We start from the raw sequence: 122,230 nt of genomic DNA on the forward strand, positions 1-122,230 counted from the left end.
TCTACCAGTGATCCCGAAGCATTTACGGCTCAGTATTCTAGAATCTCTCCATGATGACCCTACCGCGGGATATCTAGGATTCACCAGGACGTATGATAGAATAAGAAAGCGCTTTCATTGGCCAGGCTTGTACAGAAATGTTCGAAGATATGTGATGCACTGTCAAGAATGTCAAAGGAGAAAATCTATTCCTCAGAAGCCACCAGGTCGTCTCGTGCCTATTCCACCAGCTGCCGCTCCTTTCCATCGCACGGAACGTAGTCACCAGAGCTTTACCGACGGCAGAAATTACACAAATAGCCAAATTCCTACTAGAGGACATAATCCTGAAGCATGGAGCTCCACTAGTTATCATTACAGACCGGGGCCAAGTATTCCAGTTCAAGCTGGTGTCCGATATTAATTGACTGTGCAATATCATTCATCGAATGACAACAACCTATCATCCGCAAACAAATGGCCTTACAGAGCGATTCAACAAAACGCTAGCAGATATTCTTTCTACGTATGTTGATGTAGAACAGAAGAACTGGGACCAGATATTGCCGTTCGTCACATTCGCCTGCAACACTGCCAAGCAAGACAAGACAGGGTTTACGCCCTTCTACCTACTGCATGGGTGGGAAGCCGAAACGCCGTTGGATACGATGTTCCCCCTCTGCCCCAACGAGTTCAGCCAAGGAGAAGATTACGTTAGTCATCTGATCAATAAGGCAGAAGAATCGAGGCAATTAGCTCGTGCACGAACTCTCGAGGCTCAGCAGAAAGATCGCCGGCATTATGACTCCAAACATCGGATGGTGGCATACGAACCAGGGGATTTGGTGTGGATTTTTATTCCAGTTCGTAAAAAAGGGCTTTCCGAGAAGCTTCTCAAGAGGTACTTCGGCCCTTATCAAGTTTTGATACGGTTGTCCGACGTCACCTATGAAGTAGCCGATTTCGATCCTAATTCTAGAAGGCGGAAACCGAAGGAAGTTGTCCACGAATTACGCAGGAAGCCATACCATGACCCAGAAGAACAAGACGACCAACAGTCGTATGAAAGTATGGAGGTTCCGGAAAGAGATATTTCTCAAGAGACAACTCCCCGGGAAGACGCAACGACTTATACTGGCACAGTGACTCGATCAAGAACTAGAGCCACAAAATTAAATGCCATAACATCGAGACGCTGTTCTTTAAGGAGGGAACAATGCCGCATTGAAAAGACACAGTCGATTCTATATGGTCGAATGGTCATAGCACTGGCCTCTTAATCAAGAGGTAGTAAGTTCGAATCCCGCTAGAGACGATGCGATTCACAGTCTGTGTAAATATTTCATTCTTTGATTTTGTGTTTTCCTTTATTTCATGTTCCAGAAGATTCTGGACATTTCTTTAGTTTATCAGACAAGTGTTCTGGAATTTTCTTACTGTCTCCAGAAAAGTATTATGGAACTTTCCCTGTTAGTATAAAAGCAGAAGATCTGTCATTCACTGTAATCTCAGTTCAGAGTTGAGTTAATAAATTGGTTTAGCTCTATTTCTTGTGTGTGTCATTGAGTTCCACACTAAAGAACCTACATGACAATATGCAGCCTGTATTTATGTACGATCTGTTGATTCGGATGGAGTAAAAGTTACTCTTGTAAGGGCGAAATCTAGAGTTGCTCCCTTGAAAACTTTGAGCATACCGCGCCTCGAACTGATGGCATGTTGCATTGGGGCAAAGTTGGTGAATTCTGTTCGTAATGCCCTGACTTACCAGATATGAGAATTGCATTCTGGACTGATTTTTCAGTTGCTCTTTGGTGAATCAAGGAACAAGGAGATTGGTGAGTTTTTGTTGCGAATAGAGTGAAAGAAATCAAACAGTTATCTAGACCTCAGTTATGGCGCCCTGTGCCAGGAAATATTAACCCGGCTGATTTATTATCAAGAGGTTGCTCTATTAAATACTATCCGCATTTGGCGACCAGCCGGTTCGCCAATCTTAATGCACGTTAAAATTTCAATAATTATTTTATGGAACTCCCATTTTAATTGCTTCTTCATTAAAATATTTTAAAACTTCAAATTTTAATAGTCATATAATTCACTCATAATATTATAAAGGCCTTCAGCCATAACGTAATATGTCTCTCTCTAATTTTCTGTTAGCTCCCGTAGAATTTATGCTTTAAATTAAAGTGGAAATGATTAAACTGCAATTAATATAATTTTTTTTTGAAACGAAGCATTTTTTTTTTAAATATGAGTACTGATAACAGAGTCGCTGAGTATTTAAACCTTATGGGCACTAAAGAATATTTTTCTTAATTTATATAATATCTCAAGAAGTTTCAACAAAATTTTCTCAGATTCATCATGAACAGATCGATTAATTAAAAATTTTTAGTTTTAAATGTATCAAACACTAAAAAAATAAACAAAATCATTTGAAATAATCTGTCGAAAACATATTAAGCCTTCAAAACCGAGTCCGTGTCCGTTCAAAATAGTTGTCAACGATCAGAACACAATGCGCATGCGTGAATTTTTAACGCCAATTATGGTAACGCAAATGCGTGAATTTTCTACTCCAGTTGGGATAACGCTATGCAGATTAAAAATTTTTAATTTTCTTTATTCTGTTTTATTTTTATTCAAAAGTACTTCAGAATGAATCTGAAAGATCGATTTATTAACAATGTTTAATTTTAAATTCATCAAACATTAAGAAAATAAACAGAATCTTTTGAAATAAGCGGCTGAAAATTTACTAAGTCTATCCTCTTTAGAGTGGGAAAAAAAACTAAAGCCTTACTCATTTGGCGGTAGGGAAATGAAATTTTTTTGGCGGGGAAGTTAGTTTTTAATTAATAATTCAAACTGTAATTAAAAATTCAAAAAAAGGGACCCCAGTTGCACATTCCCGATCTCCAAGGTATGCAGGTTCCAAATTTGGTAGCTGTAGGTTGAACGGTCTGACCTGTAGAGCGCCAACACACACACACACACACATTGAGCTTTATATAAGTATAGATAGGCTGAAGTTTGAATGGTGGAATGGCCCCAATTGGCTCTTAATGCCCTCGGAATGCTAGCCATTGGACCATATTTGTTATGACATTAACGGGATAGAGACAGAAAGAAGAAAAACCAAACTAAGTAGAGTTAATTTGTCGGAAGAGACAATCCCCTGGTATGCCTCTTCCGATTATGATAAAATTATGAATGTGGTTGCATGGACTTTACGTTCATAAATAACTGTACGAAAAATTCTGTTTCTAAATCTTTAAAACTTTTTCTGTCAGAAATCGAAACCAATATTTTGCTGATAAAAGTTCGATATCGTCAATTGACATTTTTAAAGATGATGTTGATATTTTAAGAGTTAAGACACGTATATTTGAACGTAAAGATGTACCAGACTTTTTGAGTCCAATTCTTTTGCCAGATGATTGTATATTTACTAAGTGTTTGATGGAATCTGTTCACAGAAAGAATTATCACGCTGGAACTCAGTTTATGCTGTTTATTTTAAGAGAAAAATTATGGATTGTAAAATCACGTAAAACTATTAAAAATGTACTAAATAGTTGTTTGAAATGTAAACGTTATAAAGCAAAACCATTGGCTACTGAGTCTTGTCCACTGCCTGAAGATCGAGTTTCTAACACAGTGGCCTTTGAAGTGACGGGAGTAGTAAACGGGGGTATATGGTAGGCGGCAGAGTTGAGTTATTTTTCTCCTACTGCCCCCCCCCTTTTCCCTCCCCCTCTGGGTTGAATTGTTTTTCTCCTTCTCTCCTTCCCCCCTTTCTTTGTCCGTGCTGCATTGTATTAATTTGAGTTCCTCTGTTGCTGAGCTTATTTGAATTTGCCGAAAGATGTCCTTCGTTAATGCGCATAGAAGTTCAAAACTCAAGAATGAGCAACGTGAGCAAGTGGTTAAAAAAAGATGTAATAACGACCGAACGGAGCAAGAAATTTCTTTAAGTAAGTTACCAAAAAATATGGTTCATCTCGGTGATGGCTTGTTTGTTGTGGTGAATTCCTTTCTAAAGGAAACCAGAGTTCACATTCGAGTTTATGTAACAGATGACAATGGTTTCCTCCATCCTACGAAAGAAGGATTGTCTTTGAAGCCTGAAGTATGGAGTTCTGTTCTGTCTACACTTCGTACTTTTCCTGCACTTTTGGATCCCGATGCCGTGGCTGTTGTGAAGAAAGATGTATGCATTTTAAATCACAGTGCCAACTCTCAAATATGTATTGGTTTACAGAGACTTTTTCAGAGAAAGGACAATTCATTTCATCTGGTACCAGAAAGAGTAATCATCAGAGGAGTTCAAATTGAACACTTATTGGATTCACAGAGTCGAATTTTCAATTGTGTTAAATCTAGCCTCATAGAATACACACTCAGAGAAAGTGTTGTTTTTGAAATTCAGAAATATCCATATGATGAAAATATAGATGACTGGGATGCTGATACTCCACAAGGTTATGATGAACTGGTAACTTCTTTATGTAAATGTTTGTTGGACTCTATTTCACAAAATACATCTGTTCTTTCAAAAACCGAATGTATTGACTGCAAGCAAGGGTTTATATTTAATATGGATGCTCATGACTGTGTGTCATTTAGTAAGAAACAGAATTTTGATGCTTATTTTGAAAAAGCACTGTATAATGTTGAATGGGATGTGTTAGCTACTAAGTTTGTAAAACTGAATATTAAAAAGCCTTATTTGCAATGGTTTCAGTATGACTTATTTATTGAAATGGATATTGTAAAATTCTTTTCGAAAATCGAAGAGTTGTATTTAAATGAAACTGTGGATATATCTTTATCATGTTTTGAATTTTAAAGTTTTATAATAAAATTTGTTTATTTCCTGTAATTTGTTTTTTTTATCTTATTCTTTATCTTTTATATACATATTTTTATTATACAAAAGTATATAAAGGCTTTGTAAATCTTATGTTATCTCATTGGTTATTTCTGTATGTAACAGAAGACCTATTTTTATTTTATTTAAGTTTTTTATGAACTAAAAAATGTCAGGAAACTCACTTGAAAAATTTTATAAAAATCCTGAGTATCCAGCAAGTTTTACAGGCTTAAATGCTTTGTGAAGGGCTCTAGGAAACAGTGCAAAGACTAAACATATTAAAAAATGGTTAAAGACTAAAGAGTCTTACACTCTTCATAGGACAGCAAAACGAAATTTTAAAAGGAATAGAGTCATAGTAGGAGGAATAGATGAACAGTTTCCAGCTGATTTGTTAGACGTGCAGTCTCTAAGTAAATCTAATAAAGGATATAAATATTTGTTGACATGTATAGACGTGTTTTCAAAATATGCTTGGGCAATACCCTTGAAGGATAAAACAGGTCAAAGCATTTTAAATGGCTTTCAGAAAATATTCAAAGAACGTACTCCTCAATTACTACAAACGGATAAAGGAGCAGAATTCAAAAACAGATCAGTCCAAAATTATTTTTAAAAAATGAATGTACACTTTTTTACGACAAATAATGAAACGAAAGCTAGTATAGTCGAACGCTTTCATAGAACTCTAATGTCAAAATTGACGAGATATTTTACAGAATATAACACTCAAAAGTACATAGACGTGATTCAAAAATTAATATCTAGTTACAATCATATTTGGCATCGAAGTATCAAAATGGAACCATCTTCAGTAAATATTGACAATCAAGCCGAAGTTTGGCAAAATTTGTATGGCAATCTTTCCAAACAAAAATCAGAAAAACCTTCTTTTAAAGTAGGCGATACGGTTCGTATCAGTAAGTGGAAAGGAAAATTTGAAAAAGGATATGAAAATAATTGGTCTAGAGAAATATTTACTATTTACAAGATTCTTTCAAGAATACCGATTGTTTATAAATTAAAGGATTTTAATAATAATGTCATAGAAGGCACATTTTACGAAAGAGAAATGCAAAAGGTTAATGATTCCGGTTATTATCCTGTAGAAAAAGTGATTAAGAAAAAAAGTAAAAATGGAAAAATGGAATATTTTGTAAAATTTCTGGGTTATCCAGAAGAGTTCAATTCGTGGGTGAGTGAAGCGAAAATGCTATAAATAGTGAGATTCATTAAGAAAAAAATCTATTCACTGTAAAACAAAATGTCATTCTATCTGACGTTTCCCTCCGATAGCTCCTTACATTATTTTCCCAATAATAAAATTTCAAGTTTTGTAACTCAACTCCCAACTCCCATATCATTAGAAGGAAAATGGGAAGTTGGATTAGCCGAAATAATTTACCCCCATACATGGTATAACATAAACGAAAAGAACAATATATTTGGTTTTGATTTAGGAGACGGAAAATTAATTACCAGAAAAATTCCGCCAGGTTCCTATGAAACCGTTCCAGACGTTTTAAAAGCAATGATACTGCCTTCACACGAAGGTAAAATCAGTTTTAAATTCAATACTAACAACAAGAGGGTGAAAATAAAAACAGAAAAGAAATCAAAAGTTATCTTACAAGAAGGTTTGTGTGATCTTTTAGGTTTCTATCCTCATGTTGTTGAGGGAGTTGAAGAAAGCTCGTTCGTAGCTGATCCGCACGCAGCATTCCCAGTATTTTATGTATATAGTGATATAGTCCAACCTGTTGTTGTAGGACATGTTGAAGCACCCCTTCTGAGAGTTGTGAGAATTTCCAGAAAAGACGGAGACGTTATTAGCGCTCATTATGACAGACCTCATTATGTGCCCGTGATTCGACATTCCTTTCAAACCATAGAAATGGAACTTCGTCTTAATTCAGGTGCTTTGGTTCCATTTGAAAGGGGAAAAGGGATTATTGTTTTGCATTTTCGAATGCAACAAATCCTATAAATAGGAGGGATTTCTTAGTGTTGGTAATTATTTCAATATTTTGATACGAAAGATGAGTTGTATTACAAAAGTGCCGTATACTTGCTGCCCAACGAAATTCCAAGAACATTATTCGAATCACAATGGCTCTGGAATTCCATATTATGAGGGATTGTCTTTTCAAAAAGGGTATGGATTAGGTGGTATATTTCGCCGTTGGTTTCGAGCGGCATTGCCATTTCTAGTAAAAGGAGGAAAAGCAATTGGAAAAGAAGCTCTTATCACAGGAACGAATGTGGTAAACGACGTTGTTTCTGGGGAAGATATCAAAATCTCTGCCAAAAAAAGAAGTAAAGAAGCTGGAAAAAACCTGGCTCGAAAAGCTATTGGTCAAATACAGTCGATGATAGGAAAAGGAAAATATAAAAGGAAACGAAAACAGCAGAAAAGAGTCATTTCACCTAAGGTACGAAAGAGAAGACGTAGAGACATCTTTGATTCGTAATGGCTTACATTTTGAAAGGATCCCCAGAATGTGTCAAATCGGAACTGGAACTTTTTCATTTACCTCCTACTCAAACAGCCGTAGAAAATGGTCAATGGGTAGAATTCCATCCCTTATCCAATGTATTCGATGGAGGACCTGTAGAATTTCACATTTCTGGAAGTGGAGAAGAGTATCTCGATTTGAGTCAAACCCAGCTTTATGTAAAAGAAAAAATTTTGAAAGCAGATGGTTCACCTATTCTAAAAGAAACTAAGACTAATTTTGATTCATCTACTTCAACAGAAACTAATATTGGCCCTGTTAATTTATTTCTTCATTCAATCTTCAGTCAAGTAGACGTTTCCTTAAATGATCGCCTTGTGTCTAACTCTAGCAATACATATCCTTATCGATCTTATATTGAGACGTTATTGAATCATGGCTACGACAGTAAGACTTCTCAGCTTACATCTGAAATGTTTTACAGCGATAATGACGATAGACTGAAAAAGCGATCAAAATTTTTTGAATCGAGTGCTACAGTGGATATGATCGGAGGGTTACACAGTGATCTGCTTCATCAAGAAAGACTATTATTGAACTTGGTGGATGTGAAAATTAAATTGATTCGAAGTAAACCTGAGTTCTGCTTGCAAGGAGATGAAGGATACAAAGTTGTTTTGGAAAAAATCAATTTGTTAGTTCGAAAAGTTCGTGTGAGTCCTGGTGTTATATTAGGTCACGTAAAGGCTTTAGAGAAAGAAACAGCAAAATATCCTATTAATACAGTGCTTTGCAAAGTATATTCTATTCCTCAGGGAAGTATGTCGATGGTGCAAGTCAATATTTTCGTAGGACAGATGCCTAAAAGAATCATTATCGGTTGTGTGGAAAATGATGCTTTTCATGGAACATTTCAAAAATCACCTTTCGAGTTCAAGCATTTTGACATGAATTTTATAGGAATTTATGTAAATGGCCAGCCAGTCCCACATAACCCTTTCGAGTTGAATTTTGATAAAAATGATTATATCAGAGCTTATAATAGCTTGTTTTCTGGAACTGATAAATTTGGTCAAGACCAAGGATTATTTCTATCTAGAGAGGATTATATAAAGGGAAATACACTGTTTGCTTTTAATTTATCACCGGTCCTTTGTAATGGTGATCATTTAAATCTCATTAAGCATAGCAATTTGAGATTGGAAATTAAATTTTTGTTGTTACTTTTCAATAATCTCAGCATGATTTTGAAGACAGCACATTTATTGGACATAGAAAACGAAAAGAAAAGAACACAGGTATTGACAATTACGCACACAGCATCTTGTTCGCGGAAGGAATGGTGCCGGAACGAAGCGCCAGAAGCGTAGTCACACAGATATTCCTACGCGAGAAAAATAGTCCGCTCGCTTCATCCCAACAATTTTCAAAGGCGCTTTTGCAAACCATCTGTGTATTAATTTATGCCGAGTTCGACAACGTAATAGAAATAAACAAAACGAGGAATATTTTATATGACTTTGGAAATTGAAAATGAATGGAAATCAGATACATTATATATTATCAAAAGACCCTCATACTTCACCATTTTTTCGTGGTGTATTTGCATCCGACACTATTCCGATCTTGAAAGAAAAGTCTGCTATTGTTGTGAATACCGACACGTCATCTGAGCCAGGATCCCACTGGTTAGCCTTTTACCTGGAATCTGACAATCTTGAATTTTTTGATTCGTATGGAAATCCACCTGAATTTTATGGTCGACTGTTTCACGATTTCGTTTCCCATTATTCCTCTGTTTTCTGGAATTCTACACCGATGCAAAGTTTTACGTCTAATGTTTGTGGAGCCTATTGCATTTATTTTATTTTAAAACGATGTCAAGGAAAATCTTTGTATTCCATTGTAAGCAATTTATCTGAATGCCAGAAAAATGATTTTCGAATGTACTAATTTGTGAAAAAATGATACGGTGTAAGAATGATTTTTAAACTGTAAATAAATACATTTATTAAAGATTTTTGTTTGTTATTTCATTCATTTTTTTAGTATAAATACAACCACTCATGAGGTTTTCAGTTAGTAATCATGGATTCATTACGTCTGCGTCACCCGAGCACCGTTCTCGTCGGTGGCCCAACAGGATGTGGAAAGACTCACCTAGTAAAGAAATTAATCGATTTTAAGATGATACAACCTTTCCCGTCTAAAATAATTTGGTGTTATGGGGCTTATCAAAACCTTTACAAAGAAATGAAAAATGTCGAATTTCACGAAGGACTGCCTTCTAATATCAATAGTATTTCGAATGCTTTAATTGTGATCGATGATCTAATGTCAGAACTTTCCAGTGACAATAAATTAAGCAAACTTTTCACCAAGGGGAGCCATCATCGTAATTTAACTATCATTTTTATAGTTCAAAATATATTTCACAAAGGTAAAGAAATGCGAGATATTTCACTGAATGCGCATTACACGTTTTTATTTAAAAATCCCAGTGATCGTTCCCAAATCATGCATTTAGGTCGTCAGCTTTATCCAAACAATGTGAAATTTTTTCCAAAAGTATACGAAGATGCTACTTCAAAAGCATTTAGCTATCTGCTTGTTGATCTGACACCTCAAACAGATGACTCATTGCGCCTGCGCACTGGACTTTTTCCGGGAGATAAATATTATGTATATCAGCCTCGTTAGTCATTTCGTTGCGGAAATACCATGACATCAGCAGTCTTAGATTTTGAAGGATTTCAACTCTCTCCGGGACGTTTTATCGTCAAAGAGATGGCAGTGTACGCTGTGAATGATGATACTTTCTGTGGACGATGGCTTTTTAAATCACCTCATTCTTTCGACAGATTGGATCGTAAGAAACAAAGTACTTACTCTTGGATTACTAAATTCCTTCATCAGATCGAATGGAACGATGGTGAATTACCTTATGATACCTTTCGTTGTGTGTTGACAGTCATATTCGAAACGTTTTCCTATATTTACGTAAAAGGACTTGAAAAAAAGAAATTCTTAGAATTTTTGACCGGGAGCGAAATATTAAATCTTGATGATTTTGAATGTCCCAAAATAAAAGATTTAGCGAATTTGGATTTGCTTTGCCCCTACATGCACGGAAAAAGTTTCCATCATTGTTCCGTCTACAAAGCCAAAGCATTTGCTAGATATCTGGAAAGTATATAAAGCCCCTCCCCCTTGATGAGCACTTTTTATCAAATTAATCATCACCATGTGTACACTACAACAGTTAGAGTATTTGAAAGCTATTTGTAAAATTAAATCGAAGACTTCAGTTTTCAAAACGTGTCCGAACAATGTTATCAAAGCTCTGAGCGAATGTGCACTGAATGTACTTCGAGGAAATGTACCTCTCACTAAAAGACAAAGGAATAAACTAACTCCTTATAAGGCAAATTTAAGAAAACTTTCGGACAGGAAGATACCCTTATATAAGAAGAGGCAACTTCTCATTCAGCATGGTGAAGGATTTTTATCTGTTTTGTTATCAGCTGCCATATCTGTGATTAGTTCTCTCATCAATGGAGTATACTAAGAAAATGATCTTAATACCCGAAAATCGGGCAGAATTTGTGGATCATTTATCTGATTTAGATACTAAAATGCAAAATATTCTTCAAAGGAAGGATCTGCCAGAAAGTGAGAAGGTAAACCAATATTTACAGATTCTTCAAAAATTTGTGAAAATGCAACATCACCAGGAAACGCCAGAAACAACTGAAAGTCAAGAATTAGAAACCAGCATAAAAGAAACAGAAGAAGATATCATTTCGACAAAAATTTTAAAGGCTGCACTTGTTAGGTATTCAAAGACTGTAAAGAATATTTTAGATTTCTTAAAATCTAACCATACAACATTATCGTGGACTCCTGAAGGAGAAATTGTTTACAAGGGTCAGAGAATACCAAGAACTAACATTGTGAATTTAGTCACAGACTTACTTCGGAACAGAAAGAAAACACCACCAGGATTCAAAGAATTTCAAGCAGCCCTGAAGGAAATGAACATCCCTGCCTCTTATATTATTAACAGAAAAATATTTAAAGATAATGCTGTAGCAAAGGCAAAACAAATGTATGCAAAAAGAAACACATGGATAACATATTGATGTATTATTATTTCTTTTTATTTTGCAATAAAAAATATAAATTATACATAACAAATGTTTTAATTTTTTTCTTCTCATGAGCGTGAGAAAACAACATGAGCAACATTTATAGGATATTAACGAAAAGATAATATTATTAACAAGTGAACAAACACCATATGGATATGAAACAAGTGTGGATCAGTCTTTTTGTATAATTCTCTTATCATACACCATCCAGTATGTCTTTATTTCTTTTTTATTAATAACTTTTCTTCTTTTGGCATCTCTTGTGTTTTTATTTGGGGTTTCAAGAGGAATTGTTGTTTCGAGATCCATATTTTGTATCAATGCCTCCAAAATTTAATTTTTTAACATTCTTGGAATTTAAAGTGAAGCCTCTAACACACACACACACACAAGAAAATGTCATAAAGACCCCCTCTCCCAAAAAGTGTATTATTTTTTCTTTCTTGCCATTAGCTCTTCACTTGTTAATTTAAACTGTAGCAGAATTTTTTTTTTTAAATGAAACAATAAAATGATATTTTCTAACTCAATTTTTAATCATTACGTGTGTTAATTTTAATTATTGTGTGTGTGTGTGTGTGTGTGTGCTTCTTTTTATTAAGGTTTCAATAAAAATTCTTGAATAAATATTATTTTCCTTTTTGTTTATTTAATAATGGTTCTGCAAAAATTGAAATGTCTCCAAAGTTTCATGGCACTTCATATCCATGAAATTTCTTTCTTTCTTCTTTGAATATGTTAAATTCGGGAAAGAATATCTTATGAAACAATTCAATGGACGTATGGACTTATTTTGCTATACAAGTTAGGCTTCTCATTTTCGTGAAATTGCAGAATTTCTTGGAATCCAAAACGATGCCTGCTTTTCTCCGTCTGTGTATGAATGAAAGAAAAAACGTATACTTCGGAAATTTCTCGAGTTCTTTCTCACAACTTCATAAACTGTTTTAGAATCAAAATTCGTAATTAATGCTAATTAATTACTACTCTAATATTCTTGGGTTTACGACTTTTTAACCTCATCACTTGCAATATACATATGAAGATTTTTTTTTGTGTGGTTTCTTTAAAATTCGCAATATAAAATTCGGGTTAACGGAAACTGAAGACATTGAAAAGTTTTACTGCATATCATTTAACAGTGTTTCTACATGAATTATGTTGTTTATAATCTTTTTAAAAATGTTTGACAAGAACTTATACTATTTTTTTTCAAAGCAAGTATTCAGCGTACAAAACTCAGATGGAGACAAAATTAAATTTGATAAAAATAACAATTCTGATTTAATAGAAGAAAACAACTAAATATTAGATATTACAAAGTTAAAAAAAAAAGTCAAAAGATTTGCAGTTAAGAAAAGCAATGATCATTGACATGTTTAAAAATATTAATTTGTATCAGATGCAATTAAATATATAAGACGAGAATAAACACAAATAAAATTATAAATTCCAATGAAATATTATTTAATTACCTTATTGACACTTTTACTGAAGTCTTGTTTTTTAATTTTCTCGAGGAAAAAAAATCAAAGTTTTTTCTATAAATATATTTTATAGATGTTATATATGTTCTACAGATATATTTTAAATTTGTATATCTTATAATTCCTAGCTTTAAAGTAAAATAGTTTTAAAATTCTGAACTCATATGTTATTTATTAAATCTTGTTTTCAACTTCCAAGTAAAACAAATAGTCATTATATCGATTTAAAAAAAATCAAAAATTTTTCCATCAAAGCTTTTTTTATATAAAAGTATCGCCAACGAAGTTAAATATCTCAATAGCAAAATAAATTGAAGCATAAAATAATTTGCAAAAATGGACGCCGTATTGTACATCGCGCAGCACGCCTGAGCCAAAAATCAGTTTTTAAAAACACAAATATAGGAATTGGGTGTGTTATAAATTTTAAAAGCTCTAAAATACACCGCAAAAATTTAATAAAAACAATGAAATAAATTTAAACAACATTGAAGGAGTATTTAAAGGTGAATTATAGTACACACATAAATGTCTATTCAGTACAATAAAATTAAAAGTGAGAATGTTCGAAGGCAGCAACTAAACTTCAAAGTTGGCAAGAAAAAAAAAAGAAAGAAAAGAAAAAAAAGCGAATAATTGATAAATATGATTGAATAAAGAAAAAATATTTAACATTTTAATGAAAAAAAGAAACTATTGTTGGAAAAATAACTAGAAAAAAAATTGGTTCAAAATTAAAGAATAATTGTACGATAAACGAATGGTGCTACAAAAAACTATTTTATTTATTTATTTATTTTCGTTATAAAATGGTCTAAATAAAAGTGTTTTTCTGAGTTGAATGTTCCTAAAGTTACGTTGGAAAAAAGATAAAATTATGTGTAAATTTTTTCCCGTATATCAAAAGATGTGAAAATCATCGTAAAATATTCAAACAAACAAACGACATGTAATTTGTATACATACATTATTTATTGGAGTTTCGATGGGCAGATTGGAGCACATAAAATACGTGACGTAATAGGAGAAAAACAACTCAACTCTGCCGCCTACCATATACCCCGTTTACTACTGACGGGAGTCGACTTAGAGGGACCACTTTTCTTGAAGAATAGTTCGAAGGTTTGGATTGTATTGTTCACTTGCGCTGTGTATCGAGCTGTTCATCTAGAACTTGTGGCTTCTCTAAGTACCGATTCTTTTCTAATGGCATTCCGTCGATTTATAGCTAAAAGGGGTAGACCAAGAACCGTCTACAAAGATAATGACACTAATTTTAGAGGTGCAAATAATGAACTATCTGAACTGGATTGGGAAGAAATTGCTAGGGAGGCAAACATTCGTAGAATTTTGTGGAAATTTAATCCTCCCACAGCTTCCAGGTGAGGAGGCTTTTGGGAACGGTTGGTTCGAGTTCTCAAAGAACTGTTAAGACGCTCTCTCTTAAGACGCTCTATCTTTTCTTTTGAGGAACTCAAGACTGTGTTATGTGACTGCGAGTCTTTTATAAATTCGCGCCGCCTAACTTATATCTCTGAAAATTCAGATGATCTTATTCCTTTAACTCCTATGTTTTTAACTGAGAATAGAAATTTCAGTACTAATGACACAGACATGGTAGAGACCCAACGTTTAAGAAAAAGGAGAAGGTATAGAACTAAGTTGCTAAAAGATTTAAGACTTCGTTTCCGAAAAAAATATTTAAGTTTATTAAAATTCAAAAAAAAAAAAAAATATGAACCCAAGATTGGTGAAGTTGTATTGATAGGAGACGACAATAAGAAACAATTGAATTCGCCTTTGGCGATAGTGGTAGATGTGTTGCCAAGTCGCGACAGAAAAATTCGTACCGATAAAGCAAAAACACAGTCTGGAGTTTCTCCGAGACCTGTGCAGTGAATTTTTCCACTAGAATTACACATTAATAAAATAGATTCTCTCACAAGGATTGAGAACACAAGTATTCAAAATGAAACTATATGCAAGGAGTATTTTTTTCACATTTCCTCCACTCCTGAAGCTACCGAATGTAAATTTACACGATTTGGCAAATGTATTAAAGCTTCCAATAAGCTTGATTTATTCAATCAAACTATGCATATTTTTGAGTTGCAGTAATCACTCAAAAAGCGGGGAGGATGTGAAGAAAGCCATCCACGTTTAAAAACAAATTGAAGTGAACGGGCTGTTCACGAGCTTGTAAACTCTTGTTCTATCAATCTATACTTATGTAAAGCTCAATGTGTGTGTGTTGGCGCTCTACAGGCCAGACCGTTTGACCTACAGCTACCAAATTTGATACATGTATACCTTAGAGGTCGGGAATGTGCATCTGGGGTCCCCTTTTTTTTGAATTTTCAATTAGAACTTTAATTATTAATTAAAAACTAACTTTCCCGCCAAAAACAATCTTCATTTCCCCCACCGAAAAATGAGTAAGGCTTCAGGGTTTCCCCCCCCCCCCCCACTCTAATGAGGCTAGGGTAACATTTTTCGGCCGATTATTTCAAACGATTCTGTTTATTTTCTTAATGTTTTATCCATTTAAAATTAAACATTGTTAATTAATAGATCTTTCAGATACATTCTGAAGTACTTTTGAATTAAAATAAAACAGAATAAAGGAAATTAAAAATTTCTAACCCGCATAGCGTTACCCAACTAGCGTAGAAAAATTCGCGCATTTGCGTTACCGTAACTGGCGTTGAAAATTCACGCATGCGCATTGTGTTCTGATTGCTGACAACTATTATCAACGGATGCGAAATTGATTTAAATTATTTTTACGTTATATGTATGCTTTTGTAATTAAAATGTATTTATGTTAGTTATATATTTTTTGTATATGCTTATAGTTTTAAGTGCATCGTTTTTTAAATAGATTTTTTAAACCTTTTCAACCAATTATTTTAAAGGATTCGTTTTATTTTCTTAGTGTTTGATGCATTTAAAATTAAACATTGTTTATTAATCGATCTGTTCATGATGAATCTGAAAAAATTTTGTTGACAAATTCTTGAAATATTACATAAATTAAGAAAGATATTCATAATGCCCATAAGGTTTAAATGCTCAGTGACTCTGTTTTCAATAATCATATCATAAAAAATGCTTTGTTTCAGTAAAAAAATATTATTATATTAATTGCAGATTAATCATTTACACTTTAATTTAAAGCATAAATTCTACGGGAGCTAACAGAAAATTAGAGAGATACATATTACGTTATGACTGCAGGCCTTTATAATATTATGAGTGAATTATATGACAATCAAAATTTGAAGTTTTAAAATATTTTGATGAAAACGCTATAAAAAAAATTGCATAAAATATTTAAATTTTAACGAGCAGTAAGATTGGCGAACCGGCTGGTCGCCAAAGGCGGCTAGTATAAAATAAGTTTCGTAACTGATTGTACATAGCCGTGTTTTGAGTGTGAATTAATAAAAATATGTTGCGTCTAAATTAAATAACCATTTTAAAATACAAGTGACTGTACTTGCTGTTAGAGTTTATCATCTTTTTGAGTAATTCACCGAATTAAAGAAGAAATCGGGTAGATTTAAAGGGGCTGAGATATCGAAACACTTCTGAAACGAACTTAGATTTAACACAAGCAGTTTCTAAATCAGATTGTTTAAATCGATGCGCATAATCCTAAAAGCAATTCAACAAAGAAATACTTAAAGCTATCTGGTTGGGTATCATGTAGAAAAACAAAGAGAGAAATAACAGAGTATAAAGTGACGTACTTGCGTTTATACAATGTGTTCTGCTATGAATTTGAGAAGCAAATATTATTTTTGCTGTAAATGAGCTTTAAAAAATCAGCAGCTTCGTTTGAGAATTTAAACCTGGAGCACGTAAAACTACACAGCTCACAGGATACGTCTTTTCGTTCAAAGTTCTTCAGACCAAACAATAAAAATTAAAATAGAAGTATAATATAGTAACCGAGTGAACGGTGGCAAAATATAAACCTTCCCAATTTGTCTTCTATACGAATATTAAAACGTGCTGCAATCAAACCCAAATTTGCATTAGATGTTGTTTCTAATGGCACTTATCATAGACAAGCCCACTGACTTTAGAAGTCAGTGATTTTATGCCAAGGGTGCGATTCTTGTTTTTTCAGTAGCGCCATTGAGGGCCAAGAGTACGACTTAGCTACACACACGTAACGACACTTTTTACGGGGTGGACTTCATTCACAGATCGTAATTTAGACCTTAATCAGAGAATGATCACCCCTGATCCCAGTGGTATTACTCTCGACATGGAAGACTTTCTGACCACGATAGATTTATACGTGCGCCAGCCACCACACCTACAGAGGGTCTTCGGCCGGCGGGGTTCGAACTCTCAACCCATGGGACGCGAATCCAACCAGGCTATTCCGGCCTGCATTAGATGTAATATCATATATAAAGTTTTGAAAAAAATCTTTTAAGTCCCAATTACGTCAAAATGCATTTTGAAAACTTAGTGAATAAGCCGAGATAATTTTGATGAGCCTATCACCAAATGAGTTCAAGTATTATAAATTCCAACATCTTATTCCTATGGGTAAAAGATTTCTAAACATCGTATTTATTAGAAATTTTATGAGCATTGGATGCATTCTTTACAATACGTTTGGGGAAATGTATAATCAAAGATTATAACTAATAAATATTTAAGTATTCCGATAGGTAATAAAAGACTTCACCATATTTATTTACATTTGATTTAGTTGATGGTCCTAATTAAATTTGTGATATTTAATTTCAATGTTAACAACTATGCAAGCTTTTCTTCTTTCTTCAGAATTTTAAGTTTCATGGATATCAATAACACATGGATCAATTGAGAATATCAAAATAAAAAAAAGAAATTTTAATGAAATTTTGAGATACACAAAATGAAAAAAGTTCAAAATTTTTTAAAAATCATTTCTGATTTTTTTCATCAAACTCTATTATTCATTTATTATGCTATTTAGTATTTGTTTATGGTGTATATTATGGCACACTTCACAGTTGAATATTAAAATCTTATGCATGCAACACATTTCTGCATTTACTACTTGATTAAAAAATATTCTTTAAAGATATTAATATAGATATGATTAAAAATTCCCAAAATAGTAGAATGCTATAAAATCACCAAAATCCTACTGCATTTCAACCATAAAAATTATCAACACATTATAATTACTATCGATAATCTATATAGTATATGTATATATATATAACTAGTATTATATACAACAGATTTTCAGAATTTGTGTAGATTAATATCAACTTATTGAAGCTGATATATATATTGTATTACTACGATTTTTTTGTATCAATAAAATGTTAATTATGCAATTGCCATGAAATTTTTTTTTGTTTATCTTTCTCTACCGACTCAAAAATGTGCACCAATCATTAAGATAATTTAATTTTTAACATAAAAAAAAAGGATATATCATCATTTAGAGGGAGGAGATTAGTCTGAGAATTGATATTTTGAAACTTATTAACTGTCAATTATTAAATGCTGCCGCAGATTTCGATATTTACAATATCATTTATTTAATACATGGAATAAAGGAGCTTATTTATTAATAGATATTAGAAATAATTGCAAAATATATATATATATATCTTAGAATATGCTTAGGTATTCATTGAAAACATCTTGTAATATTTCTCAAAAAGGATTTTAATTTATTATACGATCGCAAAGTTCTATTCATCAAAACATTGCAAGAAAAATATAATCCTTATATTTCTGTAGCGATATAAAATGAGGAAAGATCTTAATTTAAAAATAAAAAATCCAAAATATCCAGATATCAAATTGTAAAAAATCTCGATTTATCCATTCTACAATCACTCCTATAACTTTCAGAAATCTAGAAGAGTAAAAATGTAATACCTTACAGAAATATTTCTGCAACATTTCATTAAAAAAAAAAAAAAAAAGATTTTGTGATATACATTTATATTTTCAAACTATTTCATTTAGCGAAGCAAAAGTCAATAAGTTTTAGGAGTAGTTAAGAGTTGTAGTCTACAGCTTTTCACTTTAACCTTCTAGCACTATCGGATTAGAATATGAAAAAGCATAAGAGTTTAGAAGAGAAAAAGTACGATCAGGAAGAGAAGGTTCATGAAAAGTAAAGAATTTCAACTCTCTAAATATACAATGATTTCTTTTTCTAAATATCCTCATTAATTGAATGGACTACGAAACTAGTTGCATGAGAACAATTTAATCAGTATTTTTAATTCCTAAAGTTGAAGAATGTGCTCAAGACATGGCATGGGATAATAGTCGAGTTTCAAATTTTTAGTTCATAGTCATCTGAAATCACATTTCGCAAACTATAATCAATTTCTACAAAGAAATGAAAGTGATTGCTACATCATCTAGAACAAGATACAAGACTAAATCTGATAATGAAAATTCTTCAGTGCTTAATCAACTTACAATGCATCTTTTAACGATGCACTCGGTCAGAAACGCGATTCGGTAACTGAAATTTACCAGAATTGTAGAAGTAATGAAATTACTCATTTCTATTTATAAATAGAATTAATGTGAAAAAATTAACTAGAGAAATAACTAAATAATTTGTCATCCAAAGAAAAGTTTGAGGGAGATTTTTTTTTTTTTTTTTTTTTTTAAGCCCTGCACTTAGTCAAAAATCAACTTTCAAAATCATGATATTTTTTTAAAATCCTTTATATAATAATCTTCAACTTTAATGTATTTTATTCTTTAACAAAAAGTAAGTCTAGGTTACTTTTGAAGAAGAAAACCAATAGTTATGCTTTATTAATGATTATTATATATATATGCATAATGATTATATATATACAATTATTATTCTATAAAATATAATTTTAACAAAATGGAGCTCAGCTAGAGCTTCATTTTTTTTTTTTACAGCATTGATTTCGAAAACTCAACACAACACAACATTCAATCTGAAATTCTTATGGATGGCAATGAAAAAATTGATCCAATAAAAGAAAACAAAATACAAGAGAATGACTTTTATTAATGTTCTAAAGTAATTTAAATGCAGGAAAACATTAAAATTTGATATTTCAAAGAATTCCATCTGAAATAAAATAAGCGCCATTAGAAAATGTATACATATTCTGAAAACAGAAAGGTTATTACACAGAAGCTTTGCGATTTCCAGAAGCTGACTAATGGCAAAAGAATGAACACATTACAGGACGAAGCACTGCAAGAAGGAAGGCAATAATTTACAAAATTAAGACACTGAAACTTACCTTACATTTTCCTATATTTAAAATTTAATCCAAATTTCCATGCCACAAATATATCTAGTAAGGTATACTTTCAGAATATTTCCAAGACATTATAATTTATACCAGGAATAGTATTAGCAACTAACATCAAATGAAAGAAATTCAAGAATAAGAATCAAAGATGCAAGGATTACCATTTCATTATAAATAAAATTAAAATACTGTACAAATTAAAAGGCAGAATGTTTTCCATATATAAATGAAAATGAAGCAACATGCAAATAGCAGCAACAGAGAAAAGATAAAAGCATGCTACTAAATGAATGTCTTCAATTTTTTAAAATAATTTAATCCCAAATTATAATACAAACTTGGGTGCAAATGAACAGCAGACACAAGAACAGAGGAAGACATGAAAAAGGCTTTTAATCTTTCTTTCTCTTTACAACCAACCTACATATATAATCATGATCTAATAAAGAATTTTCTGTACTTGCGTATTGATTTATTTCCTTATTAAAATATTATTTGTTTCCATTTTATTTACACTTGATATTTTCAAAGCAAAATTTCAGTATCAATAACTGCAGATAAAGAGTTTATTATATATAGAAATTCAATGAAGTGATTAGTCTTTACACATAATAAAAATCTGTTACCAATATAACCATTATCTTTTTCTTTTTTTAAAGGCAAGTTTAAAGAAAGCTTGAAATTATGTGAAAATAAGCACAGACAATGTTTAATTCACTTGCTAATTCTGGGGAAAAAGGAGCCAAATGACAAAACAGTAAATTTTCTATCATTCTTTTCACAAGGTGGAAGGTTTAAATTAACAGCACATCTCTTTCTTTTAAACAGAATTTACAATATTTATGAAAATCAAACATATACATGTACTATGAATTAAATCCTTATTCAATTCCTAATATTCCAAAATAGCAGGAACTTTTTCTTCCCTTTTCAAAACGGCATGTCCTAAGAGACCACGTTTTAACCCATATATACTTACCATTTTTTACTTTCACAATGTACCCAATAACACAAATGGATATAACAAAAATGTTACAATAAAAATAGATAATTTACAGTTTATTGATAATATTTTCAAATCCCAATGCTTTTGATATAAGATTAGGATTATGTACATTTCCAAAAGAATATTTCCTTTAAAGAACTTTTTGTAGAAAATAAGATATTTCACTTTTTAAAATATAACTGTATTACATAACTTAATATTTAAAAATAAACTGTTGATATGAACTAGACTGTGAAAAAAAATGGATCAATTTATTAAAAATGCTGTTTAATTACATTTAAGCACTTGGTTCACTACCATCTAACAACATTTTTATAAATCTAGGAATTATTAACTACATTTGTATGGACATTTCAATGAAAAATTAAAATAAATTACAACAGCTTATTATTGGATGCTCTATTTGAAGAGATCTAGGTATAAAAAGAGAAGAGGTAGATCAAGGTATGATATTTTAACTTATGAATGAAAAGAAACTTTTTTTGAGAATTCAAAATGAATAAATGAAGAGGAGTGATACCTTCATAATAAAAATGATTAACTTTTCATTAACTAAACAAAATAGAATGAAAATATTGTTAAGTTGACAATTTTTCTGTTTCTGGAAGAAAAAAATATACTCATTAAAAAAAATCTATATAAGCTGATTTTTAACTGATTAGGTTGGTTTAACTGAAAGAAAAGAAAAAAAAAATTCCAAAGTTACACAAGAAGAAATAGGAAAACAAAGAACCCTAGGAGTAGAACCATTGAAGAAAATCAGACTGCTTGTTTTCTTTATTAATATTCTTTTTCTGTAAAATAAAAGAAGATATGAAACAAATTTCACTAGTAGTATAAACTAGCTTTAAAAAGTAAAAGAGCATTTAAAAAAACTAACACTTAATGACACTACTTAAACATCTATATCAGAAAAAGAAAGATGTAGTAAAAGACTTTGCATTTCAGTTAGAGTTCTTTATATTAAATCACTAAGAAATTGGAACCTGCCAAATTACAAGCATTAAATAATCATAGAAATAAGTTTTTTTTTTAAAGTTAAATTATTAACCTATGTTGTTCATTAACTTATTCTTTTCCATAAGAATATACAGCTCTTCTATCCAAGTTAAACAAAACAAATTTTATGAAAGTATTATTTTTGCTGCAACAGTCATAAGTTTTAAAAAATCATTTTGCATTATCCATCTTATTTTAATTTTTTTCTATAATTAAAACAATTGAATAAAATTGTATTTTACAAACAGATCTAAAGACATTTTTTATATTTAATTATATCTGAATCATGATATCTCGAGACAAAATATTTAACATTGCATTTTTAGCTGAATCAGAGACATTGGTTAACACGCAAATCACATTTTGATTGTCATATTATAGATAAAATTTGTATACATGAAAACAATTTGAATCTCTAAATTAATAGTATAGTTAATTTCTAATATTAATTTATGCAAACAATTTAGTAATACGGATCTTTAATCTGTTTTGTTAAAATGACATTTCTATTAACAAAATTTTACTAAGCTTGCTATAATTATCTAAGAGAATTATGCCAGGATTTCTTCCTATCAAACTTCAATCCCTTTCTGACAAGAAAAGTTGGCCTACTTATTCACTTACCTGATGCATTCTAATATAAAAAGGAACTTTAAATGTTGTAAACATAATTGCAAATTAGGTGTGCACAATATATAGAGGGGACAAAAGGAAAAAAATAGAAAAAACAAGTTTTTTAAAAATAAATTTTCATTTTTTATAGAACACTAATTTATTAATTAGTTTATACAAGATAGTATTTTCCTAAAATAGTCTATTAGAGGTAATCAGAATTGTCTCTTTAAGGAAAAATTAAAAATAACTATCAATAATTTCTGATGCTGGAGAGCTAACCAAATCAGAGGGGAAAAAACCTTATTCTTCAAACAAAATTTAACAAATATCCAAACATAATCACTCTTTAAAAAAGAATAAGATTTTATGTCAAAAAAGTATATAATTAAAAAAAATTAAAGTTTACATTTAATATTAATTTTAAAGCTTTATAAAATTATTACACAAGTACAAAAGTGTAATAAAAGAACCAATTGTTGCAAGTAACAATTATACATTAAAAATTTTTAGTTATTGCTAAAATGGTTGCAAGAGCTCACTTGATGTTTGGTTACTGATGAAGCAAACATCAAAGAGAATTCAGACCTCTGTGAACAACTTCTGTCTTCAGTGTTACTTCATAAAATACTTCTTTTTTCATGTCTTCATTTTCAGCTTGCAAAATTATCCCCCAAAACTTTTCCTCGCCCACTTTTGTATTTTCTTTGAGAACATTTAAGCTTCATAATCTAAACTTCGGATGTTTCATTTCAAAAACTGCTTCTAATTTGAAATATTTTTTCGGCTTCAAATCTATTATATATTCATCTTCATAATGAAGATTTAATTCTTCATATTTTTCTTCTGTCCAAGTGCCCTTAGAAATTCAAACAAAAACAAAGATCAATATCAGTCAGTTTTATTTTATCAAGAATGAAAAGACTCATTGTACATAGAACATAAAACAGGCTCGTATCACAAATTTAAGATATGAATGAAATAAAATTCAGAGCCATACAATATTGTTATGAATAGTTAGTTAGTCCTGCATTAAATACAATACAGAGAAAAATGATACAATTAATAATGAAGCATATTTACAAGCTGACTGCTACCAAAATAATTTGAATATTCACATAGTAAGAATGAATGCACTTGGCTTAACAGTGCTTAATATGTTATATGTCCATGAATACATTCACTATCTGAGAACTAAAGAAACATTAAGATAGAACAGCATATCAGTCAAACTCCCAATTCCATCAGTAGTACCCGTACTTACGGGGAGAATAGGAGCGTGATCTTGAACGAGAGTAACGATGCTTGCCATAATAAGGTGAAGGCGAATGGTTTCTGTAACCTCCATCTCTGTGACCACCACCACCAAATTTAGGGCTAGTAGAAAGAGCAAAAAGAAAGATCAATGTCTATAAAGAAAATTCAGCAAGATTTTCACAAATTTACAGCAAGTATCCCAATAACTTTGCAAATTCAAATTAGCTGAAATTATAAAATCTAATAATTAAACAAAATCTTCTAAATCAAGAAAATTTTCCTACTCATTTTTACAATTAAATATCACAGAATGAATAGAAAAGATTTCAAGAAAAACATCATAACCATAATATTATATTACAATGAATTTCAACCAGTCTGAATTCTTTAATAACACGTAAGATGTTAATAATTCAAATTTTGGTTGATTTGAAATCAAACCTAAAAAACCTTTTGCCAATAAAAGCTATTTTCCCTCAATTAATTACACTTTATTTTTGCCTCTTTTTTAATACAGGGTGTCAATATCATTGAAATCCGAATCATTATATATGAAGTTGAATCATTATAGCTCTACAAATTTTTGGCCCCTAATCTATGAAAGGATTTAGCAGAATATACTCAACATATATTTACACACACACACACACTAAAAAACAATGAATGCATTAGATACAAATCAAATTTTATATTATACTTTATTAATCTGTCATATTTAAAATACTAGATCCCATTCAATCTCTTAAAACTGCAAAAAATTATAAAAATTGTAGCTCATTTTCAGTTAAATTATTTTGCTGTTTTCTTAAAACTGTGATAGAGTAAGTACGATTCAACAATATAGTCCAATAATCCAACAAACAAAATGACTAGAAAACTAAAAGATTCCAACAGCACTAGATAGAATACTATACATACTATATCATGCAATATTAAGCATGTCATTCATTTTAACGTATCACCAATAAACACAAAATTAACAAATTATATACTTAGATATGTTTTTCAATATGTTAACAAATCATAAAAATATAGAATTACAATAGATAAAATCACATGCAAACATATTGAAAATGAAATGGCACAGTATCTAGCAGCAAACTCAAATAGAAAACCTTCCATTCTAAAATATCTGGTATCAAATTAAACCTAATTAATCAGATTTTCATTAAAAAAATGAAAATGATATACATAAAATTCCAAAAATATTACTATTGCTAAAACGATGAAATAGTTAAGCAATTTTGTATTGCACTATGACCACTTTTAATGATACTTTCAAAGATCTCAAAGATTACTCTCAAATACTCAGTTCTGCTTGCTGCTGAAAGAAAATTAGATACTATTATACAATAAACTGTATCTTATCATAGATTATGAAAAATCTAATTCAAAATGAACTTGTTTGGTTCAAACAAATTGATTGAAATGTGTAATCAATAACTTCCAGGATCTGTTTAAGGTTACTAATACTGCAAAATTTGTATTCAACAATAAAGAAATTTTTCTACAGAATTTCAATTAGCATTTTCCCTCATCAAAAAACATCTGCCAAAATTCACCAGCTGCATATACCAACAATACCACACTAATAATACTAACATTCGCTCACGTAAATTATAAGAGCTCCACAGGACAATATATACCTATATATTAATTTTGTTTTATTATTTTTATTCTTATTTATCTTATAATTTTTAACTAAGAAGTTCATATATCTCACTTAAAAACTCCCAAAATTGCCCTTTTTAAAATTATTTGATAATTATAACATAATAATCAAATATTGCACAAGATAATGTAGCATAAGACATGGCACTATCTACACTTATTCAAGTGCTGAAATAACTTCTTGGTACAAATAAAATAGGAGAATGTTATGCAAACTTCTTTAACCCGAGATTATTAAAAAAAAGAAAAAGTAAATAGTGGAAAATCCCATTCGAGTAAGCCTAATATTCTGATACCCGATTTGACCCCTCATACCCAATTGACTCAGTGTCAATTATGACTGGCAGTTGATTAAGCTTTTTATTTACAATGTTGAGGGTGGATGGGGAACTGCAGCCTAACCTTTCAAAGCAAATAAAATATTTTTTAAACCCCCTCAACCTAAAGACAATGTACAGTATTAGCTATAAAAGAATCGCTGATTTACTAAATTTTCAATTCAATTGAATTATATTGAAATGTTAAGATATGATTATCTACAGGAAATAATGAATATTTTTATCCCCATTAAAAATACAAACTTTGTCAGAATTCATCAAATATTAAGTACAGTAATTTATTAATTAGAAATACAAACTAAACTTCGACTAATATCTACTAACAATCCATTACTTTAGAGAAATTGTAAACAATTCAATAAAACACAAAACATTCAGAATTGCATATATCTCCATTTTTCATCAATAAAATAATAAATAAAAGCAAAGTTTCTTACTATGTAGGCTTGCCCATGTAAATTCCAGGAGTAGGGGTATGAGCTCTTTTTGTGATAGAAAAATCAACACGTATTTTGCGGCCGTCTATTTCTTGGCCATTACATCTGTCTTTAGCCTAAAGTTCAAGAAAATAAAAATAAAAATGTTAACTTTTTAAAATAGCAATTATTTAAAAATACAATGGGAAAAAATAAACATTTATTTAATAAATACCAATTTTGCATCTTCAGTTTCTTCAAAATAGACAAAAGCAAATCCTCTCGATCGGCCACTCTAGAAAAAATATAAGTAGAAAATTAGAATACTAACTCATTTACTTCAATATAACATAAATTAAAATTAAGATCTAAAAGTCTCACCTGAGCATCATAAACTACTTGGACATCTTCAATAGGCCCATATTTTCCAAAAACTTCCCTAAGTTCTCTTTCTTGAGTATACAAACTTAAGCCAAACACTCCTAAGCATCTGCTGGGCTCTGGATTGTCCTATTTTAAGAAAAATATCAGTAAAACTACTCTCAAATAAATAACTTGAAGTATACCTTAAGGCAAAATTACCAATTTTAAATTCATACTCTATTTCCAATATGCCTTCGTCGACTTGACATAGGCGAACGATTATAACGAGAAGAAGAAGAATAACGGCTTCTGCTGCCACCATAACGATAATAATCATCATAGTATGATCGACGTGGGCTGTACTGAGGAGAATACGAATGCCTTGGAGAATATGAACGGCTAAAAAAATAAATAAAAATAAGCATTTTTCTTAACTATGACAAAGGTTAATAAATAATATAAAAAATATTTGTATAGAAATAGCTCAAACCTGAAAAATATTTGCGTCTATATATATTCAATAAAAGAGGAAGCACAGAAATAGCAATGAATGCTAGTTATACAATTGAATAACAAGTGTATTTATCACTAGGAAAAGCAAAAGAAGTAATAATTCAACATATATTTACACATTAGAAATTTTTATCATCTTTATTGTTGCCTAGAATTCAAAAAATCATTCATCATTCCAAATTAAGGACTCGAGAGAAATGAAATAGAAAATTACATTATTGCTACCATGATGACAAAACATTTAATAATTACTTTAAAAAAACATTACATTGAATTTTTTTTTTTGATAATTCATACATTTAACAATATTTCAATAACACCTGCACATTTTCAATCATCAGTTTCATTTTTCCTTCCTTCTCTTTTGAAATAATTGGAAAGTAGTTTTATCTTTATTGAACTTATTTCTGCTTTTCTAAAGTGTCAGAATACCTCAATTGTATTAATTTTCTATGCTGTAGCAAATCTCTTAAGATCAAGCCATTAAGACAAGTATATGACATACAAATTATCTACTTTCAGAGTTCAATAACCATATTCTTGATATTAAATCCACTTTCCACAGTAGTACTGCAATGTGCCAATACAAAAATTATCTTTTTATTACATTCCAAAAATTAGAAAATTCTTTAGAGCTCAAAACATTAGCATAAAAATCATCCATATCAAATTCTTTATTAAATAAACCCAGCTATTCTTTGTATTCACTTAAGTTTTTATTGGGAAAATTTCAAATGGAAATCTGCATGTTCTAAAATATGTTGCAGAAATTCATGCTTTGGAATAAAGTAGAAGAAAATCAACTGTTTGTTTTTCACATAAAACTGCATTGTTTTTCAATAAACATAGATTTAAACAAGATGCATAAAAAAAAAAAAAAACCAGTAAAACGTTTAGATATGATCCAAATATATTTTTGCCATATTCGTCACAAATGTAAGACATAAAATATGTAAAGACCAAAAATATTTATTCTTCAGTTTTAGTTTTTAAATAGATGTAGTCACTATTCCAATACTGGATTTTTTTTTCTTTCCCTTCTCTCTTACAAATTAAGACTGATCTAAACAGATTTCTTTAAAATTTCCAGCCATTTCTTGCTTTTCCCAGTGCAAACTTTCAACACTGCAGTGATTTTCAACATTGCAAACTTTCAACACTGCAGTGATTTTCAACATTGCAAACTATACCTATTTCAGTCATCAATAAACTAAACTCTGTACATGTAACAGATACTCTTACTGCAACAATCTAGATGGAGCAGTATTTTTGATACTGCTTGGTTTTGATAGCAATAGGAAAAAATCAGTATTATGAAAAATTATTAATTTTTTAGAATTTTTTTTCATATCAAGAACAATTTTTATTTTTCACATCAAGAAGTACCATAGTGAATTCAAATTCTTTTCCAAGAGCAAAAGATGAATTTTTTTTAAAGTTATTACTTAATTTGTATAGTCAAGATAATTAAAAAGAAGCAGTTAAAAACATTTTGAATTTGCCCTTTAAAATATACAAATAATCCTCCAAGTACATCATGGTTAATATTCAAATTACATTAATTATATGACGCCAAGATTAAATTTATTATTCATATAATATGTCGTTAACCGCATGTTAACAATTAATAACGTACACAAAAATTTTAACAGAGATTATACACCAATAGGTTTTTAAATAACTAGTATTTGCCTATGGCATGTGGTTAATAAGTACCAAAGTATATTTTTTCATCAGACAACAAACTAACCTTAAAATTTATTATATTAATAACTCTGCTTGTATTTACAATACATATATATTTATATATAATAATAAAGAAAAACAACAAATTAGGTTTCTTGTTTTAAAACAGACAATATTCCGAGCTTGTAGCCAACTCACTATTTTATAAAAATAAATGTAAAATAAAAATGTTCTATATTACCTCCTGCTTCGGCTCCTGGAGCTGCAAAAGGAAAAAAAAATCTGTTTAGTATCTTATGAGACAACCTTTACAAATAATTTAACAACTGTAACAATTACTCACTATCTGCGATGTCTAGGACTGCGAGACCTGGATCTGCTGTAATGACGATAACGATGCCCCCTGGATCGGCTTCTAAAATATCAAATATTTACTGAATTAAAAAAAAAAAAAAAAAAACATGAAGCTACAGATAGATTTAAAGCTAAAACCCCAAATCAATTTCATTCCACAATCAAAGGTAGCTTAACACGTGTAAAAGGCTTAAAGAAGGGAAGATGATAAACAATTTAGATGTATTAATTTTCCCCCAAGAAAACCTATCTACTAATAAAACACACATAACAGTTCATTTATTTATGTCTATTCTATTAAGATAAACAAATAGTAAAAATTTATCAAATAGTCAATTCACATATAGTTTGAAAAATTATAAAGCAAAATACATTATCGATTTGTGTAATTTCAAATTGTCATGGTACAAGCAATTCATTTAATTTTTGTTGTATCCAAAATATTAAGAATATTTGATACAATATATAAACTAAACTCAAACTAACTAAAATCAAATCAGCATAAACAGAACAATTCTAGCCAATGGTATATGAAAATTTCAAAAAAGGTTATGATTCATTAGATTTGTAATACACAATGAAATTGCCCCCTTATCTATCATTACAATTTGAACATATTTATTTTGCTTTAAAATTCATTATAAGCACTATTTTATGAGTCACCCCCAAAACCAATTTAAAATAAACTAGTGCATCAATTTCTTTATTATTATTTTATTTTTTGATTTGACCAACAGAATCTTTTAAATCACAATTTTGAAATTTATGAGGTGAATAGATTTGCAGGCAATCAAATGTATTTTGATAATAATAAAATTTCAAGCCATATTACACAATTAAGATACCAGGGAATTACTTTGTAGCTCACACAGCTTACAGCATTCCTTAAATTTAGATTTAATTATATGCGAATATTTCATCTACACAAAATCATTAATATCTGCATGTCTTTGATGTATTAATAATTAATCAATTCATACTGTCTTTTTTTGGGGGGGAGGGGGCAGGGAGGAACACTTTCTTGATTACATAGATAAGATATGGTCCTAAACTAAGAAGTGAATTTCAAACGGTATCAACACATTAGAATCAGAAGATTCATATTTAGGTATAAAATAATGACCTAAAACATTAAAGGGATAGATCTTCAATTATGTTTTTTAAAGGTTATCCCCCCCTTTCTTTTTACAAAGGAAGTTTGAAATGGCTGCAGTCTACCCCATTATACAGTAATGAAGCAAAAATGTTGACAATTAGACTAACAAAAAGTAAAATTAAAATAAATCAAAGATCTCAAAAAATATACTGATATAAATATTTGATCTCCATAGTTTATATTTAATATACATATAGAAGCGACATTCGCTAAAGATTACAAACTCAAAAAACAGACAGTCAATTAGTTATTAGAAATTAAGCACATTGGAACCTATCTATGGAATTATAATTCTACCTGTAAAATAGTTCTGTTGTAGACATAAAATGTCACCAATTTATCAGAAATTAAGCATGGAGGTAGAGAAAATATGATTTTTTTTATAGAAATATAAATTTGCATTACATATTTTGATAAGTTCATCTATTTCTTTAAACCTACTCCAGATATACTTAAAAGCTATATAAATTCAATCATTCATTCACACAAATAAGACATTTTAAGACAGCATGACAATTTGCAATTTCAACATACAGTATTGAATAGAAAAACTTAATACTACATAATTTTTCATACTAATAACATATCCTATGATTTCTTCAGAAACATTCTTATCATGTAAATTAAAATCTAAGCATATTACTAATAACTTTAAGATATTATAAAATATTAACAGATCTTGCATAAAATAACTAATTCATGCTTTTATTAATGCACTGACATTAATAAGCCTTAAATAACAATTCAATTAACACTAACCTTTGACCTTCAGTTTCAACTTCATCAGCATTTTCAATTGTTTTACTACACACAAGAAAAATTGGTTTAAATTTAAGAATACATAATCTTAATACAAAAGACTGTGGGCTATGAATCACTTATTGCATTTATAAAGAAACATTAATATAAAGTAGAACATTATTTAAACCAACATATCATATTAATAACATTAATCTATACTTTGGAATATAAATTATCAGAAATCAAACCCATTTTATAACTGCTTTAATGATTGAATTTCCTTATAATTCACTAAAATACTTACGACTCATAATTTAAGATAAGCAGAAAAGGTTATAAAAAGAATGCCCAATATTTGGTTCTAATAGGATGAACTAGTGGTAGTATAAACTAATACTTTTAAAAAATTATATTTCCAATATCTAATACAATAAAAGAAGATCCCTGATCCTCTTGTATTATGAAAACAGAATCAAGTTTTACTTCATAACACTGAGTTCACATTCATTATCTCATATTAACTTATATTAAGCAATATAAACATTTTCGAACTTTTTATAAAAACAAAAGATCATAATCATTAATTTAACAAATATATTTTTGAACTGAGTAATTTACTTTTTACTTCCAGTCATATAGTTTAAACAAAGAAGTTAATTTATTAATACATTTACTTGGGAAGAAAAAATAATAAATTCAAATGGAATTATGACAATTTTTACGATTAGTCACTATATAGTGTACATACCAATTTCCACATCATGCAACTTAAAACAGAATGACTTTCTACAGTTTTCTTTATCTAATAAATGTACAGAAATAAAATTGTCGATCTTGGATTTTTTTAAATAATTGCATTAAAATAGCATTTGAATGAATACATGCTCTAAAATTATGGGAGAAACTAAAGTCTTAATTATAAATAGTACCAAATATACATAATAGAATCAACTTTATTAATAACCTTGATCGGGAGTAGGACCTGCGCCTACGAAAGGAATGAGATCTGGAACGACTGCGGCTTCTACTGCGAGATCGTCTTTCTTCATCAACCTGATGGGATGGTGAACCTTCAGGAGAAGGAGTTTTCTCTTCTAATGATTGTCTATCCGAGTTATTTCCAACAGCATCTGGACTGTTCTATAAAAAACAAAAATAATATCCAGTAAACAAAAGTTATATCCAGTAAACAAAAATGCTTGCTGATAGTGATGTAAAAAACTTTAACTTAAATGTTATAAGACAAAGCGATTTAAATAAACATTATTTATGATCCATCTGAGAAAAATTCTTTGATTAATTTTGTTCAATTTAAGAAAAAAGTAGTTACATTAAGTGCTATTAAAAAAAGAAAATTTTACGACTGACCATACCAATGCAAAAAATCTCGGTTTAACAGCAAGATTTTCAATAATAAAAATTTAATCACCTGAGTGATATAAATCACTTGTCGCCCAACATTTGCTTTAAGTTATTGAATCTACAATTTGCTTCCCATTTATATAAAAACATAATTACTTCTTTAAGAGCAAACAGCCCAATACCAATAACACTTTATATATTATACTTTTTGTTTTAACAATTAAGCTTTTCTTTGAAAAATTTTTAATCAATTATTTCTACACTGCTGGTAATTAAAACAAATTAACTTTTTATCTAGTTTTAAAATCAATAAAGGTTGCCGAGAAAATTCTAAAAAAGTTTAAACCTTTCACCAATGGAAAGATTAACAAGCAATTAACAAATGGATATAGTATATAATTCAGAAATGTCAACTGTCATAGTTGGAATAATGATTGCTGCTACAAGTCATCTCCATTCCACACATTAATATTCAGATAAAATAATTACTGAAAGCAGCCATACACAAAGAAAAAAAAAATGATTGCACTTGGAACTTTTGCCACAAATGAAAGGATTCTCTCAAGTTCAAAATCAACTTTCTATTACGAATTAAAACAATAGTAGCATGCCTAATTAAAGATAAATACCACATTAAATATGTTTTGTGTGCAACAAGCACAATATTAATTAACATAATGGAACGGAAGAATATAGATTAGCAGTTACCTTTCTGCACATATTTAAAATTACATACAAACTATAAGGATGAAATGCACAGGACATCAAAGAAAAAGTTACGACTAAAGTTTATATAGGTTATAGTGAATGCGCTTGTGTCAAGTTTTCACAGATAACGACCATGGGAAGATATAAGGTAGAATTTCAACAGAGAAATTTTTGACGACTTTTGAGGAGGAAAAAAAAAAAAAAAATTTGAATGAAGTCAAAAAATTTAAATTAATTTATTTCAATAAAAAGATAAGGAATCACAGTAGAAAATGTCAACTTTAAAATTCTTAGAACAATGATACATTTAGATTCAACATAAAACAAGCATACAGAAAGAACAAAAAATACAACTATTTAAAACCAAATACCTCACGATCACTCATAATTGCAAATAGTTGACGCTTGCAAAAAACACCGAAAATATTAATAACGGTAACAAAGAAAACAAATCAACAATTAAGCACCCGGCGTAGCGAGTAATACAATTTTCCAGAATAAACCTCAAAATGGCTACCGTGAGTGAAAAATTAACCTCAAACGACAGACGCGCGCTTAATTCAGTCTTTCGAAAAACCTTGAAAAAATTTTGGCAACTTCATTTCAATTATCGAAAGAATGCATAAAATTTTTGGAAACGAAATTTAAATTCTGATTTTAATTTTTTTGATGCTTTGTAAATTACCTTAAAGAAAAAAAAATAATTTAGTAATTGTTTCTATGATTTGGAGATTCGTTTCTTTGATTTTTATATTTGATTATATATTAATTTGTTGTAAGACACTTAAGTGATAGGTATTAGAAATTTCTAAGAGTTAGTAGATTTCAGAAAGAAGATAAAATGTTAAAAACACATAAGCACATAATTTGGGGTAGATTAAAAGTATTATAAGAGAATTTTCTGATTATTTACTACTTTAATTGCCATGCGAATTAGGTGATATTATTCTTAATTCCTTAAGCTAATGTAGAACAAATATAAATTTTTATTTTTGAAGTAAATTTAAGGAATTTTTTTAATGAAGCAATAATGATTTTTTTTTTTTTTTCTGATTTCAAAGTTAGAAAAATTAATTCGGTCTTCTTTTGACAAAGAACTGATAAGCATACTAGCAGGAGCATTACAGCTCAAAGAAAAGTTTATTTTCATATGTAAATTTTGTTCAAAGTCAAGGATTTTCGATTTCATGATCACAATTTTTTTCTTAAGGTCATATTTTTTTCTGAAGTGAATTAACAATTTGTGTGTTTATTTTTTGTGAAAATTCAATGCAAATTTAATCAGAAACTTTTACTGAATCGCATAATATTTTTGTTGTTGTTTTTTTGTTAGAATTTAGTGTCACCTACACTAGGGTAAGTGATGAAAGTGAAATTAATTTTAAACATAATTAGTTCATTCATTTGCCAAAAGTCTTGATAGATTTTTATATTATTTTTTTCTTTAAATAATGTAATTGTAGCATAAATCAGATATGCTTCTTTCTTGAAATAATCATAGAATGTTCAATTCCATTAAATTTTTTTAAAATTACATTGTATTTATGTACCACTTAAAAAATAAAAATTATTATAATTTAAGAAATTTATTAAAATGCATTCTTCTGCATCAGCAGCAACATTCGAATAATATGCAGATTAATTTTATGTTCCATTTTTCTTTTTATTTAATAATTATATCACTTTCTATACAATTCCGATTACCTTTGTTAAATGACTTTTAAAAATTATTTCAAATAATCGATTCGTATATGCTTCAGAAATCATTTCAGTAAACTTGTATTTTTGACCTGCTTCCTAAATAGCAAAAGAGTAATTTTATATTATCAATTATTTTTTCTGCTTCTGCACTTTAATTTTTTTTTCTCCCCTACTTGTTAAATAATTCTAAACTAAAAAAAAGTATATCTTTATATAACTTCTTTCCTTTTTGCTTCTTTCATTCATGCTCTGCAGTATATATACATAAATATGTACACAATTCCTTATGCTGTATTTCTTTATTGAGGGATTGGAAACTTGAAACTTTTATATTGAAGTTATTACAAATATCATTAAAGACTTGATTATCTTTCATTGATTTAAAATTGCTACCTTCAAGGTCAAGACATTTGAAAGAAATATGTGAAGATAGTAATAATCTATGCTTTGTATTTCCTAATGACAGAAATTCACTCAAATTGTGTCAACTCTTTTTTGTTACAACACTGCATATATATATATATATATATATATATATTGTGCTTTCATTTTATACGAAGGCTGAAAATATTATAGCATTATCAATTTTGTTTAACTATATGAAGAAGAAATAACTGTTTAGTACTATAAGAAGGAACAAGAAATAATAAAAATTTGTATAAGTGTAATCAATTAATATTTCCTGCTATAAGAAATTATTATATTTATATATATTTATTCTTTACATTATGTGTTCAATGTAGAAGTTAGAAAACTGTTTGAAATGTTTACAATAAGTACAATGCAAGTGTATTTAATGCGAAAGATAAATAATTTTTTTATTATATGCTTACATATTCACCTGCATAACAGAAGAAACAAAGTAAAATTTAAGCACATTTCATATAAAAATGTATTTTTTTTTAATTAGTGAAACTTAGATTTTTAATAGATAAAAAAAATTTCTGGATTGTTCATTTCTATGTCCAATAAATCATCAATATAATGTATTTATAGTTAAATATTTGTTACATTTTAATATTTGTCCTAGGTAGGCGAGAAGTCTGACAAACAAGTGACTGTTTTGCTTGATGGATAAACACCTAATTGCTGTAGCCTCAGAAGCAGTCTCTTATAAAGCCCAATGGTCTCTAATAATACATTATTTTATGATATATCAAATTCTGGAAAACAAACGAAATACAATTTCATTTCAGTGAGACATTTTAAGTATAAAATTGGAATAGAGATGGAATCTATGATAGTGAAATAGCATTGCACATATTCTATTTATTATATACATGAATCTTCTAGAGGAATCAAGTTTCATAATATCATGGTGCCATTGAATCATCTCAATGATATATATTCTTTTTATACACTGTCTTTTGCAGTATTGTAACTTCATTTTCTTCTTACTCTAGTAAACTGGCAAGATAATAAATAATCTTTCTTTGGCTTTCAACAACTGAACAATGAAATATTTGAAATGATAAAAACAATGTAAAATCTTCTTTTCAATTCTGTAAAAATTAATTTTATAAATCTGTCAAAAGTCAGGAGAAACCATTTTATGATGCCTACATTGGTATAATTATAATTTTTTAATATAGAAGATAATTTTTTAAATTAAAAAATGTTAAAATTGATTTTGTGCATTTGTATTTTTGGAAGTTACTGCAAAAAAATTTTCAAATCTTGCTGAAATTCTAATTAATTTAAATCTTTAAAAAATCATTCTGAGGTGTATAGTTCCATTTGCAAAATATCTTGTACCAAATTTGGTCAAAACAGTCTGGCTTTAGGGTGCTAACTTACATACATACATACATTTTTCTTTATTATTAACTAACCACCTTAGGCAAATAACTTGTTCAGCCAACTAATTAAAGAAATTCAAAAGATTTTTTAAATGTTATTATTGTTATTTATACTTATAATTTAAAATTAAAGCTAATGAAGTACTTTTCATTTAAAATTTCAGAAAATAAGATCTTATTTTCATGAATAAAACCATGGATAAAATTTAATTACAATAAACCAAGATGAATAAATGCCTATAACAAACCAAGTAAAATGTAAACTTTTAGATAAATTAATTTATATGAAGGTCAAAAATATAATTCAGCTACATTAAGAATCAAAAAAACCATTTGTCTTCAGCAATGTTTCAATTCACATTACGAAGCTTGACAGTTGTAAATTAAATCAGATGTTGACAAAATCTTAAGTAAATGCATTTATCTTTTGCGTTTTAGGTATTGATTCAAATTTCTTGTTACATTATTGAAAAAATTTCAAATACATTTCAAGTTAAAAAAGGAATAAAATAAAATATTTATAAAAATAAATTGATAATTCTTGATAATTAAAACCAGTATTAGAACATATTAAAAAAATTAATACCTGTAAATAGAGAACCTTTATATGTTTGTAAAATAAAATATAATCCTATCTTAACCAAATTTATTGAAAGAATGGTTTGATTTACAAATTAAAACAAAACTAATGACTTGATATAAGTTCTTACAAAAACAGGTTGTTATAAAATTTAATGTCGGTAGATAATTCAAATTTTTCAATTCATGAAAAAAATATTTTTATTTATTTATTTTTGCAGAAAAGGGGGAGGTAATCGGAGGTGCACATTACCAACTTCAGAAACATCATCTGTACCAAATTCAGAGCATTCTGTTCGGTAGATTTCTAAAAAATAGACTTTAATTTTTAATATTGGAAATTAGTAGCATATATATTTGAGAAAACATGCACATTCCATTATGCCAATTTATCACAACTACAATTTAAACAAATTTATCACATATTCTTCAGACAAAATTGAAATAAAATGCAATAAGCTGGCTAATGTTAAGCATATGCAATGTAAACTCTCCTTGTTCTATTACAATGACAAATTCAGAGCATAAATATATAATTTTATTAATAAAAGTAAAAACAATTTATCATAATTTTAAGTAGGTAATAAGAAAATATATTAATACATTACAATAATTAACAATATTAACTTGTGAAAGAAATGTTCTTTATTTCTTGTAGCATATTCAGATTTATTCAGTCAAACAGTAGTTTTAATTTATTTTCCATACTTATAATTCTTGAAATACTTAACAAGATTTAATATCATTATATTTCTTAACTGGTTTGTTCTCCATTGAATTGTGAATGTTGTAAAATTTTGTAAAAAAATAACTTCTTATATATATATATATTTTAATATTTGATGGCATTTAAAGATGTGGTGAACTTTACATGATTTAAATTGAAAAATCTGAGCTTTATGCACTCAGTAATAAAAGTTGCAAATAATTTGGCGAAATTTTGCTGGTGGCATGATTTTGTAGATGAAGGATTATTCCCAGGAATTATTTTTATTCACTCATATATCTAAAATTCAGAATTTAAGTTTTGAGAAAAGTTGTTATTAAATGGTCATTTGAATTTAATTTAAATACATATTATAAAATGACATTTATTATTGAGTGGGGAACATCAATTAAAATTTGTTTTTATATGTTAATTCTCAACAAACGTAAGAAATAATAAAAAATAATCTTTTTCTTTCAACTTTGTACTTTTTTTGGGGGGGGGATGGTTAAGTAAACATTTTTCTTGAATGGAGACTTCCAAATAACAAATTTTATGTTGTCTATTTTTAGTTTTGTACTGATACTATTTTTATTTAATGTATTGTGTATTAAATTGTGAAATCAACACTGTCTTTGATGAAAGCTGGTCTGCAGTTCCAGCAAGCACTTCGATTTGCTCCATCTTCAATGTATTCTATATTTCTTGTGCTTGCATTTTTGTGGATACCGCCAGACATCTATCTAAAATAGCATAACATTGGTACATATTAAAAACTATGATTTCTCTGCTTTTTAGTTCAGGGGATTACTAATGTTTTGATAACTTTCTAATTGTATGCTTATTATTAAAATATAATGTTTAATTAAATGTCAGTAACCAGAATGAGAATGAGAAAAAATGTCTCTTTATTCTTGGAGTGTGATATAAAGTTAGTACTGACTTACATTAATTAGATAAAGATGCAAACAGTGAAAAAATCATTGGGTTCTGATTCTAATTAAAATTGATATAGAAAGGATTTAAGGCTCAAGTTATGGAAAAGGATTTAAAATTTAAGTGATGGAAAAGTGAAAATGTCATGAATAAATAGTTATTAGGGAAACTTGGTTGTTACCTGCTCCTCCCCCTCCCTCTTTTAGTTATTAGATTATGAATATATGAAACAGGGTGAAGTTGGTTAGGAGAATAAAGGAACATTTTAGCAATTTTTCATATCTAAAAAAAAAAAAAGGTTTAGTTTAATATTCTGTATAATCATAATTCTTTGTATTCTGTATTTTCTTATTAAGAAATGAATGTTCTGAATGCTTATAAATAAAGCATTTAAAATTTTCTATTTCTTTTTTTGTATTTATTATATTGCTATTTGGTTAGGATTTATCAATATTATAAATTAAAAGATGTATAGAGTATGCATAATTTTTGTTGATAGTTTTCATCTTACCAAATAACTTTTTAACCTGATAATTCGCTTATCATTTACTGCCGGTACTATAAATAAATTTGAATGGTCTATGTCTTACAGATATGCTCAATTTATACTTACAATTTTTAATTTAGTGCACATTTATGTAGTTATTTTTCTTTTCTCATTCCATTCAGTGAAAAGTAATTTGAATATTTCATGTATATTTTTAAAAAAGGTGTAAAATTTGAAAAGTTGCATTCCTTTAATTATTAGTTTTTAATTTTATTTCTTTATTAAGGAATTTACTATGTTTTTATATTCAAATTTAATTTTCCCTTAAAAGAAAAAGATTTTTTAAAATTTCAGATAAGTAAGTGAAACTTCTTATAGTGAAGTGGGATTTCGAATATATTTGAATAGATAATAGTATAAGTTTTTGTATGCTATTAAATATATTTGTAAAATGCCTCTTTCAAATCTTAAATATTTCTAAATATATAATAGAATTATTTTTCCCTTGCAGAGTCTATGGCAGTTCACATAGATTATGCCTGTTAGTAGCCTTTATGAAGTGATTTGATATCATCTGTATTTAGATCATTTTTTATTTAAAATCACCTGTAATTAATTCATAATATGGTATCTTCACATAAGGAAGATGATGAATTACCAGATAAAAATGTTGCTAGAGACTTTTATGCTAAATATGAACCAAAGGAAGTTCTTGGAAGGTAAGTATTGAGCTTCTTGCCTTTATTTAAAAACTAGAAAGATAACTAGAGTTGTCCAGATTTGTTAAAAGTGGAATTAGTAATCTTTTTTTTCTTCTGAATTATGTTTGGATAAGATTTCCATCCTCTCAAAGCATGCAGAATCATTCAGGAGTAATGAATAGTTATATATAGGAATATGATTCTGCTGTGATTTCCTGTTTTTATGGATTTCTCACATTTTTCTGCTTTTAAAAGCATCTACAGTTCAACTGTATAAAAAGGACTATCTTAACTATAAAATAGACAGAAATCTCTGTAAAACATGAATTCAGCAGCAAGGAACTACAAAGCAAAAGTTCTTAAAGGCGAGGAGGAAAAAATGATTATGATAAACAATCAAATATAAGGGAAAAGTTATTGTCAAAGAAAACTACAAAGAAAATGTCTAGAAAAGCTACCAAATTTTGGGAAATATTTATCTTAGAAAAATGTTTCCAGATCTCAGAAATTTCTTCCACATCTGAATCTTGTACACAAAATAAATTTGCTTGTTGCACCAAAGTGACAGATTTTCAAAAATAAACTATGAAATATCTATTGAGTCATATTATTGAAGACCTGCAAAAGAGAGAGAAAAAAAATGTAAAACAAATAATGTGTCTATGTTTGATGGGTCTATGTTATGCAATAGAATGAAAGTTATCCTAAGTCAGCTTGTGTAGCAAAAACTTTAGGAGTTCAGAAAATTTAAAAACTAAGTAGTATAATAAATAACATCTCCAGTATCCATTACAATATTAATGGAGGAATCTTGAGTGGAGTTATTGAAAAGCATATTCTATTATAGGGATAGTAAATATTGTTAATGCTGTTATTTCTGAAAACTAATATGCAAGAATTATAATTTTCATAAACTATATTTGGAAACACTTTAGTTCATCAAATGAAGATATAACAGATAGATGAACCTAATACATTTATATGGTATTATACTTTATATTAATTACATGCATTATTCTCACTTTTTGATTATGTATTATAATCATAATCTTATTCATTAATACTTTGAGAAATTGCTACATGCAATAACAGATACACAATCTATAACAATGTTTAGAAGTGTATTATATATGTTTATGTTTGTTATAAGTGTATGCTGCCAAAAGGTACATTTATTACAAAATAAAAACAAAAGTTAGAATTCAGCTTTGAATTCAAAATTCAAAGAAAGCAAATTTTTCCTTGTCATAATTATAAATACATAGACTCATGCTGGGAGTTTTTATAAATTTGTTCTTGTTTTATGACAAATATTTGTAAAATGACTGCTAAATCATTAAGAATATTAAACTTTTCAGAAATGAAAAGTTTTGGTGGAAAACCAAAATGTTGAGGAAATGAAAAGAAAGTTTCTTACTTACGTAACTTTACAATAAGTGCACAAATGTGCCACCATCAGCATCGTTATAGGTCTGGTATTGTCTAAAAGTTATTGGCATACTCTTTGGAAGGTACCTGGTATTTCATGAACAACTGCAGCAGTAACTGAAAGTTTTGAATTGAAGTTCTCATGAGAATCAATTGGAATTCTCATAGAATCTACATTTTTTTGCCTTGCTTGTACTTACACTTACTTAATCCACCTATACTTTTAGTTTCTGACCCCATATTTCTATACAAAAATTGCTTCTTTATATGTATTTTACTTACCCTAAGAGTTTCACCCATTAATTCAGGGGCACCTTGTTTATGAATAACAATTGTATCATTAAAAAAGTATTTTTTTTTTTTAATTTTAAAATGACACAAATATTTTTGTGAGATAATCAGTTCAAAAATTATAGCAAGAAGCATCTTAAACTTGTTTAACTTTTATTTAATTGCTGGGCTTTAAAAAGTTGACAGTGGTTCTTCTTTAGTCTTGAAGAGCAAGTGTGCCAAATTTCATCAAGCTTAGGCAAAAACTATAGATTTGTATAAAACACATACAAATGAACATTCATCTCTCTTTCTGTGTTAGTTGACTTTGTCCCCTGCTCGCTTGCACTCGCCAATACAATGTTGTCCAATACTGTATGCAATGTAAACGCCAATTAGCAAGTTTTTAAACTCCACTTGCCATTCCTTCAATGCTAGAAGCTTAATCTTTCCATGATTATTACATACGTTTTTTGATCGGTCTACTTCTGATTCAAAACTCAAAATACCACAATGACAACATTATTTGCTTATATCTACATTATAAAAATTGATTAAATATATCTCCATTATAAAATTTATTTGTTGCAAATTGCTTTTATCTCCATCATAAAATTTGAATTATATAAATTAAGTCAATTTTTCACATTTTGCTGCCAACTTAGCAGCTTCATGGTCATCTTTTCTTTTGAATTTGACAGATTTTTTGCTCAATCTTTCTTTGCATTTTTTCTTTGTATGATATCACTGGAGGCCTCATTGTTATTTTAAGAAACATTGCAGAGTTATGACATGTATTGCTTGGGTATTCAGACGATTGCTAGCCGAGAGACGACATTTCCATTACTCAAAAAAGATTAAAAAAATTGGAAAGTTATTCATTAGTGTTGCCACAAACAGTGTGTATAAAAGTAGAATTAATAAATAATATTGTTTTAAACTCTGCTGTTAATTTGATATTAGTCAAAACTTTAAAAGTTTTTTTTTTTTTTTAATTCTATTTCACCATCAAGTGCAATGTAAACATTTACAATGTAATAATAATTTTCATTAAATATTTCAAACAGTACTGTCAAAACAAACCTCAAATGTTATAGATCAGGTGACTCACTACCTACCAAACACAAAGAGAATAAAACACAAATAAATAAATAAATAGATTTATGTAGAAAAACTCATTCAAAATAAGTTTATTATGTTAGATTAATCAATTTTGCCATGATATATCTAAAAATATGTGGTTATAATCAGAATGATTTGAAATTTTATTATTTTTGTCATATTTAATGATTATTGTTTGCAGTGGTTAGATATTTACTTTGAAGTTTCTTGATTTTTGATCCAATGTGCTTATAAAAAAAAAAGTTTACTTTTTAGGATTAAGTGTGTTTTTACTTATAAAAAATAGTTCTTTCATGACTTTCACCAATTGTTAACATTTAATTAATTAATGTTTCAAAAGCATAATAAAGCTAACATATAATAACTAATTTGATATGAAAGACATGGAATCTCAATAAAATTTGGCATTATAACTCAATAAAAAAAGATTAGTATGCTTAACATAGCATGTAGTGATAAAGAGGGGAAAATTTTAATCGAGGTTTTATTCAAGATAATTTTTAAGATAATCAACTTCATCAACTCTCTTTCAGAGGAGTTAGCAGTACCGTAAGACGCTGTGTAGAGAAAGACACTGGTCGAGAATTTGCTGCTAAAATTATTGACATAAGTGCTGATATTGATGATTCATCTGGAAGTTTAAAAGAAGCTACTCTTAGAGAAATTGCTATTTTAAAACTAGTTGCTGGGCATCCATTTATTAGTAAGAAAAATTTCTATCTTTTATTTTGTCTAGTTTACAATTTATATTTTTGTACATTTCATGATAATTAATTCATTGTTAATTTTTCTTTTTGCTTAAAAATTTTTAATTTGGCAATTTGATTTTGTGTGTTCATTTTAAAAGATAAAAGAGGAAAGAAAAAAAATGTTAATATGATGTTTGTTTTTAACTGAAATAACTGAGATTAATTTAATCTTGGTTATTTCTATTACACATTATTACCAGGTTCATAATTCTTGTAACAAAATATTCGTAAGTATTAAATTCATGTACATTTTTAAGTTGCGTTGTTTTTATAGTCTTGCATTTGCTCAGTAGTCTTGTAATTTCATAATATTGTTAAAAATATTACTGTTTTTAGTAATCTGTCTTCACATGCACGATTTTTTTTTTTTTTTTTGCAGTTTTGCAATAAACAAAATCTTTTTTTTTTTTTTTTCTTTGTTCTTTCTCTAATTTAAGAATTGCCATAAGTATTCGATGAAAATGGTTTGAATTGCATTGCCACAATTCAGACTATTATTGAAAGCTGCATTATCAAAAATATATTTTATGTAAAAAATATATATATATTTTGAAAATATTTTGAAAAATTGCAGAATTTTGAAAAAATTTGTACAACTAAATTGATATATTTAAAAAGTATATATATATGTGTGTGTATATATATATATTTAAATTTCAAAATGAGAAAAAATTATGTTTGCATAATATGAGGGTTGGAACTTTAACAGTAGCAACTGTTTATTTACATGGAATACAAAAGTGATTCATGTCACCATGTTTTACAGTTCTTCAATATAATCACCAGCATTGTGTACAACCCATTTCCAATGATTTGGAAGTCACAGAACACCTGTAGCAACGCCTGTTCTGTTGATAGTTCGAATGGACCGGTCTACTGCCGCACGAATCTCTGGAACAGTTTTGAAGCGAATGCCGCCAAGTGGTTCCTTCATCTTAGGAATTAAATCAAAGTCACAAGAGCTTAGATCTGGGGAGTAAAGTACTTCCTAGCCCCATCGATCAAGCAAATCAACCACAGCTTGTGCTGCATGCTGCTGAGCATTGTCATGCAAAGTGATAGGGACGTTCTGCAGAAAGTGCAGCTGTTTTTTTTTTTTTTTTTGTTTTTTTTCTCAATGTATGTGGTATGTGTTAGGATGACACCATCACTGTCATATGCGCAAATCCTGTCTGTCGGGTCAGCTCACGAATGGTTTGGCATTGATCACTGTCCTGTGTAGCTAACATGTGGTATACTTGACATTCTTTGGTTTTGTTATGTGGTGTTTATACAGCAGTGTTGCCTCTATTAAAATTCCAACCCTCTTTCTCTTTCCTATTTTTTATTTTTAAGATAAAATGCTTATTTTTAGGACTGTAGGATAGTTATAAATTAAACTGTATCAACTGTAGGATAGTTATAAATTAAAATAATTAGAATATTTTCAATTATTAAATGCATATTTATGATATATACATATTTGTTTCTGACATCTTATCACTTTGTTTGGTTTTGTGGATATGCTACTTCCATCTGAAATATGATCATGACCTATAAATCCAGCTATATTGATGAATTTTCCTTTTTTGGGGGGGAGGTGATATAGATTTCAAAACGGGATGGATGGGAAAAGTTGTATAATTAAAAATAATGTGTTGTTTGAGAATAGTATTCTGCTTTAATATATTTTTTGAGTCATTATTATTCCAAAATTGAATATGGATTGTTTTGATTAAACAAAAATCTATAATCAAAGAGATTGTTGCTAATTTTTTTCTCTTTGTATCTATAATTATTATAAATATGCACATAATTATGTAGCTGTATAGGTTTAATTATTGTTAGTCATTTTTATAATTTGTATTGTCTAGTTTTTTTAATTATCTAAATTGTAATGAATACTCATTTTGTCATTTTGTAAAATAAATACAACTTCTACCAACATATTTATTTTACATTGCATTTTTTTCAAGATATATATTTAATGTTTAATTTAATATTTTAAATTTATCACTTAATAAAAATAAAACAATGAATGTTTATAACTTTTTTTTTTATTATTTTAGTTGAGCTTCATGATGTTTTTGAATCATCAACATTCATTTTTCTTGTATTTGAAATGTGAGTAAATTTTTAATTTACATACTTAGTTGAATTATATATAATAGTGCAATATCCTTATATATAATATTTTAATAGACTATCCATTTTATACTTTATTTATTAAAATAAAAATACTGTTTATTTTTAGATGTAAAAATGGGGAACTTTTTGATTACCTTACAAATGTTGTTGCCTTGTCTGAGAAAAAGACTAAGTATGTTGCTTACTGTTTCAACTTTGTATTAAATTTATTTTTCAGTTTGTAATACTTATCCATTTAATTAAATGAAAGCTTGATTTTTAATGTCATTTTGTTGATATAAACTATCTGTAATTATAAATAATGTCTTATAAATGCACATTCAAATTAAGGAAACTACTGGGTTACCTTGAAAAAAAATTATTTTTTTAATCTCAAATGCAATAATTTGACATTTTCGATTTTTTTTTTTTCTATTTTAGATATTTAATTTTTGTTGTAAAAATTGTTTGCTTATTCAGTTGAATATTTTGCTTAATTACTTCATTTATTTTATTTAAGTACTCCTTTTTATGACTAATTACTTGAACTAAATAAAAGGTTAAGGATATTTTTTTAAACTTTGGTAGTGCTTTTGAAAGTTACTAAAAATTTTTTTTTCTCTTCCAGAACTCTAATGAAGCAGTTATTTGAATGTGTAGAATTCATTCATTCTAAAAATGTAGTGCATCGAGATTTGAAGGTAAATATTTAGATCTAAGTTTTTGTTGCATTATAAAAAAAGAGTAGAATGAAATAAAATGAAGAAAATGTAAAGAGAATAAGAACTGTAATTTTGAAGAGAATGCAATGAATATTCCCTTTCAAATTAAAACATTTTGAAATCTACATTTTCCTTTAAGTTGTTTTGCTGTTGTCTTTATGTAAATTATTTTGTTAAATTACGAGTTATGTGATCTAGGAATGCATGCAAAATAACTGTAGTTTTTAAAATCTAGTAGTTTATAAAACTTAATTTTTTTATTATTTTACCAAAATGATTAGAAATGATTTAATACATACCCTTCAACATCTACAGAATTTCTGTAATTGCAATGGAAATTAAATGAAAACTATGGAATTACGTATATATAGTGAAAAATTATGAATAGCTACAGGAAGATGGATTTATATCAAAAACTACAAAAAACACCACAAAATAAAACTTCTTCCTAAGAACCTCACTCAGCAATGCCTGTCAGTGAAAGAATGTTTAGATTAGTTAGAGAGGGAGAGAAAGAATCTTATTTCATCATGAATACAAAAACACTGGAGTCCCTTCTCATTACAAAAATGTATGCGAGTTTATTATGATTTTAAACTTAACAATGATGATTAAAAAAAAAAAAAAAAAAAGGAAAATTATTTGCTATTGAATGGGGGGGGGGAATTGTAAATGTCTAACAAGTAATTAGTTTAATAAACAAAATCATATGTCATTTTTTCAAAAAATATTTCACCTATATATTTAGTCAAAAATAAAGGTCTATTAAATAACCTTGAATAATAATTGAAATATTTGTTTTAACTACTTAAAATTCTTTGGAAATATCTATTCTTCAATAATTTATTGATGCTAGGTTAAATGTAAAATATCTGTAAGAAGTGCTGGTGATAACTGATTAATCAATGTTGGAGGGTACATTAATAATAAATGTGCTATAAATGAAATATTTATTCTGTTTGTTAAAAGAAGGCCTAGAACATACAGATTTTTTTTTAATGTAATAATTTGTTATTAAAATTTTATGTTATTTTTTTGTTTCTGCAGCCTGAAAACATTTTACTTGATGATTCTTTTAATATTAAACTTACTGATTTTGGCTTTGCTCAAGTTATTTCTGATGATGAAAAATTATATGGTAAGTACTTTTAAAATATAAGTTATGCTTTTATTATAATTTGATATTTCTTGGAATCTATTTTTATTTCTAGATTTCTGATAGTGTATTATTTGCTACAACATAGATTTTCTTTATAAACTATTTATAATAGACATTTTTTCTAACATTGAATTTTATGATTAAAAAAATAGGTTAATCTGCTCTATTATTTCGAATATATTGAGACAAAACTTAACATTTTTTTATTATTTCTAGTGAGTATATGTATAGTTTTATAGCATGCTTAGTATGCATGTCATTTTTTGAAGTATTTTTTTATAGAATTAGTATTTTTTTGATAAAATGATAATTTTTTAAAGTAATTTACTTTCAGAATTATGTGGTACTCCTGGATATTTAGCTCCTGAATTATTGAAGTCTTCTATGTATGAAAATGCCGAAGGTTATGGAAAAGAAGTTGACATGTTTGTATAATTAATGATAGTTTATCACTTTAACCCATTTTTTTAATATCATTTTCACAATAGTATATCTATTATTAGCAATATGCATTACTATTAAACTATTTTATTACTAAAATTGATAATACTTTTCATGAATTTTGTTTCAATATAATAATATACAATATATATTTAATATAATTTAATGCCTATTAATAGTAAAATAGTGATATTTTTTAGTTTATAGCATTTAACATCAGTTTAATTAATAATTTTATTTATTTTTAAGCCATTATTGAATGTATTAATATTTTTAGAATGCTGTACATTTTAAAATAATTTGTCTTTATATTTTAGATGGGCATGTGGTGTTATCATGTATACTCTGTAAGTGTATAATTTTTTTAAAAATATTTTTATATCAATATAGCTTTTGAAATTTTGTAATAAAATCTAAAAATTAAAAAGAGAGTTTTGTTGAGTTACTGTCAAAATTATACTTAGAATTTTAATTTCCAAATTATTGTTTACTTTTCCTGTTATTTGTACAACATGTTTTTTAAATAAAATTTAAAAAAATAGATATTAGCCTTTATTTTTAAAGAATCAAATGGAATTTGTAGAATAAAAATAATGTGAATAAAAATGAAACAAAATATATATTCAGATATTTAATTAAATGAAAATTAATTCATATAAACTTTGGTATTTGTTTTTCTATTTTCTTGTGGTATAATAGTTTACTGTGAATGAGATATAGATTTCAAATTACAAAATATCATTAATCATAATTAAAGAGCCTTAATATTTTCAAAATTATGTGGCATATAATTTGTGTTAAAATTCAAGCTAAGTTTCTTTGCTGTTTCTTTTTATATTCTATTGTTCATATCAATAATTTATAAATATAAAATATATACAAATTAAATAAATTGTGCATGTCTGTGTACTAATTTACTTAAGGAGTTTCTTATACAAAAAATACTTACCTTTTTTTAGTGATATCCAAATTATCTTTTAATTATTTATTTACAACATGTCATATACAAGTGCAAGATTATTTGTTAATTATGATTGCATAATAATTTACTTTTTCTCCCCTAGCCTTGTTGGTTTTCCACCTTTCTGGCATAGGAAACAAATGATAATGTTAAGAAATATAATGGAATGTAAATATGAATTTTGTAGTCCTGAATGGGATGATATTACAGAATTGCCCAAAGATTTGGTAAGAATGTTGCTTTAAAATTTTATACAAGTTTCATTTTTATATTTAGTTTTTCTATATATTAGTTACTTATTACATATCTGTTATGGATTGGTTCAATTCCCTTATCTTGGATATACTTAAAAATTATGTATTAAATTTTTTAATTAAATTTATTTCAAAACTTTATTTTCTGTATATTCCTTTTTTTTTCCATTTAGATGTTCATTTAAGTTTCTGGCAGATATAATAATCTTTTTTTTAATATGTCAAATAGCTGACTTTTCATCAATATTATATTTTAGATATTTAAAAATTACCTCATTTATCTGTTTCTTTCATATTAATTTATTTATTGATTAAAAACTTTTTTCCTGTGATTGAATATTGGACATCTTGAATGCATACAGCATTCAGTTGTTAATTGTTAATGATACAATTCCACTATAAAGTGACTGACGAATTTTATTTGAAAATATGGAAGTACCAAATAACATATTATGTAAACTTATATGAAAAAAATAAATATCTGGATATTAAATTCATTTTATCTGGGTGTGTATTTGATTCATTTAGATGTATATGATCTGTTTTGCTTATATTTTGAAGATTTAACTCTTATTAATATTAAAATGTGTGATTGCATTACAATTATTAGTTATATGAACATGAGGATAAGTTATATATATGGATGAAAATCATAATTCTTTAACTCAAAAACATTCAAAATTAAAAATCATTTTATATATGCATTTTGAATTGGAATATTACAGATTAAACTCTTCTTTTCCATTGAGTTTTAGATTATTATTAGGGTAATATATAAATTAAAAAAAAATATCGTCAAAATTTGTGTAGTGATTAGCATAGAATTGTTGAATATTTTCAAAATATTCGATTCCCTACAATAGCCCAAATATTCACATCCAAAAATATTTTATATATTTTATCATTATAGTTTTGATGGCAATTAATTTATTACTTTAGTATAGTTTTGATGACAGTGAATAACTTATTACATTATTTATTCACTGACCACCTAAAATTAACAATTCCTTTCATTCTTAACAATTTATTATGCCATAAAATACTAAATAAGTGTTTTTGAAATTATAAGTGCATGCAACTTTTTACTTACTTTTAGAAGCTAATAATCATATGGAGGTAGTTGCATATTCAAATTAGTCCATCTCTATCCCATCTACACTACTTTAGGGCATTAATTTCATCTACTTATTTTTTCTACTTGTTTTATATTTGCTTTAGTACTGAAACTGAACATGATTGCCTTGTAGAAAATTTTTGCTCTGTTGTGTAACCACCCTGAGGCAGAATTTCTACATAGTTTATTAAAATGCTCAGTGGTTGTTTCACTCATCACAAAACAAAATCATGAAGAAAGGGCAATTCTTCTTCTTTGCAAAGGTCAAATCTTATTTGAGTAAATGTATCAAAGATAATTTTATTATTCCACATTGTTGCCATTCTGTAAGTCCTATATAATCTTTAGCACTAAAGTTAATTTTAGATACATGAAACTTGCAGAAAAATGATTGTTGCATTTTTCTTGTCCTTACAGAAAAAAATGTTATGCATATCTCATTAATTGATTTATAATATTTTATCAGTAAGTAAATAATAAATATGTATTCTGGTTGAGTAAATAAAACTTTTTTTAAGATGGTTATATCTGCACTTTGTTTCAGTTCATCACTTAAGGATCTTGAGAAATAGGTAAATTGGTGGTGTTGAATAAGTGCTTCTTTTATGGTTTGATGACATTTAGTATAAACCACACGGATGCTTAAACCACCAATATGAAACAACAGATATATTATCAGTATGAACTAGCATTCCTATTTAATTTATCAGATAGCACTCTTTTGTTTGTGTAAAGATTAAAGCATCCAAGTTGTGAGCATTCCGGAGTTTTTATTATTAAAAAAAATGAGGTAAAGTATAGCAGCCATATGGAAGTCATAGAAACTAGGTTGCTTCTCTTATTTATATTATTTTTTGTTACAAGGAATTCTATGTCAACTAGGAAATAATAAATTTCTATCAAATAAGAAATTTATGAAAACATCCATATAGCTTTTTGAAACAATGAATTGGAATGTAGAATATTCATTTCATAATATTGGCCTTAATACTTCTAACAGGATTTTGGCTCCCCATATTTATCTATGTCTTCTTTTGACAAATGGTTTACTTCCTATTTTTCTTTCATCATTGTTGTTTATTTATTTATTTATTATTATTATTGCTTTTAACAAATATTTCATATTTTTAAATTTAAATTCTGTGGTAAATATTTATAAGCATGGTTATCATAAGTTAGTCCGTATACAAATTATGTAGTTTGTTAACAACATCAACTTCTCCATTGAAAACTCATTTATAAATTTTTTAAGATTAATGGACTTAAGAATTTTTTTGAAAACAAATAGTTCTTAAGTTCAAATATAAAGTAATGTATTAATTATTATTGTCATTTTAATTATTAGAATATTTCTTCTGTGATTCTTATCAATATAATAATTGGATTAATGAGAAGATTACGTAAAGTATTTAAATACCATAAATAAATTAATAAAAATAAACACTAAATAATCTGTGACTTAGTACATAGATATGTGACTCAATTTTTATATTATTTAAGTATGTCTTTCTGAATTATAATGAACTTTCATTCACATTTTTAGATTAGGAGGCTTTTAATTCTTGATCCAAAAAAGAGGATAACAGCTTCACAAGCTCTGCAGCATGACTTCTTTAAAATTGTTGTAAGTGTTTTGTTATTATTACATGTTGTTAAGTGTGGTGTGTATTTGCGTTTTTAACTGTTGTATTGATGTCAGTGATTGAATTAAAACCAATGGAAATTTATCATTAATATTCATATTTAATAAATATTAACTGTTGAAATCTAAGTATAAAATATCTTTATTAAATTAATGAATAAAGTTTATTTTGTAGAATACATTTGGTATCTCAATTTTTGGATACTAAATGTAATCTACAAAGTAAGTAAATGCTTTGAGGAAATATGATTATATAAATCAATCAGTATTTACAGATATCTCTCACTTATTGCTAAAAAAATTAAAATAGTAGTAATTATAGATTTAAAATACAAAACTATAGTTTAGTTATACATGTGTTTAAATTTTGTACTTTTTTCATTAGTAGTTTGCATTTCTTATAAATTTAATGAACTCTGATCACATAATGCAATTATTCCTAATTAATGAAATTCACTTTAGGTTTTCCTCTCAACAGAATTTTATTATAACTCTGCATATAACTCTGATATTTATTTAAAATATTTTGAGAGTCTTTTTTTAAAACATTTTTTGAGAAGTTAATCATGTTTGTGACATCTTTGTATCGTAATCTAGTTTTGAGGCTGGAATTCAAGATTTAATTCCATGGAAGATCTTCTATGTACATAATCTTGAAGTATGTTAAATCTATTGAGGACCAAATTTCTTCCTACTGTTCATGTAGTGCAGAAATTTGGAGATTGGTCCAGCTTATTGCCATTCCCCTTTTCTAATGACAATTCAAAATTGAAATACTTATCCCTAAACAGTCATCATATTGCTTCAAAAAGGCATTAATTGTTTTATCAATACAGAAAAAATAGGAAATAAAGGCAAATAATGATTGAATGAATAAAATTAGCTGTTAATTTTTTAACATTAAATCCTTTTATTTATTTTTAAGTGTAATCACTGTTTCTCTTTTTAAGGTTGCAAAAGGAAGAGTTTTTAATGCCCGTAAAACATTTCAAGTAAGTGTGTCTTTATGGATATGAAGAATTTTAAATTTATTTCTTTATTGAATATTACTTTTGTAAATTGATAATAGCTATAATTTATTAAGTTTTTTTAGAGAAAATGTAGCTTTCTCTCTCTCTCTCTCTCCTATATTTTCTTCAAATGCTTCCAGTGGAATTTCTTTTCCTCATACACTTGTCCAAGTACAACCTGTGAACAATTGGGGTTTCATTCTTTCTCCTCTTTCTATTAATCTTCTTTGCTTATATCTCTTGGTTCATTGATTCACTTTTCAGCTTTGTTCAGTCATATCGTTTATGAGCTGTAGTGAATAAGCATAATACCATAATAGATAATTTATTATTACCTATGAATTAATAAGCAAAATATCTCCACAGGTAGTTGAGGGAGGCCATGAACCTTATTTTTTAGTTATTTGAAAAGAAAGCAAAGCACTTTTCTGTTTCTTTGCCAGAATGGCTTAATGAAAGAAAACTTTTCCTTTCGCTTCCAGCCTGAAATTCTTATTATTATCTATCATTATTTGAAAATAAGTAGAAGTGGTATTTTCTGTTTAAGAACATAATTTGAAACATAAACATAGGATTGTTTCTCCCTTTCAATAGATATTGTCAGGTATGTTAAATTTTTTTTATGTTAACTTTTTTATAAAACAAAAATTCTATTTCTCCATTCTTTAGAAAAATTTTATTTCTTTTGACTGTTTTATTAATTAATGTGCAATAATTGGACTTTCAAATTTTATTTATTAGGGAAATGTGATTTTATTTATTGTTAGCTGATATACCCAGCATTGCTCATAATTAAAATATTTTTTTCCTTGTATTTTCTGTATAAAAATATCTTTTACATAAATTATCACACCACTCAAAATCTACATTATTTTTTGAAATGCTTTTTATTTAAAGTTAATGAAAATATCACTTGAATTAATTTTTAAAAACTACACAAAAGCTAATTTTTTTTTCTATTAATTAGTAATGATTTTTAATGAATGGCACAAAATCTATTCGTCAATATTTTTTTCTTTTTTGTGCAAACTATTCTTTTTCCATACACGTCATTACTATGGTGACTACAGAATTTTCTTCATATATTTTATATTACCTTGAATTAAAATGCTATTATTTTGTTTAGGTGTGTTCTATACCTGATTAGAAAAATTACCCATAATGTTTCTCTTTTTTTTCTTCATAGATCTCTCTTTTTAATAGTAGCCTTGAATAACCTTATGTACTACTTGGGGAAGGCATTAGGTCGAAAATTCAGTTTGGGATGAGATTTAGTATAATGCTAGTATATATTTTAGAATGTTTACTGATGAAAATTTTAAAGCACAATAGCCAGTCAATTTCGAGAAAAGTCCTCAAACTTTCTGCATAGCTTTTATACCAATATGTGGCTCCGATGTGCGAATAGTATAGTGGTTAAGATGCTGGCGTAGAATTCAAGAAACCCAAGTTCGATTCTGGGCTAGCATTTTTCACTTTTTTTTTTTTTTTTTTTTTTCCTAATTGATTTCAAATTAATCAAACAATTTACAAAGAGTTTCAATTAATGTTTTTAATTTTGGGAAGAAAAACAATTATGAGTATGAATGCATTTTTTTAAATATTCAGAATTACTTAAATTAACAATTTAATGATGGTTTCAATCAATATAATACTCATTTTTATACGGAAAAAAAATTAATGTATTTTCTCTTTATGCATAAGTTATAACTTATTTTTTAAAAGAAAAATAATTATGTCCATGTATATTGTTCTTATATTATAGCTATAATTTAATTTTTTAGTTTAAAATAATTATAAATATAATTTTAATTAAAAAAATATTTCAAAATAACTATTCAAATCAAGGTCCTCATAACATATTTCTTGCCAGTGGCCCGTATCCATAGAAAGAGGTTTGCCATTACCTCAGAGAGATTGGACTTCTACTTGTTGGCCCGTGGGAGTTGTTTTATTTCCCTCCTATCGCCCAATGATAAACCTGTGGAGCGGTATTCTCCTATCCACCACCTGGGAATGCAATCCACCATCACACTTGCAGATGCGAACACTGTGCCCAGATGTAGACTTATAAATCAGCCCTCTAGAAAGCCTTTAATCACGGACTTTGATTTCCCCAGAAATATAACAACTATACTGGCTAGATTAAGAACAAATCACTATAAGAGAATGAAGATCCTCTCTGATAGGACAAGAACCTATATTTACTGCAAGAACTGCCCAAAAACTCAGCTCACACCAAGATACATCTTCGAGTGACTATCTATTACTGCAGATATCTTAAAACTTGGCTGGTTGCCGCTAATGGATCCACTTCGGGAGATCCTTTACAGTCCTGAAGCACCAAAGCTGGCGGCAGTGGTCCTCCAGACCTTTGACAATATCTGAGACTTTTTTCCCTCACTTTTTGCATTTCCATACACAGCAACAACAAAATAACTATTTTTATCTTAAAATCATTAAAAGTTTTAAATTTTTTGGATTTTAATGAAGATAAATTATTTATTATAACTCAATTAAGCCGTATTTGCATCGAGAATTAAAGGGAGCAGCTGAAATAAATAAAATTATATCGGCAAACATTATAAATAATAATCTAAAAGAAAAAGTAGAAAGCAAGTGTTAAGTTATGGAAAGCATAGGAAGATGGTTCAAAAGTTTTAGTAACATACAATATACTTTGTGCGCTGTCCGATTTTGTGAAGAAAAACAAATATTTTTCAAAGATAAATGAAATTTTTTTATCGATTCCTTTAATTTTTCTCTTGTGAATAATTATTATTTATGAATTTTGCAAGATGTCAAAATATATCCATCTTGTTTGAAATGTTTTTTATGATAACTATTATTCTGTTTCTTGTATTTAATAAAAAAATTATGAAATATTTTTATAATGTCTAATTTAATTAATCTTTGTCATTTAAGTTATACACTGAGTGGCCAAATTATTATGACCACCTGACAATTTTAAGCAAAATAAGTTATTGTGTTACAGTATTGCCGCTAGAGGGCGGATAGCTACAAAAAGGGAATGCAAAGAAAGTGAACCATCAATTGCACTGTGTTACGCGCGGAGATATGGCCAAAAACCATGACTTAACTGAATTTGAACGTGGGAGGATTGTATGCGCTCGAAGCGTCGGAACCACTATCAGGAAAACGGCTGCTCTTGTGAAGTGTTCAAGAGCAGCAGTTATTAATGTGTAAAGAGAGTGGACTTCCAGGCAGAAAACCGGGTTTCAACTTCAGGCTTGTGGTCATCACAGGCTACTGAAGGAGCAACTGTGAACGTCTCTGAACGAACTGTGCGTTGCATGTTACACCATATAGACTATGGGAGCTATACTATTCGAAAGCCTCTGCTGTCTGCCTTGAACAAGAGCAGACATCTCCATGGATTGGACAGTAGATGATTGGAAAAGGGTCATGTGGTCTGATGAATCACGTTTTCAATTACACCATGCAGATGACAGGGTTCGTATTATATGGCGAAAACAGCACAAAAGCATGGACCCCCAACTGCATTGCCACAACACTTCAAGCTGACGATGACAATATTATGGTTTGGGGGATGTTTTCTTGGCATTACATGAGTCCTTTGATTACTGTGGAACAGCGTCTGAATGCCCAAGGGTATTTAAGTGTTCTTGCAGGTCAAGTACATCTTGTTATGTTAATGGTGTACTCTGCTGGGGATGGATACTTTCAACAAGACAATGCTCCTTGTCATACAGTTTTTATTGTCATCAAATGGTTCGAAGAACATGACACTGACTTTACCTGCCTTCGTTGGCCAGCACAACCACCAGATCTCAATCCAACTGAGAATTTGTGGGATGAGATCGAATGGTTTGTCAAGCAACTGAATCCAGTGCCATCCAATCTGAAGGAACTGGAAAGTGCAGTTCATTGGATATGGGGTCAAATTCCCCTTACCACCTATCAACATCTCACAGAATTTATGCCAAAAAGAATGCGAGCAGTATTAAGGGCTAAAAGTGGTCCAAGGGGAGGTATTGAGGTCATAATAATTTGGCCACTCAGTGTATATATAATGATTTTTCCTTTTTTAAAATAAAATTATAATTCAAGTATTAATATTTATTTTTATGGAACATTTATTTTTTAAAATTCATTTTTAATTGATAAAAAGAGTTCAATATTAATTAAAACTGTAATTTTATTTCAATTTTTAAAAGAAAAACACTTTTATATATTAAATTTTTTTTTAAATTATAATTCAAGTATTAAGAGAAAATACATTTATTTTTCCCATATGAAAATTTATTTCATATTAATAAAATCATCTTTAAAACGTTAATTTAATTGAAGTAATTCTGAATATTTAAAAATTCTCATTCATTCAATTAAGTTATAATCCAAGAATTAGGGAAGTAAATATTTATTTTTGCATAAAAAAAATGAAAGACATATTAATTGAAACTGTTAAATTAATTTCAAATAAATTAGAATTGTTTTTTTTTAAAGCAAACATTGCTAGCGAAGAATTGAAGTGTCTCCGGAATGCTATGCTAGCATCTTTTTTAATCACTATGCTATCCGCGCCATGACAACGGCGACACATCATTATTATGTAAGCTATACAGAAAGTGTGATGGCCATTTTCTAGAAATTTATTTGTTATTGTGCTTTAATATTTTCATGAATGAATATTCTATATGTACACTGCCTTAAATCCCATCCCGAACTGAATTTTCAACTTTATACTCTCTCCTTGTTAAGATAATTTTTTAAAATTTGAAAGTTTAAATGAAACATTGCAATTATTGGCTTAGAAAAATTTCATATAATTATTGTTTCTGTTTCAAAATAATCCTTGTGACAGATATATGTATTTTCTACCTTTTTAATTAAATATATATATTTGGTACATTTTTATTGAAATTTTTTTCTCTATTTATATGAATGCTATGAATATATGTGTATTTACAAGTCTGAAGTTCTGCTTTGCTACATCTTTATTTCAGTATGACATTTTTATCATTTTTATTTTTCCATTGTAGTGTTAATTGTTAGTTTAAAAAAAAGCAAGTTTCTGAATCTGTTTTGTTGTAGTATTGTTGATGTATTTAGTTAGATTTTGATAATTTTCTATCAATATTTTACAAGCAGTGGATAAAAAAAAATGATATTTAAAAAAAAATGTATGCTTTTTTTTTTGCAATAGATAGTATTAGTTTAATATTTTTGTATAGTATTAGTTTAATATAATTAGTAATAGTTAAATATTTTCTGCTACTTTTCCAGTAGCATGACATTTAACTAATATGAGTGATTATGTTAGCAGTTATTTTAAAATCCATTAACTCACTTAGGACATTAAGAAATTCATTAATGAGATATATAATTGAGTTTAATGCAGAAAATTTTTGTTAGTTTGCTTACTAATTTGAAAGAAAACTTAAAAGACCATTGACAATTTTTTCTACATCATTTTTTCAGTTTGGTATCCTTTGTGTACGAGCTATGATTCGTTTAAAAAGATTGAAATATACTCCTGAACCATTATCAATTGATATTGCAAAAATGGATCCTTATCGTCTAAAGACTTTAAGAAAGGTAAGAATTATGTGTGTTCATTCTTAAACAAAATCTAGTTATTAAAAAATTCTATAGGAGAAAGATTACTTCTAATTTAACAACTGGATTCCAGTTAAATTTATCTGTCCTGGTATTTTGGTTATTTTAAAAGCAAAATCGCTCACATTTTTATGACAGATGAAATGTAATATGTTGTTTTGCACATGATTTGCCATATTTCGGAGGGAAAAAAAGTTCTCCTTAGGGGGCACAGTATTTTCTTGTGAGTCGAATGAACAGATGCAAGATTATTTTTGACTGCAGAGTCTTATTTGCATATGCAACAATATATGTTTCTTGGGTCCCTGTTGTCAAGATTGGCACAAATGCAGATTTCATGATCATTAATGTGCGAAAGATTATTCCTTGGCTTTTGACCTTTGTGAAGAATTATGAGATCCATTTTTAAAATCTCTTTATATTGCTTTAAATCAAGACATTAATTCAAAAAATGAAATCAAGAATTTATTTGTGGATGTGTAGTTGTTTCTCATTTTCTTTATAAATTAAAAGAAAATGTAAAAATGCTAGGAAGCAATTATATGTAATTCTTTGTTTTTTTGCTTGCTTTAATTTTCCACCTCTTCATTTAGGTGATAGATGGTTGTGCATTTCGTGTGTATTGTCATTGGGTCAAGAAAGGTGAAATGCAGAACAGAGCTGCTCTTTTTGAAAATAGACCTCGTGTTGAAGTTAAGAATCTTTACAATGAAGCCTTAAAACTTGTTACAGTTAGTGCTACTTAGTATTTCAATTCCTTCATTTATATTCCTGTTATGTTTTCTTCATCGCTCCCATAGGAATAATTTAGGACTGGTCTGTTAGAATTCTTTGTATATTAATTTATTATGTTAAATTTTTGTTAAAGTGAAATTAAGATGTTTTTGTTATTATAGTTATTAGTGATTTAATTTTTAAATATCTGGAATTCTATTGGAAAGTATTTTATGAACAAATATATTTTGTGTGCTAGTGTATATATTTACATCTTTATCTTGTATATATTATAAAAACCTTTCATACTTTTCTGTCCTTTTGTCCATTCTTATGCTATCCTTCATTTTTAGTTAATTTATTTTCATCCTTTTTTTTTTTTCCTTTTCTCATTTGCATTAGAATAAGCTATCCCTAGTATATGAACCATGTTTGCCAAATTTTCTGGGCATTCTTTTTATTTTCAAATAATTTTTCTGAATGACAAAATTTATTTAAAAATGCTTTCCTTAGTCAAAAAGATGAAATGTTTGAATTTAAGTTATATTCAGAGAAAATTTTTATTTTAAAATCAAACTTGAACTACAAATCAAGTTTTTTTTTCATAATTAATGTTGTTTTTACATTTTTCTTGCCATCATTTTATAGCAAAAGCTCTTTGACTGGAAAATGTACTATGATGTAACTTTTTTTGTATTCAAGTTTCCTTTTTTAAAACTGGTTTCGTATAATAAACTTTAAATATTTCTTTTGTAATCGCATTTCAGTTTTTTTTTTTTAAACTTATTGTCTCTTATGCACAATTGATTAGTTTTATGAATAATTTTAATGGAATATTCTCAGTCAGGTGATTTTTGAAAAGTCTTTTTTATTATTAATGATTATTAATATTATTATTTTTTATGATTAAATTCTATAAAGCTTCTGTGAGCCTAAAATTTTGATAACCTCATTTATGGTTTTTAACATTAATAAAAATTATTTTTGGAAGACGTTTTGTATGTTATATGATTGATTGAATTAAAATGATGATTAAAAGAGTTTAAATAAAGTGTTTGGTAATCAAATCAATTCTTAAACTTATCATATTTTTCTTGATTATTCACTGAAATTTTTAATAGCATTGCTCTTTAGTTATACTTAGGTTAGATTCTATATGAAACCATAAGTTTGGAAGTTGTTTGATTTCTAATTGTCCTCAGAAAATATTTGTGGTCATAAGTCCTCAATATTAGCTTAATAATCTGAAATGGACATTGCATTATAGATAATTTTGTTAAAAAGTAAACTGTTTCAATTGCAGAACAGATCATTTTTAAAAAATGTTATAGCTTTACAAAATCATCTTGGCTATAAAAAAAAATTATTATGTGCAGAAATTTTCTTATAATCTTTCTTATTTTCTTGGAGGTTTTATTAATATCTATTTATCCTGCAATTCTAACAATTCTATTTATCCTGCAACTTTCTACTCCTTAATAATTGATTAACTTACATTCAAAATTAAAAAAATTTTTTGTCTAAATTATTAGATTTTTTTAATTCAATTATTCTTTAAGTAAACTATAACATACATAGCATAGTTATACTTGACCTAAAGCAAAGTAACTTTTCCATGAAATTCCTTGGAATATTCACGGTACCAATATAGTCCATGCAAATATAGATGGAAAGTAAATGTGATAGAACAGAGGAAATTGAATAAAAAGTTTATAAATACATATATTATATATGATGTAAGATATCTTATACTAATACACAGAAAAACTGTTCAATTCAATCCAGAAAAGGCACAAATATTTTAACATATTTAATAAAATCAAGTTCAACAAAGAGCATAGATACCTTTAAAGTTTTCATAGTAATATATATATATATATTTGTGAAATGTTAAATTAATAATTAAACCAGAACTCCTTTGTATCAGTTATGTGTCTTTATGTTATAAAACCAATGGTGTTTTTCAGATTATTGAAGACTAATTAAATTTCATTTTATGAGTTTAGTTTTCAAGAATTCCATGAAAAAATAATTGAGCTAATCTTGCTTTGAAACTGATTAATATGGTTGGGGGAAAAAGTGCATTTCAGAATAAGTTGATTAACGGTCAGTACTGTAGCTTTATCATATATGTGTATGATAATTAACAATTTTTATTATTTAAAATTGTACAAAAAAAAACACATCTATAAAATAAATGAATAAAATAATGCCATATTTTATAACTGTTTGTAATTTGTAACATTCGTGAAAATTTGTAGTTAAATGTAGGGATTTCTTAATAGTGCCTTTTGTGTTCCTTATATTGATTAGATACTGATTTTGAGACTTTTACTGAATAATTAGATTTATTCATCTTAAATTTGGAAGATTATTTCCTGGAAAATATTGTCTATGATTATCTAAAAGTATGTGATAAATATTTGCAATTTTAAATGTGATAGAAGACAAGGAATACATTTATTTCAAAACTAATAAGTTGAGTGCCAAATAGCTAGTTTTAATCCAGTGAATTTTTCATTGTTTTATGATCAGATATCTGAAGTGGAGCATAATTATGAGGTTATCCACATTTTATATTCTATTTGTAATAAAAGACTCTTAAGTAATAATTTTGATAGAAAGAATTAAGATAATTGAGAATATCAATGAGTTTGGTGGTTGATTCAAAAAAAAAAATTATCATTAACTTTGTATCAACAATTTTCCTGGTTAATTTATTTATTTATTATTATTATTATGCATGACATATATTTTACTTCTATTAATTTTTATTGGAGTAATACTTTTTTTTCCCCACGTTTCTCAAGTTATTTTAATATTTACTTATGTCAAAATAAAATTGAGTTCACGTTCTGTTTTAAAGTCACCATTTTGATGTATTTCTTTTCATGTCCTTATATGTGTATGTATTTTGTATTGTTCACAAAGAACCAGTGTCTTTCAATGGAAAATAAAATTGCAAATATGTGACATGTGAAAATGCAACAATGCTCAATAAGATTCTTAATTCAATAATGCAAACCTCTATGTCTATGCTGTTTAATTTTAGAATTTACTGATAGATTTGAAAAGAAAAATAATGAAAACTTGTGTGAAGAAATCCTTCTGTTCTCAATACTTGAAGAGTGTGATATTCATGAAAATAAAGCCTTACTCTCTATTTTGTATTTGTATATTGATTTGTATATTACTACACTGACCAGTATATTCCTGTATAAATAAGTGATCTTCAACATTTATATTTTTGATTATCTATACTTATATAAAGCTCAGTGTGTGTGTTGGTGCTCTACAGAAAAGACCATTTGACCTACAGCTACCAAATTTGGTACATGTATACCTTGGAGGTCGGAAATGTGCACCTGCCTCCTGGGTTTCCTTTTTTTGAATTTTTAATTAGAATTTTAATTATTAATTAAAAACTAACATTCCCGCCAAAAAAATCTTTTCATTTTCCCCACCGCCAAATGAGTAAGGCTTCAGTTCCCCCCCCCCCACTAATGAGGCTAGCTTTAATATTTTTCGGCCGATTATTTCAAACGATTCTGTTTATTTTCTTAATGTTTGAGGCATTTAAAATTAAACATTGCTGATTAATCGATCTTTCAGATTCATTCTGAAGTACTTTTGAATTAAAATAAAAAAGAATAAAGGAAATTAAAAATTTCTAATCTGCATAGCGTTACCCCAACTGGCATAGAAAAGTTCATGCATTTGCGTTACCGTAACTGACGATGAAAATTGACGCATGTGCATTGTGTTCTGATTGCTGACAATTATTATCAATGGATAAGGACTTGATTTATATTATTTTTAGGTTAGTTGTATGCTTTCGTAATTAAATTGTATTTATGTTCTATATATATATATATATATATATATATATATATATATATATATATATATAATTTAAAAAGCTTATAGTTTTAAGTACATCGTTTTTTAAGTAGTTTTTTTTTAACCTGTTTTCAATCGAATATTTTAAACGATTCGTTTTATTTTCTTACTGTTTGATGCATTTAAAATTAAACATTGTTAATTAATCGATCTGCTCATGATGAATCAGAGAAAATTTTGTTGACAAAGTTCTTGAGATATTGCATAAATTAAGAAAGATATTCTTTAGTGCCCGTAAAGTTTAACCGTTCAGTGACTCTGTTTTCAGCAATCATATTATTAAAAATGCTTTGTTTCAGTAAAAAAATATTATTATATTAATTGCAGATTAATCCTTTCCACTTTAATTAATTTAAGGCATAAATTCTACCGGAGCTAACAGAAAATTAGACACATATTACGTTATGACTGAAGGCCTATATAATGTTATGAGTGAATTATATGACTATGAAAATTTAAAGTTTTAAAATATTTTGATTAAGAAGCTATGAAAGTAGGAATTGCATAAAATATTTAGTTATTAAAATTTTAACGAACATTTATTGGTTGGATTAAGATTATTAAGGTTAATTGTTTGGATTAAGATCTGCGAACCTGCTGGTCGCCAAAGCCGGCTAGTTGATAATAAGGACTATGTGTGTATTAGCATACCTTTTTGTTTAAAAAAGGAGCAAAAGAAATTTCATTATTTGTGAAAAATATATATTAATCCCTGTTTATAAATTAAATTTTTATTTAAATTGAAATAAATTTTCTTTCAAATTCTCTGAAACGTAAGGAGAACTTTTTATAAAGGTTTTATAACAATTAATTAAATATTTTTTTTCATTTAAAAACTAACAAATACAATTAACTATGCCATGTTACTATGTACCAATACTGCTTAACTCACCAGAGAGTTCATTCATTAACTTGGATAGTATGAATTACTTTCTTATTTAATTCAGAATAAATTTTCTGCAAATTTTGTCTCAAATACTCTGAAGCATAAAAAGGACTTTGGAAAGTTTCATGAAAATTGATTAAATAATTTTTTGTCAATTAAAAGCTGTAACACATATAGATGCAATATTAGATATTTTAGATGTCCTTCTTTCAATCAAATGCAATCAACATTCAGCACAGAGCTGCCTTGTAGCCTCTAGATCACATACCAAATTTCATTTATTTAAATCGTTGCATTTTGTCTCATCATATATGCAAAGTACAAACAGCAGAAGATCAACATCCTCAGGGATTTGGTTCAAAATTTGACACTGATCTACTCTTGAAGTACTAAATATAGGTACAAATTTTCATCCATCAAACTGCTTTCGTTTTGTTATTTAAATGTTATCTCATATTCAGATAGACAGACAGACTCTCTTTGAATGGATTTCGTTAAGAATTTGATAGAAGTCTGAAAATTTAGTGTCAAGATCATATGCAAGATTTCATTCGTCTAGTTCAAAGTGTTTTTGAGCTATTATTTTTCCAAACATAAATACATAATTCCAAAAATATGTTTTTCAGACTCGGAGAGTTCTAAAACGAGGAGATTCGTCAAACTCTGGAGTTTGAAATTTTTTGGTGATTACAATAACTTCACATGCTTCTCAGTTTTTTGCAAAACAAAAAACGCATAAACTCTCTAAAGATTTCTCATCATGGTGCTTCATAAGTCTGGTGCCCGTGCATTTATGCCCTCTTCCCTCCCAGTCGCTTCGCCACTGAGATTAGAAACAGAGGAGACGTTGGTCGTCGCTCTTGTGATATTAATTATGAATGATTCTTCTATGTAGCTATAGTCCCCCCTCCCCTCTAAAACTGTGACGTAAAAGCCCAGCGTGCAACCAATATGTTGTGTCATATATTTCTCTCCTCTTTTGTTATTTATTTGCTTTCTGTTCCTGGACACGTTGCTGTGGCATAGTCTGATTCAATGGGAAAGAAAGATAAGAGAACGTGCACGTTTCTAATATGTTTAATTTTACAACATTTGTGAGTTTACAATATTTTTATCATCCCATTGTCTGTGCACATATATAGATTGTCTGGTTTGTTGACTCAACAGTATGCAATATATAACTGAGCATATGAGCTAGATTTAAAACGTACATTTCTAAAGCTTTGATGATAGTGATTACAAACTCCAAACGAAATGGGAATTGCAATTTCTTAAATTAAAATGGAATATCCGTTGAAATCATAGGAATGTGAAGAATGAAGATATCTGAAAGGTCCTGTCAAGACTGTTGATAGGATCTTTCTTACTACGATGTTGTTCATTTTTTTAAGGTAAACCGTGTGATGTTGCAAAACTTTGACAGGTTGATATTTTTATTGGCACGCCGATTTTTAATTGCAGCATTTCAATGGCATGGTGGCATGCCTGACAGATTGACGGAATTCAAAAATTTTGTCCGATAATTAACCGCTTCATCTTTTTCCACAAAAGTATCGACGGACTTGTATATGATTGTCTCACTTTGAATGATAGACTGAATAATATTGTTAAGTCGTAGATATTTTTGTCCTTGGCCATAAAAATAACTCATTCACTCAACCAAATGTGATTTTTATAATTGGCTTGAATATTGGAAAATACTTTTTAACCAATTCTTCTTTTGATATCACCAAAATACAGAAGTTATGAGGCAATGAAATTCGTCCTCAGGTAAAATCAACCGGCGCCACTCCGTTTCCAATTTCCAGCAATTGATGTGAGAAATCTCAGCTGATCGATCGTTTTGCAGCTAAACTTGCGTATTTATAATTGATTTCAACGTCTTTACGTGTCGCTACTAAATAGAGTATTTCAGGCAAGCATTTATTTCGCCGGTTGGTGTCGATTGACTGATTACGGGTAAGATTTGACAGAAGTCTCCTGCAAGTAATATTAATGCACTCCCAAATTATCTGATATTTGCCACTTAAATTTTGCAGTGATCGATCAAGATCCTAGAGTTTTTTTGTGTGCTTCTGTGCCTTCATCCCAAACAATAAGTTTGCATTTCTGCAATACTTTTTCCCATGTTGGAAGCTTTAGAAATGATTGTATATTCAATGATTTGTATTTTCAGTGGCAATTCCAAAGAAGAAAGAGCAGTTCCCCCATGTTGTAGTAGCCTCGCAGCTATTCTGATGCAAGGTTACATCATTTTGCGATGGATTTGCTGCTGGAATCACTTTAATTAGAATTTTACCAGTTTCTCCTCGAGCATCTAAGATTTCCCCAACCTCGTTTTCGATTTATCATAAAAGCAATTATTATTATCATTAAAACCTTTCTGCTCAAGCGTTAGTTTAGGGATATTTAATTGCATCTAAGACAAAAAAAAAATCACCCGTGTTATAATTTTGTTCGCGACGCGATTCTTCATCGAATGGAGCAGGTAATGGCACTTCGAACTGATTAGGAACTTATAAACGCTTAGTTGTAAGTTTCTGCTGCAAATCCATGTTCACATCTGTTTTTTTTTTTTTTTTTTCGCATATTCGATGGAAAATATTCTCAGCTATCCGCGATTTATGTTTTTTCTTATAACTGTTTTGGAGATGAAGGACCGAGTCGATGGTCAATAATTGCAAATAATGCACGAATTTGGTTTGGATGTGATGTGTTGCAAGCGACATTCATACATACATTTTATATTGCTTCTTCTTTAATAAATTCAGAATTGGACATGCACTGCGGAGAATGTTATGTGCACCGCCATTGACAATTCTCCTTTGCTTGAAAAAATGTTAGACAGGACACTTTTACCAACAGTATGCGAGGAAAAAAGTCTTCATCCTTGTTAGGATGCCCAGTGCACAGTCTGCCTATCATAGTTTCATTGAATATATCAGGTTGTAACATATAAAATTGCAAACCTTAAAAAAAAAAGGGGGAAAAAAAAAACACGAACTAAAAAATAAAAAATACTAACGGAATATTTTAAATCAAACACAGACCAATCGACACAGCTCAATTTCATCGCAATGATCAGCAAAATATTTCAATCCACTCGTACTTCGAAGAGCTGCAATTCACAATATAATTTGAATTCAAAAGAAAATCGTTTGATGCAGCTCAATGCCACCTATAATTGCATTATAAGAAAAACAAAATGGAAAAAAAAAGTGAACTATACATTATGTTTCTACGCCGCTTAGGAAGAAAACTAGAACTGTGTTAATAGAACTTGAGAGCTAAAAACGAAATCGGGAGTCTCTTTAAATTAACCGGAAGTAGTACGATTTGGAATACTTTATTCAGTAATTTTAACAATATTAACTAATATTCATTCTGATTTTTGTTTCTTATAATGTTTTGTTTTTTCTGATATTTGTTTCTTATTTATGGCTTTTTAATTATTTCTTAATGCGAATTATTGCGATGTGTCTGCTTTTGATGGTACATGGCAATGGCGTGGATATAGAAGTTCACTGAATGGATGTGCAAGTGTACTGCTATTTGATACAGGTGAAATTCTTGATGTAAAGATTCTTTCACAGATATTGTAAAGTACTTCAGAGTAATCCGCAACATCTAAGATCAAAATTCACTCGTATTTGTTCCAATCATCAGGGTTCAACTTCACGAATGGAATCTTTTGGAACATACTGAATTTTTGAAAGGTCAGAGAGCTTGAGCCAACTCTGTATACGGGATACTATGGAGATGGTAATGGTAAAGCTTATGACATTGTAAAGAATATATATAATGGAATTACCATCAGTAAGTTAGTGTTCATAGGACATATCCAAAAGTTTGTTTAATACTCAGCATAGAAAACAAAAAGTAAAATTCCATCTGCTCGAGCCACAATCAAGTCGACCTATAAGTTCGTCGATAAACTGCAAAATTGTTACGGAATTGTTATCCGTATAATGTGGACAATTTGGCAAACATGCAGTCAGTTCTCATAGCTGCTTTTTATCATTGCTGTTTTTGAAGTCTATTGCATGAACAGTATCCACAAGGTAAAAAAAGTTGGTGCAAATATCAAAAACATCTAACCACGCTATCATGTAAATGTACGGATCGTTCATCTGGTATCCCTAATGAAGTGATAAACAGTAGAAAGTCAGTGTACTTTGAACTCTGTAACCATGAAAGACATCTTCATGGAAAAACTCAAAACTCGAACAAGTCTTTCAATGGTCAATAATACCAAAAGAAACATTTTTTGAGTTGACAACACTTAAATTGGGTATCAATATTGCATTGATTCAATTCAATATGTGATTTTCTGGGTTATTGATGATATTAGATGAAATGCATATTTCTCCATGGCATGTTCCTGAAGAAGAATTTAAATTATTGATAATTCTCGAATAGCGGATCGTAAAAAAGACTCATTAGGTTCTACTAAACAGAACAGAAAAAAAAAAAATTACGAGCAGTCGAAAAATTACGATGGCAAAAATTTGGACCCTTCTCTGCTAGTATTATTGATTTAACCTTAATTAAAGACTGTCTCTACCCGTAAATAATTCATTCAATTCCAGAACTTAGCTCAGATCATAATCTTTTCCTTCTACATTTCTTTCTAAAATATACCCTGTCAGCTTCAAATAATATTAAAATGAATTGGACCAATTTCAAACAAATCTTCATTCAAATAAAAGCCCTTAAAAATGACAATTTTGATATCCTTGATCAACTTGAAAAATATATATATAAAAAATTTGAATCTTAGATAATTAACGCCAAAAACTTAGCTTCCACCCTCATTAATACTAATCAAAATTATACAGGCCTAAAAATTAGTAATTCAATTAGAGATAGAGATTTTCCCGAGAAGAATTTCCAAAAAAACTAGACCTAAATTTCAAGAGACTCATGAATCATTTCAACACAGAAATTGAAAAAGTCAATGAAAAAAATCGAAAGAAATTTTTGTTAATCAATTCTTAAATGTTAATACTGAAGACAAATGTATTTGGAAACTTGTAAGACCCTTCAAAAGAAAAAAAGAAGAAAAAAAAAATCCGGTTTTTAATGCCCCTGCTAGTATTGCCAATACTGATATTGAGAAAGCAAATTCCCTGCCGAAAGCCTTAAGAAATAATTTCAACTTAATAATCTTAATCACAATGAGAACAAATTGTAAATAATAATGTCCAAGTCTTTCCAAACTCTCTCCCCTTTAAATTTATAAAAATCCCCCCCCCACTTCCTCTGAAAGTAATGATTACATAACAAAATTAAATATTTTAAAAAAAACCTCATATTAATAATATTAATAATAAAATGATGAAAAGTCTCCTTGAAAATTTTATTAACTGTTATGTGTGTGTTTATGGCAGTTTACAAGCCCGCTGACAGTTATCGACAGCGATTTAAGCTGAGTAAGCGTCTCTTGTTTTTTCAGTATCGCCAACTAGGGCCAAGAGTGCGATTTAGCTACTTCATTTTATTAACTTCATAACAAATATTATCTATGGTATCTTGACGTTGGATCACTTTCCTTCCTCCCGGGAAACAGCTGCCGTTATTCCTGTTTTAAAATCCGATAAAGGCTACTGACCCCATCAGTTATAGACTTTACTTCCCACCGTCGCAAAACAGTTGAGCATATCATCCTTAATAGATTGAATAAAACACCTAGATAATGAAATCATTTTAACTCTTGAGAAATTCAGCTTCTCAAAATATCTTTCCATGACTCATCAGTTAATCAGAGCAGTAGAATTCATTGAAAAAAGTTTTGCAAATAAACACAATTTTTTTTTTAAAAAAAATGCGTTTTTTTTCTTGATATTCAGAAAGCTTTTGACAGAGTTTGGCAATCGGGCTTTATTTTCAAATTCATTACATATAAACCCCTAATATTATCTTCATTTAAGCTATTCGTGCTTTGACTTCTATTAACTGCAGGCATCCAGAGGATGATTGAGGATTAAGAGGATAGCCTTTGTTGCTATGTATCTATACTGTTTGCATTCAAGTTAAAGTTAAATGAAAGAACAATTATCGACATTTTTATAACTTAAAATTTCAAAACTGGCGAAAATTTAAAATTGCAAGCTCAGTTTATATCAAGTATCCATTTCATTTATAAAACCATTCATTTGAATAATCTTTGAAATATTTTGAGAAAAATTTCCAATATTTTTGTTAAAAGTTTCGTGTGTATTTGCGTGTAATCTCATTTCAAATTTCTGTGTAAAATGTTGATTTCAAACGCCATAACTTCAATGTTTTTTTCTTCTTCTTCTATAAATTTCTTTTCTTTACTTCATTAGGAGAAAATCAAACTATTACATAAGAATATTCCCATGAAAACGTTTTTCTACATTACATACAGCGGTAAAAAAAATGATCATTTTATTTTCCTCTCGTCACAAACAGTTTACTTAAACTACATGATAAGCAAAAATGCTTCATGTGCGGAATCAAATCTGTTTCTCCTTTCTGACATAATCTCCTAGCTTGACCGGTTGTAAAGTAAGTTGAAATTTTTTGTGTTGTTTTTAGAACACTTTTGCTCTTTGTTTTGTTTAACCCACTATATGAAAATTCATAATAATTATTTTAAATTACTGAAATGATACTACGGAAAAAAGGAAGCACTCTGAGCGCTAAAAAACAAAACAATAATAATAATAATAACAACATTTTAATATGTCGTCTCCCAAAAGTGATTAGACATATTCAAAAATTCTTCGAAATGCTAAATTTTTTCAACCAATAAAACGTGATGTTTCAAAACGTGAATTTTTTTAATGAGATCTTATTTTTTTTTTTTTTTTTTAACATACCTACGCAAATTATTTTGAATATGAAATAAAACTCATTTTCCAAACAGTCAACAATCAAAACATAGCTATACAATTACCTCACTGAAGAAATCGGACTAGGGATTGCAATACAGGACCAAAATTTCAATACCGGTATTCGGTATTTTTTGAATCTTAATACCGGGATACCGGTTTTAATACCGGTAATAGAAATTTTGGAAAAAGAAAGAAAACACAGTTGTTTACTTGTTTTATTTGGCAGTTTTGTTAGAGAGTGCAAATATCACAAAAAATAATTTGTAACTTATAAATTATAACAGTACATAATCACAAAAAAAGTAAAGAAACATCTTATTTATTTCAATCACAAAAAAGTGTAAATATCACTATTCAGTTTGTGGTACTATTACAAATTTTTGAAATGTGATCTAAAAAAACATAATGCGTGTATTGTACTGTCATTAAGCCTGAAATATAATTTTGTGTAAAAATTACCAGCTGTCGAAAACGCTCTTTCGGCATCTATGCTAGTGGGTGGTACTGTTAGCAATGCGCGAAATACTTTTTCCAAGTATTTACCTCTAAATCCCTCATCTTCAAATAAATCGATTTCTCATCGGATGGTTTTGGATATAGCTGATTTCTGTATTGTATTTTGGTTCGTTGAATTTTTTTAAAATTCAAAACTTCTATTCTATTATTATTATATTATCACTAATTCTAATTTTTGTTCAAGAGACAATTTCTTTTCACTATCGACAATAGTGACATCATAATCTTCGATAATTGAACCGAATTCTGAATGTGGATAGGTTTGTGGGAAAAAAAATTTAAGAAACTTTACTCTAACTTAATCAGATTTGAATTGGTTATTTTCTTTTCTTCTTTTCATTTTCAATTTTAAAATCCTTAGAATTATGTAAATACCATAAGACATTTTCTATTTCGGTATGCCTTTCGTCTGTGAGATTTTTCAATGTAATATATAATTCTTCAGATACTAATGTGTGCTGTTCTTTCAGTGACTGCAACATGAAATTTATTGTTGCATTAGCTGTTAATAAATTAGAATCTCTCCGACATAATGCCTCAATAGTCAGTTTTATTAGAAATAGAGATGATATAGTTCTGGATATTAAGTCGAATTCACTATCTGAAAAATTAATTTACAGGTTTAAGTCGATTATTGCTTTTTGGATTGGATTTCTCAGTTTCAAAAATCGTTCCATCATTAGGAGTAAACTGTTCCAACGTGTTTTTTAAATCTAATATTAACATATATTCTGTTCTATTTTCAGTTAGTATATATTTTAGTAATATGTCCTTTTTATAGGGGAACGTTTAAATATTTTAACAATTTTCCGAACTTTATAAACTATAGGAAGCAATTCTCGATAGGTTAATATTTCATCCTCATTAGTAATATCTTCTTCAACAATTACATTGTCATTATCTTCATTGTCAATATCACTCTCACTTAGGGATTGCAATACCGGTATACCGGGATACCGAATACCGGTATTTTGAGCCATTTGTACAATTTTGTAATAATAGCCATTAATATAATTTTGTAATATATTTTGTAATTTTACACAAGTTTAAAAACCGGTTTTTCGGTATTTACTAGAAATTTTTAAAGTTGTCTCCACTATATATTCAGGGATCGCCAACATAGCAAAATAGTATACGTTTTTGTTTTTATGTCTCCCTAACGGGCGAAATTAATTAACTAATCAATGGCTTAATTAATTGCTTAAATCTAAATTAGCGAAACATGTATTATCCCTGAAAGAAGATATTCTATCCATTATGACTGATGGAGCAACAGTTATGAAAAAAGTTGGAAAGTTGATTGGTACAAATCAGCAATTGTGCTATGCTCATGGAATTCAGTTAGGAGTAATAGATGTATTATACCAAAAAAATAAAGAACAGAAGAATCCAAATACTGTGGATATGGAAACTTCGGATTCCAACTTTGAAGAGAATAAGAGTGAGAGTGATATTGACAATGAAGATAATGACAATGTAATTGTTGAAGATGATATTGCTAATGAGGATGAAATATTAACCCATCAAGAATTGCTTCCTATAATTTATAATGTTCGAAAAATTGTTAAGATATTTAAACTTTTCCCTATAAAAGATGACATATTACTAAAATACACACTAACTGAAAATAAAACAGAATATATGTTCATATTAGATTTTAAAACACGTTGAAACCGTTTACTCCTAACAGCACACATCACTATCTGAAGATTATATATTACATTGAAAAATAGCACAGAAGAAAGGCATATCGAAATAGAAAATGTCTTATGGTATTTACATAGTTATAATTATTTTAAAAATGAAAATGAAAAAGAAGAAAAGAAAATAACCAATTCAAATTTGAATAAGTTTGTAGTAAATTTTCTTAAAATATTTTACTCACAAACCTATCCACATTCAAAAGAATTCGGTTCAGTTATCGAAGATTATGATGACACTAATTCAATAGTGAAAAGGCATTCTCTCGTGAACAAAAATTAAAATTAGCGATAAATAAGAAAATTTCATCGAACCAAAATACAATACAGAAATCAGCTATATCCAAAACCATCCGATAAGAAATCGATTTATTTGCAGATGAGGGATTTAGAGGTAAATACTTGGAAAAAGTATATCGCGCATTGCTAACAGTACCACCAACTAGCGTAGATGCCGAAAGAGCGTTTTCGACAGCTAGTAATTGTTGCATAAGATTACTTTTTAGGCTTAATGACAGTACAATTGATGTATTATGTTTTTTAAGTTCACATTTCAAAAATGTGTATTAGTACCACAGACTGAATAGTGATATTTACAATTTTTTGTGATTTAAATAAAAAAGTTGTTCCTTTACTTTTTTGTGATTCTTTATATACTGTTATCTATATCTATATCTATACTTATAATAAAGCTCAATGTGTGTGTGTGTGTGTGTGTTGGCGCTCTACAGGCCAGGTCATTTGACATACAGCTTTAAAATATGGTACATGTATACCTTAGAGGTCGGGATTGTACACCTGGGGTCCCTTTTTTTAAAATTTTAATTAGAATTTTAAATATTAATTAAAAACTAACTTTCCCGCTCAAAAAATCTTTCTTTTTTCCCACCGCCAACTTTTCCGCCAAAAAAATCTTCCGTTTTCCCCACCGCCAAATGAGAAAGGCTTCAGTTTTTTTTTCTCCCAACAGTAATGAGGCTAGGGTTAAAATTTTTCTGCGGATTATTTCAATCGATTCTGTTTATTTTCTTAATGTTTGATGCATTTAAAATTAAACATTGCTAATGAATCGATCTTTCAGATTCATTCTGAAGTACTTTTGAATTAAAATAACACAGAATAAAGGAAATTAAAAATTTCTAATCCGCATAGCGTTACCCCAACTGGCGTAGAAAAATTCACGCATTTGCGTTACCTATCTGGCGAAGAAAATTCACGCATGCGCATTGTTCTGATTGTTGTCATGACAACCACTATCAACGGATGATTTAAATTATTTTTAGGTTAGTTGCATGCATTTGTAAGTAAATTGTATTTATGTTATATATTTTTTGTATATTCTTATAGTTTTAAGTACATCGTTTTTTAAGTAGTTTTTCTTAACCTGTTTTCAATGATTGAAATTATTTTTAGGTTAGTCGCATGCTTTTGTAATTAAATTGTATTTATGTTAGTTATATATATTTTTTGTATATGCTTATAGTTTTAAGTACATCGTTTTTTAAGTAGTTTTTTTAAACTTGTTTTAGATCGATTATTTTAAATGATTCATTTTATTTTCTTAGTGTTTGATGCATTTAAAATGAAACATTGTTAATGAATCGATCTGTTCATGATGAATCTGAGAAAATTTTGTTGACAAATTCTTGACATATTACATAAATTAAGAAAGATATTCTTTAGTGCCCATAAAGTTTAAACGCTCAGTGACTCTATTATCAGTAATCATATTATTAAAAAAAATGCTTTGTTTCAGTAAAAAATATTATTATATTAAATGCAGATTAATCATTTACACTTTAATTTAAAGCACAAATTCTACGAGGGGTAACAGAAAATGAGAGAGATTCATATCATTATGACTGAAGGCCTTTATAATATTATGAGTGAATTATATGACTATCAAAATTTGAAGTTTTAAAATATTTTGCTGAAGAATCTATTAAAGTTGGAATTGCATAAAATATTTAATTATTGAAATTTTAACGAACATTAAGATTGTCGAACCGGCTGGTCGCCAAAGGCGGCTAGTAATTTATAAGTTACAAATTATTTTTTGCGATATTTACCCTTTTTAATAAAACTGGCTAATAAAACAAAGAAACACCTGTGTTTTCTTTCTTTTTCTAAAATTTCTAATACCGGTATTAAAACCGGTATCCCAGTATTAAGATCTATAAAATACCGAATACCGGTATTGAAATTTTGGTCCGGTATTGCAATCCCTAATTCCAAGCACTCAGAGAGGAAAAATAGCATTTCAAAATATCATTTTCCTATTTTATTGGCGTTTTTATATAAAATATATTAATTATTACAGTAAAGCTATGCCTATTTCATTTAATGTAATAGAGTAGAGAATAATTGGTTACCTATCGTTACGTAAAATCTATTACGTAAAATCATAGTTAAAACTTGTTTTATAAGTGAGATATAACTGTTTTACGATTACGATAAGTGGGGTATAACCAATTTAACTTTTTTAGAATTTTTAGGGATGAGTGAGAGAAGAATTACCCCCTCCACCCCCACACACAGGTAGGGATTTTTCAATTATCAATTTCCGAGGGTCAAAAAATATTAGAAAAAAAATAATAGACATTTTTTTCTCCTTTTTGTCATTTTTCAGTCTAATTGCAATAGATTAACTCACTACTGACTGACTATTAAATACAGACTACATCTCTGTCTTCTGGATTTTTATAGTTTTCATGACACATGTCGATTAAAAATGTAAGTGTCCATAAAAATCGAACAATTTTATTGATATTTACATTTTCATTTTTAGAAAAAATTATTGCATATTAATAAACGAAATGTATGTTTTTTTTATCAACTCTATGTATTTTATTATATGCATTTTTTATCAACTCTATTTATTAAGATTAAATAGAAAAATATGTGGAATCAACCTATTTTTTACAATTCATTTATAATTACAGGACTTTCCTCTGTAAATTTCAAAGTACCTGATCATTTTTAGGAGCCAATATAGATCGTTAAGATTAATTTAATACTTTTTAAAAATATTACTATTAATGTTCTTATATTACTACAAATATTCTATGTTTTTAAAAATCTTTTCTATTTTTATTCAATTTTTTATATTTTTAAAATTAATTCCTTTCACTAGTTGAATACTATATAAATGTCAGATAAAAAAAATGTATTCTGCAGATTATGTTAAATGGGGCGATCATTTGTATTTTTTTTTTCCAAATAAATAGAATAAATTCAAATTTTTTGGATTAGAAATATCATCAGTATATTGAAAATAATTACGAAAAATAGTACTGATGGCATAATTAAAATATAAATACATCTTTACTTAATTACTTACGGAAATTTTTTGTCCACATTGTATTCTTTAATCATTTCCATTTTAAAAGAATAAAGTTCATGTAGTAAATTCAACGAGTCGTATGTTTCTAGCTTTTATTAAAATTTGATAATATAAGGTAAAAAATGGTTATTTAATTAATGTTTCTTTAATTTGTTACTAAGCACTTTTCAGATGACGACAGCAAAGAATTCGAGCATAATTTAGAAAAACAGTAAAATATGGGCAATAAAAAAATGGAAAACAAAAACGGAATTTCTTTTTTTTTTTTTTTATGCGAGTACGTTTGAGCGTGAAAATGCGAAACTGCGAATAAAAGTGTGAATTTAATCTGAATTAATCCTTTTTGCTTTTATTTCTGAAGATAAATATTTAGCGATTAAAAAAAGGACAGTCAATAACCTTTTGATAACCACAATTATATTTCCATAATGGTATCATTCCGCTAAGGAACAGAAAATAGTTTATTCCAAAATGATATGTTTAAAACAAGTAATTTTATATATTGGAATATGACAGAATTTATAGAAATATTAACAAAAATTCTGTATGGAGGTCAATAAGAATAAGAGCATCAAAAATAAACTCTAACCGGTAGCCAAAACGAAATCGGAAACGAAAATTAAATGTGAATATCGATTTATTGCATCGTGATTCATCGTGAACTATTCATGACCATGAGTTCGATATTTTCTGAAAACTATCATCGGAAAATCGATTTCTGAAAAATATCAATTTTTTTGATAATTAGAAAATCTGCTCAGTCCTACTATCACGATTTTAAAAATGTCATTATAATAATCTACAATTTTTTTTAATTCTGGGTTAACTTTCATTTAAATAACATAAAAATCTTTATTTGTGACATCCGTTTTATTTTACAATTTTGGTGATATTTCCCCCTTGCCTTCATCATGGCAAGGCCAGGCATATACCGATAGCGTTCGAAGCGTGGGTAGGGTCATCAAGTTCACCTGACAGCTGGACACAACTCAGATGATCGAGGCATTTTCCAAATATACTCATTGGTCCACCACACTGCTCACCTACACCCTACAAATATAATACAAACACAACATCAAAAACATGCATCAAAAAATAGTTTACGTATGAAATATGTAAATATTTAGAGGGATACTGTTCAATACAGAGTATTGTTTGCCAACGGATTCTAAACCCCTCTGCGCTTTTGCGCATGCGTTAGGATGGGTTTAATTCGTCAAAATAGGGTTGAGAAGAAAAGAGGAGATGTTTACATTTAACTATAAAATAAATTCCGGAAAGGGCGCACATCCTTCCCTAAGTGAGATAGAACCGCCGAAAAGTGGTCGTCTCTGAATAATGAAACGAACAGTAACTAGTACGTTTCGATGAGAAGTATGTTTCCAAAATAATTATAAAAGCATATAGCATTAACAGTTATTAAATCATGCACATCGCTTAGTTAATGAATTCATAATTAGTAATTTTATACACTTTTATATAATTTGAAGTGCTTCATTTTTGGGAAGATGGAATTTTATTATCTACTCATATATAACAAAATTCCATACAAATGAGTAGATAAAAAATGGTAATCTTTTATCACATCTTGATATGCAAGAGTTCTGGAATTGTGTGTATTTTGTATGATTTCGATGGTAATGCAGCATTTTTTTTAATTTTCAGAACTTAATTATTTGTTTCTAGATTCATTTAATAAAATTTTCAATTCATACTCATGATGCCATTTGGTACAGAAATGGGCAAAACGTTACTTCAAAATTCCATTGTATAATATATTAGAAATCAAAGACTAAAAAGTAGAATGAACATAAAGCATTCCTTTTAACATGTTAAAAAGGACGTTTTTTTTTTTTTTTTTAATTATTTATATTCCTTAACTTTCTTCAGGGTTTTCAACCTAAAAGTTTCTTTCGGAATTACAGTACAGATTTTATTTAATATTTAAGATCAATGCATTCCAAATAAAAAAAAAAAGATAATACCAATAATAAAATATACAGAAATTATGTCGCTAATATTATACAATCGCATTTATTATTATTATTATGCAACAAAGCTGCTGCAGTGAATTCTAGAAGTGGAGAGAAATGCCATACAGGCTGTTATTGCTAAAAGAAGTGTCCCACGATTCAGTGCAAATATAAAAGCAAGGGATACCTGTGCCATTCAAAGTGTCATTAACAGTTTAAGTTGTTGTAATGAATAAAATTATATAATGTTAATGACATAATTTCAGTGTAACACATTATTTTTTTTTCTTATTTATTAGAATGTTTTTTTAGATTTTATGTTAGCATTTTATCTATATAAGCTATTATTTTAGTTTTGTCTAGTTTCGACTTGCACCGTAATGGGTTTTTAATAATAAAGTAGATTTTATAAGTTGCCTTTTTTTCTAATCGCAATAAAATACTTTTATTCAACCTTCACCATCAGCATCTTACTAATTGGCGGCCGGTGCAAGTGATAAATAAAGATATTTAACAAATATTGTGTCCTTCGCCAAGGTATTTGACATTCACCAAAGAGTATCAATATTTGACACATATACACAACATATACACAAATAAATACAGATTTAATACGAGTTTCTTAGTATATGTTACTATTTTTAATTAGTAATATCAAACTTTTATTCATTAGCCGTCTTTGATGGCCAGCTGGATAGCCTGGATAAAAGATTGCCAAATTTCTCAATTAAATATTTAATGTAACCCTGCTCTTAATGGCTTCACCGGCAAAATATTTTTAAACTACAAACTTTAATAGATATGTAACACATACTATTTTCAACAGCATTCTGTCCATTTTGCTATATATCTCAATAATTTTCAGTCACCTCATCTAAAAGTTGAATTTCAATGTAACACGAAAGTGATTAAACTGAAACAAAAATTGTTTTGATGGAGTTAAGCATATTTTTTAAAAATACGAGGACAGAAAGTAAAATCGGTCAGTATTGAAAATTTATGTACACTAGAGAATATTTTTCATAATTTATCTAATATCTCAGAAGATTATTCAATAAATATTTCTCTAACTCAGCAAAAAAATTTAGTGTGCTATAATAAGAAAGTAAGCTTCAAGTCTAAGAAAGGTAATGCCTTTTTTATATATCCAATTACAATGCAGGAAAGAAAAGCAGTTTGAAAAAAAAAAGTATGCACATTAAAAAAATTTCGCCATTACTTATGTCTGATTTTAAATATTAATAGTAAATGTAACAGAATTTCGAAAATTATATTAAACGCATACTTTAAGCAGAATCCTACTCTTTATGAAAAACAAGTCGTAATGACATGCATTGATCATCAACGGTGGAAGAAAAAATCCCAGATGAAATATTTATGGTAAAAATAAAAGATTTGAATCTCTTTGCACCAGTAAAATATATTCTTATAAAATATGCTTATTTTAAAGTTCATTAAAGATCGATAAAAACAATTAAATCAGCATCATTAAAAAGATCCTTTTTTGAATTTTAAGATGTAATAATTTTGTGCTTCTATAATGTCGGTGATTGTGGTGAAAAAAACATCAAATACTCTCTTAATTTTGGAGTAATTATTTTACTTAAGAATACAAAGAAGAAAAAAAGATCCGGAGTCCATATTCTCATCTTCTAAAGTATATGTGTTCTAAATTTCATGATTCAAGATTGAACTATCTGTCCTATAGAGCCCCAATACACACATTCATCTTCAATATCAGCCTCTTTTGGGCGACCAGCTAGTTTCTGGGAATATTGGTAGTGTTTACTTTCAATTAAACCTCTTTTTCATAACTTAATATTAACGATTTCGTCACGAAAATATTTATAAGTATCACATTCTAACAGGAATTAAAGTTGTGTTAATTTAATGGCCTTACACCCGTTCTATTTATTGAATATATGAACAATCCTATTAAATTCAAAACCCATGGCATCACAAATCTAAAAAATGTAATTATTTGTTTCATCTGTCTTCTAATCCTCACTTCTCTGTAACTTCACTTTCTAATTCTTCATGTAAACTACGACGTAGAATATATAAAATAACGCTCATATAACAGAATCCTTCTTCCTAAACTTTCAATGGTAGAAAGAAGTAACGCGATTAAATACTGAACGAAGTGATGAAAACAATTTGAATTTCAGTGTAACAATGTAATCTATTTTTAAAAATTAAGTTTAAAAACATTTAAAAAAAATTGCCAAAATTCAAAAAAAAAAAAAAAAAATGCACAACTATAAAATTGGAACTATTAAAAAATATTTTTTGAAATTTCATAATGGTATAAAAACTATTTTTGCACTATAATATTCTAGGAATTATCAAGGTAAAATGCCAAAATTTTATTAATTTTTAGTTAACTAAAATTTTAATTAATTTTTTTTTAAAATTCACTCCGAGGTACACATTTCCATCTTCCAAAGCATATCTTTTTCAACTTTCAAAGCTCCGGATCTTTCTTGTAATGGGCCAAAATATGCATTTGCGCATGTCATCGAAATAGAAACCCCGCCGGTGAAGTTGGAATCTGGAGGGAAATTAATTCCTCATTGATTCCTCGAGACTAAGTTATGAAGTCTGCACCAGTATCTTTCCTACAGCTTTTGAAAGAAAAGTTGAACAAATAAATCAAATCCACGTAAAATATTCAAAAAATTCTACACTCTAATATATTGAAATGAATGTTCCCAAAAGAGGAAAATTACTTTTTTGCGTAGGCTATATTCTGGGAAACAGAATATTTTATTATCTTTAATTTAATATGCACTTTTTGTTGCACTCTAATGTAGTCAAAATGCTTCGTGAGATTTCGGGAAATGTTAATAACTCCGGTTATAGTTACCAGTGGCGGATTTTCAACTAAGTTAATCAACCACCACTACAGAATAGAAAATCCCCGCTGAAGCTGGGGAAAATATTGACTGTAAACATGTCGATTCAAAAGATATCAGACTACCAATAAATAATTTTGTAAAAAATACAGATCTCCAGAATTAGAAGATATTAGGATCGTATTAAGATTCTTTCAAATATGAATGGTGAAGTTCCACTTTGTTTATGGCACCCACTTAATTATCACAGCATTTGTAAATATCAAACATCTGCTAATAAAATATTGTGTACAAATATTGTTCCTTTCAATATCCTGAGACTATCACTTTTCGACAATTCCATCTCATTAAGGGGTGAGATGCGGAAGACTGGGAATTTCCGGAATTCACCTTTGACCTTAAATCCCCCCCCCCACACTATTAGATACTTTTCCCACCCATTTTTTTTTTTTCACTTTTATTTGAGTGTTCTATCGTTTCTGGCTTCATTTTATTTTAACTCAAAATTGCGTATTGATGTGGCTAGTTCAAGTGACAAAACGGTTTCAGGAGTGGTGAGAAGAAAATTTTGCTAATTACTCCATGTAATATATTTAAAAATAATAATATTCTTAAGTAGAAAAATCATTAATAATAATGCTTTTTTAAATATCAAAATATATCAAATATCATATTTGATAAAAATAATATTTATGATACTTTTGAGATGCTCCATATTTACAAAAATTCCTCAAATGAATAAAAAAATGTTTTAAATAGAATAAACTCCCGATTATCTATTGTTGTTAATCTTAAAATATTGTCAAAAAATTCTGTAACATATAAAAAAGTAGTATTTTAATATAAATAAGATCATTATTATTTTGTAAAAAAGTAATAACCAAATTTTAAGAACAGATTTTTTTTTTATGTTTCATAATTTAATGTTTATGTCCCTTTCATTGATTAAAAATGACTCTGAAATATTTTACTGTGCGTATTAGTACCTTTTTCCTTCTGCATTACTAATTATCTGTAATGTTTACAGTAGGCAAAATGATTATTTGTACATCACTTTTTTTTAAAGTTTTAGAAACATATAAGCAGCTATTTTATTCATTGCGACGTGTGAGCGTGAGTTTGTTGTTTATTTCTAAGTAAACGAAAAAAATATTTTGAAATAATTGAAAATAAAATCTAAATTTAACAAACTTGGAAAATTTCTTGCAAAAAGTATATTTGTACACCTATATCTCCGGTAAGTATTACTATCATTTCATGAAATTTTTCACATTATAGTTAATTTTTTTGGATAGTTTGTATTTTTTAAACATTGAAGGTCACTCACAGAGAAAAGTTGAGGAATGGCCACGAAATCAAAAGAAGTCTCTTTAGACATGAGAACTCATATTGTTAACCTTAATAAAAATGGAAAATCTTATCGCGAAATTCAAAAGATGGTTAAGTTACCCTTTACAACTATTGGTTACATCGTAAGAAAATATAAAAATACTGGACGCGTTGAAAATGAACGCAGGCCAGGCGGCCCGAGTAAATTAACTTCAAAAAATAAACGAAGTATTGTTAAAGCAGCTATTAGAAAACCACAAATTTCTGCTCAGAAAATTGTAGATGACCTTCTCACATCTTCTAACATTAGAGAGACCGCTCAAACAATAAGAAATATCTTACATAGTGCTGGTTTAAAAGGCAGAACTCCGAGAAAAAAACCAATGATCTCTGAAGTAAATAGAAAGAAGCGTCTAGAATTTGCTATGAAATACAAAGACAAACCGATGGACTTCTGGAAAAGGTTTATTTTTTCAGATGAGAGTAAGTTTGAAATTTTTTCACCCCCTAGTATCCGAAAAATCTGGCGAAAAAATAAAACCGCCCTTGATAGTAAAAATGTACTTCAGACCCTGAAACATGGTGGAAATGTGATGGTTCGGGGCTGTATAGCTCATCGCGGTGTTGGAAAATTACACTTGATTGGCACAAAAATGACAGCTTTAGGTTACATTGATGTGTTGCGGCATAACTTATTAGACAGTGCTAGAAAACTGGGTATCGGTGACACTTTCTTATTCCAACAAGATAACGATCCAAAACACACTTCGATAGTTACTAAAACATGGTTGCTTTATAATGCGCCAAGACGCCTTGAAACTCCACCACAATCCCCGGATATAAATCCAATTGAAAATTTGTGGATGCTATTGGATGTTCAAGTCCGAAAAAAAAAATATTACAAGTAAAAATAGTTTGAAAGAAGCACTCATGGAAGCCTGGGAAAAAATAGATCAAGAAACCACCAAAAATTTAATAGAATCAGTGCCAAGACGTCTTGGAGCAATTGTAAAAGCCAATGAAATGCATACAAAGTATTAAATTTCTATAAAATAATTATGTTTAAAATTTGTCACTAAGTAAGTGTACAAATACTCTTTTTGTATAGTTTTTATAAAGTTTTATTCATTAATCAACTAAAGTTTATGTGATTGTTTTTTTGTTGATATTTTATTATTATTTTACCTCACTAGAATATATTTCTGCAATTTTAACTTAGTTACCTTATTTTATTTTGCTATAATATTCCAAAATTGAAGTGTACAAATAAACATTTTGTCAACTGTACGTCTCATAAAATCGCGAGTCTTCGTTGTTAAATGTGGACGGCTGACATTTCCTTTCATCTTTCCTCTCATCCCTATTTTCACAAATTAAACCCATCCTAACGCATGCGCAAAAGCGCAGAGGGTTTTAGAATCCGTTGGCAAACATTACAGCCGTTGTGGAGTCATGAGTCATAATAATTACACAAATAAAAACATGCTGTTATAAAGTTATTGAAATTTACCAGCGGCAGTGGTCTGGCCGGGGGTGGATCCTAGCACAGCCTACCTCTTGGCGTCTTTTTGAATTCTCACCAAACGAGTGGCGATAACGTCGCCAATGTGGCAACCCAGAAGGATTTTTATTTATTTATTTTTATTTTACTTATTTCATTTTATTTTTTATTTTATTTTTATTATTATTTATTGATTTATTATTTTATTTTATTTTATTATTATTTATTTTATTTATTATATTTATTTTTTATTATATTTATTTTATTTTATTTATTATTATTTCTGGCCTTTGAGTATTGTTTTTTAAGTGAAAAATAATAATAATAACAAATATTCAATTAGTAGTCAACTTGGAGAGATTTCAAATAAGTCGCCAAAAGATGGGCCCATTTAGGATTTTACCCTGGCCGGCATTTTCTCGCATGCTCTTCAATAAAGGTTTTATCTTCTTGCTTCCGTATAAAATTGTGGACCTTGGGTAAAGCCACGAATACCTCGCCCTGGTGGGCGACATTTACGAAATACAGAATTTTGGCGAATCTAGCATTTTTACTAAATCTATCGGGATAATGAGTATTTTGGATGCTTCTTTGCCTGCCGATTGATACCAAAATTTGCCAAGAAAGACAACATGCCGAATTTCACTAATTTAAATCAGTGCGTTTATGTGTTATTGTGTTTAAATGCATATAGAAATAGGCAGACAAACCATTCGACAGATTTGGTCCAAAATTTGATAAAGATCTACATTTTAGATGTTAAATCTGTTTACCAATTTTTATTTACGTTTTGTAAATATCGAGCTCACTTGTATTCGAACATACAGACAGAAAAACCTCCTGTGAAGGACGTCACTGAAAACTTAATAGAAATCGCAAATGATAGAGATCTACATGTGCCAAATTTCAGCCGTCCAACTCAAAGTCTTTGCAAGTTAACGTGCTCGCAGACAGATAGACATAAGTCCAAAATTGTATTTTTGGGGAATTCTGAAACATGGAGATTCATCAAAATATCGAGTTCGAATGTTTGCTTATTACAATAGTTTGTCTGTACTTCGTAAAAGAGAAAGTAGAAGTTAATCTAGTTTAAATCACAAACGTGGTGGCCAAACTAAACAAGTTTTGATATGTTTAATTAAATTTACTAGTCTATTAAAAAAAACCATGATGTGCACTTCTTAGAGCTCCAAATGTTCTGACTGCTATTGACAGCGGTAAGACTGATTGCAACGACAAGAAATTTTAATCAGAAATTTCTTATCATTTACAATAATTTTCGTTTGCAGACATGATTGAATTTTAGTAACTTAAATAATTTCTTAATTCTTTTTCGGAATAAGAGAATTAGAATCATTCATAAGTTTTCTAAACTTTCAGAATCTTCTTCACACTTATTTAGAAGCAAAAAAAAAAAAAGCATGCTTTAAATTATTTAGTTGTCTATTTACAACAGAACTGAATTTTATTTAAGACACGTTAAATTTTATCTTCTTTGTCCTATTCGACATGGAAGAAAGAATGAGACAAATCCTAGAAATCATTGATGTTTTAAATTCTATTTTCGATTCTAGAGTAAAATATATAAACTTTTTTTTTGTGAATGAAATAGTCCTTGTAAATTTTCCATTGATACATTGATAGGCATAAGGCATATGATAATCTAAAACAGGCTTGTAAGTATACGAATTCCACACACACAAATATAAACATTCAAAGAATATCAACAGATATTTTGTAATCGCTAATTAAGATTATAAGCAACAACGAGGAACCAACGCCACATTCAAATGGTACCATGCATTTGGCTGAAAATAATAATAATAATAAAAGTTATACGTTAGAAATGAAAAAACAAAAAGTAACATTTGAAATGACAAAACAGTTTCTTCTGGGTCACTTTTTTTTTGCTATCTAACGAAAAAAATGTGTAATATTCAATACTTCCAATAAATGCTGCTCAAAAACTTTTAAGTTCCCAAACAGTATTATCTATAATGCCTCAAAACTGCGACCTACTGATTTAAGGTTCAAGTCACACTTTTTATGTTTGTCATAGTAAATTTCTATGACAACAGAAGGTTTCTTTGTCATAAGGAAAAATACTACGAAATTTTTTTAAAGAAAACAAAAGTTCTTTACAGTGCCTATTAGTTGTGAAGACGTGTAGACACTTAATTTCTTAAAGAATTTTTAATACATTCAGACCCTCTATCAGTTTCCTACAATTGTATATAAAAGTATTAAACAAAAAGGAAATTACCCTGAGGCACACTGGACAGCAATTACAAAGGTCCGATGATTTGCCTCTCGGGCATGGTCCGGGATCTCTGCATGTTTGCAAATCGCAATTCAGGCAGTTCAAAGTGAAACAACTGAAACGGAATTTTGATTAGTTAACATAGTTTTAGAGCTTAATAATAGAGAGTTTTTTTTAAATGTTAGAACATAATTGTAAAAATTTGTGTTATTAATACGAAGAATAAAACTTTCATCTGATCTTTTGCTATACCGATCTAAGTTTCAGCAAAGCTCTGAGTGATTTTTGGAGACATTGTTAAAAATTCACCAGTTGTTTCAATTTATGTTTATTTCATTTTAAGGGACCTCGGGAACCAAAAAATTTTTTCCCCCCAATTTCCAACACATTTTTCAAATTTTGTGATAGATAGATGTAAACTGTGAAAAAACGCAAATTTCTAAACTATTTTTCAGTTTCAAAAGTTACAAATTTAAATTTTTTTAAATATTAACCCTTTTTAAAAATGCTTCTCGTACAATTTTCAGTATTTTCCCCAAAATATTTTTAAAGGGACCTCGCACTGTATTTAACAGAATTAGGAATCCAATTTTTGATATCTATTTTTGAGAAAAAAAAGTTGATCAAAATTTTGTGAAATTTTTTGGAAAATATGGGACTTTTTCACTTTGAATATTTTTAGAAAAATTCTAATCAAAAATTTTTCAAATTTATTTCTAATTCTATTAAACATGCAGTTAAGAGTGAGCAGAAAAAATTTCATGCAATTACAATAAAATGTGATTGACTTTTAACATTTTGTAGCAAAGAGAATTTTTGGAAAAAAGCAAGATAAACAGCTTAAAAGTTTTCAACACCGAAAAATTCTAATGAAAAAAGGTCAGACCAAGCTGGGTTTTTTCTCAGAGCAATAATGTGGTATTTGTAAGTCCTAAAATATCCATTTTATTAATATATATTATTATCATATATATTAATGACCATTATCATATATAGGGATCATTAGAAATTTTTTTTTTAAATTTCACTTTTTTTGGCAGATAAATTTTTTTTTCGTGAAAATATTTACTAAATGCTCTGCAATTCTGCTTATCACATATCTATTAATACACAGCAAAAATTCTAGATCATTTCATTGAAATTCAAATGAAATGAGCTATTTTGAAGATTATTATAATAACCAGTGAGAAATCCAATCGAAAAGAAAAGCGAAAGCAGTAAAACTATAAACAATCATTTAATCAGTACAGTATGAAACAACTGGCCTGTTTTTTATTTCTTGGAAAAAAAGTAAGCAGCTCGACTACTTGCACTCGAGATATATTTTATGCAAACACTGGAAGTGGAAGTGGCACCTGATATAGTTAGGACGATAATTCCATATCTCCCTAAATACTTGTCCGATTATTTTGATATTTTCAGATTAATGTCAATGGTTCAAGGATCATTTTTCACTCAAAATTAGAAAATCGATATATTCGTCGCTTTTCCGAAATTCTCAGGGTACCTAGTCCCCTCATCGATCTTGCGTGTGAAGTATTATAACAGAAAGAACTGTTGGAGAATTTTTAAATATAAAAAATCAGAACATTATTGTTATTTCACGAATATGGACCAATTAAAATTGTTATCTATCCTATAAAAACATACTCCTTTGGAGTTCGCATGATTTTAGAATCAATATCAAATATTTTGTTTTAACAAAAAAAAAATCGGGAAATGCTTTTAAAGAAGAGAAAAATTATTAGAAATGAGCTTGCAATGGATAAGATTAAATTTCGTAAAATGTTTCAAGAAGAACTTTCTTGGACTGCCATTATAAATGACGAAACATGTAACGATATTAATTTTTATGCTGTATTCTTCACTAAATATATCAAATACCGATTAGAATTTAAAACGATTTTTCACGTTTTTATTGAACCTGACTTCATTCGAAATTTTAAATTTCATGTTTTCAGGATGGAATTTCGTAATTTATTTTTCCCACACTTCCTAACACAACAAAGTTTTGGATTTTGGCACAGTTTTGTGTTTCTGAAGACAATACACATTTTAATTTTTTCGGAACTAAATTGTTTGTTCGTACCTCCTGCCACTTCCTGTTTCAATGTATGGTGTCGCCCCCTATATCCTGTTAGAAAATACTTCACTTTACCAGTCCTACTCATACAGAGTAGACGTGCTATTGCTTGTAATTGTTGATCGTTTATTATGAGCGTTAATAGTAATAAATTTATTTTTATAATTAATATGGATTAAGTCCAGTAATCTCTAATTGTTCATTATCGACGAATTTATTACTTACTGGCATATTGCTAGAATTAGGTCTACCGGCATAACATTGTCAATTAATAAATTGACTTTTAATTCCTTTAAGGTTTTATAAAGAATTTGAGAAAAATGGATTATAAGATTGTGTAATATTTTACTAATAATAGATTTGAAATATATTACCAACTAAATAATAATAATAATAATAAAATTTTATAAACTTAAAAATTATTCATTAGCTTATTAAGAGAAGAAAATAATATTTTATTGAAACAAATCAAGAGGCTAGAACAAAAAGTTGAATGCATTACGATAAGGAAATGAAGTCGGAAATAAAATTAACAGAAATGAAATTTATAAATATTCATTAAATATTAAAACGCTTTAAAAATGTAAATGGAACTTCATTTTTTTAAAGATTTATATCACCGTTTCAAGGTTTTCAGAATTTTTTTCTACTTTTAAATATGTTATTAGCAGCTTATTTAACTGTTTTACTTTTATTTTTATTATTTCAAGTGCAATTCATTTTTCTAAAGAAATCTTTATTTGTATTCATTTCAATATCTTACTCAATTTCTCTTTTTTTTAAATCATCCTTTATATATGAGTTGCTATGCAGTTCGCTTTATTATTTACAGACGACCTGAAATATGTGCTTTAGCTTTATGTTTAGTTATATTAACGTCCCTTTTTTTAAAGCAACACTAGAGCTATTTGGGACGAGCTTCGTCATTTTGAACAGCGTTCAGATAATGAGGACGACACCTGAGCTGGCATCCCCTCTCCAAACTTACACACCACACCAGCTGGAGGACGTTCCGAAATATGTGCCACTATTGTTTAGAGATAGCTTATGCGTTATTCAATATCAAGATCCTCGGATTCAGCTTAAGAAGTTCCGATATGTGTGGAATTTATTGTTTCAATGCTTTTCGTTTTAAATCTTCTTATAAATTTTAAACCATCAAAATTTTTACTTACCTTGCTATTAAACCCAAAATAATTAAGAGACAGAGAGTTTCCCTCATAATTGCAGACAAAAATCTCGCAGCTTTTAAAATAATGCCTTAAAAGCAGTCGCGTCAGATGTGTTTTAGATATCAGCAATACCTCGCTCGTTTCTTGCAGCAAACCTGACTTTATAAGTTCTTCATCATCAAAAATGTCTGTCTTGCGATTTATTATCGCTTCATCAAGCGTTGGTTAGCGGCTCTTTATAGTGATACAGTTTCGAATTTTGCTAACCTATCGTATTCAAATTTTACAATGCCAGCACTTTTGATGTTCTTTACTTTGTTTTCTTCTCTTAGTCAATAATTTAAACATTATTTCACTCTCGTAAACGATGAACAAAGAAAAAGCACTGTAGTCGTCAAAAAATTCTAAATTTTGACGAATCCCAACATTTTAGACCTCCCTGAATCCAAAAAACATATTTTGGGAAACTATGTCTGTCCATCTGTATGTGAACTCGAGTGCACAAAAGCGCTTTGAATGAGACGGATAAAAATTAGTATATGGTTGTTTCCTTTCAACCACTTATTCAAAGTTTGAATGAAATCTATTCAAAGGAAATTTATCTGTCCAGCTATCTGAATATAAGTTAACTGATAACAACAAAACGGATAAAATTTGATTCACAGGTTAAATTATGGATGGATTTTATCAAATGTGTCACCGATTCCGTCAAGCGTTTGACAATCGTTCTGTCTGCACTTTCAAAAACAAATAAGAAAAATTAAAAACGCAATGACTTCAAAATATAAATTTGGTGCGTGATTTTGTTACAAAAACTGTAGTTTCGAATTAAAATTTGATTCCAAACAGTCGAAAAAAGAAATCAAAATGACACATTCGGAGTTTTGGTGTTTCTGTATTAAACGTACCACAGAGATGAATCGTCAAAAAAAAAAAAAAAAATCGCTAAACTTCTCACTTTAATACGCTTTTCATAATTATTGCTCACTAAGAGCATTCGATTAATAATATACATTTATTAGAGCATATGCGTGAAAATTTTGTGGTTACCTCTTTGGCTGGTTACTTTCTGTTTAACGCACTGTTGTTTTTTTTTTAATGTCTGAAAATCTAACATTAGACTGTGTTATTAAGTAACAACTGAAGTGTCTTAGTGGCTATCTGAAAGTATCTATGATGTAAGTCACAGATGATGAACGGAGATAACGTCTCTTTTCTATAAAATAATCTTTAGCTGCATCTATTGATACTGATTCTTCTTTCGTAACCTTTTAAGTTTTCATTGAACAGAAAGGTTGAATTTCCGTAACAATCACAAAAGAATGGGTAACACGAATTTCAGCACACCATGTGTTCTGCTGTTGTTATTTCTGATGGAACTTGCCATGGACAAGACCGCTGATTTCGAATTCAGCGGTTATAAGACGGGAGAGAGCGTCTCTTGTTTTTAATAGCGCTTACAGTACGATTTTGCTACTCACGCATCACATTCGTTTGCACAGCCCCTTTTTACAGGAGGGGGGGGGGGCATTCACACATCTCAGAGACAGAGATGTGTGAACAACCATGCCCGAACCCATGACGCCCATATCACGGGGAAGATGCTCTACACCTATACCAGGACGACGGTATCATGTGTTTTTGATATGGTTTTGAGTTTTTATTTTCAAATTAGTGATGAACGTGGACTGCAAATCTTGTCTTTATTTTTGCTCCTGTTTTATTCCGACCGTTTAATTAAACTTTATCATGCGTGTCATCTGAAATATGAACCAAAAATCAAATTATCGATAGTATAATCATCAAACAAAGTTTCCCAGTGCGGAAATGTTTTTTAAAACTTTCATTTTAATAAATATGGCTGAATTTGTTTATCTTGAGTCTATTTATACCGAAATCAATCAACTTTGATTTTTTTTCATCATCATTTCCAATCTCCAACTGTTATCTTTTTATCTGAAGTTTAAATGAAATCTAAGTCTGCTGAAAATAATCTTATTTAAAAAAAACTGATTAATTTTCCAGAAATGTTCGAAACGTGATTGGTTTATTCGCTAATAAGAAACCTTTTGTAAAATTATGAAATTTTTTTTAAAAAAACATTGTTTAAAATCTGCATGTTTTGAAGTCCCTCTGCTGAAAGCCTCAATTAAATATTTTATGTAACTTGGTCTTAATGGCTTCCTTCGCAAAATACCTGAAATTTTGGTAGTCTTATGACTCATACTATTTTAAAAGCCTTATACCAAAGAACAAATCCATGTTCTTAATCACCTGCTAAATTTCGCCGATTTTGATTTTATATGAGAGTTTCTGTTACCTAGATGGCTCACCACCAACGATCGCTTGTCTCCCCTCATTATCGAGCCGCTGTGGCCTGGTGGTAAGATCTCGGCTTTGGAACTGGAGGATTTTAGGTTTCACCGAAAAACCGTGATCTCTGCGGGGCTGGTGCACACTAAATCCATTTGGGCCAAACGTCTTCCCGTTGGTGTGGTGTGGAAGTTTGGAGGGGGTGTCAGCTCAGGTGTCCTCCTCGTCCTTTGACCGCGGTTCGAAATTACTAGGTCCGTTACAAAATAGTCCTAATGTTGCTTTAAAATGGGACGTTTATATAACTAAACTAAACCCCATCATTTTCTTATTTCACTGTATATTTCTTATAGGAAAAAAAAAAAAACAGACTTCGCAGAGTTTTATAGCCTCAACTGCCGAATCGTTTTTTTCTAATTTCGCCGGGAATGTTAGTTGTTTAGTTTTAATTAAATTTTTATGCCTAACTTCATATCCATGGTTCTGTCGACAATTTAAGCACCAGATTGTCATAGACATTTAGCCATTTTATTTTAATAGTCATATATATATTCTGTTTATAGTGAACATGAAAATATTTTTACTGGGGAATCCATGACATTACAGATATAAGTTTACGGCCCATAACATTAAAGATATAAGTTACGACCATTTACTTTTTAACATTTGTAGTACTAAAATTTAATCTTTTAATTACCAAATTAATTTAAATTTAAAAAAATTAAAAAATGTGAAAGTTTGGGGAAAATCTATGCGATCAATAAATTGGTATGATTAAAAAGTTTAGAAACGGTACAAAATGTTTATAGTAATATTTTAGGAAGTAACCACGTAAACACGCCAAATTTTTATTTAATTTTTAATTAAAATTCGAATTCGAATTTTTAAAAATTCATTCTAAAGTTCACATTCCTGAACCTTCTAGTATTATTTGTACCGAATAGTGTAATATGCTATAGATCAAACCATAAGACCTGTAGAGCGTGAACACACATACACGTGCATTCATTTTTATTATTAGCAAAACTAACCTACTCCATGTTGTCCTCCATTTTCGAAGGACATCGGAAAATAAAATTTTGACAGAAAATAATGAAATTTTGAGTTCCCAGCTGTTGCAACTGGTCTGATTTCATTCATTTTATTAGCAAAATAATTTCTCCTCTTCACAAGTACTCCAGGATTTTTGTGCAAGTATAGTTTAATATAGTACTTTCCTTTATTGTGATAAGATGTCATTCATCAAATTTGATGGCATAACGAAATGAATACTATAAATATTATGGATAAACTAATGATCGTGGAAAGTAGCTAGCGTTGTTTTAAAAACTGATAAAGAACAAATATGCCTATATGGTAATAACTACAGACGAGTTCTAGTCATTCTTGCCATTACCAATTTGTAGTGATTGGATTTTGAAGCGTTAAGAAAATAAACGTTCATAGATGGCGCTAGGCAACTAGCGCGAGTGTAATTCAAAGAGTGATGTCATTCGAGTGTTGGCTCTTGGAGGAGAAGGAGTTACTGAGCAGAGTAACTCGAACGAATCTGAAATAAATCTGTTAAGTTTTCTATTTGCCTATTTATTGAAAGCACTCACGAACCAGCCACGACATTTGGCGCAGTCGTCACGATTGAGAATCGAGTGCTATTTTTGACGAACTTGAAATCGAACTTTATTCGATAAAGGTGTGTGCTTTCGGTATAGATATGGCCTTCCTAGGCAGTGCGAAAAAGGAAGATTTGAAGTTGTTGGCGGAAGAGCTGGGTGAAACTGTTTCATTAGAGATGAAAATTGTGGACTTAAAAAAATTAATTACTGGAAGTGAAAATTACGAGGAAGAGTTTGTGAAGAAACAAATGATAGTTATCATAGAGGATAGAAAAGAGAGAGAAGATCAAAAACGAAAGCAAGAAGAACGAGAATTTGAAGAAAGAAAAATTAAAGAAGAGTGGGAATTTCAGGAGAAAAAGGCACAAGAAGAACGAGAATTCGAACTTGAGAAACTGAAGCTGCAATATTCCAGTGTACCCGTGTATGTCGAATTACCAACTCCCAAGATAGAACTCAGGCACGTGATGCAAAAATTCGATGAGAAGAACAGTGATATCAGTTTATATTTGCTGTTGTTCGAGAGGCAAGCCGAGTGGGCTCAAATAAAACGAGAAGATTACGTGTCGCATCTATTAGGATTATTGCCAATGGATATAACCCAACTCATCGCTCGAGAGCCAATCGAGAAAGTTAAGGACTATGACCACATCAAGAGTTTATTAGTGAAACGATTTAAACTCAGCCCGGAAAAATTCAGGCAAAAGTTTATGACTCATTTTAAAAGACCGGAGACTACCTGGTACCTTTACTTACGAACTTAAAAATTATTTTGAGCAATGGATTCAAGGATTGGAAATAACTACTTTTGAAAGTTTGTCGGATTTAATCATAACAGAACAGATAAAGAGAAAAGTACCTACGGATATTAAAGAACATTTTATTGATGTTTGGTCACAATTCACGAATCCAAACGAAACTGCAAGCAAATTAGATGATTATGAAAATGTGCGATCAAACAGTGTGAGGAAAAAGAAAGAACTATATCAAGAGAATAACTGTTCTAAACATCAAACCTACGACGAAAGAGAAGAGAGACATTTTTCGGAACGGAAATATGTACCCCCGCATCAACGAGAATTCAGAAACAAAAACTTTCATAAAAACGAAACTACAAATTCAAGAAAAGTAACAAGAGACTGTTACGTTTGTGGATTGTCGCATTTTGCTAGAGACTGCCCAAATAGACATAAAAAATCGCAGTTGAGAGAATCTGCGTCAGAAAATAAACGGGAAGACATTTTAACCGCGGAAATTCAGTCGGAATTAATTAATGGTGAAAAAAGCTTAAATATCAACCCTTTACAATACGTTGATCTTTGTGTGGACAATAGAGAACTGAAAACCCTAGTTGACTCAGGTGCTATGATACCAGTTTTAAATTCTAAATATGTGTCAAGTGAACAAAAAGAAAAAGGAAAGAACATTTTAAAAAGTGCATTTGGAGAAAGGATTAACGCTACTCTTTCGAGTTTTCAAATATCATTAAAAGATAAAAACAACGAAGGGTTTTCCAGGCCTATTGAGATAGTCGCAGCTGTCACGGAGAGAATTCAAGAGCAATTTATCATCCCCCCCCCCCCCTCTGTATTAAACTTATTGGGAGAAAGCATAAACCACAGCCGCAGCCATAACACGTCTGGATTAGAGGCGCCGATGGAAGAGAGCTTTGATGAATTTATGATTTGTTGTGGAATTAGTCAGAGCGAAGAACAACCGAGCGGAAATGAAAGCGATTCTTTGGATAAGAAAAACAAAATTAATGCGTTGAAAGAAGAACAAAGAAAATGTGATACTTTGCAGTCAGTAAGAAAAAATGTATCGCTTGGAAAAAGAAACTTTTTTTTATGAAAGATGAATTAATATTCCACCGGGATAAAATATTAGGCGAAAAAGTGAATCAGTTGGTTTTGCCTAAAAATAAGAGACAGCAAGTTCTTAAATTAGCACATGAATCAATTTTTGGATGCCATATGGGATTAAAAAAGACTAGTGAAAGAATTAAATACAGTTTTTATTGGCCAAATATGACAGATGATATCAAAAACTTTTGTAAATCCTGTAAAGAATGTCAGTTGAGGAGTCCGGAAAAAATGATTGATAAAATTCCTATTACTCCTGTTCTCCGTCCGGAATTGCCATTTGAGATAGTAAATATAGACCTAATAGGACCCATTGAACCCCCTTCTGCTCGTCGGCATAAGTATGTATTATGTCTAATGGACCAGCATTCTCGATGGCTGGAGGCTATCCCTCTTCGTTCGTTAACGGCTAAAGCTACGTGTGATGCTTTATTGGAGATATTCATGCGGACTGGAATACCCAATGTTATTGCAAGTGATAATGGAACGAACTTTATTTCTAAGTTAACCCAGGAATTCATGAAAAGATTAGGTTGTGCTCCCAGATTTACGACGCCTAACCATCCAGCTGGGAATGGCCTTATAGAAAGATATAATAGGATGTTCAAAAATTCACTCCATCACATTATCAGAACTGATCCGAGTAATTGGGATAAATACATCCCATATATTCTTTTTGCGTACAGGGAAGTTCCTAACTGTACGACGGGTGTATCACCATTCAAGTTGATGTATGGACGTGAAGCACGAGGACATCTCAGTGTTCTAAAATCGAGCTGGTGTGGTGATATTGCCATTCCGTTAAACATGGAGAAATCAGTTGTGGATTATTTACAGGAGCAAAAAATAAACTTAGAAAGAGCTGCAGAGGAAGCATCTCTAATCGCTTCGGGTAAACAGCAGGCATATGCAGAATATTTTAACCGCCGAACCGCTTCTAAGGAATTTAAGCCAGGTGACCAAGTTTATTTATTAATACCTGATTCATCGAACAAATTGTATGCCCGTTGGACTGGTCCTGGAGAAGTTATCGAGCATTGCCCTCCACATTCATATAAAGTAAAACTTAGCGATGGAAAGATTCGGCATTGTCATGCAAATAAAATTCGGAAATACTATCCAAGAATTAATGCTGTAGGCATGATCTTTGAAGATGATGCAGACTTTGGAGAAGTTTATTCATCCCCCAGTTATAAAAATGTATGTTACTGGAAAGAGATATTTGATCAAGTGGATTTGCGACATCTTTCTGAGGAAGTGAAATGTCAAATCTTGAACTTATTGCGGAATCATCATTCAATATTTACCGGACAAGTTAAAGTTGCAAAGGTTGGTCATCACAAGATAAAATTAGAGGACGATAAAGAAAGGAAAAAACCTTACGTGCACAGGATTCCTGAAGCGCTGAAACCTCAAATAGACTCCCAAATCGAAGAACTCCTAAAACTAGATCTAATCGAAGAGAGCTCAGCTGACATTGCTTATCCTATAGTCTGTGTAAACAAGAAGGATGGATCTATCAGGATGTGCGTGGATTATCGTGCTTTGAATGCGGTGACTAAAACCGACGATTTCCCCATGGAAGACGCAACGGAATTAATATATTCCATAGGACAGGCAAATGTGATTAGTGTGTTAGATCTTTTGAAGGGGTACTATTCGCTTCCCATGGAAGAAGATTCGCGGAATTATACATCTTTTAAGACCCATATAGCACAATATCGTTTTAAGGTAATGCCTTTTGGGCTGAAAAATGCAGCTGCAACTTTTCAAAGGGAAATGAACAAAGCATTGTCGCCATACAGAGAATTTTGCCGTGCTTATATTGATGACATTGCTATATTCTCCAATGATATTCCTTCTCACTTGAAACATCTTCATTTGGTGCTGGATAGATTGGAAGAGCTTCAATTCACTGTTAATCTTTCAAAGTGTGCTTTCGCGAAATCTGAAATTTCATACCTGGGACATATAATTGGCTCAGGAAAGCATCAAGCTGATCCAGCTAAGTTAGAAACGATCTCTCGTTTGCCCGTACCTGAAACCAAGAAACAACTACGTAGTGCTCTTGGCCTGTTCAACTATTATCGTGATTATATTGCGAATTTCGCCGAGATTGCCTTTCCATTAACGGAACTAACTAAGAAAAGAAGCCCTGATGTGTTGCCGTGGTGTGAAATGCATAGTGTTGCTTTTGAAAAATTAAAATCAGCATTGTTACACGCTCCTACTCTACACACCCCGAATATGAGCAAACCCTTTGTGATTCATTGTGATGCCTCATCAATCGGGATTGGCTCGTGTTTATCACAGACTGTTGATGGAAAAATGTGCCCTATCGCTTATGCAAGTCAAAAATTAAACAAAAGCCAACAATCTTGGTCGACAATCGAACGGGAAGCATTTGCTATAGTTTGGAGCTTGAAAAAGTTTGAAACCCTTGTGTTTGGATCCGAGATCCACATTTTTACCGATCATAACCCCCTTCCTTATCTGACCAAGTGCGCTCCTCAGTCATCTCGACTACAAAGGTGGGTATTTGCCTTGCAGAGATTCAACATAACATTAAAACATTGCCCTGGTTCTAAAATGCCGCATGCTGATGCCCTGTCACGTTTATTACCAAAATAGACTGAAAAACATTTTTTTAGTACTAATATCATTTTTCTGTTTTATATATCAATATGGGATTAGTGACTATAAAATAATAATAATTTATGCTTGATATTATGTATATTTGTTTTAATGTCTTTTTTTTATTATCATTTTCTTAATATGTTGAATAATTGGTATTCGCAAGTAAGGTTAAGAGTATAATGTGCAAAACTATTTGAAACAGGAATATAACTTTTTCTAGTGTTTGTTATAAATTTTCATTCAGCAGTTTTGGCTATATTTGAAATATCATTTGAGTAATGTTTATCAAGTGAAATCCTTTCTTAATTATGTATTAATGTTTATTAAGTATTTATATTCATTATAAACTTGTGTTTATTAGTTGATAAGTGATTATATACATTATTAAGTATATATTAATGTATATTAAATGATAAGTGAGTTTCTTATTATGGTATTTATATTCAATTGTGCATTTCTTATTTTACCTCATTGCTTTCTTAAATGTTTGTTAGTAATTAGTTATTCATTCGAGTTAACTTTGCATTTGTGTTTATTTTTATTTATTTAATTTGATGTTATTAGATACGTTTTAAAATCCAATTCATAATTTTAATTCAGAGGTATGTTTATTTTCATATAAACACTACTCTTACGTTGGGGGTGTAGTGATTGGATTTTGAAGCGTTAAGAAATAAACGTTCATAGATGGCGCTAGGCAACTAGCGCGAGTGTAATTCAAAGAGTGATGTCATTCGAGTGTTGGCTCTTGGAGGAGAAGGAGTTACTGAGCAGAGTAACTCGAACGAATCTGAAATAAATCTGTTAAGTTTTCTATTTGCCTATTTATTGAAAGCACTCACGAACCAGCCACGACACACTTAAATATATTTATTTCAGAAGAATACTTATTCTTTGTATGCAATTAATAAAATGATTATTTCTTAATTTCATTTCATTGTTATAATATTTAAAAACATTTTAAAATTTGTGGATATGATGGCTGGCAATGGAAGCATAATAGTATACCTAAAACTTTCTTATAGGAAATTAGGTACAGTCGCTGAAAAAAAAGGGACCTATATTTATTTTGCAATCGACCATCCAATATGAAAACTAAAAGTGCAATTTCAAAAGTAGCAATCAATACTAAAAGATGGCGCGCCTAACATTTTTGTAAGGGATTGTCTACATATACAAACGTCTACACGTATTGTACAAACTTTGAAATTTCTTACGGCAATGCCATTTTTTGAGGTCATGAATAGATTTCCCATGGAAAAAATACCAACTTTTGGTTGATAGACCATGATTGCATCAAAATATATTTGACATTTTCTCTTAAGTTTCTCTCCCTACCCCCCCCCCTTTCAGAGTAAGATTTAGATATTTTCTAGGCATCGGTAATAGTATTTTTTGTCGAATTTTTATGGTCATTTTAATGGTAAAATCATTTGCTATTTCAATGGAGGGCAAAATACTTATAGCGAACATTTTAGGAGAATCTTGATTGTTTTCAGGAAAGAAATATGCAAGAGCATTGAAAGTTTTGTTTAAATTGCACCTGAACTCTATTCTCCATTGAAATCACCAAAATGAGAAGTTTTGTCGTATGAGTAAAAGATATAAAAGCATCGCAGAAGGTTCGTTCCTAAAAGCTTCGCAAGGGGGTTGTCTATATATTTAAAATTGAACATACTTTGAAATTTCTTACGGCAACATCCTATTTTAATATCATGAATAGATTTCCCCATGGAAAATATATCCGTAATACAAGGTTTGGTTAATTTATCATGTTTATATTGGGAGATATTTGACATTTTGCGTTAAAGGGTTGCTTCCATATTTAGATATGTAAGATTTTGATATTTTCCATATGACGGTAATAGCATTTTTTATTTTTATTTTTGTGTTCTTGAAAAGCATCTATAAAGCTACAATCTGCATGTTAAATATCGATTTCTAATTTATTCGTGACAAAATAATCATAGTGTAAAATTTTGGAAGAATTGTGTTTATTTTCTGCAAAGGCATATTTAAGACCATTGAAAATATTGTTTAAATTGAACCTGAACTCTATTCTCCATTTCGCTGAAAGCACTAGAATGGAAAGTTTTATTGTATAACCAAAAGATTTATAAAATTAAATATATATATTTTTTATTATTTTAAAAGAAATGTGAATTACCTTACGATTGAGACAGAAAAAAATTAACTAGTTTTTATTCTTTTGCGCTGTATTCCTGAATTCTTTTTATCAATAATAACTTGTAAATAGACAAGAAACTTATAAATAGACATGATATCATATGATCGCCGATTTATTTTAAGAGTATAAAAAAGAGCGCATTTCATTCACTAATGAATACATTGCGCTCATCAGTGAATGTCAGTGAATTCATCAATGAATTTTCTTCTATGCTTTACTAGAAACTTAGTTTTCTATGCAAATGCTCTTCGTTTGCGAAAGATTTCATTGTATGAAATCATGTAAATCGGGAAAAAAAATTCAGAATATCACTATAAATGTTAACTGGTATCATTCATTTCCATTATTGTAGCATTTTTTAAGCTATAATTCATCACATATCTTGCAGCTTTTTATATGAATAGAAATTTGGAAAGATGCATAATTAGAAAAAAATATTATATAATTATAAGAATAATTATATATAACTCTTTATTATATATAGATAATTATAAGAATTATAAGATCAACAGTATTTCAATGCCAAATAAAAAGGTGGCAGTATTTTGCACCCCTAAATGCATCGTTTAAAAAGCAAAATAGAAAACTTAATGTAGCGGGGAAACTACTCATAGGAATGAGCAAAAAATTTGCATGTGACTAAAAAATGGTCTTGTCCTTCGATTTATGCCAAAATTTAAGTATGCTTCAATTTAAAAAGTTTTAAACTCTAACATTGAAAATTTTTTACACATTAGAAATTATCTTTTTATATTAAATATGTATGCAAAATTTGAAGCCCTACGTTATATTTTCACAAGAAAAAATATTAGGTCAATATAAGTTTTTAAGATATGAATAAAGGTTCAAAATTTAATTTTAACATTAGAAAGTCAAAATTTTGTTAGCTCATAATTTCGGAAACAATAGGCCTAATCTAATGAAACTTTGTTTCCTGGCTTAACTTTTGATGTAGTTAAATAAATGTAAATGTACTTTTGATGTAAAAAAAATTGATGAGAAAATGGGTGTTGCCATTAGAAATTTTGAAATTTGCTCTTATTTCAATATATAGACGGCCCCTTACGGAATTTATTTCAAAAGTCTTTAAGAGTACTTTAATACCTTTCAAATGGTACATTTTTTTAATTACTGTACAATGGACAATAATAGAATAAAATTAGGTGTCTTTTATTTTGCGACTGTACATACTACTTTATTGTACTTGTCATTCGCGTTTTTCATTGGATCTGCTCAAATAGAGATTTTTCTGTGTTATTTGTTCATTGATATAAATGCATGACTGTTATAAAGCATATATTACATAGGTGACATCCGTATATGTTGATATCAAAAAAGTTTTGTTGTAAATACTTCCGGATACTGGGCTGCATAAGCAAAGGAACCTTTCTTTCTTTTCAGTTTTCAAAATACATCTAACTGGGTAGACTCATGCAATGGAAAAATTGCGATTCGACAGCAAGATCAGCTGGTTTGCCGCCGTGGCATGTGGGTGCATGAATTTTCTCCTCATGATACCGACCAAAGTCAGCGGTCTGTTTTTTGTAGAGATCCTGGATCGGTACAAAGTCAACAGACATCTAGCTGGTTATCCAATGTTTACTGTAACTCTAATGCGATGCTCGGGTGGTATGTTTTTTAAATTTGATATGTCTTTCTGTTACAAGTCTGTAAATAGTGTATTACATTCATTTTAGTTGTTTTTAAATGTAAAAAAATTATTATTCAATTGCGAATTGGCTTCTTTAAAATACTACTCTCATATATTCTGTCTGATTGAAAAATTAAGCGTTGTTTTCAATAATATAAAGTTGAAGAATTGAAATAATTTTGAATTCAGTTTCCTTTCTTCATTTTTGAATTAAGATTTGATTTATAGAACTTATTTTTATTCGATCTCTAAATCAACTGTTAATGCTCCTTCATCAAATAAATTTGAAGACTAAGATCCAGACGCACTTTAAAAAACGTTTTTTTTTTTTTAATCTATTCATCCTACCTTGTATGTTGCAATACGTTACACTTGGTGACATGCAAACAATTTTATTAAGTACGACACAAATTCTTTCATAAAATATGAGACGTTTATTTTGAAAATGGGTCAAGTTCATTTTTTGTTATTGCGAGATATTTAAAGGTTTGCGTTTCAATAAATTTGAAAATATTGGTAAGTATTAATAGATATATTTTTGTATTTTGTTGAACCAGATAATGTTAGTTTATAATCCAATAGTGTTTACAGTGATGACTAAAAAAATAAGAGTTCCATTATAACTAAATGAATTTGCCTCACTTTCAAAATTAAAGAATTATTACAATCATTCATTTAATTGGGAAATTGCATCAGCTTTTTTTAATAATAAAAACAAAATACTATTCAAATTTTTATAAATATTTATTCATTTGATAAAAAGGGAAACAAAACCAAGAATATTCTAGTAGAACATATAACATAACAACAAACAATTCAGTTTTATTAAGAATTTTAATGAAATTATATATTTCAGTTTATACGTAGGTATAATCAATTTGAATTTTATTCAAGATTTAACATTTTAAAAAATTCATGATGAACGGGAGGTATACATGGTAATAAATCCATCATATCCTTGTATTTTTCAGATGTAATAAATTTCATTTTTTTCTTACATAAAAGATAATTTTATATTTCTGAAATTACTTGGAATTATTTGTCTTCCTCGTTGTGTTGACAAATCGATAATTTTAAATTCAAAATCACGTTCCATCGAAGTTTTGTTGAACATTTTGTATGGCGTATCCCTTGTAAATCTGATCCAGCATATAGTTAATTAATTCACGATTTCTCAATTGGTATTTTTCTTTCTTTTTAAAACCCCTTTTTCCAGAGGTTGGGTTGAAAATAAATTTCCATGTTTAATTTCATGTACTAAAAATTTATTATGTTTTCGACAATTTTTTATTACTTTATAGTAATTCTGGCGAATATGCAAGGAACTGGTTTCTGGATTGAATAGTTACTGGATAGTTCCACTCCAAAATCACGATTGTTCGGTAGAAATGAATGTCCTGAAAATAAAAATTTGTGATCAATGATATTTATTTCGTTGTTACTGGACTGAATAATCGGTGATGGAAGTAAGCATTATTATCCGCACACAAAATTAAGATATAATTTATATTATTTATAAAATACTTTACAACCACCGTTTTTTAATATCAAAAATAGATAAATAGAAACACCCCTATATTTCAGACATGATGTCAAACGGTCACATTTGCTTCACCATAGAGCAACCGGAGCTGAATTTTGGTGTAATATATTCTGTCAAATATAATTTCAATCTAAGATGGACTTGCACTACTTTCAAAATAAAGAAATTTTCAATACCGTTAAGAGCTAAAACTTCCATCTCCAAAATACTAGAATCTAAATATTTTTTTTATTATAAATTTTTTACTCATAAAAAGATCATAACAAGTTTTATCTATAACTGCCATTATCTCCATTTTTTTTCAAAAATGGACTTACGCCACTTTCAAAATAAACGGCTCATATAATGTGATCAACTTAAGTTTTATGTTTTTACTCAGTTTGATTTCTTTCTCATTTATGAATAGGTATGCCTGCTTTCATATGTCTTCAAAATATTATTTTTCCTATACGGAAAAGTGACTGAAATTTATTGATTTCTTGATTCGCAATAATTTATTTGATAGTGAAGATTGGTGTCTGGGTTATAAATAACTTGAAGACATAGATTTGTCTTTTTGTGGGTTATTGGTAATATCAACAAATTTAGACTGAAAATTTCTAATAATAATTTAAAAAATACTTGATAGACAAAAGGCACATGATTATGCCATAGTACCCAAGAAAATATTACAAAGTTTAGCAGGCCTAGAGAGCTACACATACCATAATATTCGACCGAGAGCCGAGATCACCACCAACGTAATCCACGATATTCAAGCTCACTTCTGGTATAAAAAAATATATATTCTAGCATTAGAGTGAGACCACTTGGTATTTGCATGATTGACAGCTGGCTCCACCCAAGAATACCTCGTGGTTAACTAAATTCTTAACAGTGACCTTTTCCAGCATCATAATCACCTTTTTTTTGTTAAGGGGTTATAAGGCAGTCAGTGATGGAAAAACACAACCAGAGGATCATCAAACAATTTGTTGTTATTCAATTAATGTTATGAAATGTTATATCACTGCTACTAATCTACTGCTTTGAAACTTGAGTATTTATTGTGTTTATGCTATTGTTTAGAAATAAATTTCTCTTTGCGGCTGTTTATGATATTCAGTTTTAAAATACACGATTATTTTTGAAAATGCGAACTCTGTGTATTCTTTTTTGAATCCTTTCCCTCAGTGTGACTTTCCAAATACACTATAATTTGTATAAAATACACATATTAATTCACAGGACCATTTGTCGGATATTTTGCGGAGAGATTCGGAATGAACAGAGTGTTAATCCTTGGAAGTATTCTGTCGGCCGTTGGAATTTCCGCCTGTTTCTTCGCCGAGAATATTTCAATTTTGACTGTTTTCATTGGATTAATACATGGTAATAGTTTCAGCTTAAAAATTCTTGATTTCCAACTCCTTTTCACTCTTACTCTATTTTACTTATTTGCTTACATATCCGCATTACGTTATATAACGTTTAAATTCAAATACTATAATTTTCTTGATTAAATGCCCTTTTAAACTAAAGCTTATATTGCTGCGAATTAGCAATATTGTTTCTCTCCTCAAGAAGTTTTCTAGTAAGGAAGATAGTTTTACAGATATGTCTTACAAATGTTGAATGGATGCCGGATGAATAACAACAAGCATTGGCGACAAATTTAGGGACTATTTGGCGACAAAAATGGAGGACTTCGAATATTCAAGAATCTTGTCAATGGGTCAATTAAGAATCGAGTTTCAACTTTTGTTTAAAACACTCAGTGCTCAGACAGGGGAGCTCTAAAAAGCTGTCGAGCTGGAGTAGTTCAGTCGAGAGAAGTGAACAGCTGAAGGAAGTTTCTCTTTGGAATATTTATCTGCAGCGAGTTCTTTTTGAGCGCTTTGTGCTGTTGCGGTTTTTCAATAACGATTTACTGTTTGCGTATTGCTGTTTATTGTAAGTGCGGTTCTAGTGTACGTTTTCCTATGTTTAATTATCTGTGTTTATGTGCATTCTTGTATTTAATGCCCTCCGATAAAGCATCATTATCCGTTATAGAGCCAGTTGAATTCTTCATCATATACCGATCGGTAATAATTTTTTTATTTTTCCGTAACAATATGATATAAGTAATAGCATTTATTATTAAACCATAAAAATACATCACTGTAAAAATAGATTTTGACATACTCTGTATGGATACAAATGTGTGTGTGTGTGCTTTGCAAATACATTGTAAGATATCACTAAAATATTCCATAACATATCGATTATTACGATTGCTCACAACAGCTCCTGCTACTTTCTTGTATCAACTGTAATGTTAATACCGAAAAGCATTTGGTACAGTACAACATGTAAACAAGAATGTGAACTATGGAATCAAGTCAGATCTTTGTGGCCAACAATTAAGTTATTGGGAGAGTGAAGGATTTGATTAAAGTTCCCTTATCCAAATTTTAAAAGCGAGACTTTTACATAAGCGTAACTAAATAAATGTGATTTAAAATATATTTGAATGCGGTATAAAGTAAATTAAAGAAAATGTAACTTATGTTAATCAAGTCGCCTTCGTCGGTGGAGCAGATGGATTTTCTGGACGGAGGTAAGAAATAACGGTTTTACTAAATAAAACGACCTCCATCGGCTTGTGGAGGCTTTCCTATTTGGTGTCGCTTAGACCACATTACAAGTGGAGGTCCTTGCAGTAAAGATGACAAGCGTCGTCTTGCCCTCTTCACTCTTGTGTGGCGTTATTTCGCCCATCGTTCATCACCAAATGGCTTGGGCGGAATTGGTATCCTTACCATCTTACTTCCCTCATCAAGAAAGCACATCAGGTATGGAAATGAAAAATCTGGATTGTATGGAGGATGTACAAGGGTCTCTCAGCAAAAGTGCATTGTAGTTTTAACATATTTGGCAACAAGTGGGCTGGTATTAGCCTGCAACAGAATGATGCCAAAGTTCCCATGCACCACTGTGCATTAACTGTGGCACCGTTTCCTGAAAATCAATAAGTAGCAGGCCCTTACAGCGAAAGAAAAAGACCATCATGACTTTCTTGGAGCTGGCGTGCACGACTTTGGATTTTTTTTTGGCAGGGAGGGGAGGGGAATCAATGTCATTCCATTGTTGGCTCTGATGCCTGTTCTCCGTCTCAAAATAATGACACCATGTTTTACCTCTCGTGACAGTATGGAACATGAAACGATATTTTTCATCGTGATGCCGTTGCAGTTATATTTACACACTCTTTTGCTACTGCTCCTCTGTCAAGCTGCGAGGAAGCCAATGTGCACAGATTTTCAGTAGACTCTATCACGATGACGTGAGAAATACCGTGAGTAATGCTCAAAATGACCAGATTGTCTTCCACCATTCGCCGTCGGTCTATTCTGATGGTAGCAACCACTGCAGCAACAACAACAAAAAATGACACTCGACCTTCTCGGCATCGTTTATTTCACTCAAAAACATACGCACATAACATATTGGATATACACAGCAAACACATGGGCATGAAAAAATAACCGCATTATAGCATGTTGTCCTTCTTTTTTTGGCCTCGAGAGTGAAGCCGAACACACATATGACTCCCTGGCCTCCCTCCGAGTACGTTTAACTGTTAAATGACACAGCGGTGACCATTCGCGCAATTCATTCCTGATTCTCAATAGAAGGTGCTTCTACGCATAAAACTATCAATGTTATTTACTTCAACGCAGCGCTCGTTTTATTCCCCCCCCCACACACATATACATGTACATACATACATATACATTCCACGTTACATGGTTTATTTCTGCTCTTTGAATACTTTTAAAAGTATTTCTGACTATTTTTTTCATTAAAAGAATTGATAATATTTTAAGTCGTAAACGAATAAAATGAGAAGAATTATTTTGATTACAAAAATTAACAAGACATATGTGCTTGATTTATGCACATAACGATACTTATTAATCAAGATAGTAAATCAATAATTGGTAAAAAGAATTGTCTGTGATGCTCGTTAACTGATGAATCATCGTAAATAATTATTACTATAACATTATAAGAAGAGTAAGCCACAAAATTTTCTTCTTGCGCATTACTGTCTCGTGAATTTCAAATCAAAGTTACATAATAAAACTTTCTTTCTTCTAGGATCCGGAGTTGCCCTTAACAACACATTACTTGCTTTGCTTGTGAAGATTCATTTTAAGAAACATCTCACTCTAGCATTCGGAATTACACAAGCAGGTTCTTGCATCGGAGCATTCTTCACTCCTCCTCTTCTTTTGTGGATCTTCCGAAATTACGGTACATCCGGAGGGTTTCTTATCATAGGAGCGATGGTGCTTAACACCTTGCCTATCGTTATGATTATCAACATATTATCGCCTGATAGAACTTCGAGCAAGTCGGGCAACTCGGTGAAATCTAAAGAGTGCACGAAAGGACAATCAGGAACAGATGTAACTAAAACGGTCAGTTATTCTGAAGGTGAAGATAGTGATAAGACATATATCACTGGTAATGAAAATGAAAAAGACGTAAAGACGCGAGAAGAGAATGTTGTTCCCGAAATACAAAATAGTCCTGAAAGCGAGGATTTAACTTCTTTAATATTGAACAGATATAAATGTGATCACGCAGAAGTCGTAACAGATGGAACCAATAGTAAGTCAAAAGGTCCTTCAAATGAATTTAATTTCTGCAGTATTTCAGGGAAAGCCGAGGGCTCAGAAACGGGAAAGGAAGCAATGGTGTTGGATGAATGGGAGATTATCTCAGAAAACAAACCGAAAACTATCACTCATGAAAAGGAAGATAAAGTGGACATTGATAGAAACATCAATGAATTCCGAAATTATTCTAAAGGAGAGTCAATTCCTCTCGTGGATATTCGAAGGAACACAACAGCAAACATTTCTGACGAAACTCTCCAACCTTCAACTGATCATACATATTCTAAGAGTAAATGTAAAATAAAAGCTGAAATAAATAATAAAAATATATTAGGAAATGTAAACGACTACGATCATAGTAAAGACAGTAACAGTGATGCACTTCCAAGTACTTCAGTGAAGAATATATCAGCTTCTAGATCTTCAGAATACTCTGCAAAGACTCAGTTGCAGTTAATGACAGAAACCGAAGAAGTTATTCCTCCGTTTCTCAGCCCTTTTAATCCAATATCTTCGGAAGTTACGTTGCCATGCAATCAAGAAATTAATCACAAAGAAATATTAAAAACTGATAAACAGCACTCACAAAGGGCAAAAAATGCCAATAGATCTCTGAGGATTTTTCTGGATGTAACGTTTTGGATTGTCGTAATAACCCAGAGTCTTCACGTTTTCATTCTTATAGTGTTTTGGACCACCATGATAGACTTCTCAAGGGACAAGAACATTGACAGAAGCATGGAGGTGTATTTGTTGATGGTTTTGCCCATAGCTGAAATAATAGGTCGCTTAGGACTGGGATGGATTACCGACAGCAATTACGTCACCAGAATAAATTTCTCTATCCTTTCTTTCATAATCATGGGTTGCTCTTGCTCACTTATGGCTTGGGCCCGAGAATTTTATATAGTAATAATAAGCATTTTTTTATTCGGCATTATTTCCAGTGGACTCATAACCATGTTACCAATGATTGTATTTGAATTCTTCGATTCAACCAAGCATACGATGGGTCAGGCGTCAAGATATTGTCTTTTTGGTCCTCTCAGTTTCCTGAACGGCCCGCTGATAGGTAATAAAAATTTAATCATTCTTTGAACATATAAATTTTTATTAAGAATTCTTTTAAGATGGTTTTGCTGAATTTTGTATGCTTCATGCTTATGGGGATGGAATTTCGTTATTAATTTTTCAATCACTTTTTCACGCTCAAGAATTCTGAAATTTTGTACAGCTAATAATTTTCTGTAACGATAGAATATTTCAAGTTATTCTAGATCTCTTAATTATCAGTTAATACTTTAATTTAGGTAAAAATTTATGTTACAGATGTGTTGCCATCCTGAATTCCCTTCTAGAAATATTAATTGTCAGATTTCGTAATATTTATAATTATGAAGTATATTAAAGATTTTTTTTAAAAAAAGGAAACAACAGAAATTTAAAGAATTAAACGCACTTTTAGTATAGTAAAAAGTAGGAAATAAATATTTTTATCTATGAATCTAACAAGATTTTTTAAAAATTAATATTCTGAAAACATGAGGTAGAATTTCCAAATATTCTTCAAAAATTTTAATACATTTTAGTATCAGAAATTTACTTTTTTACAGTTGTATTTCTGAAAAAAAAATTAAAAGTAAGAAATTAAGGATACTTTAAGAATATAAGAAATTATATATTCTTAGAATAAGAAGATGTTTATTGCGATTTATATTTAATATAGGACTCAGCTCCTTAATCGCCACTCAAGCCTGTAGACGTTGTCAGATATTTTAGTTAAATACCATATTCTGTGGGAATCGTATAAGAGAATTAATTGTTTAGATAGTAGCAGAATATATCAAATATAGAGATTATGTGTGAACTGGAATTTTTATTCTTTTAAATCAAGAATATACGAAGATAAATTTTCACATCCCCCATCAAGAAGAAATTTCACAAGACCGTTTAGAATATAGATGTAAATTTCAAGAAAATTGTCCGAAAACTTCTTAAATCCTGACAAACTATTTTTGTAATTTTAAGTATGGGAAAGATTACCCTGTTGAGATTCGTAAACTCTGTAACAGATATTGTAAACTATGAAGGTGCATTGATTTAACCAGTTAAATGCATTCGACACCCTTAATGATTTGTAATTTTTTAATCTAATAAAAATGAAATCTCATTCCATTTTTTTATGATTTTGTATAATTGACTGTGTAATTATTTATTTGTATTGCTCTCGACATGTATATGCAACATCGCTTGGCTTTATAAAGAAAGATTTGAAGGACTGACTTCAAGAAATAAATTCCGCAGTTAATTGTTTAAGATTGATTAAGTCTTAAAATCATTAATAACGAATAGATACGAGGCTCTCTCTTTTATGGTAAGACAAAGACGATAGCAAAATCAAACTAACAGTGCTTAACTCTCCAGACTACTTTTTTAAAATGCCTTATCAATAGAAATATTTCCTTTTATGAATTTTAATAAAGAATAAAAATTAAAGATTTTAATTTTTAATTTTTTTTTGTTGAAAATCCAATTAAAATATGATTTTTTTATTGTTATTGCAATCAAATATGCTTCCTAATTTTCAGTAAAGGAAAAAAAAACTATCTGAACATAATTAAGTTTATTGAATATATCTTTGGGATGTTTCATATGTCATTGATGTGATCTCTGCTACAAATTAGTTCCGACATTATTATTGTTGTAAAACGAGTTAAGTTTTTTAAAAAAGATCAAGGTAGACACATTTTAACTTTTATTTTTTACTTAAAAAATACTTCCTTATTATTGCAGCAGGTCTTAAATAATTAAATAATCAATTACTGAAAATGAGTCATAAAATAAATAGAGACAACCAATTTCAGTATAAACCGCAAGGCATCGCAAAAATCTGAAAGCGCAGCATTTTTTTTTTTTTTTTTTTTTTTTACATATTCTTACTTTTGTTTTCATATTTTTCTTGGAAACAGAACCATGATTGATTGAAGATTAGGATAATTCCCTACACCCCCCCCCGGTTGCAAAATGAATGTACACTTCCAAAATACGTCTCCCGGCTTTGGCTCATCGAAAATCTGCAAGTCACAACAAAATTCACGTGGTTGTGAAACGCAGGAAATAACAATAAGGAAAGTATATCGAGCTACATTGAATATCATAACAAAACAAGAAAGAAATCCAAAAATTCATTATTAATGTCTCGTGCACGATTCAATTTAAATGCAGTACACTCCCGAGTATCCAGCCAAATGTGGCGGACGGCCAGGCTGGATAACAAAAAAGCCGGATAGGCAGAAGTTCTATGAACTCATTTTTTTGACACCAATACCAAAAGACAAAGTTTTTATACCAAAACTATTGTTATAATATGTATTTTCCCAATTCTTATTGAGTGCTAAGCTCTTCATTTATCTTAAGCCACCTAGAATGTGAACGTAACCGCGGCCGGTGAATTATCAAAGCAGTTGCCAGTAACTTGTCGAGTTAAAATAAAAAGTTCTGTACTAGTAGTTTATATATGTTTATATACTGCACGTTTCAAGTATTTATTCGATAAAAAGTCCTTTAAAGAATATAAAAAAAAAACTTTAAGCATACCCCAAGAACAATTTACGAATACTGTATGTACTATGCAATTATAATCAGAAACAGCGGTAATAATTGAAGTTCGTTACACATCGACGAAACAATGAACAACGAACAAAACGCTGCTCTTTTACTATCACAACTTGTATTTTGCACACGACACTTAGGAAGATCATAGCAGACACCCACTTCCAATGCCTTGGCCAATGCAAAGCCTTGCTTTTCTCATTTAATTACGATGAAAGAAAACTAGGCAGGATAGTCACGAACCGGATACATGGAAGTGTACTGTCATTCAACTACTTGAGCTTAAAAAATTCCCAACTCCTTTTAAGTCGGGATTAATAGTTCCCTTTCACAAAAAAGGGAAAGAAAAAAAAATATATTGAAGTCTTATAGACCCATTTCTCTCCTTCCGACCTTAGGAAAATTATTTAAAAAAATTACTACTCCGAAGAGTTAAGTTTACTCTTAATAAGCAGCAAGTGTTACACTCACACCAGTTTGGTTTCACAGAAGGCAAATGAATAAATGATGCTCTTCCAATGCTTTGGCCAATGCAAAGCCTTGCTTTTCTCATTTAATTACGATGAAAGAAAACTAAAGCGGAGAGTCGCGAACCGGATACATGGAAGTGTACTGTCATTCAACTACTTGAGCTTAAAAAATTCCCAACTCCTTTTAAATCGGGATTAATAGTTGTTCTCTTTCACAAAAAACTGAAAGAAAAAAATAGATTGAATTCTTATAGACCCATTTCTCTCCTTCCGACCTTAGGAAAATTATTAAAATTACTACTCCGAAGAGTTAATATGCAGCAAGTGTTACACCCGCATCAGTTTGATTTCACAGAAGGCAAATCAATAAATCATGCTCTTCGGAAATTGCTACGTGTAATTCAACTAAGTGATTTCTATAAGTGCAATTTTGTAACGCAGCAACAAAGCTTCATTGTGTTTTTCTAAGTTAGGATTCAATCAACTTGAATGACCTTGCAGACTAATTAGGATCATTAAGAATGTGGGAGAATTAAACGCGAAACATCGATCGTAATGTAACTAACATCTTATTAGATTATTTCGCATGCATATCAAAAGGTGTAAATGCCAAAGAATAAAAAAGTGGATTTAAAAATTCTGCCTTTGAATTAAAGTCAAGAAAAAATAATATTTTCTTATCATAACGTTGAAAGGAACGAAGGCACGCAGTAATAAAATGATTTGAATTGAATTGTTTCGAATTGCATTTAAAATGAAGTTTGAATGGTTTGTTAAAATCGGAAAACAATTGTACCCCAATGAAATTAATAATATTAAATTACTGTTCTTTAAGATGGTATTAAAAATTTTTTAAACGATAAATATTTCCTGAAATTATCATAAATTTTGCTATTTAATAAAATATTTAAAAATTAATTCATTTTAAAAGTTGAAATATAGCAGTATTTATTAGAAGGATTTCTTGTAGCTGACATTCAGATGCATGCACTTCCTGTTTCATATTAGTGATTCTTTGATTGAACAAATGTTAAATAGGATTGTATTTAGTTAAAAAGCGGGACATTTAAAATCTGGTATTGAAAATAAAAATTTAAAAGAAAATATTTATTTTTCTTTCGATTTTTTTTCAGTGCTTGAGCAATAAGAAATAATAAACGCACTATTGTGTTTACACTAATGTGTTTTTTTGCATACCATATTAACACAAACAACATTGTTACGAGATCTATACGATGTTGGACGGCATTCAGAATGTCGGACAATATCGTAGACAAGTATTATATACTATCTTATGCTAACAGGATAGGATGTAAATTGATATTAAATTATTTTACTCGCTAATGAAATGTTTTATTAAAATAATCTTCCAGGTATTTAATTTTGAATCAAAAATTTGTGGAATCTTTTAATAATGTCTTCATAATATGTTTCTCATTCCGTTTTAGGATATTTCAGAGACACAGTGGGATCTTACTCTTGGCTGTATCACACACTCGCAGTGGTGTCGGTGGCTTGTGCAGCTCTCTCAGCCTTGATCCCGGTGCTTGCCAGGATCAGAGACGAGAAAAGGAAAAAGAAGAGAACGAGTTGAAAATGTCATTCAAGAAGACAAATATTTACAGTTCTCCAACATAATTTAAAAATTAAAAATGCTACAAAGACACAGGGGTTTTACATTAGCACTAAAACAGTATAATAGAATTAACACAGAAGAGGATTTTGAAAGTGAATGACTTAAAACGAAACTTAAAATGCAGTTATTGCTAAATATGCCTACTTATTTTCACCCAAATGCTGGTATGCTCACAATACGAGAACGGACGTTTTCTATAAACCTTAAAATAATAAATAAGGCAACAATAAATAGAACAGTAATGAAAATTTCTATAGAAAATTAAAATATATTATGAATCGGATCACAGTTCCAATTTCTAGCATTCCTATCTAACTATCAAGATTCTAGAATTTTTGCTTTCAATTTCAGAATCTTGGTTTATAAATTTTCTTACTTTATAGTGTGATGATAAAAGAAAAAAATATAAAAAAAGATTATAATAATTATTATAATTTTTCTTAACAGTCGAAATTAAGGGCAAAAAAAGTTTGTTAGCCAGTATTAAAAGGTATTCAAAAACTTAGACTTGGAAATTATCTACTCGTGAATGTTTATTTCGATAGATTTTTTATGGTATTTCTTTAAGTATTGATTAAAACAATTGAACATTCTCTTTTACGTAACTGATAATAGCATTAGAAGTTCTATAAAAATTAGAAAACTGCAATGTGCAATTTTTATAAAATATTCTGTTATTTCCGATTTTGTTAATTTTTTTAATATTAATAACTTAATATATCTTATTCTATAACAACAGGGAAACAATAAAATTCTTTCAAGCTTTTCTGAAAGTAAATAAAAAAATTTGTTAAAATCTTATGTGAAGGCAAGTTTTATATTTTACACATTACTTTTATCGTCAAACAGTGGTTTGCTACCTGAAGGCGTGCCACGGCAAAGCTGAGGAAGAAGAAAGTTATGGATTCTCTCCTACGGCTATTCTATTTACTAAAACCAACGAAACACATTGCTATAATGTGGTACTTAAATAGTAAAAAATGTATTACTCAACTAGTAGAAAATATTCGCTGCAATCGATGTCAGCTGCTGGAGTTTTCTTCCATGTAAAATACACATGTAAATTAATTACTCCTGATTTGTTTCCTTGAAGGCTTGGTATCCCTCCCCAAACTGAATCCAGATCAGACTTTTTCCTCAGATGTTCTTGGTCAGTTTGATCTACAGAAAATGTCACTTTTCCTCCCTTGACTTATGCCAAGGAATGATGGGGTAAGTTGGCCCTGAGCCATCACAACATTCATTGATACCAAAACAATGCAATGCAGTGGAAGTCCTCATCTAACGAAAATCTCTACATTCCGATCTTTTTCAGAACTATTGGATTTTCAATCATACAATAATTTCCTAATATATCTATAGATAGTATAAATATTTGCAAAGAAAAATGATTTATGCCATTTGCAATCAAAGGATGATTAATTTTGTAATATTGACGTGTTAAAGTTCCAGTTTTATAACACAACTTCAAAAAAATAAACAATTGATTTAGGCCTTAAAGTTTAAGAAACATTAATTAAATATGCTAATTTGTGAAGAGATATCATGAAAGAAATCGGAACTTCAGACAACTGCCAAAAAATTGAAGGGGAAATTATAAAGAAAAGAGTTTATTTGTTAATCTATAAAGTGGTTAAGTTACATTCACCAGAGTGTTTGTAAACACTTTCAAGGGCAACTTTGCACTTTGAGAAGGATTTCTATACAGAACAGTGGATTCTGAAGCAAGTTTCAAAGATCCATTTGACGATTTGAAGACACGGTAAGAATACAAACTTGAGTTCAAAGAGAATTCCTCAGAAACAAATGGAAGTTTCAACAGAAAAAAGAAAAAAGTGTATTATAAAAAAACCGAAGATGTGTTGTCCCTGGTCCCTGCTAACTGAAACTCACCAAAACCCTAAAAATGCGATTGATTGTATAGTATCTTCCCAGGTTTACAACGCAAACTCTATGCGCTTCGCTCGCTATGAAAATGATACTCCGTCCTTTTAACATTATAAAAATATAACTATGACTGAGTTAATTTATTTGTTTATGAAACCCGAATTCAAATCAGAAATTAATGAAATCAGAATTTGGCCTTAAAAATACCGTCTTCTATATTTTTTGTAAGAATTTAGAAGACGAATGAAACTAACAAAGAAAATTACGAAAATGTATAGCGAAGAAAATTTAAAGATACCTCTAAAAACACATTATTTAGATTTAATAAGAACTTGTGCGATATCGTAGCGCAATTATAAAAGAGCCAATCTTGCAAATTCAAAAAAAGAAAATAATAATAATAATCCCAAAATCATTACCTTTTGATATTCAATTCTGGGTATCAATCCTTTACCAATTTCTGGGAGGCTTGAGAATGGTCGTTTTAATTGCATGAAGGTATTGCGAAAACAAATGAAACAAATAAATGAACTTATCAAATGAATTAAGTATCAGAAAAAAGTGTAGCGACGATTCCCAGATTAAGAATATGCTTGTAATTACGTAAATAACCAATGAATAGATGTATCCACTCTGTAAAATAACAGCCATTAAATAAATTAATACAAACTCAAATCAAAATATAAACAACATAATGAGCTACTTCATAATTATTGTATGAATGCTTACAGAACTTTTTTATAAACAAAATGCATGCCTCTTTTGTTAGAGAAATCGCTGTAACATTTTCAAATTGTATGGTCCTGGTAAACTAACATGAAATTGCCCATGTGTAAAAGCAAGCTTGCTTAACACTAAACAAACTTTATGAAACGTCTGATCTTATGATTCATTTATGGTGATCAAAAATGCAAAGCGTACAAAAAAGTGTTTCCTTTCAACCCTAAAAAAACATATTATACCCGTATGGAATGGGAATCGTTCTTTTGAAAATGATTGTGTCATTTCTGCCTCACTAACATTATGTTTGACATGAACACTGCATTGGCTACACTGGAATAAAATGAATAAAGCTCACCCTAGCAAACATTTGACTTGTTTCTGCTATATAAAGGTGAAATGTGGTAATATATTTGACTATAGATTTTGAAGCAATATTCAACGTCAAATTCCACTTTAAATATCTATTTCTGTTTCCGAAGACCCGAAAACTAATGTAAAAATATGCAGTTGATGGAGCAAAAAACGCTTTCAACAGTTCGCGAGATTTCGATAACATCAGCAAATGCATCTTGCCATCATGACAGCCTTTTGTATACTTATCGGATTTATTTTATTTTTCGAAAGATAGGACAACAAAACTCACAAATATCAGTCGGGATTCTAATAACGATATCTTCTTGTCATTCGTATATATCAAGTGTATTAGAATAATCTAGTCCTTCTTCCTGAACGCTTTTCAAAACATTATGATTTCAACTGATTCATTTGCCAGTTGAATTTGTCTTCTTATATTATTTGGATAATATTTTACTGCATGACTAAGATTCACGTTTAAATGATAAAGATAAATAGTCGAAATAATTGTTAAATTTCAATAACAGCAGCAAATAACTATTGAAATTCTTTGAAATGCTCAATAGAGCCGCAGATGAAAGATTTATATATATATATATAAAAGAATAGTTATTGGAAGAGCTGCTTTTGCCTTCCAAAACAACTACACTTTTCCAAAAAAGATTTCTAAATTGAATTACTGTTGTATGGAAGTTTATTTACATTTATTTTAATAATCGTTTGCATTCATAGAGGAAAAAAATACTGTAATAGCTTCCGAATCTTATAACTAAATAACGCGTATTTTGAGAAATGTATAAGAGACATATAGATAATATTGAAATGGTTCGTTTATTTATTAAAAAATAGAAATAGGTAATTTTTGGAAAAACCTTTATTATTTAGCTAGTATTATCTTTCCGTGCTGCCCGTAACAGGATGTATGTCTGAGAAATCAAAATAACAACAAAATAAAGTAAATCATTTGGAACGAAGTCAAAAAATAGTGATGATTTTTTTGACATATTTTTTTGTGTGTGTGTGTTTGTTTGTATAATTGATGTCGCTTTATGAACTATTTTTTGCACAGAACATATAAATTGAAATCTTTCGGAAGATGCTCAAAACACAGAGTGTAAGAGACAACAAAATGAGGAATTTTATTTCAAATGATATTATTAGACAAAAAATTAAAGAAAAAAAAACAAATTAAATTTTAAAGAAATTTAGAATTATATGATTAATGAAAATCCTTAAACTAATCAAGAAATGATTAATTTAAAATTAATGACGAAGTTAGATCTTTCTTGTTTTAATCTTTAGGAAATAAATGTGTGATTATTTACTTCAAAGAATTAGAAATACACAAGGTTTATAATGTCGGATGTAGAAATTTGAATCCCATTTTTTTGAAATTTTTCTGATAAGTGATTAATTTTTAGAAATTTTTCAGAATCAGTAATTTGCAACTGACGCAAATTACTGATTTCTAAATTACAAAAGTCAATAAATTTCTTGTTTCTAAAGAAATGAATTAAAATTATTTGCTTCTAAAAAAATAAATTAGAATTACTTACTTCTAAAGAAATAAATTTTACATTTAGAAAAACAATTTCTTGCTCTCCTCATTGGTACACTTATTTTACACTCATTAGAAGAGATATTAAGAGCAAATATATGAGAAACGTCTTTAAAAACGACATAAAATATTAAATTAAAATTTTTCAACAGCAAATTGTAAACTTTAAGGTGCTTTGAGTCACCATTGCGACTACCTTTGTTCCGAATTTCCTGATTGTAAGTGCGGTAGGTTTATCTAGTCTCCGCAGGTATACACAAAAACTACTGTTTATAAGTATACACTTCCACCTTTGCTATTTATTTCAACGTCATTGATAAACATTAATAATTTAAATTATTGAACTTATTCAAAGAACATTTCAGTACTAATATCAGTTAAAATAATGAAAATTTTTTTAAAAAAATTAAAAAATTGTTTAGTTTAAAATGTATGAGCAAGAGTTCTAAAGAGGAATACTGTAAGACCTGCTTCACAGAAAACCTGGAAACAGTTCCATTAATTCGTTGAAGAAATATCACATCAGCATCCGTTAAGATTGCTTTTAAAATATTCCATATAAAGAAACACTGAATAAATATGTGTCATTTCCTGCACTTGAATAAAGAAAGACACGCAAGGAATGGAACACCATCGTTTCGAGTTACAAAATGTGCAAAGTGGACTTATATCGCAAACTCATATTCGATGCAAAAAGAAAAAAAAATGACGTAATCAAATAGAAAAAAATAATTAAATGTAGGTTCAAGTAATACAAATTTCATTTTTGTAAAAATAATTCCTAAAATTGTAATTTGGGCAGGATATATATCTCCCTTCTAGCTTTGTCACAATTCAGTGACGAATAAATCATTAGTTTCCACACAATTCCTTTTAAATTTTAACACTTAATTGATGCATCATACAACAAGGAATTGAAAATTAATATTTTACGAAATAATATGGGTTTCAACTTCAACATTTGAAATTTTATTCTAAATTAAAAACTGCATGGTACAAACGAGATTTTTCGATGTACAAACGAATTTTTCCTGTCATTTATTACAGCTGTAATTCTATTTGCGTTCTCTTTATATTTTATTTGCCGAATGAAAGCATTTGAACGAAAATTCGAATTAACATGAGATATAATAATGTTGGTTTCAGGAACAGAATTTTGGCAAATGCGCAATACAAGTTTTTAGCAGAGCTAGACACTGTTATGATAAAAAAAAAACAATTATTAATTGATTTTAGAATTGTTCTTAATCCATTTTTAGCCATAAATGTTTTCTAGCTTGTTTTCTGCTCCATAGTTTTTATAAAAGGTCTTACACAAATGTAAATACACGAGTAATTAAAAAAAAAAGAATACGTATAAAGTGTTAGAAATATTTGTATAACAAAACAAGAATTCGAAATCCGCACTCTTCAGCACACACTTACACTTTTCCAAAATTAGGATACTCTCAAGTAACCTTGATGCTTACCATCGCAACTTCTCACTGGCAGTTTTCATAAACATTCAAAATAAACGATAAGCAAATGTTGCTAGAATCATAGTGTTATATTTTTCCTCATTTCACGAGTATATGTAAACGATACGGCTGCAAAGTGAGTATCAAATTTCTTGCGATATTATTGTAACATATTTTTGCTTTTAATGTTTTTTCATTGTTTTATTATTCATTATCGTCAAGTATTTTATTCAAAATTACTAAAATGATGTTACGAAAAAATGCACGTTCTGAATTCTCTAGGATTTAATGATTAGGATGCTTTCATTTGCATATTCGATTCTTTTAATATTATTTTATTAAAGTAATAAGACGCAATTTGAGTTATTTTTCTTGATGAAAAAATTATATGCTGTGGAAAGTTGAAATTCTTTCTAACCATACTATGAGATATTTCATAAGTTATGATGAAATAAAAATATATAGAAAAATTACCTTTCGAAAAGAAATGGAACTCTTTTATGATGAGAAAGTTCTATATTGATTATTATTCTGAATAAAAATAAAATCAAATTATGAAAAAAGAACTTTAGTTATCTAGGGGATTTATAAAAATAATATATTTCAATATTTGTTTCATGATTAGCGAAATTCTTTTTATGAAGCATCGCATTGAAATGTTTATTTCCTTACTGAAACGAGAACCAGCGAGAGTGGCCACCACAAAACTTCCTCGCGTACTTCCTAATAATGGTGTTGTTTTCTTTCTCCGCCGCATGAATGGTTTACCTTGGATAAGGTTGTGAATGCCTTGCCTGGCATGGATAAAGAATAGTTAAACATTATAGATCTTTGGCTATTGATTGGCGATTAACCCGAGTATTCGATTAATATTTAAATTTACTAAATCGAATATGACACCTTTTTTCTGACAAATTAAAACAAAAAAAAAATAATTAAAATTGTAGCCAAAAGGTCACACACCAAATTTGATTTATTTAAATCATTGCGTTTTTGAGTTATTGCATTTACATGTATACGAAGAATACACATTTACGTGTATTTGGCAGATTGTATTTAAAATTTGGTAAGAATCTTCATTCTAAATGCCAAACATGTATGCCAAATTTTATTTATCTGGTTCTGTACGACTTGTCATTTGCACTGGAACAGTCTAACAGACGTTTTCTTGGGATAGATTGACAGAAATCTAGAAATTTCGTGTAAAGTCCATATTTCAAAGTTTATCTTTCCAAGTAAAGCGTTGTTGAATTATCTTGTTTAAAGACAGATAGACAAAATTTTAAAAATGTTTTTCTCAGGTAATGGGATCTTTGAAACGTAAAATATTGTCAAAATATCGAGTTTGAATTTTCGGATGATTGCAATACTTTTTCTTTGTGTGCTCCGTATATGGGAAAGCAAAAAGGACAGATTTCGTGAACATAGATATGTGCTTTCTGTTTTTCAAAATTAAATTATTATTAACTACACGAAACTAATTGTAATTGAGAAATATCTTAGATTTTATCATTTTGCCCATTTAATGTAAAAAACAACAAATGAAAAAGACAGACTTCTAACAGATTTAGTCGTTGAGTCGTCAAAAATAATGACTTCTTTCCTTGTTGAAAATTTTAATGCTTTCTGGCTCAAACTTCAGATACTATTATCCGATAATATAAAAAAAAAAATTCTTACGATCATTTTGATAGTCCAAAATTCTGCTACTATCAAGATTTCCAATTATTGTCATGAAATTTTTCACAAAAATTAATGCATTCAGTATTTTTATTGGATGGAATGGCAACGTGATTGTAAATTATAAGGGGAGCATTGTTCCGAGCACTCTTTTTATTACTAATAAAGGCGAATACGTCTGATCGCATCTTTTGGTAATTTTCATAGCAGATTGCTTCACCTAGTGTTACCAAATTCATGCAAACAAATTATAGAAGGAGAAAATGTGCATCTTGCAGAATTTCTTTTGCAACTTTTAAACAGAATTTTAGTTATTTATGAGGTAAACAATATTTTTGTGATAATTTTCGAAAATATTATAACACAAATATTTTTTTTTGTCCTAACTTAAATT

At 29.4% G+C, this 122,230-nt stretch overlaps 5 protein-coding genes across 10 annotated transcripts; 3 read left to right on the forward strand and 2 right to left on the reverse strand.

The window, feature by feature from the left end:
* The first annotated feature begins 428 nt into the window (after positions 1-428).
* On the forward strand, positions 429-1,259 carry LOC129962349 (uncharacterized). Its single transcript, XM_056076095.1, has one exon. It carries the CDS (start codon positions 429-431, stop codon positions 1,257-1,259), a length of 831 nt encoding a protein of 276 aa, XP_055932070.1.
* A 22,141-nt stretch (positions 1,260-23,400) lies between these two features.
* Positions 23,401-33,987, reverse strand: LOC129956428 (transformer-2 protein homolog alpha-like). 2 transcript variants are annotated; one of them, XM_056068313.1, is made up of 11 exons: positions 33,795-33,987; positions 32,318-32,493; positions 31,372-31,416; positions 29,446-29,517; positions 29,344-29,364; positions 27,140-27,302; positions 26,922-27,050; positions 26,776-26,835; positions 26,562-26,677; positions 24,123-24,235; positions 23,401-23,717 (listed from the first exon to the last, which is right to left on the reverse strand). In XM_056068313.1, the coding sequence occupies exons 1-11, from the start codon at positions 33,807-33,809 to the stop codon at positions 23,692-23,694; spliced, it is 936 nt and encodes a 311-aa protein (XP_055924288.1). In that variant the 5' UTR covers positions 33,810-33,987; the 3' UTR covers positions 23,401-23,691. The 2 variants fall into 2 exon arrangements, with proteins under 2 accessions (XP_055924288.1, XP_055924294.1); XM_056068319.1 differs by lacking the exon at positions 31,372-31,416.
* Positions 33,988-34,556: 569 nt separating this feature from the next.
* LOC129955539 (phosphorylase b kinase gamma catalytic chain, liver/testis isoform-like) lies at positions 34,557-62,788 on the forward strand. 3 transcript variants are annotated; one of them, XM_056068234.1, is made up of 15 exons: positions 34,557-34,633; positions 36,155-36,250; positions 40,143-40,350; positions 43,686-43,855; positions 45,950-46,004; positions 46,135-46,200; positions 46,636-46,708; positions 47,777-47,867; positions 48,223-48,313; positions 48,647-48,676; positions 49,394-49,517; positions 52,202-52,282; positions 53,251-53,292; positions 58,774-58,890; positions 59,505-62,788. In XM_056068234.1, exons 3-15 carry the CDS (start codon positions 40,256-40,258, stop codon positions 59,655-59,657), a joined length of 1,188 nt encoding a protein of 395 aa, XP_055924209.1. In that variant the 5' UTR covers positions 34,557-34,633; positions 36,155-36,250; positions 40,143-40,255; the 3' UTR covers positions 59,658-62,788. The 3 variants fall into 3 exon arrangements, with proteins under 3 accessions (XP_055924209.1, XP_055924207.1, XP_055924208.1); XM_056068232.1 differs by having other exon boundaries at positions 34,568-34,779; XM_056068233.1 differs by having other exon boundaries at positions 34,574-34,779; positions 36,159-36,250.
* An 8,096-nt stretch (positions 62,789-70,884) lies between these two features.
* LOC129955325 (uncharacterized) lies at positions 70,885-114,798 on the forward strand. 3 transcript variants are annotated; one of them, XM_056068215.1, is made up of 5 exons: positions 70,885-70,942; positions 102,018-102,245; positions 105,038-105,181; positions 107,936-109,531; positions 113,990-114,796. In XM_056068215.1, the coding sequence occupies exons 2-5, from the start codon at positions 102,053-102,055 to the stop codon at positions 114,133-114,135; spliced, it is 2,079 nt and encodes a 692-aa protein (XP_055924190.1). In that variant the 5' UTR covers positions 70,885-70,942; positions 102,018-102,052; the 3' UTR covers positions 114,136-114,796. The 3 variants fall into 3 exon arrangements, with proteins under 3 accessions (XP_055924190.1, XP_055924191.1, XP_055924189.1); XM_056068214.1 differs by lacking the exon at positions 70,885-70,942 and adding an exon at positions 75,982-76,025; XM_056068216.1 differs by lacking the exons at positions 70,885-70,942; positions 105,038-105,181 and adding an exon at positions 75,974-76,025 and having other exon boundaries at positions 113,990-114,798.
* Positions 77,740-90,477, reverse strand: LOC129962350 (single insulin-like growth factor-binding domain protein-1). The gene is made up of 3 exons (XM_056076096.1): positions 90,007-90,477; positions 86,752-86,863; positions 77,740-77,880 (listed from the first exon to the last, which is right to left on the reverse strand). The coding sequence occupies exons 1-3, from the start codon at positions 90,051-90,053 to the stop codon at positions 77,740-77,742; spliced, it is 300 nt and encodes a 99-aa protein (XP_055932071.1). The 5' UTR covers positions 90,054-90,477.
* Positions 114,799-122,230: the final 7,432 nt, after the last annotated feature.

This window comes from Argiope bruennichi, chromosome 2 (assembly GCF_947563725.1).
Source record: "Argiope bruennichi chromosome 2, qqArgBrue1.1, whole genome shotgun sequence".
Classification (NCBI taxonomy): domain Eukaryota; kingdom Metazoa; phylum Arthropoda; class Arachnida; order Araneae; family Araneidae; genus Argiope; species Argiope bruennichi.

Excerpts from the sequence above, each read along its gene's own strand:
- LOC129962349 (XM_056076095.1), top strand. The coding sequence starts at position 429 with ATGACAACAACCTATCATCCGCAAACAAATGGCCTTACAGAGCGATTC.
- LOC129956428 (XM_056068313.1), bottom strand. Across the intron at positions 29,518-31,371 it reads GTTGAAACTGAAGGTCAAAG|AAGCCGATCCAGGGGGCATC; the intron begins GTTAGTGTTAAT and ends TTGATATTTTAG. Across the intron at positions 24,236-26,561 it reads TACATGGGCAAGCCTACATA|CCCTAAATTTGGTGGTGGTG; the intron begins GTAAGAAACTTT and ends TCTTTCTACTAG.
- LOC129955539 (XM_056068234.1), top strand. The coding sequence starts at position 40,256 with ATGGTATCTTCACATAAGGAAGATGATGAATTACCAGATAAAAATGTT. Across the intron at positions 46,005-46,134 it reads ATTTTTCTTGTATTTGAAAT|ATGTAAAAATGGGGAACTTT; the intron begins GTGAGTAAATTT and ends GTTTATTTTTAG. Across the intron at positions 49,518-52,201 it reads CAGAATTGCCCAAAGATTTG|ATTAGGAGGCTTTTAATTCT; the intron begins GTAAGAATGTTG and ends TCACATTTTTAG.
- LOC129962350 (XM_056076096.1), bottom strand. The coding sequence starts at position 90,053 with ATGAGGGAAACTCTCTGTCTCTTAATTATTTTGGGTTTAATAGCAAG. Across the intron at positions 86,864-90,006 it reads ATTTTGGGTTTAATAGCAAG|TTGTTTCACTTTGAACTGCC; the intron begins GTAAGTAAAAAT and ends ATTCCGTTTCAG. Across the intron at positions 77,881-86,751 it reads GCTGTCCAGTGTGCCTCAGG|GGTGTAGGTGAGCAGTGTGG; the intron begins GTAATTTCCTTT and ends TTATATTTGTAG.
- LOC129955325 (XM_056068215.1), top strand. The coding sequence starts at position 102,053 with ATGGAAAAATTGCGATTCGACAGCAAGATCAGCTGGTTTGCCGCCGTG. Across the intron at positions 105,182-107,935 it reads TTTCATTGGATTAATACATG|GATCCGGAGTTGCCCTTAAC; the intron begins GTAATAGTTTCA and ends TCTTTCTTCTAG. Across the intron at positions 109,532-113,989 it reads CCTGAACGGCCCGCTGATAG|GATATTTCAGAGACACAGTG; the intron begins GTAATAAAAATT and ends ATTCCGTTTTAG.